General features: G+C 29.3%; 12 protein-coding genes across 17 annotated transcripts; 8 read left to right on the top strand and 4 right to left on the bottom strand.

Annotated features, from left to right (window-relative positions):
• Positions 1–352: 352 nt before the first annotated feature.
• Positions 353–18,257, bottom strand: LOC122505101. Its single transcript, XM_043616555.1, has 8 exons — positions 18,041–18,257; positions 14,695–17,058; positions 11,614–11,665; positions 8,771–10,456; positions 6,132–7,808; positions 5,692–6,011; positions 2,164–3,164; positions 353–2,059 (listed from the first exon to the last, which is right to left on the bottom strand). The coding sequence occupies exons 2-8, from the start codon at positions 16,960–16,962 to the stop codon at positions 925–927; spliced, it is 8,139 nt and encodes a 2,712-aa protein (XP_043472490.1). The 5' UTR covers positions 16,963–17,058; positions 18,041–18,257; the 3' UTR covers positions 353–924.
• Positions 18,258–23,837: 5,580 nt separating this feature from the next.
• On the bottom strand, positions 23,838–27,957 carry LOC122505278 (ankyrin-3-like). Its single transcript, XM_043616789.1, has 2 exons — positions 27,667–27,957; positions 23,838–26,464 (listed from the first exon to the last, which is right to left on the bottom strand). Exon 2 carries the CDS (start codon positions 26,366–26,368, stop codon positions 24,245–24,247), a length of 2,124 nt encoding a protein of 707 aa, XP_043472724.1. The 5' UTR covers positions 26,369–26,464; positions 27,667–27,957; the 3' UTR covers positions 23,838–24,244.
• Positions 27,958–29,863: 1,906 nt separating this feature from the next.
• On the bottom strand, positions 29,864–31,476 carry LOC122505327. 4 transcript variants are annotated; one of them, XM_043616865.1, is made up of 2 exons: positions 31,280–31,476; positions 29,864–30,891 (listed from the first exon to the last, which is right to left on the bottom strand). In XM_043616865.1, exon 2 carries the CDS (start codon positions 30,824–30,826, stop codon positions 30,236–30,238), a length of 591 nt encoding a protein of 196 aa, XP_043472800.1. In that variant the 5' UTR covers positions 30,827–30,891; positions 31,280–31,476; the 3' UTR covers positions 29,864–30,235. The 4 variants fall into 4 exon arrangements, with proteins under 4 accessions (XP_043472800.1, XP_043472793.1, XP_043472785.1 ...); XM_043616858.1 differs by having other exon boundaries at positions 31,238–31,476; XM_043616850.1 differs by having other exon boundaries at positions 29,865–30,924.
• A 236-nt stretch (positions 31,477–31,712) lies between these two features.
• On the top strand, positions 31,713–44,840 carry LOC122505107. The gene is made up of 3 exons (XM_043616568.1): positions 31,713–31,971; positions 36,059–38,438; positions 42,225–44,840. The coding sequence occupies exons 2-3, from the start codon at positions 36,159–36,161 to the stop codon at positions 44,562–44,564; spliced, it is 4,620 nt and encodes a 1,539-aa protein (XP_043472503.1). The 5' UTR covers positions 31,713–31,971; positions 36,059–36,158; the 3' UTR covers positions 44,565–44,840.
• Positions 39,324–48,586, top strand: LOC122505116 (ankyrin-3-like). Its single transcript, XM_043616579.1, has 2 exons — positions 39,324–40,036; positions 45,765–48,586. Exon 2 carries the CDS (start codon positions 45,861–45,863, stop codon positions 48,141–48,143), a length of 2,283 nt encoding a protein of 760 aa, XP_043472514.1. The 5' UTR covers positions 39,324–40,036; positions 45,765–45,860; the 3' UTR covers positions 48,144–48,586.
• A 1,735-nt stretch (positions 48,587–50,321) lies between these two features.
• LOC122505248 (putative ankyrin repeat protein RF_0381) lies at positions 50,322–57,743 on the top strand. Of its 2 annotated transcripts, none has more exons than XM_043616757.1 (2): positions 50,322–50,539; positions 54,884–57,743. In XM_043616757.1, exon 2 carries the CDS (start codon positions 54,980–54,982, stop codon positions 57,272–57,274), a length of 2,295 nt encoding a protein of 764 aa, XP_043472692.1. In that variant the 5' UTR covers positions 50,322–50,539; positions 54,884–54,979; the 3' UTR covers positions 57,275–57,743. The 2 variants fall into 2 exon arrangements, with proteins under 2 accessions (XP_043472692.1, XP_043472683.1); XM_043616748.1 differs by lacking the exon at positions 54,884–57,743 and adding an exon at positions 51,568–54,379.
• Positions 57,744–57,966: 223 nt separating this feature from the next.
• LOC122505309 lies at positions 57,967–68,078 on the top strand. The gene is made up of 2 exons (XM_043616824.1): positions 57,967–58,426; positions 65,223–68,078. The coding sequence occupies exon 2, from the start codon at positions 65,262–65,264 to the stop codon at positions 66,957–66,959; it is 1,698 nt and encodes a 565-aa protein (XP_043472759.1). The 5' UTR covers positions 57,967–58,426; positions 65,223–65,261; the 3' UTR covers positions 66,960–68,078.
• Positions 68,079–69,069: 991 nt separating this feature from the next.
• Positions 69,070–81,333, top strand: LOC122505270 (ankyrin repeat and KH domain-containing protein mask-like). Its single transcript, XM_043616779.1, has 2 exons — positions 69,070–69,289; positions 77,617–81,333. Exon 2 carries the CDS (start codon positions 77,713–77,715, stop codon positions 79,861–79,863), a length of 2,151 nt encoding a protein of 716 aa, XP_043472714.1. The 5' UTR covers positions 69,070–69,289; positions 77,617–77,712; the 3' UTR covers positions 79,864–81,333.
• On the top strand, positions 73,245–75,559 carry LOC122505294 (ankyrin-3-like). Its single transcript, XM_043616804.1, has 2 exons — positions 73,245–73,386; positions 73,529–75,559. The coding sequence occupies exon 2, from the start codon at positions 73,681–73,683 to the stop codon at positions 75,439–75,441; it is 1,761 nt and encodes a 586-aa protein (XP_043472739.1). The 5' UTR covers positions 73,245–73,386; positions 73,529–73,680; the 3' UTR covers positions 75,442–75,559.
• Positions 81,334–81,589: 256 nt separating the features above from the next.
• Positions 81,590–84,380, top strand: LOC122505302. Its single transcript, XM_043616813.1, has 2 exons — positions 81,590–81,742; positions 82,334–84,380. Exon 2 carries the CDS (start codon positions 82,373–82,375, stop codon positions 84,122–84,124), a length of 1,752 nt encoding a protein of 583 aa, XP_043472748.1. The 5' UTR covers positions 81,590–81,742; positions 82,334–82,372; the 3' UTR covers positions 84,125–84,380.
• Positions 84,381–84,786: 406 nt separating this feature from the next.
• Positions 84,787–88,332, top strand: LOC122505287. Its single transcript, XM_043616799.1, has 2 exons — positions 84,787–84,902; positions 86,171–88,332. The coding sequence occupies exon 2, from the start codon at positions 86,212–86,214 to the stop codon at positions 88,165–88,167; it is 1,956 nt and encodes a 651-aa protein (XP_043472734.1). The 5' UTR covers positions 84,787–84,902; positions 86,171–86,211; the 3' UTR covers positions 88,168–88,332.
• Positions 88,333–88,423: 91 nt separating this feature from the next.
• Positions 88,424–98,267, bottom strand: LOC122505232 (putative ankyrin repeat protein RF_0381). 2 transcript variants are annotated; one of them, XM_043616727.1, is made up of 2 exons: positions 98,005–98,248; positions 88,424–91,675 (listed from the first exon to the last, which is right to left on the bottom strand). In XM_043616727.1, the coding sequence occupies exon 2, from the start codon at positions 91,577–91,579 to the stop codon at positions 89,258–89,260; it is 2,322 nt and encodes a 773-aa protein (XP_043472662.1). In that variant the 5' UTR covers positions 91,580–91,675; positions 98,005–98,248; the 3' UTR covers positions 88,424–89,257. The 2 variants fall into 2 exon arrangements, with proteins under 2 accessions (XP_043472662.1, XP_043472671.1); XM_043616736.1 differs by lacking the exon at positions 88,424–91,675 and adding an exon at positions 93,310–96,627 and having other exon boundaries at positions 98,005–98,267.
• Between the last annotated feature and the right edge of the window lie 8,652 nt (positions 98,268–106,919).

Raw genomic sequence — 106,919 nt, forward strand, 5'->3', positions numbered from 1 at the left:
ACGACCCTGAAAACCCCCGTGTAATAAATTTTATGCAAATTTGAGCAATTTTGAAAAAATGTTCACCATATTGGATCTACCATTTAGAATTTTGAAAATTTTGAACATCTGACTTAAGATTCGTAATCAGAGACCCTAAAAACCCCCCGAGTAACAAGTTTTAATGAAATCCACTGGCTGTATTTCCCCTGGGCACGAAAGGGTTAAAAATGTGTTATCTCTATACATTTGTACTAAAATTTGAATGTTTTACAAAAATTCTATGTATAAAAAACAAATTTTCCAAGTTAGAAAATAATAAACATAATTTAAAAAAGTGTATATTTCTATATCAAAACTGATCAAAACATGATTTCGAATCAATATTATATTCCATCATAAGTTGTAACAGCTCTGGTGGGTAATAAATAATTACAAAATTATATGAATGGATTTTTTTCTAAAATAAAATAAGATCTCACTAGAATTACAAATCCAAACAAAATAACATCGTAATATAATTTTAAAAAATTACTTTTGGTTTCGTATCGGTTTCTGTGCATTTATTTATGGCGCCTCACTGAGGGTTAAAAAAGAGAAAAAGCTTTTTTTTTATTTATTGTCACATTACTAAAATATTTTAAATAAATTTTTTGTAAGAGTTTGATTTGTTAATCTGAGTAAGCCGACGTACAAAACACTAATTTCAAGCTTCAAGCTTAGTTAAAGATGTAATCGCAATATACATATTAAACATCCATAAATTTGAACTCTTCATAATTAACGTAGTAATGTTAATAATAATTATTATTGAAGGTTAAATTACTTTCCAATACATTCATGGAAACAAATTCTTAAATTAAAATTTCTTTTTCGTAGAAAGGAGATGCATAACAACTTATTCAACGAAACTGATCTTTGCGTTATTTATCATGAAATTACATTTTAGGAACAAGCGGCTGAAAATTTTCTCAAATCTACAATTGAGAGATACTGGAGAATGTGACGAATATCAGAAGTAGAAATTCGAATTTTGTAACATTTTTTAACCATACGATACATTAACGTCGTGCTCTCATCGATGCAATTTCTTCTTCTTTCTGCTATTTCGACACTTGCCTTCAAAAAATCAGCATATATAGGAAATTTTATTTGTGAAGATTTCATTGCAGTGAGAAAATCTTCGTTATTTATGTACCCTGCAACTTTATCCATTGATTTCGTTAATACATCATAGAAAGTGAAATTCAAATTTTCATTAACTTTCGCAGTTTGCATGACAATTTTCTCCTGTTCACAATCATCTTGCCAATCAATAAGATCATTTAATTCAATTTCTTCAAGCGGAGTTAGATTACAATTTGTATTCAGCAATACTAAACGACATAATAATAATTTTAGTAATTCTATTTTAATTTTCTTCTCTACGTCATTGTCGTCATCTTCATCGTAATCATTAATAATTTCTATAAATGTATCTGAAAGATCATCAACATTTTTCGAGTAAACAATTATGGGCAATTGACACTTGGCATTTTTATAGCAAATGCATATTTTTATATCAAAACATGATTTCGAATCAATATTATATTCCATCATAAGTTGTAACAGCTCTGCTGTAGCAGATGGTGGGTAATGAGATAAACAACATTCTTCAAATATAAATGTCTCAGAATAGTTTATAAGTGCCTCTTTACTCAGATAATTAAATATGCTTCTAATAATTCCAGGACAAAAGACAGAATCACCTATAGCCGACATTAGTTCTCTTGACAATGGCTTTGAATTATTGATGGTTGATGAAACTTTTATTCTTTCAGCATAGTAAAGTAAATCCTCATTAGCTTCACTATTCGAATACTGGATTAACATGTCCGTCACTTTTACCAATCCCGCAAACACTAAAGGAGTAACAGGTATGGGATAAAACGAGCCTGAATGAACCTCCAAAGCCGCTTTCAACGGTGATTCACTGAATTTAGAGGTTATAGAGGGATCAGCACCATGATTTAAAAGAAATTTAACTACGCAGCTGGCTGAGCTGACATTGCTGCGAAATGCAGTGGTGTAAGGCGATAATCTTCAGTTTGTAAATTAACATCAGCTCCAGCTTCCAATAGCAGTTTCACTAGTCTCGGGTGCTCGAATGTTGCTGCGAGATGAAGGGGACTTATAAAATTAAACAGACTGTCAGTAACAGGATAATTAGCGTTTAGAAGAATTTTTAACATTTCTTCATTGCCCCTTTCAACGGCAATGTAAACGGCTAATTTTCTGGCGAAAGTGTCCGATTCATTTACATGGTCCGATGGTTCATTTACAATTGCCTCGACAGTTTCCAGTTGATCCATTCGAATAGCCAAATGAAGCTGCGTTTCCTTAAAACACGTTTTTGCATTAATTTTCGACAACTTTGTTACTAAATATTTCCACATGTTATGACGACCCAAAAAAATTGTATCATCAAATACGCCATTTAAATTCCGTACTTTAATACCAATATCGACTAAACATTTTATAGTATCTAAACTGCCTTTCATAATATGTGACCTGATTAAGAGTAGTTCATCTTCCTTAACTGTTGCGATACTTTTTACACCATTCATTATGAGATATTCAAGAATGTCTAAACGATCGGACGATACTGCAAGTTTAAGAGAACATTGACAATAATTGTTATCATCATTTGGAACATCGACTATGTTACATCCGTTCGCCATGAGCAGCTTTACCATTTCGAAATTACCTCTCCTAACTGCGTTACGAAGAGGTTCCATGTTAGTTAAATCGTTGTCACTTAAAACAGCACCATGTTGAAAAAGAATTTCGGCCATTTGAACGTTTCCTTTCGCCAATGAAACATCAAGCGGTGTATTGCCCTTAATATCCTTTACCCCAATAGTGGCTCCATTACTTAAAAGTGTCTTTGCTATTTCTGCATGTCCTCCTGCAGTCGCCACATGCAGCAATGTCCTTCCTCGTATCGTTTCCGTCGCCGAATATTTCTCGAGCAGAGAATGGATAAGATTCAATTCTCCATTGTGGACTGCGAGAAACAACTCATTGTAGTCAGAAGTATCGTCATAATCATTCGAACGATCCATGGCAACGAATTTAAGAATTAAATCCATGTAGACTTTACTGAAGCTTTGATAGTGATCCACAATCCCGAACAGGAGAAACAGCTTCAATTAAATATTCTGTAATAAAAATAAAAAAGTCTGTATCACTAATTTAAATAAATTCTCATTGCTTCTTCATAGAGGAAGGATTTAGTACTAAAAAGATAATGATGTGGAATTATGCCAAAACATCAGACATTTTGATTATTCTTCAGATTTTGTGATGCTTTTTTCAGCTGATCTAAACAGCGTTTTTTCTAATTTATTATTTTTTGTTTTTTTCTGGACGAAATCTTCTCATCTGTTATATATGTTTTTTACAGTCTTGAAGAGTCGTAATTAATATCACGACGAAAATGCATAGACGAATTCGAATTTTTTAAATATATGAAAATTCTTTTGTGAACAAAACACAGTTCTTATTTAATAGACCAAAGGCCACAAAAATATTATCTGAATTAAAACTATATAATAGAATTATTTAATATTTTAGAAAGATTATTTTTTTATTGTACTTAATATAATTTCAACTTTTACTTTTTTATTCAAAATATGTAATATGTATTTTTAAATTTTAACGTTTTTCTTTATAATAATAAAAACATAATACAAAAATATTTTATAAATTGAACTTATATATATAGGTGCAGTACCTATTCGGATTTTCGGTTTTCCGGACAAATTTAATTTAATTAATTAGAAATTTTCATAAAAAAAGATATTTTGTGGTTCTTTGATATTATAAATTATGTAACAATGATTGTCAATGATGTTTATTTGTAATATTCCTAAAATAAAAATCTTGAGGAGGAAATGATGTATTCATGAAATGCGTAGACAAAAATTGTTTCTTAATATTATGTATAAATAGTCATTTCTACTCGGAGAATTTTTATCCAAGAATTGAGGATATGAGAAAAACAATATTTTTTTCAGAAAAGTTCGATGTTGATATTAAAAATTTTTAAATGTTTTTGTAATGACTTCGAATAAGACTCAATATCTCAGTCTCTGCGCGTCGAAGAATTACAGAATTACATGGGTCAGAATTCGTGAAAATTTCAATAAAAATGAAAAGTATTTTTTTTAATTCGAAATATTTATTCTCTCATACATACATTCAAAATGGGCAGTGTAAAAATGTCAGAAAATACAACGGATCAAGTTTTTGTGATATTATTGTTAATTTTACTTGTTGTAGATATATTTAAAAAAAACCGAGAAACAAATAAATAAATACATAATTAAATTAGTTTCTATTATTACTAACCATGATTAATGCAATATCAACATATCGCTTTTATATACTGGACGATTTTCCGTGACGAAACATTAAACGAATGATGGCATTTTACAACGTTTGGATTACAGTAACCAAGACTTTTTAACTTTTACTTATATTTTATATAAGTATCTAATTATAATTTATAGAATATATTATTTGTAAATCAAGAGACAGTTGACAACTGGTTGACAACATTTATACCCATAAAAGTATTAATCGTGATAGAGTGGAAACTTCAGCTGTGGGAACAAAGCCTCAAATTAAGGCTTTTTTTACATGCATGTTAGCAATGCCTAAAGGTGCATTTACACCTCAGTCGAAAAAAAAAATAATATGCCGAAAATGCATTTGATTTGTCTGATTCTAAGTAAATTATCGTTAATTTATATGTAGAATGTGATAATTAACTTTGAATCAGACACAATAAATACATTTGGAAGCTATTGTAGATACAATGATAATTATGTATACTGATCAGCATAAACATTTGCGCACATTCTGTTACATCAGCGAATCATAATTTACTGGCAGATTACTGCCAGTAATTTTGGGATCCTATTGGAGAAAGGCCTTACGAATTCCTAAAAAATTAGATTTTTTATAAAATGTATAATATTATTATTAACAAATTCATATATTGTTTATGAGAATAGAGGCCTCACTGAGGATGCAACACTTTGAATTTTTTTTCAGGGACTATTTTTAATAGTAAAAAATATTTAGTATCTAATTTTTTTATAATATAATATAAGTCTTAGAAAACGGCTACCGCGGGAGTGCTTTACTCTGAAAGTTTGTAACATTTTTGCTTCTTAATATCAACAAAATAACTTGAATTTTGGAAGCTTTCGGGTCGATTAGGATTTTTAAATTCCATAATTATTTTAAAAAGTAATATTTTATTATGTTAAAGTTTAATTAATTAATATTAACGTGTCGACGAAAACAACATTGATTTAAAACTTAGTTAACGATGTAATTCCAAAATATATCCATAATTTTGTGCTTCATAATAAATGAAATAATATATTAATATAATTATTATTAAAGATTAAATTACTTTCCAATACAATCATGGGAACAAATCCTTAAAATTAAATTACTTTATCGTAGAAAGGAGATGCGTAACAAATTATTCATTAAAACGAATCATTACGTTAATTGTTTTAAAATTCAATTTTATGAACAAGCTGCTGAAAATCTTCTCAAATCTACAATTGACAGATATTTGAAAATTTGATTGATTTCAATTCTAGAAATTCGAATTTCGTGATACTTTTTAACCAAATGAAACATTAAACTAACACAACCGTTGATGAAATCTCTTCTTCTTTCGGCCATTTCGACATTTGCCTTCAAAAAATCAGCATACAGTGGAAATTTTATGTCAGAAAATTCGATAGCTTTTAAGAAATCATTGTTGCTCGCGTACATTGCAACTTTATCAATTGATTTCGTTAGTACATCATAAAAAGTAAAGTTCAGATTTTTATTAACTTTCGTCTTTTGCATGTCCACCTTCTCTTTTAAGCACTTCTCTCGCAAATCATTAAGATCAATGAATTCACATTCATTCTTATACTCAGTTAAATCACAATTCGTTTTCAACAATACTAAACGACATACTAACAATTTTAAGAAATCTATTTTACTCTTCTTTTCGACGTCATTGTCGTTATCTTCATCGTAAGTATAAAAAAGTTTAGAAATAACACTTAAAATATTTTTAACGTTTTTAGAGTAACCAGTTATGAGTAATTGGCACTTGTAATTTCTATCGGAAACGTTTATTTCTATATTGAAACAAGATTTTGTATCATTGTATTCCATCATAAGTTGTAGCAATTCTGGTGTATATTCAGATGGATCATCATCATCATTTAGAACTGACTCAGAACAACATTTAACATTTTTTTTCTTTAGATAATTAAATATGCATTCAACAATTTCAGGACGAAAAACGGAATTCCCTACGTCAGATAGTAGTCCATCAGACTTTGAATTTGAATCATTGATACTTGATAAAACTCTTATTCTAACTGCAGGTGAAAATAAACTTTCAATAGCTTTCGATTTTGAATATCGAATTAACATCTTCGTTGTTTTTACCAATCTCTCAAATGCTAATGCAGAAACAGGTACAGGATCACAAAACGGAGAAAATATCTTTATCGCCATTTTTAACGGTGATTCATCATATTTAGAGATTTTAAAGGGATCAGCACCTTTTTTAAGAAGAAACTTAACTACAGCTGGCTGCGCTGAAATTGCTGCGAAATGTAATGGGGTGAGGCCATAATCAGTTTGCAAATTAATATCAGCTCCAGCTTTCAAAAGCATTTTCACTAGTCTTGGATGTTCAAATGTTGCTGCAAGATGAAGAGGACTTATGAATTCAAACAGAGTGTCAACGGGATAACGAGCGTTTAGAAGAATTTCTAATATTTCTTCACTGCCACTTTCAACGGCAATGTAAACGGCTAATTTTCTGGCGAAAGTGTCCGATTCATGTTCGTCTGATGGTTCACTTACAATTGCCTTGACAGTTTCCAGTTGGCCCATTCGAATAGCCAAATGAAGCTGCGTTTCTTGAAAATACGTATTTGCACTAATTTTCGACAACCTTGTTACTAAATATTTCCACATGTCATGACGACCCGAATAAAATGTAGCATTAAATACTTCATCTAAATTCATTGCTTTAATACCAATATCGACTAGAAATGTTAAAGTCTCCAAACCGCCTTGAAAAATAAGTGATCTAAATAAGCCTAGTTTATCTTCCTGAACTGTTGCGATGCTTTTTACACCATTCTTCACGAGATATTCAAGAATGTCCAAACGACCAGATGATACTGCAAGTTTAAGAGAAGAACCATATTCACTTGGAATGTCGACTGTGTTACATCCGTTCACCATAAGCAGTTTTACCATTTCAAAATTTCCTTCCTCAACTGCGTCACGAAGAGGTCTCATATATGTCAAATCGTTGTTACTCAAAACTGCACCATGTTTAAAAAGAATTTCAGCCATTTGAACGTTTTCCTTCGCCAGTGCAACATCAAGTGGCGTTTTTCCATTATTATTTTTTACTCCAATAGAAGCGTCATTATCTAAAAGTGTCTTTGCGAATTCAGGGCGATTATACAAAGCTGCATAGTGAAGTGGTCTTTCACCATTGAGATTTCTTGCGTTCAAGTTACTATCTTTTAAAAGAAGATTGAACAACTCAGGCTGGTTTTCCCTTATCGCCAAATGCAGAGGTGTATTTTCTCTTCCGTCTCGGTTAGTGATGAACAGTTTTGCGATCTCTGCATGTCCTCTTGCAGTCGCTACATGCAGCAATGTCCTTCCACGAATTGTTTCCGTCGCCGAATACTTTTTTAGCAGAGAATGAACAAGGTTTAAGTCTCCATTGTGGACTGCGAGAAACAATTCATTGTATTCAGAAGTATCGTTGTAATCATTCGAACGATCCATGGCAACGAATGAAAGAAAAAATTACTTCGAAAGTAATCTACAATCTCGAATAGGTAGAATTCATCCAATTAAATATTCTGTAACAAAAATAAGAGAGTTTACATTATACTTATACTGAAATATGTATATTCTAATTATTCTTGTTAACACTCTACATGCGTATACATCAATCAGAAAATGAATAAATTTTCTAAAGCTAGATTCCCTGTTCAAAAACTTTTATTATCTATACATCTATGTATAGATTAAATTACCATAGATGTGATTTATGAAAACAAAATTTTGCTATTTTTTGAACCCATCATATGAGATGCAACCCTTTAAAAAATATATTAATAATTTTAAAACACACTCAATAATAGGAAATTATTGGAAATTACAGGAAAAGAATTTACTCAAAAAGAAAAAAACAAGTTTAACCCTCAGCCTACGCTGACTTATCCCCACTCTAGCGCTTTTGAATGTAATTTCCGCATAGTTCCCACCAGGCAACCGAATTGTCGTTTTTTGTCGATAACAGTCACTCATTGCGTATAGGCATAAGGATAAAGTATCAAAAATATAAAGAAATAATTTTTTATTTAATATCATATAATTTAAATATTTTAAACAAACTTTTAATAAACGTTTGATTTGTTAATGTTACAGTGACGAAGTAAAAAACATTGTTTTAAAGCTTAAAGCTTAGTTAACGGTGTAATCGCAATATATACATCCATAAATTTGAACTTTATAGTTAACGTAATAATATGAATAATTATTATTACAGATTAAATTACTTTTTAATACATTAATGGAAACGAATCTTTAAATAAAAGTTTCATATTCACAGATGGAAAATGCATAACAAATTATAAAAAAAAATATTTTCGTTAATTATGTATTAAAATCACATTTTAGGAACAAGCTGCTGAAAATCTTTGCAAATCTATAATTGTCAGATACTGAAAAATATGACAGGTATAAAAATTAGATATTTGAATTTTGTAACATTTTTTAACCACGCGATACAATAATCTAGAGCACTCGTTGATAAAATTTCTTCTTTTTTCTGACATTTCGACATTTTCCTTCAAAAAATCAGCGTATACCGGAAATTTCACGTGACAAGATTTAATTGCTTTAAGAAAATCTTTGTTGCCTGCATACATTAGAAGATCATTAGCTGATTTCGTTGAAACATCATAGAATGTGACGTTCAGATTTTTACTAACTTTTGTTCTTTGCATGACCCTTTTCTCCTTTACACACTTCTCTCGCCAATCATTAAAATTATTCTTTAAACAAAATGCAATCAAGGGTGGATAACAATTATTAGTCAACAATACTAAACGCGCTACTATTAATTTTATAAAATCTGGTTTTCCCTCCATGTCAGCCTTTTCGTATTGACCTTCCTTCATATGCCAGACAATTGCATTTGCAGTATTTAAAAGATCATCAATGTTTCTAGAGTAACCGGTTAGGAGCAATTGGCACTTGTAATTGTTCTCCCGATCCCTCACTCTCATATCAATACATGAGGTGCAATCATTATATTCTATCAGAAGGTGTAACAATTCTGGTGTATGTCCTATTGGAAACGAATCATCTAAAGCTGCGTCAGAAGAACTTATAACTAATTGATCACTTAGATAATTAAATAGGCACCTAACGATTCCTGGACGAAATTCAGAATCATCTTCGCCCGTTGTCAGTTCATTTGACTCTGTATTTGAATTCTTGATTCTTAGCACTCTTATTCCGACTGCTTCTGGAACTAAGCTTTTAATCTCTTCAGGTTCTGAATACCGAATTAGCGACTCCGTCACTTTTACCAAACCGTCAAACACTAATGGAGAAGTAGGTCTGCAAGAAAACGAGGGTGAATATAACTTCAAAGCCATTTCTAATGGTGCTCCGCTGAACGTCCAGGCTATGGAGGGATCAGCACCATTTTCAAGGAGGCATTTCACTGCTGCTGGTTGCCCTGCACAAGCTGCGAAGTGCAATGGCGTGAGACCTTTCTCATTTTGCAGATTAACATCAGCTCCAGCTTCCAAGAGCAGTTTCACTAATTTCGTGTCCTCGACTGTAGCTGCAATGTGCAGAGGACTTCCAATGCTAAACACACTATCAATAGGATATGAGGCGTTTAAAAGAACTTCTAATATTTTAGCGTTGCCACTTTCAGCAGCAATGTAAACGGCCAATTTCTTGTCGAAACGGCTCAATTTATATTCATTTGAAGCTTCGTTTACAATTGCTTTAACAGTTTCCACTTGGCCCATTCGAATTGAAAAATGAAGCTGCTTCTCTTTAAAAAAGGTGTTTGCATTAATCTTTGAGAAACATGTCAATATATATCGCCATATATCATGGAAATGCCAAATAATTGGACTGTAAAATATGACATCTGCCTCTTCCGTCTTAAAACCAAGATCGACTAAACATTTTAAAGTATTTACACAACCACCTCCAATTCTAGTAATTAAGTTAAATAAGCGTAAGTCATCCTTATTGACTGTTGAACTGCTTTTTATGTCGTTCTCCATTAGATATTTTAAAATGTCCAGACGACCGGACGATACTGCAAGTTTAAGAGAAGATTCTGAAAGAATGACACAATCATTTGTATAAATTCATTTGTATAAATAAATTATTATTATATGTAAATATACCCAAAATAATAGATAAAATGATTTTAAAATTTATTTATGAAATGTCAAGTCACCACATTTTATTCACATTTTTCTAAAAAGTTTGTAAATATTAAAAAGTTTATTACTACTTAATCTTAAGTACTATTATATTATGTGCTGCCTTTTTAGTTTTATAATATAGAAATATATAATAAATTTTATCTGTAATATTGAGTCTTTCATGAGTTTCGGTAATTTTCATCACTTGATGAATTTCTCATCAGGTGCAAAACGGAAAAAATCAATTTTTCTTTCAAATACTTTTTATGTATGCTAAGAATTCGTTTAAATGACATTCTGTTCAATAAAAATTCTAGCAAATGAAAATATCAATATAGATTAAAATTCGACGTAATGAAAATTTTGCCAAATAAAATTTTTATTATGAACACATTTTGTATTACAGAAATTAATTTAAATGAAAATTATAGTAAATTAAAATTCGCTGAAAGAAATTTCGGTTAAAGAATACTTCTAACATAAAATTCTGTCTATTAAATAGGTATAATAAAAGAAATATTACGGAAGATGACTGTATTAAGTAAATAAACAAAATTAATTTCATTTAGTTATTAATTCTTTCACTAGAATTCATCTGATTCATTTCAATTCTTAGCCAAAATTGTACAGATTTTAATTCCGATTGGTTTTTTTACGACGCAAATATTATTAACACTTCATTCTCTTAAAAAGGAATTAAAGTGCATTAAAATGACTTTAATTGAATCCGAAAATTATGATGTTTTTAATCCACATAAATGTCGTTTCTTAAATTTTGTGGAGTCATTATATTTTAATAATTGACCTCTTCTTACCGTAAATTCCGATCAACACATATACCGTCAGAGATTCACTAGTTTATCACTCTGTCTGGTCAGGAATCATTTCTTTTTCTTAAATGACTTTCGTGGAGGGTGGACAAAAAGTTTAAACTTTGTTATAAATAGTTAATCCATAAAACAATTACTTATGTTCTCATACATACACTCAAAATGTGTAACGTATAAAAATGTCAAAAAAAAGATATAATGCTTTTGTGATATTGTTAACTATAATAAATACTAACCATATGCATGCAATATCAACATATCGCTTTTATATTTAAACTCGACGATTTTCTGTGACAAAACAAACATTAAATTAACGATGGCATTTTACAATGTTTCGATTACAGAAAACAAGACTTTTAAACTTGTACTTATTTTATATAAATATTTATTTACAATTTATAGAATTTGATTTGTGAATACAGAGCTGTCACTGTCAGTCCAAAAAATTTATAACGTTTATAACCATAAAAGTATTAAACCCAATAGAATGGAAACTTCAGCTGTAGGAACAGAGGGAACAGAGCATCGAAATAAGGCTGCGTTCACACTGTACAAGCATGTCAAGTCAACAATGCCTTTAAGGCAGGGTTGGGCGCGTAAAATACCTCAGGTAAATTACGTGGTTTTTTACGGTAAAATACAAGGTAAATTACTGGAACATAACCTCCAAACTGTCAAACTAATTATTTAAAATTTAAATAAACCGATGAACAAAGGTGGCAGGCATCGTTATATATCATTATACCCAACATTCTTTAATATTTTCTTGCAAATTAAAGAAGAATCCGACAAACAATCGGATATAATATAATTTTTTGTCAATAATAAACGATTTAAGTAACATAACCTAAAATTTAACAAATGTTTCTTATTGAGATCTGAAAAATTTGTCTTCTTATTTTAAATTACGAAATTATGACATTGGAATAACTTTTATTTATTAACTGTACATCAGATTCTTCCTAAATGTAAGGTGATTCGTGATTTTGTTTAATTTTATGTTTCTGCAACATTGTTGACAACAAAATGTGAGGTTATAAACGATTTCATTTGAACCAGGTAATTTCAATGGAGTTGAAGAAAGCCGGTTTTTCTCAAAAATATCGTTTTTTCTTGCCTTAGACAATGTGTAATAAAACACTTTTTTGTAATAAAAGGTTTTTAAATCTTAAATAATTACAGTGTTATTTATTAAAAACATAAAAAAAATAGGACGTCAAACGGTCAAATTAAAAATAATAATAAGTCCGCCATATTGAACGTGTAATTTACAGTATTTTACAGTTTATTACGTAAAATACCTCGTTTGAGGTATTTTACGTAGAAAACCTAAAGTGACGCGTCACTTCCCATCACTGCTTTAAGGTGTATTTACACCTCTGTCGTCTTCTAATTACTTGGTATTTTTCAATGAGGGTGCAGTCCCATGCTGAGCAGAAAACAGAATGCAAAGCAGAATTTCATGAGTGCAAGAGAAATAATCAGATATCACTGTCCTTTCCACTCTCACGAAATTCTGCTTTGCATTATGTTTTCTGCTAATCATGGGACTATACCCTGAACCTAATTTTTTCAGATTTTCCAAATTAAATTTTTGAATTTGTCATCTTTTTTTTAAAATAAATTTTTAAGTACTTATCAGTGCATATTTATTGTTCTTTAGTTGCTAAAAATTTCAAAATACTTTCAATGCAAAACCTTTTAAAAAATTATAAAAATTTGAACGTGTTCCGAAATTCAATATTTAAAATTTTTGAATAATATTATTCAAAACTTTAAATTTTTAAGAATGGTAACAAATTAATAATTTTTGTATTTTAATATTATTATACATTTACAGCAATTATAGAATTTCAAAGATTTGGTAAGAATTCAATTTTTTTTTCAAAAATAAATTTCGCAGAAAGAATTCAATTATTTTCAAAAATTTTGATATTCAATTATTTAGATGAATTCAGTTACTTTTAATACAATTTAAATTGAATTCTTCGAAAGAATTTGGTTAATTTCAAAAATACAATTTCTCAAAACAAAATTATTAATTTCAAAAAATTTTAATAAAAATTGAATTTAATTATTTTTAGTACAATTTTAATCAAATTCCTTGAAGGAACTTAATGATAAAAAAAATGATTTTGGATTTCTACAAATTTTATTATTATTTTCTATTCTAGACATGAGTTTCACAAATTAATTCAATTATTTTTAATAAAATTTTAATAAAATTTCTCAAAAGAATTCAATTATTTAAAAAATATCGAAATTAATTAATTTCAATATATTTTTAATTGGATTTCTTGCAAGAATTATATATATTTTAAAAGTTTTAATATATGAAATTTTTCGAAACAAAATTCTTTAAAGAATTTAATTTTTTTTTTGAAAACATTCGTTGCATTCTTTGAGAGAATTTGATTAATTTCAAAAGTTCTTTTTATAAAATTATTTGAAACAATTCAATTCTTTTAAATAAATTTAATAAAATTGTATGTAAGAATTATATTGTTTCAGATTCGAAATTATAAATGTTAAAAAATAAGAATCACATTCTTTTAAGAAAAGTGTCATCTTTTAAATTTTATCTGTTTATTATTTTTTGCATTTGAAATATTGTGTTTTGTTACTTTTAACAATAAAAAAAAATTAAAAAATTAGATTTGTAAAAATTGCTAAAAAAGTCTAAATTTAAAGGTTCTTTTAATTTGCTACTTTAAATTTATGATAATAAGTTTAAAATTTCTGAAAACTGAAAAATGACGTTGTTATAAAAAATTTTATTAGTTTCGTAACCCGAAATTAGAGAGATATTGGGAATTACAGGAAAAAAAATTACTGACAAATAGAAAATAATATGTATTAAATTTTCATATTTTATGAAACGTAGAATTATTTACAGATTTTCACAGTTTATAAGAACAAACACCTCTCTGAGGCTTACCGCAAGAAAAAAAGAATTTTGGTTTGTCACATTGCTAAAATTTTTTAAACAAACTTTCTAATAAGCGATTAGTTCGTTAACATTAATGTATCGACAACTAAAATATTGTTTCAAAGCTCAAAGCTTAGTTGTCTGTGTAATCGTAATTTATGTCCATAAATTTGAACTCGACAATCAACTTAAATTGAATAATTATTATTAAAGTTTAAATAACTATTCAGTACATTCTTGGGAACAAAAGTTTCAACTTCTTTTGATTTTGTACATTCTGAAGACATTCTTCTGTATATTCTTCATCGTGGAAGAAAGACGCTTAACAAATTATACATAAAAAATATTTCCGTTAATTCGGTATAAAAATTACATTTTAGGAACAAACTGCTGAAAATCTCCGCAAATCTATAATAGAGAGATACTGAAAAATATGTCCGATATCAGCTCGAGAAATTCGAATTTTGTGACATTTTTTAACCAAACTAAACATTAAGGTAGTGCACTCGTTGATGAACTCTTTTCTTTTCTCTGCAACTTCGACACTTGTCTTCAAGAAATCAGCGTAGATCGGAAATTTTTTATCAGAAGATTCGATTGCTTTTAAAAAGTCACAGTTGCTCGCGTACATTGCAACTTTATTTGTTGATTTCGTTAATACGTCGTAGAAAGTAACGATCATATTTTCATTAATTCTTGCCTTTTGCATGCCCACCTTCTCTTTCACGCACTTTTCTCGCAAATCATTGACATCATTGTCCAGACAATATTTCAAGACACCAGGATGACCGTCTTCGGTCAACAATACCAAACGCGCTACAATCAACTCTACCAATTCTGTTCTATCCTTTTTGTCGCAGTAGTCATCATGAAATATATCGTTAACTTTATTGATACTCAAAAGATTATCAATGTTTTTAGAGTAACTAACCATAAGCAATTTGCACTTGTAACTTACATCCGCATCTTTTATTTCGATAGTACAACATGATTTAGAATCATTATAATCCATCATAAGTTGCAGCAATTCAGGTGTGAAACCAAATTGAAACTCATTCAAGATCGTCTCAGAATTAATTTTCAATGATTCATCACTTAGATAACTAGACATACATTTTACAATTTCAGGACGAAATTCAGAATAATCGGGCCATGTTACTTTATTTGTCTCTTGATTTAAATTGTTGATGTTTAGCACCCTTATTGTAACTGCCGCTAAATATAACCTATCGATTTCTTCAACATTCGTAGAGGTAGTTAACATTTTCGTAATTTTTATCAGTCTCTCAAACATAGCAACAGGAATGTTTCTAGAAGGTAAATTTGTCGCAAACATGGCTACAGCTAATCCAAATGGTGAATCTCCATAGCACTCACAAGTTTTACAAGCATCAGCACCATTTTCTAGGAGGAACTTCACGACAGCTGGTTGCACCGACATTGCTGCGAAATGTAGCGGAGTGAGACCATCTTCAGTTTGCAGATTAACGTCAGCTCCTGCTTTCAGGAGTAACTTTACTAATCTCGGGTGCTCAAAAGTAGCTGCAACGTGAAGAGGACTTATGAATTTAAACACACTGTCAACGGGACAACCAGCGTTTAAAAGTATTTCTAATATTTCTTCGTTCCCAGTTTCGGCAGCAATGTAAACGGCCAATTTTCTATTGAAAGGAATGAATCGATACAGTGGGATTTTAAGTTCCTTGACAATTGCTTTAATAGTTTCCACTTGGTTCATTCGCACTGAAAAATGAAGCTGCTTCTCTCTAAAATATGTTGTTGCATTAATTTTCGACAGATGTTTTAATAAATATTGCCAAGTTTCGTAGCGTCTATTCTTAATTATGTCAAAAAAGGTATTATTCACTGTTTCTGTCTTCAAACCCACGTCTACTAAATATTTTAAAACATCTAAGCGCTTCATCTCTATACTTGTTTTAAACAAGTGGAGTTCATCTTTATTAATCGTTTCACTACCTTTCTCGCCATTCTTTATGAGATATTGGAAAATTTCCAAATTACCACAAGATACTGCAAGTTTAAGAGCAGAACCATCGAATGTTGGAATATCGACTGTGTTACATCCGTTCGCCATGAGCAGCTTTACCATTTCGAAATTCCCTTCCTTAACTGCGGAACGAAGAGGTCCCATGTATGTCAAATCGTTGGCACTCAAAACTGCATCGTGTTTAAAAAGAATTTCAGCCATTTGAACGTTTTCCTTCGCCAATGCAACATAAAGTGGCGTTTTTCCCTCTTTATCTTTTACCTCAATAGAGGCGCCATTGTCTAGAAGTGTCTTTGCAAAATCAGGACGATTAAATAAAGCTGCATAGTGAAGAGGTCTTTCATCCCGAAGATTTTTCGCGTTCAAGTTAGTCTCCTCTAAAAGAAGATTGAAAACCTGAGGTTGGTTTCTCATTATCGCTAGATGTAGAGGTGTGTTCCCTATTTCGTCCCGCTTGGTGGTGAGCAGTGTAGCTATCTCCGCATGTCCTCCTGCAGCCGCCACATGCAGCAACGTCCTGCCACGAATTGTTTCCGTCGCCGAATATTTCTCGAGCAGAGAATGGATAAGATTCAATTCTCCATTGTGGACTGCGAGAAACAATTCATTGTAGTCAGAAGTATCGTCGTAATTATTTGAACTATCCATGACAACAAATTGAAGAATTAGGTCCGAGTACAATTTACTGAAGCTTTGATAGTGATCCACAATCCCGAACAGGAGAAACAGCTTCAATTAAATATTCTGTAATAAAAATAAAAAAGTCTGTATCACTTATTTAAATAAATTCTTATTGCTTCTTCATAGAAAAAGGATTTTGGTATTACTAATTAAATTAAAATTTAATTACCTAATTAATTATTTTAAACACTTAATTAAGGGTCCAATATGTAATAAATAATTTTTAATCGTATACAAAAAAGAAAATATAAAATAGCAATGAAATACTTATTTTTTTGAATATGATTTATTCATTTAATTAAAACTAAATAATAGAATTATTTAATATTTTAGAAAGATTATTTTTTTATTATAATTAATTTAATAATTTCAACTTTTACTTTTTTATTCAAAATATGTATAGGTATTTTTAAATTTTAACGTTTTTCTTCATAATAATAAAAACATAATATAAAAATATTTTATAAATTGAACTTAAATATATAGGTACAGTACCTATTCGGATTTTTGATTATCCGGACAAATTTAATTTAATTAATTAGAAATTTTCATAAAAAAAATATATTTTGTGGTTCTTTGATATTATAAATTATGTAACAATGATTGTCAATGATGTTTATTTGTAATATTCCTAACAAAAATTGTTTCTTAATATTATGTATAAATAGTAATTTCTACTCGTAAAATTTTTATTCAAGAATTGAGGCTATGAGAAAAACTTTATATTTTTTTCAGAAAAGTTCGATGTTCATGTTAAAAATTTTGAAATGTTTTTGTAATGACTTCGAATAAGACTCAATATCTCAGACTCTGAGCGTCGAAGAATTACAGAATTATATGGGTCAGAATTCGTGAAATTTTCAAGAAAAATGAAGAGTATTTTTTTTAATTCGAAATATTTATTCCCATACATGCATAGATTCAAGTTCAAGGTTCAAGTTTTTGTGATATTGTTAAATTTTACTTGTCGATATATTTAAAAAAAAACAGAAAAGCAAATAAATAAATACGCATAATATTTAAATTAATTTCAATTAATACTAACCACGATTAATGCAATATCAACATATCGCTTTCATAAACTCGACGATTTTTCGTGACGAAATATTAAACTAATGATGGCATTTTACAACGTTTGGATTACAGTAACCAAGACTTTTTAACTTTTACTTATATTTTATATAATATATACCTATAATTATAATTACAATTTATTGAATATTATTTGTAAATCAAGACACAGTTAACAACATTTATAAACATAAAAGTATTAATTGCAATAGAGTGAAAACTTCGGCTGTGAAACAAAGCCTCAAAATAATGCTGTTTTTACAAGCATGTAAACTAATGGTACGGTCTTAGATAAATATACTAGATGCGGCGAGGGTCGATGGTGGGGACTACCGATATATATAGCATACTAAATTATCAGTGTATGTTAGTGCTGCCCTCTTCAACTTTTCGCCGTTTCCAAGGATACCGCTTGGAAATCGCGTTTTTTGAGTCGTGAAAGGCTAGAATTTCATTTCTCGCCAATATCACTACTTTTTTTTTTTGAAAACAACGTGTTTTTCAATAAAAACTAATAAATCAATTTTTTAAAATAAAATTTTTAAAAATAAAGAACTTTTAATTCAAAATAAAAAAACCTAATTATTATTTTTAATTAACTTTCTTATAAATAAAATAAAATATTTTGATTATTAATTGTAATTAATTTCCTTTATATAATAAAAAGTTATTAATTAGTTTTTTAATTGAAACAAAATTTTTTAATTATTAATTAAATTAATTAATTTAGTTATTAAATGTATTATTAAAATAATTTATTTAATTATTAAATTAATTATTAATTAATTTTTTTAATTAGTTAAATAACCCCACATAACCTTGGAGTGCAGAATCCAAGGTATCTGTAGGCAGATTTCCCAAAATTCCCTAGGCAAAAAAATAAATAATAATAATAAAAATAATTTAAAAATAAATAAAATAAAAATCAATAGATAATTATAATGTTCATTATAATGTAATGACTCGATAGAGTTTGGAGCTCAGTTTTAAATTTGACGTTGCAGTTTGAAATACGTAGCTATATTTTTACTTAATTTGAGAAATTACATATTTTTATTTTATTAATTTATTTTATTATGAATTATTGTATTGTGAACCGTTATTTATTTATTTATTTATGGTATTTTATTATTTATTTTGCATGTGCTATTTATTATTTTTATTTATTATTAATTTTCATAATTGTATTTTTAATGTTTCATAAATTTTAATTTTTTTTATTAATTAATTTTTAATTTGTTATTAACTTGTTACTAATTTTATTATTGATTATTATTTTTCACAATTTTAAATTTAAACAATTTTTTTCAATTATTTTTAAATTTATTTGATGAATATTAATTTTTTTATAATTTTCTTTTACTCGAGACTCTACTCCATCGTCAGGGCATAAAAATTTAAGTCTTCATCTATTTTAATTATATTTTTTTTTTGGTAAGATAATTATCCATTAATTTTTATTTTATTTATTTATTGTTAAATTATTTTTATTTTAATCATGTATATAATTTTTATTATTATTTTAATTTTGTATATTTTTTTGGATAGACTTCCTGAAGAGGAAATCATTTAGATTTCTGAATTTTAATTTAAAAATTTTGTTTAATAGAATAGGAAAGGCTAAAAAAATACATAAAGTTTGAAAAATGAGGAATACTTTATAATAAACGATAATAAAATTTCTATAATGCAAAAATTTTTAAATTTTTAAACAAATATTTTCTGTCTGAAAAAATTTTACACTGAAAAAAATGTATTTGATTCAAATAACCGATTAATTGACCGATCAATTAAATCAATGTAAAATGTAAAATTTTTCTTTTGAAAATTGTTGATTGAGAAATGTTTAAAAACATTTGTTTGGAAAAATCGCCCCCAAAAAGTGTTTTCCCGCGTTTCATATCTCACTCCTAAATAATTAGAGATACTTAGTTCCGATTTATCATGATAATTAGGGGAATTCATGATGATAAAGAATATTCTCGGAATTCGCAAGTAATTTTTGAAATAAATATTGAAAAACAAAATAACAAAAGTTGGATTTTTGGCAAAAGTGAGATCTATGTGTCAGTGGTCAAGGAGGTGGCGCCGATTCTCGGAAGTGGCCGCGACTTTAACTAAGGAAATGTATTATAACCTCGCAAATTACTCCACTTTGAATCGTTAATAAAATAATTTTCTCGCAAAATTTTATCCTCTCAAAATGAGACCGTGATATCAAACCGTTTCTCTATATTTACCAAAAAACCCTGACTGAAAATATTCTTTTCTTATTTCTTTTTAAATGAGAACGATGAGAACGCGATCACGAAAACATTATTTTTTCCCGGATTCACACATTTAAATATACAACGAAATAAAAGAATTTAATTTACTATAATTAATTATATATAGTTAAGAAAAACAACAATTTTTTTTATAAATTGTATACAATTTTAATCTTAAATTTGAATGAGAAATGATCGCTTTGTTAGTATTTTCAAACATTTCCGCCTTTAATAGACCGAAGATTGACGAAGTAATCCGATTGGTCCGATTATAAGAGGCACACGAAGGGCACATGTGGGCACATGATCTACACTAACGCCACCCTGGATTAATGTGCCTAAACTAACGCCTCGCCGCATCTAGTATATTTATCTAATGTACGGTCACAGCTCGGCTGCCTGCCTGCCTGCCTGCAGGTCGTCATGGCAATACATAAGAGTAAGAGAGTCAGACAATTTAAATTATTCGTCTCCTCTCTCTTACTCTCGTGGCGGCTGCCTGCGCAGGCAGGCAGGCAGCCGAGGTGTGACCGTGCCATTAGATAAATATACTAGATGCGGCGAGGCGTTAGTTTAGGCACATTAATCCAGGGTGGCGTTAGTGTAGATCATGTGCCCACATGTGCCCTTCGTGTGCCTCTTATAATCGGACCAATCGGATTACTTCGTCAATCTTCGGTCTATTAAAGGCGGAAATGTTTGAAAATACTAACAAAGCGATCATTTCTCATTCAAATTTAAGATTAAAATTGTATACAATTTATAAAAAAAATTGTTGTTTTTCTTAACTATATATAATTAATTATAGTAAATTAAATTCTTTTATTTCGTTGTATATTTAAATGTGTGAATCCGGGAAAAAATAATGTTTTCGTGATCGCGTTCTCATCGTTCTCATTTAAAAAGAAATAAGAAAAGAATATTTTCAGTCAGGGTTTTTTGGTAAATATAGAGAAACGGTTTGATATCACGGTCTCATTTTGAGAGGATAAAATTTTGCGAGAAAATTATTTTATTAACGATTCAAAGTGGAGTAATTTGCGAGGTTATAATACATTTCCTTAGTTAAAGTCGCGGCCACTTCCGAGAATCGGCGCCACCTCCTTGACCACTGACACATAGATCTCACTTTTGCCAAAAATCCAACTTTTGTTATTTTGTTTTTCAATATTTATTTCAAAAATTACTTGCGAATTCCGAGAATATTCTTTATCATCATGAATTCCCCTAATTATCATGATAAATCGGAACTAAGTATCTCTAATTATTTAGGAGTGAGATATGAAACGCGGGAAAACACTTTTTGGGGGCGATTTTTCCAAACAAATGTTTTTAAACATTTCTCAATCAACAATTTTCAAAAGAAAAATTTTACATTTTACATTGATTTAATTGATCGGTCAATTAATCGGTTATTTGAATCAAATACATTTTTTTCAGTGTAAAATTTTTTCAGACAGAAAATATTTGTTTAAAAATTTAAAAATTTTTGCATTATAGAAATTTTATTATCGTTTATTATAAAGTATTCCTCATTTTTCAAACTTTATGTATTTTTTTAGCCTTTCCTATTCTATTAAACAAAATTTTTAAATTAAAATTCAGAAATCTAAATGATTTCCTCTTCAGGAAGTCTATCCAAAAAAATATACAAAATTAAAATAATAATAAAAATTATATACATGATTAAAATAAAAATAATTTAACAATAAATAAATAAAATAAAAATTAATGGATAATTATCTTACCAAAAAAAAAATATAATTAAAATAGATGAAGACTTAAATTTTTATGCCCTGACGATGGAGTAGAGTCTCGAGTAAAAGAAAATTATAAAAAAATTAATATTCATCAAATAAATTTAAAAATAATTGAAAAAAATTGTTTAAATTTAAAATTGTGAAAAATAATAATCAATAATAAAATTAGTAACAAGTTAATAACAAATTAAAAATTAATTAATAAAAAAAATTAAAATTTATGAAACATTAAAAATACAATTATGAAAATTAATAATAAATAAAAATAATAAATAGCACATGCAAAATAAATAATAAAATACCATAAATAAATAAATAAATAACGGTTCACAATACAATAATTCATAATAAAATAAATTAATAAAATAAAAATATGTAATTTCTCAAATTAAGTAAAAATATAGCTACGTATTTCAAACTGCAACGTCAAATTTAAAACTGAGCTCCAAACTCTATCGAGTCATTACATTATAATGAACATTATAATTATCTATTGATTTTTATTTTATTTATTTTTAAATTATTTTTATTATTATTATTTATTTTTTTGCCTAGGGAATTTTGGGAAATCTGCCTACAGATACCTTGGATTCTGCACTCCAAGGTTATGTGGGGTTATTTAACTAATTAAAAAAATTAATTAATAATTAATTTAATAATTAAATAAATTATTTTAATAATACATTTAATAACTAAATTAATTAATTTAATTAATAATTAAAAAATTTTGTTTCAATTAAAAAACTAATTAATAACTTTTTATTATATAAAGGAAATTAATTACAATTAATAATCAAAATATTTTATTTTATTTATAAGAAAGTTAATTAAAAATAATAATTAGGTTTTTTTATTTTGAATTAAAAGTTCTTTATTTTTAAAAATTTTATTTTAAAAAATTGATTTATTAGTTTTTATTGAAAAACACGTTGTTTTCAAAAAAAAAAAGTAGTGATATTGGCGAGAAATGAAATTCTAGCCTTTCACGACTCAAAAAACGCGATTTCCAAGCGGTATCCTTGGAAACGGCGAAAAGTTGAAGAGGGCAGCACTAACATACACTGATAATTTAGTATGCTATATATATCGGTAGTCCCCACCATCGACCCTCGCCGCATCTAGTATATTTATCTAAGATGTAAACAACGCCTAAAGGTGCATTTACACCGCCGTCGGTAGATAAAAAAATTGCGGAAAAATATCGGAATTGCGTTTATATTGCAATTCCTTTACTTTAACAATACACAAGTTCTAAATATTGTTATGCGTGTGACTAAAAATTTAAGATCAAACATTTTTTTAATTTAAGCATTGAAAGTTTAAAATAATAAAATTTAGAATTTGTAATTTTTCATACGTTTTCAAATATCTAAAATTTATTGTGGGGTAAGTGTGAATTTATTTATTTTCATCCGCCATTTTGAATTTTTAAAAACGAACATCGGATTCGTAATCAGCGACTCCAAAAACCCTCGAGTAACGAATTTTAAATGAATTTGTTTAATTTTAGAAAAGTTTGTAATATTTGGTTTTTTTTGGCAAATATTGATTTTCTAGTATATAAAAGCATCTTTATCATGAATTGGTTCCTTTATCAAGATTGAAATCGAATTTTGATTGTTTGAAATAACCTACAAATTAATTAAAACATACCCAAAATTAGAAAGATATTTTAAATTATGGGAAAAGCGAAAAGGAAAATATTTAAAATCTAAAAACAATTTTAATGGTTTCACATTTTTTATGAAATATATATTATTACTTACAAATTCATGTATTTCTTAAGAAAATAAAGACCTCACTGCGGATTGAAAAAGAAAAAAACGTATTTTTTATTTAATGTCACATCACTTAAAATATTTTAAACAAACTTTTAATAAGCGTTTGATTTGTTAATCTTAATGAGCCGACAAACAAAACAATGATTTTAAGCTCAAAGCTTAGTTAACACGATGTAACCGCAATATACATCAATAAATATGAACTCTGAAATTAACGTGGTATTAATAATTATTTATAAAATTTAAATTATATTTTAATACATTGATGAGAAGAAATCATTAAATGAAAATTTCTTCATGGTAGAAAAAAGATACATAACAAATTATTCAACAAAACTGATCTTTGCGTTATTTGTCATAAAATTACATTTTAGGAACAAGCGGCTGAAAATCTTCGCAAATCTACAATAGAGAGATACTGGAGAATGTGACGAATATCAGAACTAGAAATTTGAATTCTGTAACATTTTTTAACCATACGATACATTAACGTCGTGCTCTTATCGATGCAATTTCTTCTTCTTTCTGCTATTTCGACACTTGCCTTCAAAAAATCAGCATATATCGGAAATTTCATTTGTGAAGATTTTATTGCAGTGAGGAAATCTTCATTGTTTGAGTACCCTGCAACTTTATTCATTGATTTCGTTAATACATCACAGAAAGTGAAATTTAAATTTTTATTAACCTTCGTACTTTGCATGACAATTTTCTCCTCTATACAATTTTCTTGCCAATCAATAAGATCATTTAATTCACTATCTTCAAACGGAGTTAGATCACAATTTGTATTCAGCAATACTAAACGACTAAATAATAATTTTAATAATTCCATTTTAATCTTCTTCTCTGCGTCATTCTCATCTTCATCGTAATCATTAATAATTTCTGAAAGTGTGCCTAAAAGATTACGAACGTTTCTCGAGTAACCAATTGAGAGCAATTTGAACTTGCTATATTTAATGCAAGTGTATATTTCTATATCAAAACACGATTTCAAGTCAATATTATATTCCATCATAAGTTCTAATAACTCTGGTGGGTAATAAGTTATTGGACCATAGTTTTCCAATAAAAATGGTTCAGAAAAATCTGTAACTTCATCTTCACTTAGATAATTAAATATGCTTCTAACAATTTCAGGACGAAATACAGAATCAACTACAGCCGATCTTTTTGACTTAAACTTTGAATTATTGATAATTGATGAAACTCTTATTTCAATTGCGTAGTAAAATAAATATTCATTGATTTCACTATTCGAATACTGGATTAACATCTCCGTCACTTTTACCAATCCATCAAACACTGAAGGAGTAACAGGTATGAATACATGAATTGGGCCAGAATAAATCTCCAAAGCCGTTTTTAATGGTAATTCACCGCATTTACAGGTTTTAGAGGGATCAGCACCATGATTTAGAAGAAATTTAACTACAGCTGGTTGCGCTGCAGATGCTGCGAAATGTAATGGTGTTCGGTGATAATCTTCAGTTCGTAAATTAACATCAGCTCCAGCTTCCAATAGCAGTTTCACTAGTCTCGGGTGCTCGAATGTTGCTGCGAGGTGAAGGGGACTTATACATTTAAACAGACTGTCAACGGGATAACCAGCGTTTAGAAGAATCTCTAATATTTCTTCACTGCCACTTTCAACGGCAATGTAAACGGCTAATTTTCTGGCGAAAGTGTCCGATTCATATTCGTTTGATGGTTCATTTACAATTGCCTCGACAGTTTCCAGTTGGCTCATTCGAATAGCCAAATGAAGTTGCTTTTCTTTAAAACACGTTTTTGCATTAATTTTCGACAACCTTGTTACTAAATATTTCAACATGTCATGACGACCCGAATGAAATGTAGCATTAAATACCTCATCTAAATTTATTGCTTTAATACCAATATCGACTAGAAATTTTAAAGTCTCCAAACTGCCTTCAAAAATAAGTGATCTAAATAAGCATAATTTATCTTCCTTAACTGTTGCGATGCTTTTTTCACCATTCTTCACGAGATATTCAAGAATGTCCAAACGACCAGATGATACTGCAAGTTTAAGAGAAGAACCATATTCAACTGGAATGTCGACTGTGTTACATCCGTTCGCCATGAGCAGTTTTACCATTTCAAAATTTCCTTCCTTAACTGCGTTACAAAGAGGTCCCATATATGTCAAATCGTTGTTACTCAAAACTGCACCGTGTTTAAAAAGAATTTCGGCCATTTGAACGTTTCCTTTCTCCAATGAAACATCGAGCGGTGTATTGTCCTCAAAATCTTGTACCCCAATTGTGGCACCATTACCTAAAAGAGTCTTTGCAATCTCCGCATGTCCTCCTGCAGTCGCCACATGCAACAATGTCCTTCCTCGTATCGTTTCCGTCGCCGAATATTTCTCGAGCAGAGAATGGACAAGATTCAATTCTCCATTGTGGACTGCGAGAAACAATTCATTGTAGTCAGAAGTATCGTCGTAATTATTTGAACTATCCATGACAACAAATTGAAGAATTAGGTCCGAGTACAATTTACTGAAGCTTTGATAGTGATCGACAATCCCGAATAGGAGAAACAGCTCCAATTAAATATTCTGTAACAAAAATAAGAAAGTTTGTATCACTTATTTAAATAAATTCTTATTGTACTATAAGAATATTTAGTACTATAATATAGTACTATATTATAGTACTATAATATTTAGTACTATAAGAAGATAATGATAATAAATTATAACAAAACATCAGAAATTTTGATTATTCTTCAGATTTTGTAATGCTTTTTTGTTTTTGAAAAATCTAACGCTTCATATTTAAAACTTTAATATTTAATAAAATTTTTATTTCTAATTTTGTAAAAGAAACGTTTTTTTAATCGTAATATTAAAAAAAGTTATGATACTAAACTGTTTTTCTTTGGTTTCTAGTTTTTATTTAGACGCATACACAGTAAATCTTGATGTTTTAAAATAACACAAAAATAAATTAAATTAATCTGCAACGCTTTAATTTACACTATAAAAAAAGTTTTCGTTCATTGTAACCGGAGATATTAGACTTTAAAAAATCTAAGACTTTAAAAAATAAGACTCATGAACAATTGTAAGTAAAATAATAAACTAATTACGAAATGAATGTATTTAATATGCAAATGCTATTGAAAAATTAAAATTTGAACTTCTGTAGTAGTTTTATTATACACTTTTTATTGGCGATTTCTATATAAACGCTTCTTTCACAATATTTCAACAATCAGTCGCGCTTAATTTTTCAAAAATTTCAATTTTATAAAAAAATAGTTATGGAAAAATAAATTAAATCGTAAAGAAGTTAAAAGTTACATATATTAAGTTTTTCGTATTATGCTTTTCGGTTACTAAAATAATGCAAAAAAAATTGTTTTTTTTTGCAAAGTCCCTGCCTATATGCCTCAGTTTTGATTGATCCTACATATTTTTTAAAAATTGTAGACAAAATTCGAAACTTAAATGAATGTCGTTTATATAAGTAATGACATCTCGCGAAACAAAAAGATTATTTCTTTTTAATTCGAAACATTTATTGTTACATGCATTCAAAATGTGCAGTGGAAAAATGTCAAAAAATACAATGGATCAAGTTTTTGTGATATTGTTAACTTCACTTATTGTCGATTTATATTTAAAAAAACCGAGAAACAAATAAATAAATATGTCTTCTTCTTCTTACTTCTTACTTTTTTAGTGGCCTATTGCAGATACAGCCATTTCTATTAAATAAATATGTAATTAAATTAGTTTCTATTGATAATACTAACCATGCTTAATGCAATATCAACATATCTTTCTTTCTTTCTTTCTTTTAGTTTTAATGGCAATATCAACATATCACTTTCATAAACTCGATGATTTTTCGTGACGAAACGTCCGAAACATTAAACTAATGATGGAATTTTACAACGTTTGGATTACAGAATCCAAAACTTTTTAACTTTTACTTATTTTACATAAGTATTTAAATACACTTTATAGAATTTTTTCTTCTTTTTATTTAATTTATAGAATTAGATTTGCAAATCAAAATCAAGAGACAGTTGATGAAAACATTTATAACCATAAATAAAAAGTATTAATCGCAATAGAGTGGAAACTTCAGCTGTGGGAACAAAACGTCAAAATAAGGGTGCGATCACATGTGAGCAGAATACATCGACCGAAAGCAAAAAAAAACAACAATATCTACCTATCTCTTTTGCACTATTGGTTCTATTGTTATGTGGGATTAAAAATTGACTACCAACCATTTTTTTAATTTAAAAACAATGTAAGTTTAAAATATAATTAAATTTAGAATTTTTCGTATGATTACAGCGTCTTACTTTTAAAAATGTATCACTTCTGAACATCTGAATTTGATTATATTGCGGGAAATAATTAAATAAAAATAATAAATTTATTGTATTATTTATAAAAATATATCCTCTCTTTTGAATCATGTGCTACTTTTCGTAATAAACTTTATCTGGTAACATGGGTGATTCTCCCGAAATACTCCTTTTTGTGAGTTACAAACAGAAAAGAAAAAAAATTATTATTTATGGATTAATGCAGTCAATTATATTGAGCTTTCAAAAATCTACCACCTCTATAGCATGATCATGCTAACTTTTAGCTTTTAAAGTATATATTTTAAATTAAAATTTACAAAAAAATTAAGAGGTTAAAATTTGGCACCGGCGTTTTTTATTATATATATTTTTCTATTTACAAAAAATTATTTAAAAATTATAATTTATTAATATTATCTATAAATTTTATAGATTTTGAAATACTTACAGTTATCAAAAATCTCTTTAAACAATTGTCAAAAATTATTTTTCATACATTTTAGGTTCACTTTTCACTGGCAGTTTGTAAACAACCGACAATCATATCAATTTTTAATTTTTATTCAAAAAGTGAGAGGAATGACGGGTGAGAGGAATGACGATTTCAACATTTTTTAATTTTATTTAATTGACAAATAATTTTCCTCCAGCTTAGAATGCCCTATCATGTTTATAAAGGATAACTTTATGTGAAAAAAAATTTGCGATCAATTTATATATATTAATATTGTTTTTATTAGGGGTGAGAGGAATGACGCTTTAGGTTGTGAATCTCTGCTTATGTCTCAATTTTAATTTTTTTAACGCAAAATAATGACGTTTTTTAAAAAGTAACTTAAGAAATTAATATTAGAGATGTTAATTTAAATATTGATCACAATAATTAAGAATATCTCTACCCACAGCAAAAATATTGGATAATATTCAACGAGTGAGAGGAATGACGCGGTACTACATGACAAATTTCATTTTCTATATTTAAAAAAACTACACGACATATTTTATTTATATTTTTGAAAATTATTCTCAAATATCATAACTTTTAGAAAAAATTAATAAAGTACCAATTTTCATGTTTTAAATAATTGTTTTTCCTATTGAAAAAATGAAAAGCACTTAGATGACAGGTTAGAAAATCGATTTTGAGGTGGTAAAATATTTTAAAAATGTATTAAACAATAAAATTTTACAACTTTTTCTTGCAGAACATTTAGAAAAAGTGATAAAATAGGGAAATATGACTTGGTATTTTCCCAAATGATTATAATTATTTAGAAAATCTTGATTACATGCAAAATGAGGTTTTTTGGAGAATCACCCCTATACTGATTGATTTAGTTATAGTCCCAGTAATTTGAATTTAGATTTATTTATTATACTGTAAATTTATTTTTTTTCGTGATTCTTTGTAGGATCGTGAGTATAGCAATCAATAAAAGGATCTCATAAAGGATTTTTCATAGAATATTAAGATGGGAATCACATACAGAAGATTTCCCTTTCCAATGCAAATTCAAAAATTAGTGAAACTTTCAGAGATTCAAATTTAGAGTGAAAATTTATAGAAACCAAATAGTTATAAGATTTTATAAACATATATTTTTACGAAACGTAATATTATATTTACAGATTATCATAGTGTTCAAAATTAAAAGGCCTCACTGAGAGCCTTAAAAAATAAGAAAAATAATTTTTATTTTAATATCACATCACTTTGACATTTTTAACAATATGTTCAAAATATCATTTAATTTGTTAATGATTTTATGTCGACGTACAAAAAATAGTTCAAAGCTTAGAACTTAACAATAACGTAATCACAGTATACATCTATGTATTAAAACTCTATAATCAACTAAATATTAATAATAATTATTAAAAAATTTAAATTACTTTTCATTACATTCATTGGACTTAAATGTCAATTTCTTTATCATAAAAAACACATAATAAATTATACAAACAAAAATATTTGCGTTAATTCAGTAGTAGCTACTTTTTAGGAACAAGCTGCAGAAAATCTTTGCAAATCTACAACTGAAAGATACTGAAAAATGTGATAAATATCAGCATTTGGAATTCGGATTTTATGACTTTGTTCAATTACACTAAACATTAAACAAACACACTCGTTTATAAATTCTTTTTTAGTTTCTGCTATTTCGACATTCGCTTTTATAAACTCAGCATACGCTGGAAATTCTGTTTGAGAATAATCAACTGCCTTCACAAAATTCTTGTTGTTTGCGTACATGGCCAGTTTTTCAACTGGTCGGGTTAAGACATCGTAGAAAGTGACGTTTAAATCAATATCAATTTTCGTCTTTCGCATAATATCTATCTGCCTTATACATTCTATTCTCCAATCATTGAGATTGTTTTCTTGACAAAATTCTAACACGCCTGGATGACATTCTTTCTTCAACAGTCCTCTTGCAATTGCCATATGCAGCAACGACTTGGCAAGTATCGTTTCCGTCAACGAATATCTATCCAACAGAGAAAAAGCAAGATGAAACTCTCCATTTTGGACTGCGAGAAACACTTCATTGTAGTCAAAAGTATCATCATAATCATTCGAACGATCCATGGCAACAAATTGAAGATTAAGATCCCAATGTGAAGCTCACTGTCGTTTTGACTGTGATTTGCAATCTGAAACGGGAAGTATTGCACAAATTCTGTATTCTGGAACAAAAATTATAAAATTTTAATTAATTATTCAAAATAAGTTCTTGCTATCGTCTTCGCTTCTTAAAAAGTATTTTTATACAATGTAAATTTAGGTTTGTATAATTTGACAGACTCATGAACATACTCCGCTAATATCAGTCAAATAACGAATTCAACCGGAATACTTTAATAAAAAAAAAGCTCTAAATTGACAGGCGGGCAAAAAACTCGTTAAAGGCAATGAGTGCGGTACGTATAGTCAAAAGATGATTTCACATTATTTGCTTTTTAAACATTCAATAGATACATAACAAAGAACAATTATTACCAACAATAAAACGGTGTAAAGTTGTAAACAAATTGTCCTAACCTCATCGCATAGTACACAGCGATTTCTCAGCAATTAAGAAGACAAATACACGTGTTTATAATAAGTTATAGTCGGATTTAGTATTTCGAACGTTTTAAATCTTCTTATTTTACAAAAAAACAACGTTTATTATTTATTTCTCAGTATGAACAGTATTATTGTGTCGTCCGCGGTTTGTTCTTTGTTGTCACTCCGACAATCACTGACATTACATTTATCCCCACTCCCTAGTGACATTCTAATGAGCTTTCTACAATAACTTTTTTCCATGAAGGGAGTTCTGTGCCCGATTAGAAAAAAAAGCCTATTGTGGACAGAGCCTTCGGACTTTAATGTATGCTGCAATTCGGCGATTGTGAATTCTACTTAATAGTCGTTGCTCACTTGTTCACACACTTGATCAGATGCATTTGCTCCGTTTCAAGATGAAGTTTCCATTCTATTGCGCTTAATTCATTTATGGTTATAAACGTTATAAAAGATAAACATTCTCAATTGCCTCTTTTTCCTCTTGATTTTTAAACCAAAAATTCTATAATTGTATATAGTTTATTATAAAATAAAATAAATACAAGTCGAAAAATCTTCTAAATTCTATAATCCAAACATAGCAAAATGTTTTCATTAGTTTGATGATCCTCGCGGAAAATTGTCATGTTTATAAAAGTGATAAATGTAAATATTGTATTATGGTATGTATATTTTTAATAAAAAATTAATTATGTTTTTATTAAATGTTATTAAATATGTTTTAAATCTATATCGATAAGTGAAGTCAATATTTCACAAAAAAAATTACAATTGTCACAAATAAGTGACACGATATTTTTTGACAGTTTTACTTTTTTTGGTGCATGTCGATGACTGCTAAATGAATACACATTATTCGCGAGAGAAATTATAAAACATTTAACACTTTCGAAAAAATAGAAAAAGCGTTATTCATCTGAAATATTTTTTAGGATAATTTTTTTAAAATTTTTTAAATTTGTAACATAGCCCCAAGCAAAAATTGACAACTGGCGCAGTACTGCGCCAGTACTGGCGGAGTACTGGCCGCCATGGTTGAACCAGTACTGGCATTTGACCGAAATGATAACGCTTTTCAGTACTGGTTTGATGTTACTGGCGCAGTACTGGTTCAGTACTGGTTTAGTACCCGTGTAGAAAAATCTTCTGGCGCTGGCATGAATCAAACCAGACCGTCTATTTTCCAATCTAGTGGAAAATTTATTGAAATTCAATGTTAATATAATAAAAAAAAATTAATTTATATTTACAAACATGTAATAATCCCCAACTTTTAACTTTCAATCAAATTAATGTTTACAACACAGAATAAACGCAAACCTACAACGAAATAAAATTTGACACTGCGAGGAATCGAACCCACAACCTACGGACTTCTAGCCTAACACTCTAACCACTACCCTATCGAAGCTACAGGAGAATAAATTTTAATTTTTGACACCTTTTACACTTACAATTAATAAAGAGCGTTTAACTGTGTAATTTAGTTAAACTATTATTTAATTGAACTAAATTCAAAAAAATCAAATTAGTAAATTACCTAATAAATTTCCATAAATTACCTCTAAAATATCCATAAATTACCATAAATTACCGACGTTAAATTTTTTAAGTCTAATTTGTGTTTTACATATTTTAGTAAACTATCGTCAAAATTTTTATAAATTATCGCATAAACATCCATAAATTACTGCAAAAATTTCCATAAATTACCATAAATTACCAACGTTAAATTTTTTAGTTAAAAATTTATCGTCAAAATTTTTATAAATTATCTCAAAAATTTCCATAAATTAACGCGAAAATTTCCATAAATTACCATAAATTACCAACGTTAAATTTTTTAGTTAAAAATTTATCGTCAAAATTTTTATAAATTTCCATAAATTACTGCAAAAATTTCCATAAATTACCATAAATTACCAACGTTAAATTTTTTAGTTAAAAATTTATCGTCAAAATTTTTATAAATTTTCTCATAAATTTCCATAATTTACCGCGAAAATTTTCATAAATTACCATAAATTACCGATATTAACTTTTTTTAGTTCTCGTTTGTGTTTTACATAGTTTTATAAACTATCGTCAAAATGTTTATAGATTACCGCATAAATTTCCGTAAATGACAGAAATCCAAAATTTTAATGATAATTTTTGCTTTACATATATTTACGAATTATTGCGAAAATTTCTATAAATTTCTACAAATTACAGCAAAAATTTCCATAAATGGCTAAAATAAAAATTTTTAATTGTAACTTATGTGGAACACATTTTTATGAATTATTGCAAAAATTTCCATAAATTACTGCATAAATTTCCATTAATTAGTTCCTAACTGACTATTGTCAGTTTACCGTGTTAGCAATACTGGCACAGTACTGGCGTAGTACTGGTTTGCCAGTGTTGTTTTCGCAATACTGGCTCAGTACTGGCATAGTACTGGCATACCAGTCTTAAAGGTCAGTACTGGCGTAGTACAGAAATTTTATTGAAGCCAGTACTGAACCAGTACTGGCAAGCCAACTGCTGGCATGCCAGTACTGGTGCAATACTGCGCCTGTTGTGAATACTGGCATTTGACAGAAATTTTTGCTTGGGGCCTTAAAAAAACTGTCATTTTTATTAAATAAACATGTTTTCTATTTGTTTTCGTGAGTTACGTGTTTTAAAAAAGCTCTCGCGAATAATATGTTTTCATTTAGGAGCCATCGATTCGTATATCATTTTAATTAGTAACAGTTTTGACCCAGTAAATGAAAATTAATTCAAACGAATTGAAATGAATTAAGATTTTTGGTAGAAAGCGTGAATTAATTTTAATTAATTTCAATTAGTTTTCATTTACTGCGTGCTGTCTTTTGTCAAAAGTTATCATTTTTAGAACCATTAAGGCTATGCAAATTCGGTTCTAATCAGCAACAAAAAAGAACTCTTCGTTCAATCACGAGGTATATTCACTCACTAACAGAAATTTTTTTTTATTTTAATTTTAGATAAAGCAGTCAAAATACATCTTAGCCACCGCAAAATTTTTTTTTGGACCGTTAAAAACCGGGAAATAACAGAAAATTTTTATCTTGACCGGAAGTTTTGTAATCTTTTGTTAAAAACACTAATATTATTTTGTAAGAAAAAATATAAATATTTATTTTAAGACTTATTAATTATATTATTTATATTTCATTATAAAAGATTGAACGATCTTTTATAAAATCATTTTTTTTTATTAGGGAATTTTATCAAAAGCACAGGAAGAATATTCAATTTCTAGAATTTTTAAGAAAATAATGAATTTTGTTGTTCAACTTAACAGACTTAAGAAAAAGGAAACTATTAAATTTAATTTTAAATTCTTTCTATTTCTAATAATAATTGAATAAAATACAATTTTAATTAAATTCATCGAAAAAATTCCACATCCTATAAAATAGTGATTTTGATTTTCGATTAAATGCCGTTCGAGCGAATGTCTATACGATCAATTGTCTTTTGGGAAGAATTCCTGCGCCTCATATTTTGCATTTCTATATTTTAGAATGTTAAATTATTATTACTAATACATATTAACATTGATTGAATTTTAAAAAGCTTCAAATTAAAGTTTTAGAAAAGTTGCAAATTGTAAAAAATTTTAATTAAAAATTCTGAATAATTTAGTTTTTTGAAATATTTTAGTTAAAATTTCTAGAAAATAATTTAATAGAAATCTTGAAAATAATTTTTAATAAGTTACAGTAGCAATTCTTATAAATTATTAAATTTTAGAGGATTCGAAATTGGAAACTTATTGAAATTTTTATACCTGAGGAAAAATAAATAATATATAATTTTAATTCAATATTTATTAAACAAATCTATTTATAAGTTCTAAATGATTTGACAAATTAAAGATATTAAAAAGTTGTATTACAAACATTGTTTGCAATTTCAATTATTTTTGGAGTAAACTAAAATATTTTTAGGGTTTTCGACAAAGTCAAAGTTTTGTTTTAAAATCATCAGGGAACTAAATATTTACTATGCTTTCATCTTTCATGGTATAATTTATTTTGACATTTGTTCTTTATAACCGGGAAAAATAATTCATAACCGGGAAATGACCGTGAATTTTTTTTATTTTATTTTGTAACAAAAATTATTTAATGAAATACGTTTTCTGGTCGTTTTGACTCAATATTTAAGTAACTAAAAACAATTAATTGACAATTTTTTCAAAAACCAAAAATATGGATTTAGCTTACAACTTGTAATTGAAATTTATTCCAAATTTAACTAATTTCAATGATATTTTTAATAGATAAATAAATTTATAATAAATTTAATTAATTTAATTAATTTATAATAAATTGCAAAAAAAATAAAAGTTTTTTAAAGAAACTAATGAAAAAATTAAAATACGACAAAAGACAACTAAAGTGTGAAATAATCAATAAATAATTACGACTAATGATTCAACAATAAAAAATTTATACAAAAAGAAATTTTTTTAAAAATAATTCATAAAAATTATAATTTTTTTATAATTAACGATTCATGGTAAAAGACTGTAGCTTATTAGTAATATAGTCTGTTAATATAAATCGTATAGTCGTACCAACGACAAAAAGTGAATGCAATTTTTTCTAAAATTCTAAACATTAGAAAATTTATTGAATTTTTTGTGAAATACATGTATGTGAGAGTATTTATAAGGATAATAAGAATTTATTTAAATCAGTGATACAAATTATCTACTATTTGTTACAGAATGTTTATTTGGAGCAATTCCTGCTATTGGAGATTTTTAGACCACTAACATCTAGGCTTGAGTAAAGTACATTCGGATCTAGTTCTTCAACTTGTTGCCATGGATCTTGCGAAGGATTACGACGATACTACTGATTATACTGAACTGTTTCTTGCAGTCCATAATGGGGACTTGAATCTTGTTCACTCTCTGTTCGCTAAATATTCGGCGACGGAAACGATACGAGGAAGGACATTGCTACATGTGGCGGCTGCAAGAGGACACACGGAAATAGCAAAATTGTTCACCACCAAGCGAGACGAAGCAGGAAACACTCCACTGCATCTGTCGATAATGAGGAATCAACCTGAGGTATTCAACCTTCTTTTAGAGGAGACTAACTTGAACGCGAAAAATCTTCGGGGTGAAAGACCTCTTCACTATGCAGTTTTGTTCAATCGTCCTGAATTTGTAAAAAAGCTTATAGAGAATGGCGCGATTATTGAGGAAAAAGATAAAGAGGGAAAAACGCCACTTTATGTTGCATTGGCGAAAGAAAACGTCCAAATGGCAGAAATTCTTTTTAAACACGGTGCAGTTTTGAGTGACAACGATTTGATATACATGGGACCTCTTCGTTCCGCAGTTAAGGAAGGAAATTTTGAAATGGTAAAGCTGCTCATGGTGAATGGATGCAACACAGTCGATATTCCAACATTCGATGGTTCTGCTCTTAAATTCGCAGTCTCGTGTGGTCATTTAGAAATTTTAGAATACCTCATGAAAAATGGTGTGAAAAGCAGTGAAACGATTAATAAGGACAAACTCCGCTTGTTTCAATCAAGTATAAAGAATGAACACATGAATATTTTTAAATACTTAGTGGATGTAGGTTTGAAAACAGAGAAACTGTCAAATATATTATATGATACAATTTCCTACAAACACTATGACCTATTTGAATATGTACTAACATGTTTGTCAAAAATCTTTGCAAAAACGCATTTTAAGGAGAAGCAGCTTCATTTTTCTATCCGAATGGGTCAAGTGGAAACTATCAAAGCCACTGTCAAGGAACCTACAAATCAGTATCAATCGAACGCTGTCGCTAAAAAGTTGGCAGTTTACATTGCTGCCGAAACTGGGAATGAAGAAATATTAGAAATCCTTTTAAAAGCTGATTATCCTGTCGATAGTTTATTCAACATAATAAGTGCCATTCACGTTGCTGCTACATTCGAGCACCCGAGATTAGTAAAGCTTCTTCTAAAAGCCGGAGCTGATGTTAATTTGCAAACTGAACATAATCTCACTCCACTGCATTTTGCAGCAACCTCAGGAAAACCAGCTGTTGTAAAATATCTCCTAGAAAACGGTGCTGATCCCACTCTAACCTGTAATTGCAGCGAAACACCATTAGCAATGGCCGTGGTCATGTTTTCTTCAAGTCAGTTTCTCACAAGCATTCCTGCTTCTAAGTTTGAGAGATTGGCCAAAGTAACGGAGTTGTTAATTCGTTTTTCAGACACCGAGGCTATTGAGAGCTTATATTTGCTGGCAATTAAAATTAAAGTGTTAAATATCACTAATTCTGAGCCAAAAGGACTAATTTGTAACGATAAAAATGCTGTATTTCGTCCAGAAATTGTTAACTGTATGTCTAGTTATCTAAGTGATGAAGCATTGCAAATGTTTTCGGAGCGAGTTCTAAATGAGTCTTTTTCATTTGGTCATTCACCAGAATTGCTACATCTTATGATGGATTATAACAATTCCAAATCATGTTGTACTATGGAAATTTATGATACGGATACAAGTTACAAGTGCAAATTAATTGTAATTTGCTACTCTAAAAACATTAGTGATCTTTTGTGTATTGAAGATACTGATTTCTCTTTTGGAGGTGATGATGATGATTACCAAATGACAGAGGAGAAATTAGCATTTTTTAAGTTGATTGTCGCGCGTTTAGTTTTGTTGACCGAAGACAATCATCAAGGTGTGTTAGAGTATTCCAAAGACAATGATCTTAATGATTGGCGAGAAAAGTGTTTAGAGGAGAAAAAGGTCTTGAAAAAGACTAAAATTAATGAAAATATGATCGTTACTTTCTATGATGTACTAACGAAATCAACTAATGAGGTTGCAATGTACACGAGCAACTGTGACTTTTTAAAAGCAATCGAATCTTCTGATACAAAATTTCCGGTATACGCTGATTTCTTAAAGACGAATGTCGAAATAGCAGAGAAAAGAAAAGAGTTCATGAACGAATGCACTAACTTAATGTTTAATTTGATCAAAAAATCTCACAAAATTCGAATTTCTCGAGCTGATATGGTTCATATATTTCAATATCTCACAATTGTAGATTTACGAAGGTTTTCAGCAGCTTGTTCCTAAGATCTAACTTTAATACTGAATTAGCGCAAATATTTTGTTTTGTATATTTTTTATGCGCCTGTCTTCCTCTATAAAGAAATTGTGATTTAAGAGTTTGTTTCGATAAATGTATTAAAAGTAATTATTAATATTAATTAAAAGTTTATTAGAAATTTTTTTAAAAAAATTTTAGTAATTTAACATTGAATAAAAAAATACGTTTTTTTCTTTTTTAACCTCTGTGAGGCCTTTATTCTTATACACTGCGATAAGATATCAAAATGATGCAACGTTTAATAGAATACATGTTTGTTTAAAATTGTTCTTTTCTATTTTTCACGAACTTCTCTTCAATATGAGTCAATACTCATAATTATACGTATGATACTTTCTGACATTTTTTAATAGAACAGTGCATTAAAAAGTATATACATAGAAATTTTTTTCTTATCAAATATAAGTATCCAATTTGATAAACCATTAATAATATTCGAAAAAATTTTATAGATATAATTTGAAATTACTGGGGTGCGTTCAAGTAACTTTCACTTTTTCTCAAAACATTTTTACTTTAAATTACACATAAAATATTTTCACTTTCAAAAAAATTTTCATTTTTACTCTATTTTTTCACCTCTACTCAGAAAATTCTCACTTTCAATAAAAAAATGTTAAATGAAATTGTAGGTGAAAATTTTTTCATAGAAAGTGAAACTTAAAATATTTTGACAATAAGTCAAAATGAAAATATTTTGAGTGAATTTCATAGTGGAAATTTTTTAAGTGAAATTGAAAATATTTTTGGTGAAATTGATAATTGAAAGTAAAAAGTTTTTGATTCAAAATGAAAATATATTTTCTGAAATTGAAAGTCAAAATATTTTTCGTGAAATTGAAAATGAAAATTTGTTTGCAAAAGTGAAATTAAGAATGTTTTGGAAGTGAAAATTCTTTGGATATTGTAAGTGAATATTTTTCTGGTGAAAATGAAAATATTTTAGGTGAAATTGAAAATTTTTTTATTCATATTAGTCGGGTGACAATTTTTTAAAAGGAGATGAAAATTTAGTGGGCATATCCTATTTCTATTCAAATCCAATCAATAAGTACAAGTATTCATTTTGGTAGATTTTCTATCCAAAACAATAATTGATAGAATTTTATTCAATATGTCCATATTTACGGATTCAGAAAACAGATTGTTTTTTCCATAAAATTTTTTAAGCAGAGGGCAGTCACGTTCTATTCTGGACTCACCTTTATTTTCATTTGCAAATATTTGTACTATTGTGGGTCGGCCTAATCTATTATTGCAATTTAGCAGTTGTGAATTGTACTTAATAGTTCATATGACTTCGCAGCTGAAGTTTCCATTCTACTGCGGTAAATACATTTATCATTTATGGTTATAAATGTCAATTGTCTCTTGTTGCTCTTGATTTACAACAATTACAATTCAAGTTCTATAAATTGTTATACGTATTATAAAATAAAATAAATATACAAGTTAGAAAATCTTGTTTTCTAAAATCCAAATATTGTAAAGTTTAATGTTTCGTCATGAAAAGTCGTCGAGTTTATAAAAGCGATAATATGTTGATATTGCATTAATCACGGTTAGTATTTTTAATCGAAATTAATTTATTATGTATTTATTAAGTGTTTTTCAATGTTTTAAAAATATATATCGATAATAAGTAAAGACAATATATTACAAACAATAACAAATTACACAAAAAAGTCGCATGTGCTTATAGTTACGGGTTACGGTGCACAACATAACCTCAAAATACACGTTGTTTCCGTTGCTGTAATTGACGCTTTTGATATCATTTCTCTTTGTTGTTTTTGTTTTAATTTTTATAAAGTTTTTATTAGTGGTTCATTATCTAAGTGACAGGAGGTTTTAGTTTCATAAATAGATTTACTTTTTTCATTAAAATTGTCGAATTTTCTATTTTAAAGGCGTCTATAAACCAGAATCACGCCGTAACTGGCACTTTTATTCTAAAATAATTTTATTTTAAACATTTATAAACCATTTTGATAACCTTAACTGTTACCTAAAAATGGATATCATTTTCGAATTTAAGATTCTTAACCATTGTCGAATAGCGAAATGAGTAGCACAAAGTTTTGTAGATAATTAATCAAAAACATTAAAACTTTGGATTTAAATATTATTAACTTCTAATAAGCTTTAATTAAATTTTCCAGCATGAAGCAATTAAAATATTATTTTTTTACTTTATAAATTCAAAATGTCTGAATGCGATGTTCAACTACAGAAAAAAGTGCTCAACCATTGAAGCTTTGCTGGCTTCAAATTTCATTAAATTTTGAAGTGTTTATAACACATTTAGGTATATGATTCTTAATCCTGAAAAATTGGTTTCAGAAATAATTTGCTTATAAGAAAGCAGTAACTGTTTGTTACTTCAAGAAAAAAATCCTAAATTATACTAAAAAACGTTTACAATAATTAAAAAATAATTGCATTTTAGAGTAATAAAGATTAATTTTATTTTCTTTCTAAAATAATGAATTCCCTCCCGTATATAATTGTATTATATACAATATAGAAGTATAGAAACTCTTGTCTGGAAAATTAGGTATTATAAATACTTGATATTAAAAAAATCGAATCGTGAACGAGGATATTATAACTTTATTTCTAAAAAAATTACTATAGGAATAAATAATATACTGACAAGATACTCATAATGAAACGCGAAATCGCTGAATTTTGATGGTATTCATATCATGAATGCTTTGCTTCGTCATGGAAATTTTCATTTTTTGAATAATAATATCATTATTGTCATACATTATTAAAATTCAATATAAGAATATTCATTTGCTATATTTATTTATTTTACAGCGGCATCACAGTTGGTCCCCTTTTCCCCTTTTACTGATCAGAAATAAAAATTTTTTTTGAAATATATTTCAATGTATGATCATGAAATTCAATTTTTGAATTTAGTTTTATTATTGATTCAGATTATTGACACTATCAAAGAATTCAAAACTGTAAGAAATTTGAGTATTAATACATTGTTAATATAAATTTTAACACGTTTTAATTTGTTGATTTGTATATATTTTTTGTCCTTTTTTTGAAGGAAAAAATTATCTTTTTCCCTTTTTTTGAGGATAAAAGGTACTGTGATGCCTGTATTTATTTAAATGTTAAATTTATATTTAAATGAATGATCATTTATTAAATATTATAAATACAAACATTTATCAAAGTTTTTTAATTTATGGTTTCTTTCGATTAATATTCCCTGATTTTTCCCTGACTAAAAAAATTCTCTGATTTACATAGTTTTTCCCTAACTTGTGGCCACTCTGAATAAAAGCTACATAATATATTCTTGTTATAATAAAATTTAAAAACTTTAGGAAACTCTAAGAGAATACTGATATTTAATGCTTCTTTGCTCAAATGTAAGATACTGATTTATCATCTTTCAATAACTTCTGTGAAATAAACAAAAACTAATAATTACCTATTATATTCTGATGTTTATTACATTATCTCTGTAACATATTCTTTTTTACTTTTTTCAATTCAAAACTTTAAACAGAAATACTAATTTTAAATTTACAGCCTTTTCGGTTCCTAATGCATTTCGCAGTTTGATTTAAATGTCAAGATTTAAATCAACATTAAAATCATGATTTATATCAAGTTGATTTAAATCATTGAAGCCCTGACACATTTTTTAAAATTTTTGTTGTAGAATTTGTAAGTGGAGCATAATACTTTCTATAATTGAGATTGTAAACTACCGTTAGAGAAACAGTAGACTACATTTGATTCAGATTCTCCTATTTGTCACCATGGATCCTACTAATGATTACAACGATACTTCTGGTTACGATGAATTGTCTCTCGCAGTTCACAATGGAGACTTAAATCTTGTTCAGTCTCTACTCAAGAAACATTCGGCGAGGGAAAAAATTCGTGGCAGGATATTGCTGAGTATAGCGACCGTAAGAAGACACACGGAGATAGCAAAATTGTTCACCGCCAAGCGAGACGAAATAGGGAACACACCTTTGCATCTGACGATAATGGGGAACCAACCTCAGATTTTCAATCTCCTTTTAGAAGAGAGTAACGTGAACGCAAAAAATTGCTTTGGCCAAAATCTACTCCACTACGCAGCTTTGTATAATCGCTCTGAATTTGCAGAAAAACTTATAGATACTGGCGCCTTTATTGAGGTAAAAGATAAAATGGGTAGAACACCTCTTTACGTTGCATTGGAGAATGGAAACATTCAGATAGCAGAAGTTCTTTTTCAACATGGAGCTGTTTTAAGTGATGACGCTTTGACAAATATGTATCCTCTTCGTGACGCTGTTGAGGAAGGAAATTTTGAAATGGTCAAACTGCTCATGGTGAATGGATGCAGCACAGTCGATATTCCAACTGATGATGATTCTTCTCTTAAACTTGCAGTATCGTCCGGTCGTTTGGACATTTTAGAATATCTCATAAAGAATGGCGAAAAAAGTAGTGAAACGATTACTAAAGATGAACTCCACTTGTTTGAAACAAGTATAAAGAATAATCGCTTTAATATTTTAAAGTATTTAGTGGACATTGGTGTGAAGACAGAAACAGTAGATGATATATTTTATGACGTAATTAATTTGAAACGTTATGACATGTGGGAGTATTTAGTAAAATTGTTGTCGACAATCTATGCAAAAACGCATTATAAAGAGAAGCAGCTTCATTTTTCAATTCGAATGGGCCAAGTGGAATCTGTTAAAGCAATCGTAAACGACCCAGCAAGTGAATATATATCGGACCCTTTTGCTAAAAAATTGGCAGTTTACATCGCTGCTGAAACTGGCAATGAAGAAATATTAGAAAATCTTCTAAAAGCTGGTTATCCTGTCGAAAGTTTATTTAAGATAACAACTCCTCTTCACGTCGCCGCAACACTCGAGCACCCGAGACTAGTGAAACTGCTCTTGAAAGCAGGAGCTGATGTTAATATACAAACTGATCATGGTCTCACTCCTTTACACTTCGCAGCAACTTCAGCGCAGCCAGCAGTAGTTAAATTTCTCCTAGAAAACGGTGCTGATCCTTCCAAGAGCAGCAATTTCGGAGGAACACCATTATTAGTGGCTTTGAGGATGGTTTCATCAATTTTTCTTCACAGACCTACTTCTATTTTAACATTCGAGAGATTGACAAAAGTCGCAGAGTTGTTAATTCGGTATTCAATCAATGAAACTAGTGACACGGGGTTAAACTTGTTAATAACAACCGCAGCTCAAATGAAGGTTTCCTCTAATAACGTCGAAGAAAATAATTCAACTCAAGGTTTAAGTGGGCAAACACCGAAGAATGACGCCGATAATTCTGCATTTCGTCCCGAAATCCTCAGATGCATATTTAATTACCTATCCGATAAAAAAATCGAACACTTTTCAGAATTAGCATTTAACGACCACTATCTACTAGAACGTACGCCGGAACTACTGAATCTTTTGATGGAATACGATGACTCGAAGTCATGTTGCGATGTTAAATTGAGTCCTAATGATAAAAGCTACAAATCCAAGTTACTTGTGATCCATTACTCTAAAAACTATACCGATCTTCTTAGTGTTAAACTACAGGATACTTCGTCAGACTCTGATGAGGATAAAACAGTTTTGCAGTTGATAGTAGCTCGCTTAGTGTTAATAATCAGAAATCGTCATTCTTGTTTGTTAAAGTTTTGCCGAAGCAACAAACTCGATGATTGGAGAAGGAAATGTGTGAAGGAGAGAGTCAGAATGCGAAAAACGAAAGTTAGCAATGATTTAAATATCACTTTCTATGATGCTTTAACCAAGTCAACTGATAAACTTGCAGTGTACGCAAGCAACAGGAACTTTCTAAAAGCAATCGAATCTTCGGAAGAAAAATTTCCAGCGTATGCTAAGTTTATAAAAGCAAATGTCGAACTAGCAGAAACTAGAAACAAATTTATAAACGAATGTTTTAGTTTCATGTCCAGTTTGGTTAAAAAATGTCACAAAATTCGAATTTCCAAAGCTGAAGTCAATCAGATTTTCAAATATCTGTCAATTGTAGATTTGCGAAGATTTTCAGCAGCTTGTTCATAAAAAATATCTTTATTGTTAAATTGACAAAAGTAATTAAACATTTAGAATTATTAAACAATAATTTGATAGTAAATAAATAATTGCCTTCGAATATACAAATGTATATTACTACATATATTCCATTGTCAACTAAGCTTGATGATTTAAAACAAAGTATTCTGAAATAATGCCGGTATAAATGTATAAATTTAGGCATTTTAAATATCACTTGTCAAATTATTTTTTGTAGTTTATAAAAGAAAACTTAAGTTTATTGAAATTAGAATATTTTCTTCTATTATTAAGTGAAACACTATAATATCATATTAAATACCACAGCTGCATATGATATTAAAATAAAAAGTACTTTTCATATAATTAGTTCTCAATTATTTCTTTCCAACCCTGCTACGCTCCAAAAATTATCTTATTTTAGAGACTAATCTGTTTGTCTCGTAAACTATGAAATTACTACGAATTTTAATACAAAACCTTCAATTTTTTCAATTTTTTTTTTTTTTTTTTTATTTTCAAATAACTTAATTTTTCAAGATCTATCATAAAATTATGACTTATAAATTATTTAATGAATAATTTTTACAATTTGTATAAATACTAAATTGATAGAAGAATTTTAGTTAAAAGTACTAAAAAAAAATTGAATTTTGGAAATTTTACAAATGATTGCAGAAATCCAATTATTTTTAAAAGTTACAAAAATTCTTCGCAAAATTTCAATACTGTTCAAAAATTTTTTAAAAATTCTCGTCAAAATTTCAATTATCTTTATAAATAATAAAATTCTCCTTCGAAATTCAATTATTTTTAGAAAAATTTTAATAAAATTCTTTGGCAAAATTTCACAGGAATTCAATTATTTACAAAATTTGAAATAAATTTCTTCGAAATAATTCAATTATTCTCATAAGTAATAAAAACTTTCACGCCAGGAATTCAATTATTTAAAATACAAAATTTCATTAAAAAAAACTCCTTTTTTTAGTTGCATTCAATAGAACAATTGACCACGGAGGAAATTTTTATGATCATTTACCATTGAATTACTTTAATGTAGTCTATTAATTTGAATCGTTATTCTTTAACAAGAATCTAGGAATCTCATTCAAATGTTAAATTCTTCTAAATGAGACTGTTTACCCTTTAATCCTATTCTACAAAATTGATTTTTCTGAAATTTCAATGTTCTAATTTTTGTTACAGAATATTTAATTGGGCCACTAGTTTCTTTACGAGATTGTGAATCACCGACAGAGCGACAGCAGACTACATTCGGATCTAGTTCTTCAATTTTTTGCCATGGATCTTGCGAAGGATTACGACGATACTACAGATTATAATCAACTGTTTCTCGCAGTCCACCATGGAGACTTAAATCTTGTTCATTCTCTGCTAAAAAAGTATTCGGCGACGGAAACGATACGTGGAAGGACTTTGCTTCATGTGGCGGCTGCAGGAGGACATGCGGAGATAGCTACACTGCTCACCACCAAGCGGGACGAAACAGGGAACACACCTCTGCATCTGGCGATAATGAGGAACCAACCTCAGGTTTTCAATCTTCTTTTAGAGGAGACTAACTTGAACGCTAGAAATCTTAAGGATGAAAGGCCTCTTCACTATGCAGCTTTATTTAATCGTCCTGATTTTGCAAAGACACTTCTAGACAATGGCGCCTCTATTGAGGTAAAAGATAAAGAGGGAAAAACGCCACTTTATGTTGCATTGGCGAAGGAAAACGTTCAAATGGCTGAAATTCTTTTTAAACACGGTGCAGTTTTGAGTGCCAACGATTTGACATACATGGGACCTCTTCGTTCCGCAGTTAAGGAAGGAAATTTTGAAATGGTAAAACTGCTCATGGCGAACGGATGTCGCACAGTCGATATTCCAACATTCGATGGTTCTGCTCTTAAACTTGCAGTATCTTGTGGTAATTTGGAAATTTTACAATATCTCATAAAGAATGGCGAGAAAAGTAGTGAAACGATTAATAAAGATGAACTCCACTTGTTCAAAACAAGCATACAGATGAAGCGCTTAGATATTTTAAAATATTTAGTAGACGTAGGTTTGAAGACAGAAACAGTGAATAATACATTTTTTGACATAATTAAGCATCGACGCTATGAAACTTGGGAATATTTATTAAAACATCTATCGAAAATTAATGCAACAACGTATTTTAGAGAGAAGCAGCTTCATTTTTCAGTTCGAATGAACCAAGTGGAAACTATTAAAGCAACTATCAAGGAAATTAAAATCCCACTGTGTCATTTCATTCCTTTCAATAGAAAATTGGCCGTTTACATTGCTGCCGAAACTGGGAATGAAGAAATATTAGAAATACTTTTAAACGCTGGTTGTCCCGTTGACAGTGTGTTTAAATTCATAAGTCCTCTTCACGTTGCAGCTACTTTTGAGCACCCGAGATTAGTAAAGCTACTCCTGAAAGCAGGAGCTGATGTTAATCTGCAAACTGAAAATGGTCTCACTCCACTACATTTCGCAGCAATATCGGTGCAACCAGCTGTCGTGAAATTCCTCCTAGAAAACGGTGCTGATCCCTGTAAAACCTGTGGTCGCTATAAAGAACCACCATTTGGATTAGCTGTACTTATGTTTTCAACAAATTTACCTTCCAGAGAAATTCCTGTTGCTATGTTTGAGAGACTGATAAAAATTACGAAAATGTTAACTACCTCTACGAATGTTGAAGAAATCGAAAGGTTATATATAGTGGCAGTTACAATAAGGGTGCTAAACATCAACAATTTAAATCAAGAGACAAATAAAGTAACATGGCCCGATTATTCTGAATTTCGTCCTGAAATTGTAAAATGTATGTCTAGTTATCTAAGTGATGAATCATTGAAAATTAATTCTGAGACGGTCTTTAATGAGTTTCAATCAGGTTTCACACCTGAATTGCTGCAACTTATGATGGATTATAATGATTCTAAATCATGTTGTACTATCGAAATAAAAGATACGGATGTAAGTTACAAGTGCAAATTGCTTATGGTTAGTTACTCTAAAAACATTGATAATCTTTTGAGTATCAATAAAGTTGACGATATCATATTTCATGATGACTACTGCGACAAAAAGGATAGAACAGAATTGGTAGAGTTGATTGTAGCGCGTTTGGTATTGTTGACCGAAGACGGTCATCCTGGTGTCTTGAAATATTGTCTGGACAATGATGTCAATGATTTGCGAGAAAAGTGCGTGAAAGAGAAGGTGGGCATGCAAAAGGCGAGAATTAATGAAAATATGATCGTTACTTTCTACGACGTATTAACGAAATCAACAAATAAAGTTGCAATGTACGCGAGCAACTGTGACTTTTTAAAAGCAATCGAATCTTCTGATAAAAAATTTCCGATCTACGCTGATTTCTTGAAGACAAGTGTCGAAGTTGCAGAGAAGAGAAAAGAGTTCATCAACGAGTGCACTACCTTAATGTTTAGTTTGGTTAAAAAATGTCACAAAATTCGAATTTCTCGAGCTGATATCGGACATATTTTTCAGTATCTCTCTATTATAGATTTGCGAAGATTTTCAGCAGTTTGTTCCTAAAATGTAATTTTTATACCGAATTAACGGAAATATTTTTTATGTATAATTTGTTAAGCGTCTTTCTTCCACGATGAAGAATATACAGAAGAATGTCTTCAGAATGTACAAAATCAAAAGAAGTTAAAACTTTTGTTCCCAAGAATGTACTGAATAGTTATTTAAACTTTTATAATAATTATTCAATTTAAGTTGATTGTCGAATTCAAATTTATGGACATAAATTACGATTACACAGATAGCTAAGCTTTGAGCTTTGAAACAATATTTTTTGATGTCGATACATTAATACTAACGAACTAATCGCTTATTAAAAAGTTTGTTTAAAAAATTTTAGCAATGTGACAAACAAAAATTCTTTTTTTCTTGTGTTAACCCTCAGAGAGGCGTTTATTCTTATAAACTGTGAAAATCTGTAAATAATACTACGTTTCATAAAATATGAAAATTTAATACATATTATTTTCTATTTGTCAGTAATTTATTTTCCTGTAATTTCCAATATCTCTCTAATTTCGGGTTACGAAACTCAAAATTTTTTATAACTACGTCATTTTTCAGTTTTCAGAAATTTTAAATTTATTATCATAAATTCAAAGAAGCAAATTAAAAGAACCTTTAAATTTAGACTTTTTGAGAGAAATTTTTTTAGAAATTTTCACAAATCTAAAATCTAATTTTCTAATTTCTTTTCTGTTAAAAGTAACAAAACACAATGTTTCGAATGCAAAAATTAATAAATAAAAGACAAATAAAGTTTTAAATGTTCAAATGAGTGAAATATTTTTTTCAATTTCAATATTTTTAAAAATATTGAAAATTACGTTACCCAGAAAAATTTAGAAATTATTTTATTTTACCAAATTTTTGAGTTAATAAGCAGACATTAAAAATTTTAAAGTTGACACTTTTCTTAAAAGAATGTTATTCTTATATTTTAACATTTATAATTTCGAATCTGATAAAATTTAATTCTTGCAGAAAATTTTATTATAAAATTAATTAAAAGAATTGAATTATTGTTTAAAATAATTTTATAAAAAAAAACATTTGAAATTAATCAAAGTCTTTCAAGAAATGCAACGAATGTAATTAAAATTGTTCTAAAGTTAATTTCGAATTCTTCTGAAGAATTTTATCGAAATTTGTGAAAATAATTCAAAAATCTTTCCAGGAATGTTATTGGAATTTTCAAAAAAAAATTAAATTCTATTAAGAATTTATATTAAAATTCTAATGAAAATAATTATAAATCCCTCCGAAGAATTTGATAACTTTATGAAAATAATTCAATACTTGTGACGAATTTTATTAAATTGTTTGAAAATAATTGAATTGTTTCGAAGATTTTCATTAAAACTTTTAAAATAAATTTAATTCTTGCAAGAAATTCAATTAATAATGTATTGAAATTAATTTTTTCGACATTTTTTAAATAATTAAATTCTTTTGAGAAATTTTATTGAAATTTTATTAGAATTTTATTAAAAATAATTGAATTAATTTATGAAACTAATGTCTAAAATAGAAAATAATAATAAAATTTGTCAAAATCCAAATTTAATTTTTTTTTAATTTTTAAGTTCCTTCAAGGAATTTGATTAAAATTGTACTGAAAATAATTAAATTCAATTTTTATTAAAATTTATTGAAAATAATTTTTTTTCAAGAAATTGTATTTTTGAAATTAATCGAATTCTTTTAAGAATTCAATTTAAATTGTATTAAAAATAGCTGAATTCATCTAAAAAATTGAATATAAAAATTTTTGAAAATAATTGAATACTTTCTGCCAAACTTATTTTTGAAAAAAAAATTGAATTCTTACCAAATCTTTGAAATTCTATAATTGTTGTAAATGTATAATAATAATTATTCAAATATAAAAAATTATTAATTTGTTACCATTTTTAAAAATTTAAAGTTTTGAATAATATTATTCAAAAATTTTAAATACATATAATAATATGTAATTGAGTTTTGGAACGTTCGTAAAAAATTGTTTAAATGTTTTTGCATTAAAAGTATTTCGAAATTTTATGCAAATAAAGAACAATAAATTTATTTTGCAAAAAAGATTGCAAATTCAAAGATTGTGAACGCAGCCTTATTTTGACGCTTTCTTCCTACAGCTGAAGTTTCCATTCTATTGGGTTTAATACTTTTATGGTTATAAATGTTTTCAACGTTTTCATCCTTTTCATCTGACAGCTTTTTATTCACAAATCAAATTCTATAAATTGTAAATAAATACTTATATAGAATAAGTACAAGTTAAAAAGTCTTGGTTTCTGTAATCGACACATTGTAATCTGCCATCGTTAATTTAATGTTTGTTTCGTCACAGAAAATCGTCGAGTTTACAAAAGTAAATATATGTTGATATGGCATTAATCATGGTTAGTATTTTTAATAGAAACTAATATTTAAACGACAATAAGTAAAGTTAATAATATCACTAAAGTTTGACACATTATATATTTTTTGTTGTTGACATTTTTACACGCTACAAATTTTGAGTGAATGTGAGAATATAAGTAATTATTTTATGGATTAACTTAAATTATAATATATGTACAACCTGATTTTTTTAATATAAAAAGGAACAACAAAGTTCGAAATTTTTTGCACAAATGTTATCTGAGGAAAAGAAGTTATTCCTAATCGAACAGAGTGATAAATAAATGGATTTTTATCGGTATATGGAGCAACACTCCTCAACTGCCCAGGTCAAAAAATGAATTTTCTCGAATTGTATTGTTATTGCAGGAGGTAAAAATGTACTCATATATGTCTACCGAAAATCATAAATAATTTAAAAATTAGAGACAAAAACTTTCTGGTGCTGAGGCGTGTATTTTTCCAAGTCGGCGAATCCTTTGACTTTTAAATTTGTTCTGTCAAAAGATAATGCTCCGGACAATTTAATTTCGCTATAAGAAAAAAAATATATCTTATTTATGTAAATTTAACCTTTATTTGCAACTTTTTATTTTTATGATTCACTGCGTTTTATAATCATTTCCAAATCATTTCTATGAAATTCGAGCCTTCTTTTCATTTTGTATTGACTTACATTTTTTCTTCAACTTTTTCTTTTTATTCCTTCTACATTTTTCTCAAAAAAATTTTTTTTTCATTTTATTCTTTTTGAAGACATAACCAGGTCCTGCTTCAATAAATTAATTTCTTTCAAAAAACTAAAAAATTTAATTACTCCATCCAAATAATTATTCGCCACATCGAAATATATAAATCTCACCTGGAAATTTATTTACAAATATTCATTTAATAAGGCATTCCGAAATTAGTAATAATAATAACAATTATGTTTTAAATGTGCAAACAACATAAAAAAGAAATGCTAAAGGGAGCTTATGCGCACGTGCATTTAAAAGTGATACACATTTTCTCATTTTTGTTATAGAATATGTAAGTGGAGCAATGCTTCCTTTTTGAGATTGCAAATCACCGCCAAAGTGACAGTAAACTACCTACGAATCTAAACCTTTTGTTTGTTACAATGGATCGTACGAATGATTACAATGACACTTCTGGTTACGATGAATTGTTTCTCGCAGTCCACAATGGAGAATTGAATCTTGTCCATTCTCTGCTCGAGAAATATTCGGCGACGGAAACACTTCGTGGCAGGAAATTGTTACATGTGGCGGCTGCAAGAGGACATTTAGAGATAGTAAAACTGTTCATCACTAACCGAGATGGAAGAGGGAATACACCACTGCATTTGGCGATAAGGGAAAATCAACCTGAGGTATTCAATCTTCTTCTGGAGGAAAGTAACCTAAACGCAAAAAATTCCTTTCACCAAAATCCACTTCACTATGCAGCCATCTATAATCGCCCTGAATTCGCAAAGGCACTGATAGATAATGGCGCCATTATTAACGTAAAAGATCATTGTAGAAAAACGCCACTTGATGTTGCATTATCGGAAGAAAACGTTCAAATGGCTGAAATTCTTTTTAAACATGGTGCGGTTTTAAGTGACAGCCATTTGACATATATGAGGCCTCTTCGTGACGCAGTTAGGAAAGAAAATTTTGAAATGATAAAGTTGCTCATGGCGAACGGATGCAACAAAGTCGATATTCCAAATGACGATGGCATTTTTTCTAAATCTTCTCTCAATCTTGCAATATCGTCTCGTCGTTTGGACATTCTGAAATTTCTCATAGAAAATGGGATAAAAAATAGTTCAACAGTCAATAAGGATGACTTACGCTTATTTAACATAATTACTAGAATTGGAGGTGGTTGTGTAAATACTTTAAAATGTTTAGTCGATCTTGGTTTTAAGACGGAAGAGGCAGATGTCATATTTTACAGACCAATTATTTGGCATTTCCATGATATATGGCGATATATATTGACATGTTTCTCAAAGATTAATGCAAACACCTTTTTTAAAGAGAAGCAGCTTCATTTTTCAATTCGAATGGGCCAAGTGGAAACTGTTAAAGCAATCGTAAACGAAGCTTCAAATGAATATAAATTGAGCCGTTTCGACAAGAAATTGGCCGTTTACATTGCTGCTGAAAGTGGCAACGCTAAAATATTAGAAGTTCTTTTAAACTCCTCTTATCCTATTGATAGTGTGTTTAGCATTGGAAGTCCTCTGCACATTGCAGCTACAGTCGAGGACACGAAATTAGTGAAACTGCTCTTGGAAGCTGGAGCTGATGTTAATCTGCAAACTGAGAAAGGCCTCACGCCATTGCACTTCGCAGCTTGTGCAGGGCAACCAGCAGCAGTCAAATGCCTCCTTGAAAATGGTGCTGATCCCTCCATAGCCTGGACGTTCAGCGGAGCACCATTAGAAATGGCTTTGAAGTTACATTCACCCTCGTTTTCTTGCAGACCTACTTCTCCATTAGTGTTTGAGGGTTTGGTAAAAGTGACGGAGTCGCTAATTCGGTATTCAGAACCTGAAGAGATTAAAAGCTTAGTTCCAAAAGCAGTTGGAATAAGAGTTCAAAGAATCAATAATTCAAATACAGAGTCAAATGAACTGACAACGGACGAAGATGATTCTGAATTTCGTCCAGGAATCGTTAGGTGCCTATTTAATTATCTAAGTGATCAATTAGTTATAAGTTCTTCTGACGCAGCTTTAGATGATCCGTTTCCAATAGGACATACACCAGAATTGTTACGCCTTCTGATGGAATATAATGATTGCACCTCATGTATTGACATGAGAGTGAGGGATCAGGAGAACAATTACAAGTGCCAATTGCTCCTAACTGGTTATTCTAGAAATATTCATAATCTTTTAAATACTGCAGATGAAATTATCTGGCATATGAAGGAAGGTCAATACGAAAAGGCTGACATGGAGGGAAAACCAGATTTTATAAAATTAATAGTAGCGCGTTTAGTTTTGTTGACTAATAATTGTTATCCACCCTTGATTGCATTTTGTTTAAAGAATAATTTTAATGATTGGCGAGAGAAGTGTGTAAAGGAGAAAAGGGTCATGCAAAGAACAAAAGTTAGTAAAAATCTGAACGTCACATTCTATGATGTTTCAACGAAATCAGCTAATGATCTTCTAATGTATGCAGGCAACAAAGATTATCTTAAAGCAATTAAATCTTGTCACGTGAAATTTCCGGTATACGCTGATTTTTTGAAGGAAAATGTCGAAATGTCAGAAAAAAGAAGAAATTTTATCAACGAGTGCTCTAGATTATTGTATCGCGTGGTTAAAAAATGTTACAAAATTCAAATATCTAATTTTTATACCTGTCATATTTTTCAGTATCTGACAATTATAGATTTGCAAAGATTTTCAGCAGCTTGTTCCTAAAATGTGATTTTAATACATAATTAACGAAAATATTTTTTTTTATAATTTGTTATGCATTTTCCATCTGTGAATATGAAACTTTTATTTAAAGATTCGTTTCCATTAATGTATTAAAAAGTAATTTAATCTTTAATTATAATTATTACTATTATTAATTATAAAGTTTAAATTTATGGATATATTGCGATTAAACCGTTAACTAAGCTTTGAGCCTTAAAACAATGTTATGCACATCGGCACATTATGATTAGCAAATCAAACGCTTATAAAAAGTTTTCATTAAAATATTTAAATAATATGACATTGAAGAAATAATTATTTTTTTTTATTTGTAAACCCTCAGTGAGGTCATTATTCTTATACACTTGTCAGAATCTATAAATAATAATAATTCTTATAAAATATTTGAAACCTTAAAATTGTTCTTTCTTTCAGTAAATTCATTTCCAGTAATTACCTTCCAATAATCCTCTAATATTGGGTGTGCTTTAAAATTTATATATATTTTTTAAAGCGTTTCATTTTGTGTGATGGGTTCAAAAATAGCAAAAATTTTTTCCTCAAATTTGGAATCATTGAAACATTCTAATTCTAAGTTTTCATGGTTCTTAAAAAGAAAATCTTAAAAAAATAACACTTAAAATTTAAATATTTTGAGTAGGGAAGTTGGGGAATTGTAAGCAACCTCAATTATTTAATAATATTTATAAGTTTGATCATCCAATTTTTTTTATCTTCTTTTGTTCATCCAAAGTAAATTTTTCATTATTGAGGAAAAATAACAGGAATATAGATTAAGAAAATTCATTAATTTTCTATATGAGTGATATATAAACGCATGTAGAGTATTTACAAGAATAATAAAAATCTATTTAAATTAGTGATACAAATTCTCTCATTTTTGTTGCAGAATGTTTAATTGGATCAGTGTTTTCTATTCGAAGTTGTAGACTACTTTGAAAGCTGAAGTAAAGTACATCCGGAAGTAATTCTTTCATTCGTTGCCATGGATCTTGCGAATGATTACAACGATACTACTGATTATAATGAACTGTTTCTTGCAGTCCACAATGGAGAATTGGACCTTGTTCATTCTCTGCGAGATAAATATTCGGCAACGGAAACAATTCGTGGACGGACATTGCTGCATGTGGCGGCTGCAAGAGGACATACGGAAATAGCAAAACTGTTCACCACTAAGCGAGACGGAAGAGGGAATACACCACTGCATCTGGCGATAAGGGAAAATCAGCCTGAGGCATTTAATCTTTTTTTCGAAGATAGTAACTTGAATGCAAGAAATCTCAAGGATGAACGACCACTTCATTATGCAGCTTTGTATAATCGCCCTGAATTCGCAAGAAAACTTATAGACAATGACGCTTCTATTGGGGTGAAAGATAGTAAGGGAAAAACGCCACTTGATGCTGCATTGGCGAATGGAAACGTTCAGGTAGCAAAAGTTCTTTTTAAACATGGAGCTGTTTTAAGTGATGACGATTTGACAAATATGGAACCTCTTCGTAACGCAGCTGGGAGAGGAGATTTTGAAATGGTAAAACTGCTCATGAAGAACGGGTGTAACACAGTCGACATTCCAACTAAATATGGTTCTTCTCTTTACCGAGCTGTATCGTCTGGTCATTTGGAAATTCTAAAATATCTCATGACGAATGGCTTGAAAAGTAGTGCAACAATTAATAATGATAAAGTTCGTCTATTGAATTCAAGTGTTTCAGATGGCAAGTTCGTTATTTTTAAATATTTAGTCGATATTGGTATGAAGAGTAAAGAAGTAAATCGTATTTTTAATAGTATGATTTATATGGGTCGCCATGAAATGTGGGAATATTTTTTACAAAATCTATCGAAAATTCATGCAAAAACGTATTTTAAAGAGAAACAGCTTCACTTCTCTATTCGAATGGGCCAAGTGCAGACTGTTAAGGCAATTGTGAATGAACCATCAAACGAATATGAATCGGACACTTTCGCCAGAAAATTAGCCGTTTACATTGCTGTTGAAAGAGGCAATGAAGAAATATTAAAAATTCTTCTAAACGCTGGTTATCCTGCTGACAGTCTGTTTAATTTTATAAGTCCTCTTCATCTTGCAGCAACATTTGAACATCCAAGACTAGTGAAACTGCTTTTGAAAGCTGGAGCTGATGTTAATTCGAAAACTGATTTTCGTCTCACTCCATTACATTTCGCAGCAATTTCAGCGCAGCCAGCTGTAGTTAAGTTTCTTCTAAAAAAAGGTGCTGATCCCTCTATAACCTCCCAATGCAGTGAATCACCCTTAAAAATAGCCATAGAGATATTTTCTCCATTTTGTGATCCTGTACCTGCTTCTGTTTTAGCATTTGAAAGTTTGGTCAAAATAACGAAGATTTTAATTCGATATTTAAAATCTGAAGCTATTGAAAATTTATTTCACTATGCAGTTAAAATGAGAGTTTTATCAAGTATCAATAATTCAAAACCAAAGTCAGAGAGACTAATATCTGCTGTAAGTGATTCTGTATTTCGTCCTGAAATTGTTAGATGCATATTTAATTATCTAAGTGAAGAGGAAGTTAAAGATATTTCTGATACATTTTTACTTGAAGAAAGTGGTTCATCTCATCCACCAGAGTTGTTACAACTTATGATGGAATATAATGATTCGAAATCATGTTTTGATATAGAAATAAACACTTGGAATAAAAATAACAAGTGCCAATTGCTCTTAATTAGTTACTCGAAAAACTTTGATAATCTTTTAGATAAAATTTGGGAAATTATTGATGATTATGATGAAGATGACGACAATGACGTAGAGAAAGAGAATATAATAGAATTATTAAAATTATTAATATGTCGTTTAGTATTGTTGAACACAGATTGTGATCTAACTAAGTTTAAAGAATTCGAATTAATTGATCTTATTGATTGGCGAGAGAAGTGTTTAAACGAGAAAAGGGTCATGCAAAGGACGAAAGTTAATAAAAATCTGAACTTCACATTCTATGATGTATTAACGAAATCAATTGATAAAGTTTCAATGTATACGAGCAACAATGATTTTTTTAAAGCAATCGAATCTTCTGATATAAAATTTCCGGTGTATGCTGATTTTTTGCAGGTGAATGTCAAAATAGCAGAAAGAAGAAGAAATTTCATCAACGACTGTGTTAATTTAATGTTAAAGTTGGTTCAAAACTGTCATAGAATTCGAATTTCTAGAGCTGAAATCAATCATATTTTCAAATATCTGTCAATTCTAGATTTGAGAAGATTTTCAGCAGCTTGTTCATAAAATGTAATTTTAAAACAACGTAAGGATCAGTTTTGATGAATAATTTGTCAGGCGTCTCCTTTCTACGATAAAGACATTTTAATTTAAAGATTTATTCCCATAAATGTATTGGAAAGTAATTTAATCTTTAATAATAATTATTAATATATTATTACGTTAATCATAAAGTTTAAAGTTATATATATTGGGATTACATTGTTAATTAAGCTTTCAGTTAATATGTTTTGTACGTCGACACGTTAATTAATTAATTCAACTTTAACAAATTAAACGCTTATTAGAAATTTCGTGTAAAGGTTTCTGAATTGGAGGTTTTTTTAGAATATTTTTTTCATAGTAAAAAAAATATGCATTACTTAAAATTTTTTTTATAATAAAATACGAGTCTTACAGTATGTAATCGAGAAAAAAATTTTTTTACAAAATGAATAAGTCTCAGAAAAGGACTAACAGAAGTGATCTTCTCTAAAAGTTTGTTGAATTCTCGTACAGAATTTTCTAATAAAAATTGATTCAAAAATAAATTCCAGTTAAAATTTTAGATAATAATTGAATTCTAAATGCATTATTGCATGAATTTTTGGATTATAATTGAATTTTGAAAAGGTTTTATATTGAAACCTTTGAAAATCTGAATTTTTCATATTTTTAGTTAACAATTCTGTAGAATTAATGTTTTTGAAAAAGTTTAATTAAAATTATTTTGAAGTTTTTATTTTCTAATATATGTATATTGAGGTTTTTGTAGGTGGGGCATGAAAGGGTTAACGTAATTTTTCGACTTAATGATGACTTTTCTGCGAAATCCGTTCTACCCAGTGACTGTTCACTCAAATGCCTTTTTGAGAAAAACTCATATGTGTATGAATTTTTTGTTTTGTGGTTTTGAATGCCGCGTCTTTCACCCTCATCACAAAACCTGTTCCAACCAATAGAAGATTTTATTTAACTTCTCGGTTTTAACTTCATATACAAGGTACAGCTCACAGTGCAAACAATGCAGAGTTATTTCTTCAGTGAAACATATTAGTTTTAAGCAAAGAAGTCGTACATACTTTTATGTGATTAAAGTGATTTATATTAATTATTGGCATCATTGCAATAAGGTGTTTATGCAAAAAGGATTGATCTGATTAATCGAAGCCTTGCCTTGTAAGTAAAATATTAGTAAACTTAATATAGTTTTTGATTTCAAATTTTCCTTGTTTGGATTAAAGCCGAATATAAAAATAAATTTAAAAAAAATTTAATAATAAGATAATAATATTAATAATAAGATAAGGTTACAGAAACAGATATAAAGAACTATAAATAATAGATCGGTCCTTTTTTATATTATATGTTCTGTAGGTACCCGTAATCGTACTCATTATTCAAATTTGGTCTTTTCTTGAAAATTGCAAGGAGTGCCAATCGAAAATTCATAAATATTAATTTAACAATTAGCGCAAAATAAGAATTTTATTATACACCCTAAAATAGTAATCTTCATTTTAGCGGATTCAATAGAAGCTTTTAGCATTTTCTTGATTTAATTTTATATCTAAGCTCGCGGGTATCTTTATTTTAAAAAAATAATGAAGAATCGTCACGTCAGAGAAATATAATCAAGAATTTTTGTTGATTTCTTGTCAGTATTTGAAGTGAAACATTTAAATCTGTACACAATTTTTACTAAACTTTGCAAGTAAATACTTTGAAGTTTGCAAGTAAATCGTTAATAATTTTTTTGGAAATTTTCGGTGCTGTGTGGGATATTTTAAAATTGAAACCGTTTCACCAATAAAAGACGTTCGCGAGAAGAGTTTTTTTTAATTGAATTTTATTCTGTAAAGAAGAAATTATTAATTATAAGTTATAGACTAATGCGAATGAATTTTCTATTTATTTTTTTATTTTTCTTAATTTCATTGAGAAATTCCTGTTTTAAGAGTTTTAAATTTTAAACCTATTATTGAAATTCATTAATTAATTCATTATTCATTATAACTGTTACTTCTGTAACATCTTTAAAATTATTTTCAAGATTTCAATTCAAATATATTCTAGAATTTAAAGCAAAATTTTTTTTTAAATTAATTATTTTTATTATTATTTATGTATTTTTAATCATTTTTGAGAATGTTCTGTGAGAATTAAATTATTTGCAAAAAAAAAGTTTACATAAAATAATTTTCAAATTCATTTGTTCATAATTTTATTTTAAGGCATTTCGATTATATTCAAAAAGTTTTCAGTTTAATATACGTGTTTGAAAGTTCATTATTAAAAAATCTAACTGAAAATTTGTCAAGAACTAAATAACTTGTTCAGAAATTTTCATTTTATCAAATAAAATTGAAATTAATTAAAACTCAAATCTAAATAAATATCCGAAAAATCTTCTAAACTTTAATGACATATTGTTGAAGTTTAGAAAAAAAATAAGAGGCTTTTATCTGCCCGCACGACTCTACTCTCGGACGCAATGACCGATTCGATACGCACCTTATTCCTTTAACAATAAATTTTCAAAGAGGTCGTATACGTATACCAAGTCGACAGTTATCGATATGGGTGGAGGCAGGCCGTAAAAAAGCCACGATTGTAACGATCTGTGAAAAAAATTATTTTTAGTAGCACAAGACTTTATGAAAATATTTGTGATACTGTAAATGTTTTTATAAACATAAAAAAATATATATATTTTATAGTAATTTGAGTTAATAATAAAGGTTGGAGAAAATTAAGTTTTCATAACATAAATAATTTATTAACTTACATTTTTAGAAATTCAGCATTTGAATTAATGACAACAAGAAAATAATATTAGGATAAATAACAAATTTAACAATTTAATTTAATTCATATTTTATTTTTTAGGATTGGACGGTATTCTAATTATTCAACATTATAATTATGATTAAATAAATTAAGGTCATTTTGTCAATTGAAACTTTTAAATTAGATAATATTACGATTAGAACCTTTTCAAAACGGGTATAAACAGGCGTCTCTAATTTTTTTTTAGAGACAAAGAAAAAAACTTTAATTTATATCTTTTTTCAATGACAACTTTTATAAATTTTTTTGCTTCACATTATAAAAAGGCAAAAACTTCGATTCACAAAATAGACCCTTTCGCTGGGATAATAAGTTTCTCTTTGAAAAAGAAGAAAAAATTTTATAAAATTACCATTTTTATCGTAATTTGCTTAACAAAATTTGGTTCTTTTTTTTTAAAAAATAATAATTTGCATCATTTTTATACAACAATTTCCAAAATTAATTTATTAATAAAACACTTTTTTAGAAAATTTTAAATATCTTTAGGAAAAAAATTCCTATAATTTCTATTTGTTAATTACGATGTTTAACTATGATTATTTAAAAATTTTGTTAAAAAATTTGCATAATTTTCATTTTTTATTCTAATTTTCTAACGAAATCTCAAATATTTTTTTAAAAATTAAAAAATTTTCGTAAAAAGGTCCGTAAAGTCCGTAATTTGATTGAGAAAAGACGAAAAGTCCGTAAATTGTACGATATAATTTGGAGAATTTTAGAGAAATTACAAATGATTGCAGAAATTCAATTATTTTCAACAGTAATAAAATTCTTCGCAGAAATTCAATTATGTTCAAAAATCTTTTAAAATTATCGTCAAAATTTTGATTATCTTTAGAAATAATTAAATTCTCCTCCAAAATTCAATTATTTTTAAAAATTATAATAAAATTCTTGGCAAAATTTAAATTATTTTTGTAAACTTTCCTCAATTCAATGATTTTCAATATTTACTATTTTAAAAAAATTATGCAAAAGAATTTAATTGTTTAAAAAAAAATTTAATAAAATTCTACACAAACCTTTAATTATTATTTTTATAAAATAATAAAAATTTGACAGGAATTCAATTATTTGTACATATTTTTTATAAATTTCTTCGCAATCATTCAATTATTTTCATAAATAATAAAACTTTCACGCGGATTCAATTATTTTTGTAATGAAATTCTTTTTAGGAATTCAATTACTTTCATTAATAATAAAACTCATTGCAGAATTTCAATTATTTTTAATATACAATTTTAATCGAATTCGTCGAAAAATGTAATTATTCTTAAAAATTTTATTTAAAATTCGTCTAAAGAATTCAATTATTTCAAAATTTATTGACGATATTCTTTATCAGAATTGAGTTTTAAGAAATAAGCAATTATTAAATAAATTCTATTTTTTGTATGTAAATAACTGAATTCTAGTAGAATTTTTTAATAAAAATTTTTTTAGAAATGAATTTTAGTTAAAATTTTATATAATTGAGTAGTATATAATTCAATTATTTCTAAAAATTCACGCTATATTGTTATTAATCAATATAGCGTGAATTTTTAGAAATAATTGAATTTTGAGAAAGTTTGATTGAATTTCTTTTATTTTATGTGAAGTTTTTATTTTCTAATATATATTTAATTAAAGAATTTACAAATATTTGAAATTTAGTAAAATTAAATATTGTAAAGAAATGGATTTGAAAATTGTCGACGAACTTTTTCGAAAATTATTAAAAAATAATCGATTTAAAGAAGAATTTTGGTCTAAAATTCTTGAAAATAATTGAATTGATAATGATTTTATCACTCGGTCATTAATTATTATTAATTATTATAAAACATAAAGAAACGATAACTCCGATAGTTATTGAAGACTCGGAGTTATCGATATCTCCATGTTTTATAGTTATGAAAAATTTCATTTGTAGTTTTATAAGTAAAATGTTCTCTTATTTATTTATGGTCAAGAACGGAGAAGAAATTATGTTTAGAAGAAATTTTTCCCTTTTCCCACTATATACTATTTTTTAAGTAACTTTATTATAATTTTCGATGATAAATCGTTTTTCTCTAAAAATATGTTATGAGAAAAATTTTTATTTACAGGTTTTCGCAAATATCGTTTAAAGCGAAGAAACAAAAAAGAAATTCAAAAATATGACTTCTTCAAAAATGAAGAGATTTCTACCAAATGAATGCTATATTTGTAAATCGAGGGACAATTTAAAAAGATGTGAATGCAACATGATTTGCTATTGTTCCGAGGATCATCGATTACAACATTTGCCAATTCATGAAAATTTTTGCAAAGTAATTAAAGAATTATTAATAAAAAAGAAATTGTCACATTTTTATGAAGAGCTTACATATTTACGTGGGTCCGATTGGGCAAGAAAAGGAAATGAAATCTGTGCAGAAATATTAAAGAAATTAGGAGGAAGAATGAGTCCATTGGAATATGTAATGTTTTATCGTCCGCGATTATGCTTCGTTTGTTATAAAACAAATCAAGAAAATCTAACAAATTGTCCTGATTGTCCAGTGGCAAGTTTTTGCGAAGAACATCATCTTCCAAATGAACTTCATCGTATGAATTGTAAAGTGATGAATCAATATTTAAAAATTTTGAATACAGCCGAGGAATTAAATATTGAATTGGAATTTCTCTCTCCTACTTTTTCGTGTATTACAGAAGAAAAAGTGAATCAAGTTATAGATTCACTTACTCTCACATATGAAGTAGATAACATGAAGAAAGGATGTTTCAAATCGAGATTATTAAAAATGGAACTCATTAACTTTATGGACGTAGCTGCGAAAATTAATTGTGCTTTACAAAAAATACACGACGACACAATTCCAGAAGAATTGATAATTCACATCGATGCCCTCACCTATCAGCACGCAATCACAAAGAAAAATTATTGGGAATTTCTCTTGCATCTCAATCCGCAGATAAAACAGTTAAAAATTATTATTGTAAAAGACGATAAGGTAAACGACAATTGCTTCCTCATAGAGGAAGGTGTGTATTTTGAACGGTGTCAACTTTGTAACGAATGCCAATCTTTAGGAAAAACATTATCCATCAAAAATCATTTACTAATAAAGGAAAGTTTAAACAGTCAAGTGACCAATGTTCTTTTTTACTTCAAAGTAGAAAATATTGCCAAAATATTAAATAGATGGGAAACATTAAATTGTCCCGTTGTATTTCGTTTCGAGTCGATATTTAATTTCTACAAAGCGCAACATTTCCACCGGGAATTATTTCCAAATTATTTTCAATTTTATGAGGGACAATTAAATACACCGTTCGGTATGTTATCTTCGCTTAAAAATGATGACTATTTTTTAATTCTTAAACCGAAAGAGAAAGAAGTAAAAGAAGAAGAGGAAGGAGGAGTCAATAAACCAATTACAGTCGAATTGGAAAATTCCGATCATAAAAAATACATTATTGAAAGAAGACAATTTTCTAAACTTGTAAACGAGAACAGTGAACTGCAAAAACAGTTAAATGCATCAATTGAGGAGAAAACGAACCTAGAAAGAAAACTTGAACAAATTTCCAATGAATTAAATAAGAAAAACGAAGTTATAAGCAAAATATCTCGCGATATTGTCAATTCTTCAGATGAAATACAAAGAACTGTGACTTCAGCATCACGTAAGAAGAAAAGAACTTCTTAAGTTTAAAAAAGAATAAACAAATACTTTATTTAATATGCAAGTTTTTCGCAAGTTATCATCGAATAAAATTCCTTGTTTTGAGTTATCACTAAATGTAAATTTAATACTAATATTTCATGTATTGAATAAATAAATATTTTTACTTTTATATACAAAAATATAAACTCTTTTTTTCTCATGAAAATCATTATTTTGTAAAGAAAAATCACTCTGTACTTTCCATTGATTTAAAATTATTACCTTTAATAATAACTATAGGGTAAGTGTATCAATTACTGCGAAATTCCACTTTATTCCAGCCAAGTTGACAAACATTTTTTCCAAGGTTGCCATAGGTCGCCGGGAATTCAAGAAAAAGTTATAAATTTTTATTAAAAGTACTGGAAAATAACTTCAAATAAAATTATTACTTAGGTATAAATTATTTAATAAATAATTTTACTTAAATATTTCAAAAATAATTACGAATTTTAAAAGAGTTTCGTTATAACAATTTTCATAAATAGATGAACTTCAAAAGGTAACAATTTGAAATTTTAGAAAATTTCAATTTTGAAATGCATTTAATTAGAAAGAACTTAGATTTTAAGAAAATTTTAATAATTCAAATTCTTTTGAAATTAGTTAAATTTTTTAAATATATATTTTTCCCACAGAACACCGAAACTTTCCTTAAAATTTATTAAAGATTTACTTGCAAAGTAACTTTCCTAAAAATTTAAAAAAAAATTTTGCCTTAAATCTATATAGTGAATTTTTTTTAAAATTTTCAGGATAGTTTAACGCTACATTTTCGCTTATAAGAGAGAGAAGTCGAAAATTTAATTTAAATGTTCAGGAAAGTTTTATGCTAACTTTTTTAGGAAAATTTGACGATAAACATTTATTGACAAAAAAATTAATGACAAAATATCAGAAAAATAATAATCAGAATTTCTTGTGTTTTTGGGCAGTATTTCTTACAATTGCAGTTTAAAAATATTAAAAAGAAATAATAGAATCCTTCAAAATACTGTCAAGAATCATCACATCTTTTATGACTGCCACCGACCTGCGCCTTTTTTTGCATAGCAATAAATCTTTGTTCGGGCTTTCTTATTCTTATTGTATAACCAAGGTAAAGGTCCTCACGCCTTTTATAACTTAGGTATAAAATCAGAGAACCATTCTTTTTAATGTTTAAAATTACTTCTGTTTATTTCAACATTATATTTAATTATTATAAACTAAGATTATTTTGAAGATTCTTTTACATATTATATACCTTATATTCTCTTGGCATAAAATTCAAAAATGACATCTGTTTTGGGGACATTTTAATATTACTATATAATCACTGTAATGTTATGTGCTACTTGGGTAAATTACTAAAAAACTTTGGTTACAAAATAAAAACAAAAATTTTTCTTCTTAAATTTACTGATGTTATTTATTTTCAGATTTCGAAAACCGCAGTTGATTATTGTTTAACCCGAAAGATGCCTATTTATTCAAAGAGTGCCAGATGCTTTCCGAACGAATGCTACATTTGCAAATCGAGGGACAATTTAAAAAGATGTGAATGCAACATGATTTCCTACTGTTCAGAGGATCATCGACAACAACACCTATCAACACACGAGGATTTTTGCAAAGTAGTAAAAGAATTGTTGAAAATAAAGGGAATTCATCACGAGCTTATTGGTATATATGATGATACCGAAAGTCACGAATTGACTACAAAAAACAGAGAAATCCGTAAGCAAATCATAAAGAAACTGAAAAGAAATTTTAGTCCACTGGAGAATTTTATGTTTTATTCTCCACGAATCTGTTTCAATTGTCACGAAACAAAACAAAAGTATTTGATTAATTGTCCACATTGTCCAGTAGCGAGCTTTTGTTTCGTCTGTAAAAATCATAAAACTCATGATGAATTTTGTAAAGTAATGAATACATATTTAAAAGTATTAACAACGGCCGAGGAATTTAAAATTGATTTAGGATTTCTGTCTAGTTTTCCATTTACTGGAGAGGAATATCAGATCGTAGATATAGATTATCTTACAATGACGTATGGAATAACTGGAACAAACATATTCGGAATGCCGTCGAAATTACGTAAAATTTTTCTCATTAATTTTATTGACTTTGCTTCAAAAATTAATAACGCTTTACAAAAAATATACCTCACGATTCCAGAGGAATTGACAATTCACATCGATCACCTTACCTATGATATTTCAGGCGCAACCGTTAATTATTGGGAATTTCTCTTGCACCTTTATCCACGGATAAAGAAATTAAAAATTGTCATGACTACAATTCCAGATCCATCTGGATTAAAGACGTCTCTTTGTAAAAATTGTCATTCAGAGGGAAGGAACTTCATTCTTGAAGCTTCGCTAAAATCCTACGAAGATTACATGCTGGATGAAAATTATCAAGAACCGGACATACTGTTTTATCTTCAGATCAATATTAAAACAGCATCTGAAGAATTTAATAAGTGGAGTGAATTAAATTGTTCCATTATTCTGCAATTCGATTCAAACTCCAATTTTTGTAAAGCACAACAGTTTCTCTCGTCGTCTAGAGCAAAGTTTCGATTTATTTTTGGAGGGAAATTGGCAGTACCATTCGCTACATTATCCTCAATTGAAAATGAAGATTATTTTATAATTTTACAATCAAAGGGAGACAAAAAACTACAAAAATCTGTTTGTTCGACAACTGGCGAAATCAACAAGAAAACCAATACACCTACTCCATCGACATCGAAACGTTATGCAATAGCTATTTTCGAACCCGAAGAAGAGGAGGAAGGAGAGAAGAATGAAAAATCAAAAACTGAAAATTGTAAAAATAGTTCAAAATCTATCAATAAGGAATATTTTGAACCAAATGTCGAAGAAGAAAAAATTGAAAAAAAGGACGTTAAAGTTAATTCTTCTCCATCGTATCTAATCGAACACATTTCGTACCTTAAAAACGAAAACGAAGGCTTACGACAACAATTAAATTTATCAGTTAATGAGGTAACGAAACTGCAAACAAAACTCGACCAAGTTTCTATTGATTTAAGTAAAAAGAACACGTTAATAAACAAAATATTACGCAATATTGTTGATACTACAGACGCTAGAGACACTGAACTTGAAGACACAGATTCATTGTGTGAAAACAACAACGTTTAGTCCATATTTATGGGCATATCTCTGGAACCTTTAACTTTCATGTCCCTCGCATATATTTCGATAATTTCAATAACTTTTTACTTTATTTTTGTTGGAAATATTAAAGCTTGATAAGATGAATCAGTTCCAAAAGGTTTTACATTAATTTATTAAATATATCAATAATTATTCCAATCTGAGTGCCCGATTTTTTACAATATCTACTTGTCCCTAACCATACTCTCGGATGGGTTAAACGATAAAACTTTGTAATGAATAAGAGTTACTAATTCTAAGACGCATCTTTTTAAAGTTAATTAAACAGTGAACACTTTTCCGTATGAAAATTAAAAATTTGTTAATTTTGAAAAAAGTTATAAGCTTTCAAACGTTGTCCCTCACTTTTAACCTTTTTGATCGTAATCGAGATATTTATCATTTTTCATTAATAAGACAAATGGCACATCAAAATGACTTACGGGAAATAAAAGTTCAAATTATTAGAATTATTTTGAGACATAGTAAATTGATGTGCCTCGTGTCTTCAAAAAACTGTTGTAATTTAAATAACAGAAAACACGCGCGTACAAAATTTGAAAACGACCGTAATTCGAGTGATACTCCACGAAAATCAAATAAAAGTATTTTAAAAGTACTTGTAAATATTTTCGCATGTGCCATTTAACATCCAGTGAATGTGCTTCAAGAAAAAATACTTTATTGCAAAGATAATGTAAAAATATTTGTCAATTACGGTCGACCGTAATCAACCAAAAGTTTTTAGAAAAGAAATTGTTAAGTATGAAGTTGTCGATTCTCACTTTTTTATAGAAACTGTTAATAAATAAAACTGAAGGTTAAGTTTCAATGTTTATATTTTGATTTTTTAGACAGAATAAATGATCGAAAAAAATAGGATATATAAGAAAAAAGAAAAATAGAAAAAAATGAATAGAAATTGGAAAGTTTATGAGTGTTAAATTTAAATAAAATGTATCTGGAAATTGCAAGGTAAACTTTATACATTATAATTTCATATTTTTACAATTCAGTTTAATTAAAATCTATTTTTAAAATAAAAACCATTTTAATTTTTTAGTAATTCAAACAAAAAATAAAAGAAAAGTAATGTTAATGACTAGTAATAATATAATAAATACAAAAGTAATATATTATATAATAATATAATTATTATATTATAAATTATAACCCCTCAGTTAATTACTTTCAACTGTTTTCGATTCTAAAAAACAAACACCTGTTAAATATTTTTTTGTTGCACGTTAAAAATAATTCGCAATTTTAAATAGTTTATAACTTTTTGAAGACGAATCATTTTATCTGTCCACTTGGATATTTTGAAAGCTTATTTCTTAAAGTTTATGTAGACAGAGTTTCAATACTGTGCTCAATAAAAAATTAACAAATTTTTTCTCATTGAAAAGTTAAAGGTTCTAGAGATATGCCCTTATGCCTCTATTTTTATTTCTTTAAAAGGAATCGTCTAGTTTTTATATTTTTTTGAATTTGAAATTCAATTACTGTTTCAGTGCGACTATATAGTTGAAAAATATTGTTAAAAAAATGTGATGTATTGTAATGAATACAATTAGTTCTACTTCGATTAAAAGAATGATTATCTTATTTAATTTGTACCACTGTTTTGAATTAAAAATTCAATCACTCCTTATAATGTTTTTGTATTTCATTTTTATATTTAGAACCAAGAATGTAATTTCATAAAAAAATTTAAATAATTTGACTGTCATATGAATCTTCTTCTTCTTCTTTTGTTTAAATGGCCTCTTGTATATACAAATAGCCAGTACTATATGAATCTTCTAATCATTATATGAAAAATTAATGTTCCTTTCTTTTCTCAAAGCAAATTTTCTTATTTGAAATCATATCATATCTCTCTCACCTCTACTCCCTCTACTGCCTGTCTGCCAATGAGAGTAAGGGAGAAAAAACATTTAATTTGAATTTTCTAACTCTCTTACTCTTATGAGTTACCATGGCAACCTGTAGGCAGACAGGCAGGCAGTAGAGCTGTGCGAACACCTTTACATGCTTTTTCCACAGCTAAAGTTTCCATTCTATTAAGTTTAATACTTTTATGGTTATAAACGTTATAAATGTTTTGGACTGACAGTGACAGCTCTGTATTCACAAATCAAATTCTATAAATTGTAAATAAATACTTATATAAAATAAGTAAAAGTTAAAAAGTCTTGGTTTCTGTAATCGAAACATTGTAAAAAGCCATCATTAGTTTAACGTGTTTAACTTTTAGTCACGGAAAATCTTCGAGTTCACAAAAGCGATGTGTTGATATTGCATTCATCATGGTTAGTATTTTTAATAGAAACGAATGTTTTAATTATGTATTTATTTACTTGCATCTCGGTTTTTTTAAATATATATCGACAATAAGCAAAGCTCACAATATCACTAAAGTTTGACATATTATATATTTTTTTGTTGATATTTTTATATACTACACATTTTGAGTGCATGTGAGAGTAAATTTTCCAAAATAAGTTTAATTGAAGAATTAAGATGTCAACTCAAAACAATTATTAAAATTAAAATGTGTACAATATTAAATAAGAATCGTGAACAGACGAATTTTCTTGAAAGAAATTAAAAACTGAAAATTTAAAAACGCAAATAGTTAGACAAATTAAAATAGATACCCGCTGTGTTTATTCCATTGAGAAGAGCAAATATTTTTCTATAAAAATTGCCCAAAATTGAATGAATATAATTATAACGTTACTAATGTTGACTTTAAGAGTTTTATTTCGTTTTAGTCTTATTTAAATACCTGTACAAATGAATACCTAAAATTATAAACCGAAAATTCGTTTTTTTGTACTTTTTATTTTTTTAATATCCGGATAGGTTATCCATTAGTCCGGATAATGCGATCTCTACTGTAATTTCTAGGCAACTTGTTGAATTTTCATGAAAAATTACAAAACTGGTTTAAGAATGGAAAAGTGTAAAATTAATAAACATAGAATATAAACTATAAGGAATCAAAATCCATCGAGAAAATTTATGAGCGACAAGTATTTTAAAAGTTATAATGAAAATTATATTGGCGTGGTGAGTGCACCAGCGCTACACTTAGTTTTTTTTTATCATTTTGGGTATTTATTTGGATTTGTATTTAAATAAGACTGAAAGGAAATAAAACTCTTAAGTCAATGTTAATAAATGTTTAGTTAAAAACATTTCAAAAGATTAACAAACATTTTCTTAAAATCATTAAAATACATCAAAACGCAACGTTTCGTGTCAAAGTTCAAAATTTATTGTATTAAATGCTTATAAACTTTAAAATTAAAAAAAGAATATTTGAAATTTGACCGGATACTCGAAAATCCAGATAATGTGGTCTCTACTGTATATTTAAGATCAATTTATAAAATGTTTTTAAATTATAATAATTTTATAATTATAAAGAAAAATATTTAAATATCTATTTAATATAGTAAAAACAAGAATTTATTAAAATGCTGATTCTCAAATTTTTAAGTTGAAACTTAAAAATATACATGTTTTGAATAAAAATAAAAATTGAAATTATTAAATTAATTAAGAAAATTAATCTTCATGAAAAATATTAAATAATACTATTATTCAGATTTAATTAAAGTGAATAAATTATATTCAAAAAATAAGTAGGGGAGACCGGGGCGTAATGGCTAAGGGGCGTAATGAATAATTGTAATTTGTTTAAAAACCGTAAATTGTAATAATTTCGCACAATAGACAAGTTATTGTACTTGGTATACTGCAAGTTTGTCGGAAGTTTCATTAATATTTATTCATTATTGTAAGAAATATAGTAGAAAAACTATTTTTGACGTACGAAAGTAACTTTTCAAAATTTTCGTTTTTTCGTTCTATTTTTTTCAAAAATAGCTTTTAAAAAAAAACTGAAATGAGGTTTCGATCTTGACACGTTTGTTTTTAAGGGACAATTCGAGATTTTTGATTCACACTTCCGGTATTGTTAAAAAAAAGCCAAATATTTGCCGAGTACCCCCGGGGCGTAATGGCTAGTTTTTCCCGGGGCGTGTTGGCTAATGCAATACGCTATGTATAAAAAGCAACCTACCATATCGGCGAAGTGTAGGTTTGTTTTCGCGATTGCTTGTCACTTAGTTTAAGTATGTTTAGGTATTTTTAACAAAATTTTAAAGCTTTGGTCTAAAATTTACAAATAGTAGATTTCAAGCTACGATTTTAATGAGAAATTACAAAAAAAATTGAGAGAGTGCCAATATCACAGAATATTATTGAAAAAGCGATAGTTGAAGTATTGCTGAATAAAAATAGCATTCACGGAATACCCAGGAACCTTAATTTACAATATGCAATAAGATTGGAAACTGTAGATAATAATTAGCAATCATTATTCATTACGCCCCGGGAGTTATCCATTACGCCCCGACTCGGGCCGTATTTTGGAGCTCTGCATTGCTCCAGAAAAACTGTTGTAGAATAAAAAGTAAGAGTCATATCGGGACGTTTGTAGTCTTAAAAGAAAGCTGAGATACCAGAGTAAATTTTCTGGAAGATAAACATTCAATTAGAACAAAAATGTCCGAGTAAAACAACAAAGAGTGAAAAGTTAGCCATTACGCCCCGGTCTCCCCTATGTTACTGTTATTTTATATAATTTTCTTGTTGTATGATTTAAAAACATTTATTACATATTTGAAAATTAATAAGTGTTTAAAATAAATAATCAGATAATTAAATTTTAATTTAATGAATAATAAAATAATAAGTATAAATAAGTTGAAAAAATCAACTATTAATGTGAAAATTTTTCATTTGACTACGAGGCTCTTAAATAAGTATGTCAATTCTGGAAACTAATACTTTAGTCAAGTCAAGGAAGTTTTACCAAACTGTTCCTGAAACGTTAGTGCCGATCAAGGAGGTATTCAAAACAAACATTAAATTCTATATATAACTTTACTAAATTTCACATAAATTTTTTTAAAATTTAGTATTTTCTATATCAAAATTTTTCTGTGTTGCACTTTTTCCCCAATTTGTAAAATACTTTTACGAAATTTAATATATATTCTCTCTCCGTGAAGCCTAAACTTTTACTGATTTAACAATGTTCATTTTCTTTATTCATAATGAAGTATAATTTATAAAATGATTATTGTTTTATAATTCACCATAATTTTTGTAATAGATTTTCTACCGATAATTTGTTATTTTTAAATAAATAAAATATAAAATAGTGACAAGTTATTTACACAATAATTTTATACATACCTATACCTACTAAAAATAATATGCTTCTTTTTTAATCCAAAATGTGATGGGTGAACTATGTATTACCCATTATTTATTTTAAAAAAAGTCAATAAAATAAAATTTGAATTACATATGTACATATATATTTGATATGGCTAGCAACGGTCTATTTTGTTAAAACAGAAACTAGACAGTAGGCCTGGATAAGAACTCGATATGCTTCTGTTCGGTTTTCCCTTCCAGCTGCTGGCTTGAATCTAGTTCCACTGGATAGTTATACACTTCCAGGATAGATTTATACACGGGGCAGTAATTGAAGCACCTGCAAGTGTTAATGATTAATAATTAATAATGTGAAAATGAATTGTAACACTTAGAGAAACCAATCAGAAGAGTTATTCCTTTATTATCTGAACCTCTGTTATCCAAACTGAAAATCAATTTATCTGAATTTTTTCGGCACCTAAATGCTAAATTTTATATTTTTACATTTATCAGGGTGACCAGCGGCCAGGGAAAAGTCAGGGAATTTCATTCATAGTCAAGGAAATTTCTAGAAATTTATCAAAAGATTAAAATTCTTTTTATCTAACAGGACTTAAATGGTTTTTATTAAAGTTCGGTACTATCATTAGATATTAATTTTTTGTTAAATAAGTTAGTATTCATATTTTTGTCCCAAAAAAGCAGAAATAACGTTAGTAAATTTTAATAGTCAGGGAAAAAGTCAGAATTTTTTTCACAATCCTTGCTGGACACCCTGTCTATGGGCATATTAAGGGCAAATTTTCTAATTTTTGTTATAGAATATTTAAGTGGAGCAGTGCTTCCTATTTGAGATTGCAAATCACCGCCAAAGCGACAGTAAACTACTTGGAATCCAAATCTTCTATTCGTTGCCATGGATCGTACGAATGATTACAACGACATTTCAGAGTACAATGACCTGTTTCTCGCAGTCCACAATGGAGACTTAAATCTCGTTCATTCTCTGCTCGAGGAATATTCGACAACGGAAACTATACGTGGCAGGACATTGCTGCATGTTGCGGCTGCAAGAGGATATGCAGCGATTGCAAAACTATTCCTCCCTAAGCAAGACGAAATTAGAGACACACCTCTGCATCTGGCGATTAGGGAAAACCATCCTGAGGTATTCAAACTTCTTTTAGGGGAAATTAACCTGAATGCAAAAAATTGCTTTGGCCAAAATCCACTTCACTATGCAGCTTTGTATAATCGCCCTAAATTTACAAAGACACTTATTGATAATGGCGCGATTATTAACGTTACAGATCATAATTCACAAACGCCACTTAATGTTGCCGTGGAGAAAGGAAACGTTAAAGTAGCAGAAGTTTTGTTTAAACATGGTGCTGTTTTAAGTGCCAACGATTTAAAATGTGAGGCGTCTCTTCGTTCCGCAGTTGGGAAAGGAAATTTGGAAATGGTAAAGCTGCTCATGGCGAACGGATGTAACAAAGTCGATGTTCCAAATGATGATAACATTTACTCAAAATCTTCTCTTAAACTCGCAGTATCGTCCGGTCGTATGGACATTTTAGAATATCTCTTGAAGAATGGGGCGAAAAACAGCGCAACAGTTAATGCGGATGAATTACGTTTATTTTCAGCAATTATTACGGGCTGCGGTAGTTTAACTACTTTAAAATGTTTAGTCGACCTTAGTTTTAAGACGGAAGAAGCAGATTTTATATTTTATTGTTCAATGATTCAAAATTTTCATGACGTGTGGCGATATATATTGACATGTTTCTCGAAAATTAATGCAAAAACGTTTTTCAAAGAGAAGCAGCTTCATTTTTCAATTCGAATGGGCCAAGTGGAATCTGTTAAAGCAATCGTAAACGAACTAGCAAGTGAATATAAATCGGACCCTTTTGCTAAAAAATTAGCTGTTTACATCGCTGCTGAAAGTGGCAATGAAGAAATATTAAAAATTCTTCTAAACGCTCGTTATCCCATTGACAGTCTGTTTAAATTTATAAGTCCTCTTCACGTTGCAGCAACATTCGAGCACCCGAGATTAGTAAAGCTTCTCTTGAAAGCTGAAGTTGATGTTAATTTGCAAACTGAGCATGGTCTCACTCCTTTACATTTCGCAGCATGTGCAGGGCAGTCAGCAGTAGTAAAATTTCTCCTTGAAAATGGTGCTGATCCCTTCATATCCAGTTCGTTCAGCGGATCAGCATTAGAAACGGCCTTGAAGCTATTTTCACCCTCGTTTTCTTGCAGACCTATTTCTCCATTAGTGTTTGAGGGTTTGGTAAAAGTGACGGAGTCACTAATTCAGTATTCAAAACCTGAAAATATTAAAAACCTAGTTCCAGAAGCAGTTCGAATAAGAGTTTCAAGTATCAATAATTCAAATCCAAAGTCAAATGTACTGCCATCGGCCGTATGTGATTCTGAATTTCGTCCTGAAATCGTTAGATGCCTTTTTAATTATCTAAGTGATGAATTAGTTGAATATTCTTCAGAAGAAATGTTAAATAATCCGTTTCCAATAGGACATGCGAAAGAATTGTTACATCTTCTGATAGATTATAATGATTCCAACTGGTGTTTTCGAATCAGCATAAGTGAAAATGAGATCAATTACAAGTGCCAATTGCTCCTAACTAGTTACTCTAGAAACATTGATGGTCTTTTAAATACTGCAAGGTCAATTATCTCGAATGAGGATTGTGATGGATACAATAAGGCACACAAGGAGGGTAACACAGAGTTTGTAAAATTAATAGTAGCGAGGTTAGTGTTGTTAACTGCTAATTGTTATCTACCTTTAATTGCATTTTGTTTAAAGAATGATTTTAATGATTGGCGAGAGATGTGTACAAAGGAGAAAAGGGTCATGCAAAGGACGAAAGTTAGTAAAAATCTTAAATTCACTTTCCATGATATATTAACTAAATCAATTGATAAAGTTGCAATGTACGCGAGCAATAATGATTTTTTAAAAGCAATCGAGTCTTCTCACACAAAATTTCCGATATATGCTGATTTTTTGAAGGCAATTCTCGAAATAGCAGAAAGAAGAAGAAATTTCATCAACGACTGTGTTAGTTTAATGTTTGATTTGGTTCAAAACCGTCATAGAATTCGAATTTCAAGAGCTGAAATCAATCAGATTTTCAAATATCTCTCAATTGTAGATTTGCAAAGATTTTCAGCAGCCTGTTCCTAAAATGTAATTTTAATAGGTACATTTAAGGCAAAGAGTAATTTTTGTGTATAATTTGTTATGCAGTTTCCTTCTACGATGAAGAAATTTTAATTTAATTATTTGTTTCCATCAATATATTAAAATGTAATTTAATCTTCAATAGTAATTATTATTAATTACTATTTACGTTAATTATAAAGTTCAAAATGGATGTATATATATTGGAATTACATCGTTGACATAATTTTAAATCAATGTTTTGTACGTCAGAACATCAACATTAACTATAGTTAAACGCTTATTAAAAGGTTGTTTAAAATATTTTAATAATTATGATATTGAATCAAAAATGAGCTTTTATATACCTCAGTGAGGCCTTTATTTTTACACATATGAGAATCTGTAAACAATAAACGTTTTATAAAATACTTAATACCTTAAAATTGTTCTTTTCTTTTTGTCAGTAATTTGTTTTCCTGTAATTTCCAATAACCCTCTCATTTTAGATGTGTTTTAAAATTGTCATATATTTTTTAAGGCTTTCATTTGCATATATTACACTGGAATCTTGTTTAAACAAAAATTGCTTATACGGAAAATAGAGGTCCGGAGACTTATCAATAAATTTAAAATATATAAACACACGATCACACCTTATAATCGAGGTTCCAGTGTATATAAACTTTGAATTTGAAGAACAGCAAACTGTTACCCACACATTATCAAATGAGGCCTTGGATCGAATAACTCGCCCGACGCTCGAAGGCACGCGCTAATACCAGTCGGGTAGCAGTGAGTGGCCCAGAGGCGCTCACTGCTCACTGACTGGCAGTTGCGCGTTCCTCCGAGCGTCGGGCGAGTTATTCGATCCAAGGCCTCAAATGTTTCCTGCGAAAGTTAAAATTAACTTGAATGCAACGTTCCGAATTCTTAATTATGAAACTTATGAAATTTTAAAGTTGAATATTTCGTTTTGTTTATTAATTAATTAATTGGTTTTCAATTTTTCAAAGTATATTATAGATTCAAATACTTTGCATGCGGCCTCTCAATTGCATTTACATATTAAATACATTCATTTAGTATATTATTTTTTAAAGCTTTAGATTTTTAAAAGTCTAATATCTCCGGCTATAATGAACGAAAAACTTTCAAATAAGAAGTCAAAAGATCCACATTAAATTGTGAGGTATTAAAGAACGTTGCAAATTAAATTAACAACATAAAAATTAAATAAATTCAGAATTGGTGTTATTCTTATTATGCATGAAATTTTACTGCAAATCAAAACCTTATCAACAATTAGTAACTACTAGAGGTGTGCAAAAAGCTCGACTAGCCGAGCTATTATTGGATAATAGAGAATTAAACCATTTAATTGAGTCAATTAATTTTTATTTAATTCAATTAAATTTTTTTTCAGTGTAGTAGAAAATAAGACCAAAATGGATTATTTTAATCATAACTGGTGTTCATTTAATTCTAGATGGATTAAAGTTTTGCAGATTATATTAATTTATTCTCGTATTATTTTAGCACATTAAGATTAAATTAGAAATGCCAAAAAATATAGTTTAACTTTATGAAATGGGTTGAAAATACTTTCATTTCATGTCCTCTGGGGAGACTTAAAATTGTTGAAAATTTTGAAGCTGGAAAGAGCTATAGCTTTTTCTGGTTTTGAGATATTGAGGCTAATTTAATTTTAGTACACACACACATGTACGGACAATTTTCAGAAACACGTTTTTTGGACTCCTGAGGTCAAACTACATTGAAATATGTCAAAAAATCACAATTGAAAATTTTTACCAATACAACCATATTAAAAAAATAATAACAAAACATAAGAAAATTAATCAAAACTTCTGGTGATTTTGGGCAGTATTTCTTAAATACTTATTTACCTAATTTTATTAAATATTAAAGTTTTAAATATGAAATATTAAAATATGAAGTGTTAGATTTCTCAGAAATATCAAAGCCGTTCTATAAAATTATGTCAGAGAGGATGAAAAAATCACGAATCATCAGAGTCACAAAAAGGCATCAGAAAATCGAAAAAATAATCAAAATGTCTGATATTTTGTCATGATTCTTCATTATTTTTTTTAGTATGCAATCTTTTCTCTATTATGAGTAAGCATCAAGAATTTATTTAAATAAGTGATACAAACATTCTTATTTTTGTTACAGAATATTTAATTGGAGCTGTTTCACCTATTCGGGATTGTAGATAACTATCAAAGCTGCAGTAAAGTGTATTCGTACCAAATTCTTCAATACGCTGCCATGGATAGTTCAAATGATTATGATGATACTTCTGACTACAATGAGTTGTTTCTTGCAGTCCACAATGGAGAATTGGAACTTGTTCATTCTCTGCTCGAGAAATATTCGGCGACAGAAACGATACGCGGCAGGACGTTGCTGCATGTGGCGGCTGCAAGAGGACATGCAGAAATAGCAAAGACACTTTTAGGTAATGGAGCCACTATTGGGGTACAAGATATTAAGGGCAATACACCGCTTGATGTTTCATTGGCGAAAGGAAACGTTCAAATGGCCGAAATTCTTTTTCAACATGGTGCTGTTTTAAGTGACAACGATTTAACTAACATGGAACCTCTTCGTAACGCAGTTTCAAAAGGGAACTTTGAAATGGTAAAGCTACTCATGGCGAACAAATGTAACATAGTCGATGTTCCAAATGATGGCGACTATTTTCCCAAATCTTCTCTTAAACTTGCAGTGTCATCTGGTCGTTTGGACATTCTTGAATATCTCATAATGAATGGTGTAAAAAACAGCAAAACAGTTGAGGAAGATAAACTAGACTTATTTATAATAGTTATTTTCGAAGGCAGTTTGGATACTTTAAACTTTTTAGTCGATATTGGTATTAAAGTACAAAACTTAGATGACGTATTTAATACTACATTTAATTTGTGTCGTCATGACATGTGGAAGTATTTAGTAACAAGTTTGTCGAAAATTAGTGCAAAAACGTATTTTAAAGAAAGGCAGCTTCATTTTTCTATTCGAACGGGCCAAGTGGAGACTGTCAAGGCAATTGTGAATGAACCATCAAACGAATATGAATCGGACACTTTCGCCAGAAAATTAGCCGTTTACATTGCCGTTGAAAGTGGCAGTGAAGAAATATTAGAGATTCTTCTAAACGCTAATTATCCTGTTACTGACAGTCTGTTTAATTTTATAAGTCCCCTTCATCTCGCAGCAACATTCGAGCACCCGAGACTAGTGAAACTGCTATTGGACGCTGGAGCTGATGTTAATTTGCAAACTGAAGATTATCACCGTACACCATTACATTTCGCAGCAACTGCAGCGCAGCCAGCTGTAGTTAAATTTCTTTTAAAAAATGGTGCTGATCCCTCTATAACCTCTAAACGCGGTGAATCGCCGCTAGAAACGGCTTTGAAGGTTTATTCAGGCATAATTCATGTATTAATACCTGTTACTCCTTCAGTGTTTGATGGATTGGTAAAAGTGACGGAGATGTTAATTCAGTATTTGAATAGTGAAACCACTGAGGATTTATTTCACTATGCAGTTAAAATGAGAGTTTTATCAAGTATCAATAATTCAAAACCAAAGTCAGAAAGACTAATATCTGCTGTAAGTGATTTTGTATTTCGTCCTGAAATTGTTATATGCATATTTAATTATCTAAGTGAAGAGGAAGTTAAACATTTTTCTGAGACATTTTTATTTGAAGAAAGTGATTTATCTCATTACCCACCAGAGTTGTTTAAACTTTTTGTGGAATATAATATTGATTTGAAATCGTGTTTTGATATAGAATTATACACTAGCATTAAAAATATCAAGCACCAATTGCTCTTAATTGGTTACTCAAAAAACGTTCCTAATCTTTTAGACACAATTTCAAAAATTATTAATGATTACGATTACGATGGAGATTACTACAATGACGTAGAGAAAAAGAATATAATAGAAATATTAAAATTATTATTTTGTCGTTTAGTATTGTTAATTACAAAGTGTGATCGAATTGAGCTTGAGGAATGTGATTTAATTGATGTTATTGATTGGGTAGAGAAGTGTTTAAAGGAGAAAAGGGTCATGCAGAGGACGAAAGTTAATAAAAATTTAAATTTCACTTTCTATGACGTATTAACGAAATCAATGGATAAAGTTGTAGGGTACTCAAACAATGAAGATTTCCTCACTGCAATAAAATCTTCACAAATGAAATTTCCGATATATGCTGATTTTTTGAAGGCAAGTGTCGAAATAGCAGAAAGAAGAAGAAATTGCATCGATAAGAGCACGACGTTAATGTATCGTATGGTTAAAAAATGTTACAAAATTCAAATTTCTACTTCTGATATTCGTCACATGTTCAAGTATCTCTCTATTGTAGATTTGCAAAGATTTTCAGCCGCTTGTTCCTAAAATGTAATTTCATGACAAATAATGCAAAGATCAGTTTTGTTGAATAATTTAGGATGTATTTTCCGTCTATGTACGATGAAGAAATTTTTATTTAAGGATTTCTTTCCATCAATGTATTAAATTATAATTTAAATTTTACATATTAATAATTATTATCACATTAATATTTCAGAGTTCAAATTTATAGATGTATATTTGCGATTACATCGTGTTAACTATAAGCTTTGAGCCATTGTTTTGTACGTCGAAACATATAAACATTAACAAATTATACGCTTATTAAAAGTTTGTTTAAAATATTTTAAGTGATGTGACATTAAATAAAATATAAGCTTTTATTATTTTTAACCGCGTCAGTGAGGCTTTTATTCTCATAGAGAATACATGAGTTTATAATAATTATACATTTCATAAAAAATCTGAATAACCTTAAAATTGTTTTTAGATTTGAATTAATTAATCTATTTGTCAGTAATTCCTCTTTTCCCGTAATTTCAAATAGCTTTTAATTTTTAATATGTTTTAATTAAGGAGGAATGGTATACCTAATCGGGCCAAAAGTTTGTGACATTTAGGGGAATTTGTAATTTTGTTATTTAAGCTACATATAGCAGTTTTTCTTATTGAAATCATAAAAGTAAACATCAATGAATATTAAAAAGTATATATTAAATAGGGAAAAGATAATAAATTAATCAAATTAATTTTTTTTATAAAAGCAGAAAATAATTTTTGTAACTGTCTGTACGAATTTGAAACCTAAGAAAATAAAAGTTACTGAAATTCTCTCAAGATTATTTTCGGATTTATCGAGTGTTCCATTGCAAACTTTGAAAAAATGCTATTATTACGTATATATGTGTCTTATTATGCTGTAATATTAATGTTATTAATTATAAACATTGTCAAATAACAATTTGTAATGAGCGTTTAATCGTGACAACCTCGCAATGCAAATAGTTTGTTTTTTGATCGTTGGTAACAGTGTCAAGTGTTATGATTTGCATTTCTGTGGTTAAAAATAATGAAAATTTGTCATTTTTGGTACCTTTGGCGCCATCTCTTGGTTCTATGTACCACTAAACAGCTGTCACATGTGAGACTTTATATACAGTGTTGCCACGTTTTCTCTGTTTGTCTGTCATAAAATTAGTTTTCTTCCAGAAACTAATTAATTACTTTTAAACTAATTAGTGAATAAAAAAGAACCTTCGTGATTAATAAAGCTTAAATCTTGACCTTCAGGATAGAATTTTTACAAAAAATTCTGATTGTTTTAAGTATAAAATTTTTAATGATAAACATGCAAATTCGTGCTTTCTCCATAAGAGGTAATGTTAAATTAAATAATTTATAACTTGTAAACTATTTAGTGAAAAGTTCTGAAATTTGGTGGGTCATTTTATTATATAAAAGCAAATCATTTCCCAAAATATCAAAAGATTCTGAATGTTTTGAATTTCTATACCATTCCTCCTTAATTTGTATGTTTATAATCTGTATATGCGATAAAAGTGCTTTTTATACATACCAGAAAATCAAATCAAATTGATGAGAGTGAAAAGAACAACAATATCTACCTATCTCTTTTCCACTCATGATTTTCTGCTTTCGGTGGACGTATTCTGCTTACATGGGATCGCACCCTAAGGGGGTCCAAGGACCCTATTATTCTTTATAAATTTAATTAAGTGTATAACAATTAAATTTATTTGTATGGTTCAACATAGAATCGAATAATACTAAAATAATACATATTGTATGTATTATTCTATGTTGAAAGCACTATTGGAAATTAGATAACACGGTTTAGTGTTTTTATTTTAGAGCAATTCAATTTCAACTGTTGTTAAGGTTGTGAATACAATAATTATACTGCGTAAGTAAAATATATATAACTTAATTGGACTATTTTTGAATTTTTGATATTTTAGCTTTTGCATACATTTTTTTAGACTCTGTATGTTGAATAAAATTTAAGGACAATTAAAGGGCTACATAAAATAAGGGGACGAACGCGTGGTTGAAAGGGATAATATCAGTCAGGTAGCAGCGAGCGGCTCAAGGCCTGTCACTGCTACCCGACTGGTAGTATCCCTTCCAAGCCTCGCGTTCGTCCCCTTATTTTATGTAGCCCTTCAATTGAGAAAAAATTAAAAATATGTATAATTATAGAAAATAGAACTCTCATCATAAAAATGCTCATAAAAATGTGAATTTCCCCTTTTTAAAGAAAAACACATTTTCATTAGCACTAGTTTTATAATTGTTTCCAAATATATTGTAAATGTTGAATTAATTTTATTGAATCAAATAATTATTTCATTGTATCAAAAATAATTAATGAAAACTAATTTTTGTTTTATGCAATTAAACAGAAACTTTTAATATTATGGTAAAAATTATACAAACATAACCTGAAAAATGATTTTTTCTCTCTTAAATTTATTGTTGGTATATTTATTTTCAGCTTTGGCAAATCAGTTGATACCGGCGTTGGACACAAAAAATGAGCCGTGTTTATTCAAAGAGTGCCAGATTCTTTCCGAATGAATGCTGCATTTGCAGATCGAGAGAGAAATTAATAAGATGTGAATGCAACATGATTTCCTATTGTTCAGAGGATCATCGACAACAACACCAATCAACACACAAGGATTTTTGCAAAGTAGTAAAAGAATTGTTGAAAATAAAAAGAATAACACACATTCACGAAGAGCTTATTTTTTTAATTGGTTCTAAATGGACTACAAAAAAAGAAGAAATCCGATATGAAATCATCAAGAAACTGGGAAGAGGTTTAAGTCCACTGGAAACGGCAATGTGGAATCGGCCTCGAATTTGTTTCGTTTGTCACGAAACAAAACAAGTGGATTTAAATAATTGTCCACATTGTCCAGTAGCGACTTTTTGCAAGAAACATAAACATGATGAAATTCATGATCAAAATTGTAAAGTAATGAGCACATATTTAAATATACTAACAACGGCCAATGCATTAAATATTGATTTAGATTTTCTGTCGTCTACTTTTCCATTTGTTGGAGAGGGTTTAGTGTTTCGAGTAATTGATAATCTTACGCATACATTTAAATTAAAAGGAACGCAAATAACGAGTTCCAATTCTAAATTATCCAAAAGTAATCTGATACTTTTTACTGACATTGCTTCTAAAATTAATAGTGCTTTAAATACAATACACGACACGATTCCAGAAGAATTGACAATTCATATCGATGCCCTTTCCTCTAAACATGTAATTACAAAAGAAAATTATTGGGAGTTTCTCTTGCATCTCAATCCGCAGATAAGAAAGTTGAAAATTGTCATCATTCAAACAGAAAATCAGAACAATTCCAAGAAGTCTCTTTGCAAAACTTGTCATTCAGAGGGAAAAGAATTGATTATTGAACATTTGTCAAAATCCTACGAAGACTATATTCTAGATGGAAATTATCAAAAACCGGACCTTCTGTTTTACGTGAAAGTCGACGATGAAAGTAATTCCGAAATATTAAAAAAGTGCAGCGAATTTAGTTGTCCCATTGTGTTGCGATTTGAATCAAATTCGAATTTTTGTAAAACACAACATTTTCTCTTGTGTAAAACAGCAAAGTTTGGATTTATTTACGAGGGACAAATAAAAGCACCATTCAGTACATTATCCTCTATTGAAAACAAAGACTATTTTATAATTTTTCAATCGAAGGGAAACGAAGTACTTGAAAAATCTTGTGATACAGCTACTGGCGAAATCACCGAGAAAAATATTGGTACAACTTCAACTGAAATTCTTGTTGATAGAAACAGAAACAAGGAACAAAAAGTCGTAGATCGTGTGACAATTTCTCCATCGTCATCATCGAAACGTTCCTTTGCAACTATTTCCGAAGCCGAAGAAGAGAAGAATAAAAAATCAAAAACAGAAAATTGTAACAATTGTTCAAAGTCTATCGATAAGGAAAATTTTGATCCAAATGGCGACGAAGGAAAACTCGCCAAAGATAAAGTTAATTCTTCTCAATCGTATCTAATCGAACATATTTCGTATCTTAAAAAAGAAAACGAAGGCTTACGACAACAATTAGATTTATCAATTAGTGAGGTAACAAAATTTCAAACAAAATTTGAAAAAGTTTCTTTAGATTCGCACAAAAAAGATGAGTTTATAAAGAAAATGTTACGCGATATTGTGGGGGTCGACTTTGGTGCCACTACAATTAAAGACTCAGATTCATTGTGTGAAAACAACAACGTCTAATCCGTATTGAAAAAATGACTCCATTTTTATTTCTTTAAAAGGAATCTTCTAGTTTTTATATTTTTTTGAATTTAAAATTCAATTATTACTTTCTTATTTTACATCCCCGTTTACTGTTTCAGTGACTAGTTGGAAAAATATTGTTAAAAAAATGTGATGTATTATTTAATGAATACAATTAGTTTTACTTCGGTTTAAAAACTTGAATTAAATTTTAATTAAATTTAATTAAATTTTTATTTAACACTTCTGCATTAAAAATTCAATCACCTTATAATGTTTTTGTATTTCTTTTTTATATTTAAACTAAAATTGTATTTTTATAAAAAATATTTAAATATTATAACTGTCATTACAGTTCCAATAAATTTTTATAAAGAATCAATGTATTTTTCTTTTTTTAGAATTTATTAAAATTGTGATAAAATTTCTCTGCATCATAAAGAAATTCATATTTTTTGAAGGGTCCTTGGACCCTAAATATTGTTACCTTATTCTTTATAACTAAAGACCATATTAAAATAATGGAGCACTCACAGCTCTGCCTGCCTGCGCAGGCAGTAATTGGAGTAAGAGAGAAAGTCAATTAGAGTGAAAGAGACAGTAAATTCAAATTTGTATTGCTGCCTACTAGCTGTGAGTGCGCCTTAAGAGTTATGGTTATCTCAATTTGTCTAACAATTCTATGTTTGCAAAAAAACTTTAATGTTGGATTTTTCGGTTTCTTCTCTATTGTTGTTAATTTTTATTGTTAAATGTTAATTGAACGTTTAAACCTGTAAGTAAAATATGAGTAAACTTTTCTGTTCTATATTTTCACATTTCTTGAAAATTCCGTTGTTTGTCTATATAGAAAATTCATAAATTTAGTTTATCAATTAAAAAAATACAGATTTTCTGAAGTGACATTTATATTAATTTTCAATAACGTATAAATAAATATTATTCCAGAGGGACCTTGACAAAAGTTTATTTTCGTTTTATAAGTTTCTGAATTTATACAAAATACAAAACTTAGCTGCGGATATTATGACTTTTTCGACTATATTTTCAAAAAAAAAAAAATTTTTTTCGATTTATTTTAAAAAATTGTGACTTTTTCTACTTTTTTTTTTACAATAATTGCAACAAAATACCATATTTTTAGTATAATTTGCAACTTATTTCGATTTTTCTAATTAAATTTTCGAAATAATATACAATTAAAACGATTTTGTAAAATTTGATTGAAAACAATTGATTTTTTTCGAGTATTTAAATAAAATTTTTGAAAATCAAATTTTGAAGAATTTTAATTGCAAAATTTGAAAATAATTGAATTCTAAAAAATTGTAATAAAAATAAATTTAAGTGTAATATATTGTCAATATTGCAATGTTATTGTCATTATTTCTACTACATTATTCTTCTAAACTGTATAATTACTTTTTATAAATAATTAAAGACGAAACAAAAACTAATTGCACACAAAATTTAAATTTTTTGATACGTAGGTTATGTTTGTAATTTTTTGTATGAAATTACACAAAGGGGATTAACTCTCAATACAAATAATTAATATTAAAATCTTCATGACAATCAAAATAATTAATAAAAGTTAAATTTGGTATTTAAAAAATTAAATAAAAACGTTTAATTGAGGTAAAAATAACACAAATATAACCTTACAGCGATTTTTTTCTAAGGTAATTTTCTTCGGAGCGTATCATAAATAATCTCACAAATTTTAACTTAAATTTAAATTATTTAAAAAATTAAATATTAGTAATTAACTTGAAAGATTTCTGTTATAAGTATAGCTAAAGATATATCAAAACAATTTTAATTTTGGAACTGGAATTTTTTTAAAAATGGTCTGGAAAACTTGGATGTCATGGAATTTTAAAAATCTGTATTTTGTGGCAATTCTACTGAAACTATTTCTGACTTTATAATTTTTTATTTTCATATACCTAATATAATTAAGAACTTTGGTAATAAATTAATAATAAATAATAAGAAAGAACAATTTTTCTTCTTAAATTTACTGTTGTTATTTATTTTCAGATTTCGAAAAATTAGTTGACTTACCGTTTAATCCATAAAAGATGCCTATTTATTCGAAGAGTGCCAGATGCTTTCCGAATGAATGCTACATTTGCAAATCGAGAGGAAATTTAATAAGATGTGAATGCAGCACAATTTCCTACTGTTCCGAAGATCATCGACAACAACACCTATCAACACACGAGGATTTTTGCAATGTAGTAAAAGAATTGTTGAAAATAAGAAAAGTCACTCATATTTATGAAGAGCTTATTTATATATTTGATCTCGAATGGGATACAAAAAGAGAAGAAATCCGGAATGAAATCATAAAGAAACTGGGAAGAACTTTCAGTCCACTGGAATTTGTAATGTTGCAATGTCCACGAATTTGTTTCGTTTGTCACAAAACAAAACAAGAGGACTTAATTGATTGCCCACATTGCCCAATAGCGAGCTTTTGCAAGAAGCATAAAAAAAGTCAATTTCATGATCAGAATTGTAAAGTAATGAGCACATATTTGAAAATATTAACAACTGCTGATGAATTAAATACTAATTTAGATTTTCTATCCTTTTTCTTTCCATTTATCGAAGAGAAAACTATATTTATGGGTATAGACGCTCTTGCACAGATATACGATTTTAATGACAGGGACGAAGATAGTTTAGAATCGAGATTAACAAAAATGAATCTCATTGATTTTATTGACGTTTCTTCAAAAATTCACAATGCTTTACAAGAAATACACGAAACGATTCCAGAGGAATTGACAATTCACATCGATGCCCTTTCTTATGAACACTCAATCACAAAAGAAAATTATTGGGAATTTCTCTTGCATCTCAATCCGCAGATGAAAAAGTTAAAAATTGTCATCACTGCAATTCAAAATCGGGACAATTTAGAGACGTCTCTTTGTGAAAATTGCATTTCGAACGAAAAAGAACTAACTGTTGAATATTTGTCAAAATCTTACGACGATTACATGCTGGATGAAAATTATCAAAAACCGAACCTTCTGTTTCACGTGAAAATCGTCAATGAATGTAATTCCGAAAGATTAAACAACTGGAGTAAACTTGATTTTCCCATTATGTTGCGATTTGAATCAAATTTAAATTTTTGTAAAACACAACATTTTCTCTCGTTTTCAAGAGTAAAGTTTCGATTTATTTATGCAGGTCAAATAAGAGCACCATTCACTACATTATCCTCAATTAAAAATAAAGACTTCTTTATAATTTTGCAATCAAAGGAGAACAAAGTGCTTGAAAAATCTAGTGTTGCAGTAACGGACGAAATCTGCGTGGAAAAAAATGGGACAATCACGACTGAAACTGTTTTAGTTAAAAATATTGATTCCATTCTAAACTGTGCTGAAAATATAATTACAGATAATGTAGAAGACGCTTCGAAAATTACTCCGTTGGAAGTTCATACGTCAAATGATGAACAAATAAAGGAACAAGAATCCGAGGATAAAACACTTTCTCCATCGTCATCATCAGTTTGTTCTTTTGTAATTATTTCAGAACCCGGAGCAGAGGAGAAAGAAAGAAAAGAAGAGGAAGTCGAAAAAAACACTGCGATTGAGAATTCCAAACCTGAAGAAAATGATAATTGTTCAAAATCAATTCACAACGAAGCTTCAGATACAGAAGACGTCGAACAGAAGAGTGACGAAAAAAATAATGTGGAAATAGAAAAGCGCGAAGCAGAAGAAAAAAATGAGAAACAACTTTGTGCCAATTTGGAAAATGTCGAAAATTCTCAAAATAGTCTTTCGCAATCGTTTCTAATCGATCACATTTCATATCTTAATAATGAAATCGATGAGTTACGAAAACGATTAAATGCATCTGTCGAGGAGGTGGCAAGACAACAAATAAAATATGAACAAGTTCTTTCAACTCAACTTCGTTTAGACAAAGAGAATAAATTAATGAGGAAAGTTTTATGTGATATTGTGAATACAACTGCTGATATTGATTCAGTACTTAAGAATAAGTCTTAAAATCACCAAATAGATAAATACTTTTTTGTTATTTTTATTAAAAAGAATATTCATACATTCGTTTTGTCTTGAATTTAAAATTCAATTATTATTTTCTACTTATATTTATATTTAACTGATTTTATAATTTCAAAAACTGTTAAAACAATCTAATTGTCATTATATTTCGAATACAATGTTGTTGTAAATTTGCATTTACTTCTAATTTAATTTTGTACTAAAGTGTCATTATTTTTGATAAATAATTAAAGAAGCAATGTTTATAGAAAACCTAGAAAACAAATGTTTATTGTCATCCAAAGAAAAGTTCCCTTCTTCCAAAATTGTAATACTTCGAAATTTTCCTTGACGTATCTCAAAATTAAATCTTAAAATATTACTATACTGTCTTAAATCTTTACAATTATTTGTCTTTGTTTTCAGTGAAAGCGAATTTAAAGATTCTGAAAATAAATAAAAATTGAGTTAAAAAATGAATACTTTGTTATTATAATAAAATTGTCAAGTAATTTTTAAGTTTCATTTGAATTTAGTGAAGGACTAGAGACTGCAAATGAAAATTATAGAAACTATTTTTATTTATTTATATTATTAGTTAATTGGTTTAATAATTAATTTGTGACGCGCCCCCAAAAAACGAATTATAGTTTAATTTGACTTTTTGTTTGTTATACTATAGATATTATTATTTATAAACTCATGTATTCTCTATGAGTATAAAGGTCTCACTGAGAGTTAAAAAAGAAAAAAGCGTATTTTTTATTTTTCACATTACTAAAATATTTTAAACACACTTTTAATAAGCGTTTAATTTGTTAATCATAATGAGCCGACGTATAAAATACTGATTTAAAGCTTCAAGCTTAGTTAACGATGTAATCGCAATATACATATTATACATCTATAAATTTGAACTCTTCATAAATAATGTAGTAATGTTAATAATAATTATTATTAAAGATTAAACTACTTTTCAACACCTTTATGGAAATAAATCTTTAAATGAAAATTTCTTCATCACAGAACAAAAAATACATAACAAATTATTCAACAAAACTGATTTTTGCGTTACTTGTCATAAAATTACGTTTTAGGAACAAGCGGCTGCAAATTTTCGCAAATCTACAATAGAGAGATACTGGAGAATGTGACGAATATCAGAATTAGAAATTCGAATTTTGTAGCATTTTTCAACTAAACGATACATTAATGTCGTGCACTCATTGATGAAATTTCTTCTTCTTTCGGCCATTTCGACGTTTGTCTTCAAAAAATCAGCATATGCAGGAAATTTTATTTGTGAAGATTTTATTCCAATGAGAAAATCATCGTTATTTGCGTACATAGCAACATTATCAATTGATTTCGTTAATACATCATAGAAAGTGAAATTTAAATTTTTATTAACTTTCGACTTTTGCATGACTCTTTTCTCCTTTAAACACTTCTTTCGCCAATCAATAAGATCATCAATTAATTCATGTTCTTCACAATCAGTTAGATTACAATCTTTGTCCAACAATACTAAACGACATACTAATAATTTTAATAAATCTATTTTAATCTTCTTCTCTACGTCATTGTCGTCATCTTCATCGCAAGAATCAATAATTTCCGTAATTGTATCTGAAAGATTACGAACGTTTTTCGAGTAACTAATTAAGAGCAATTGGCACTTGTTATTTTTATTCCAAGTGTTTATTTCTATATCAAAACATGATTTCGAATCATTATATTCCATCATAAGTTGTAACAACTCTGGCGGGTAATGAGATGAACCACTTTCTTCTAGTAAAAATGTCTCGGAAAAATCTTTAACTTCCTCTTCACTTAGATAATTAGTTATGCATCTAATAATTTCAGGTCGAAATATAAAATCACCTACAGTCGATATTAGTTCTCTTGAGACTGGCTTTGAGTTATTGATACTTGATGAAACTCTTATTCCAACTGCATGTGCAAATAATCTTTCATTAGTTTCACTATTCAAATACTGAATTAACATATCCGTCACTTTTACCAATCCATCAAACACTAAAGGAGTTACAGGTATGGGATAATACGAGCCTGAATGAACCTCTAAAGCCGCTTTCAACGGTGATTCATTAAATTTAGATGTTATAGAGGGATCAGCACCATGATTTAGAAGAAATTTAACTACAGCTGGCTGCGCTGACATTGCTGCGAAATGCAGTGGTGTAAGGCGATAATCTTCAGTTCGTAAATTAACATCAGCTCCAGCCTTCAAGAACAGTTTCACTAGTCTCGGGTGCTCGAATGTTGCTGCAAGGTGAAGAGGACTTATACATTTAAACAGACTGCCAGTGACAGGATAACGAGCGTTTAGAAGAATTTCTAATATTTCTTCACTGCCATTTTCAACGGCAATGTAAACGGCTAATTTTTTGGCGAAAGTGTTCGATTCATATGCGTTTGATGGTTCATTTACCATTGCTTTGACAGTCTCCACTTGGCCCGTTCGAATAGAAAAATGAAGCTGCTTTTCTTTAAAATACGTCTTTGCACTAAGTTTCGACAACTTTGTCACTAAATATTTCCACATGTCATGACGACACGAATTAAATGTATCATTAAATACGTCATCTAAGTTTTTTACTTTAATACCAATATCGACTAAACATTCTAAAGTATCCAAACTGCCTTGGTGAATAAGTGATCTAAATAAGCATAGTTTATCTTCCTTAACTGTTGCGATGCTTTTTACACCATTCTTCACGAGATATTTAAGAATGTCCAAACGACCAGATGACACTGCAAGTTTAAGAGAAGATTTGGGAAAAAAGTCACTATCATCATTTGGAATATCGACTTTGTTACATCCTTTCGCCATGAGCAACTTTACCATTTCAAAATTTCCTTTCTCAACTGCGTTACGAAGAGGTCTCATATTTGTTAAATCGTTCTCACTTAAAACCGCACCATGTTTAAAAAGAAGTTCTGCTACCTGAACGTTTCCTTTCGCCAATGCAACATCAAGTGGCGTTTTTCCCTTACTATCTTTCACTCCAATAGAAGCGTCATTGACTATAAGTGTCTTTGCGAATTCAGGACGATTATACAAAGCTGCATAGTGAAGTGGTCTTTCATCCTTGAGATTTCTTGCGTTCAAGTTACTATCTTCTAAAAGAAGATTGAATGCCTCAGGCTGGTTTTCGCTTATCGCCAAATGCAGCAGTGTATTACCATCTCCGTCTCGCTTTGTGATGAACATTTTTGCAATCTCTAAATGTCCCCTTGCAATCGCCACATGCAACAATGTCCTGCCGCGTATCGTTTCTGTCGCCGAATATTTCTCGAGCAGAGAATGGACAAGTTCCAATTCTCCATTGTGGACTGCAAGAAACAACTCATTGTAGTCAGAAGTATCGCCGTAACCATTTGAACTAGCCATGGCACCGAATTGAAGAATTAGATCCAAGTACACTATACTGAAGCTTTGATAGTGATCTACACTCCCGAATAGGAGAAACAGCTCCAATTAAATATTCTGTAACAAAAATAAGAAAGTTTGTATCACTTATTTAAATAAATCCTCTTTGCTTCCTTAAAGAGGAAGGGTTCAGTACTAAAAAGATAATGAGGAATCTGATAATTCATAAATTTTGTCATTTTGTCTGACATAATTTTATAGAATGGCTTTGATTCTTTTTAAAACTCTGGCACTTCATATTTTAATATTTAATATTTAATAAAAGTAAATAAGTATTTAAGAAATACTGTCCAAAATCACAAGAAATTCTAATTGAAGGGTTTTGTGCAGAAACAGCATAAGTCCATAATTCGAAATTGTTCAGGAATCAATAAAAACTGTTTTTCTCGTAAATGTTAAGATTTTTTTTAAATCGGCTTTTTGCATTATATTCTACTATAACCTATAAGTTAAAAAATCCAATATGATTAATTAATTATCTACTTAATATAAAAAATTAAAAAATAAATTAACATTTGGACTTATGCTGTTTCTGCACAAAATGAAATGAAAAACACCGAAAATTTATTAAATCCAGTGAAATATCAAAGTTTTATGAAATATTTAATAACATTTATTTAAAATATGAAATTTGGATAATTTTTAGTAATATTTTATAAATAATAAAATTGTTTTAAGAATAAATTCAACCAATTTTCAATATTTTCTAATTTTAAAATAATTCAGTCACCACTGTCACTTTTTGCTTCCCATGAGTTTTTTTATTTATTATAATATAAGCTGTTTAATATAAATTATTAAAATACGTCAAGAATATCACAAATAAATATAAAACTTATCATGGACTTGTGCTGTTTCTGCACAAAATGATATTTTAATTATTTTTTTTAAGGGTTTAGTGTTTAGTCACTTATGTAATATTTTACCAGATTGAAAAGCTTCATTTAAAGATAAATTTTCAATAAAAAAGTGATTTTCGAAAAAAATGGACTTATGCGGTTTCTGACAAAACGCTTCAATTGCTTTTCCGATGTTTATTATTTTTTTCAATTGTGGTTTTTTGACATATTTCGAAATAATATAAGTTAGTTAGCAATTAACTTACTAACTAACTAACAATCTAACTACCAATCTAACTAACTAACTTAGTTAGGTACTAACTTACTAATTTAGTGAGTTAGTTATTAAATTAATAAGATAGTAATGGCTGTTAGTTAGGTAGTTGGTAATTGTTGACTTGGTTTGAATTTGCAGTAAAATTTCATGCATAGTAAAAATAACATCAATATGATTTTGTTCAATTTGTATGGTGTTAATCTAATCTGCGTGTATCTTTTGAGTTTCTATTCTAACGTTTTTCGCTATTGCAGTCGAAAATATTAAACTTCTAAAAATCTGAAACTTTAAAAAATAAGATTTATGTAGAACTTTAAAATATATACTAAATGAATTTATTTAATATGCAATTATAAATGGGGGACTTGAAGCAAAGTATTAAAATATTAAAATCGCGTGAATAAATGATAAAACTAAAAATACTGTATTATTTGATAAAGTATTTCATAAAACGCATTATTACTTACAGGTTCTCATAAGTGAATATAAAAATAAAGGCCTCACTGAGGGATGAAAAAGCTGATTTTTTATTCAATGTCGCATTATTAAAATATTTTAAACAAACTTTTAAAAAGCGTTCAATTTGTTAATGTTAATGTGCTGACGTACAAAACATTGTTTTAAAGCGCAATGCTTACTCTCTAAAACTGAATCAGTGAAAATTCACTTATTGAAAGTGAATATTCACTTATTTCAAACGTTGTAAGTCGTCCTCTCTGAATTAGTGAATATTCACACATTACATGAGTGAAAAACAGTTCACTTATAAAATAAGTGCAAGATTCACTTCTAAATAAGTGAACTGTTTTATGTAGAAAAATTAGCAATCCTGTAACACAAATAATGACAATATTGTTTCAAAACAATAAACTGTATATCTGTAAACTCTTTATAAATTTTTCAATATAACATATAATATAAAATATGGAAACTGTGGAGCTAACAATGTTACATTTACTAGTCAAAAAGTATAAAATAAAAGTTTTTTTAAAGAAAGCATAAAATATAACCTCAAACTTATAGAGACATGAAAAACTGTGTATACGTAGACATTTACAGATGAAATATCCTTATCATTTAATTAAATTGTAGGTGCAAATAATTTATATTTTTTTAATAGTATACTTATACTAATATAAAAATGTTTATAATTACGTATATTTATTCATTCGAAAACCGGTAAACTTTTCGACGCACAGACGCTCAGAATGACGCAATGTGAAACAACGACGCCAAGTGACACTGACAAACGAATAAGTGAAAAAATCACTTATTTATGAGTGAAAAATCAATTTAACTTATTAAATGTAAAAATTTCACTTATTGATGAGTAACAAATAAATTTAACATATTATATGTGAAAATTTAACTTATTTATAAGTGAGAAATTCGTCCACTTACGAAAAAAGTGAAATTTTCACTGATTCAGTTTTAGAGAGATAGTTTACCGTGTAATCTCATTATACAGCTATAAATTTAAACTCTAAAATTAACGTGATATTAGGTAATAATTATTTATAAAATTTAAATCATATTCTATAACATTGATGAGAAGAAATCCTTAAATGAAAATTTCTTCATCGTAGAAGGAAAATTCACAACAAATTATACATAAAAACTGATCTTTGTCTTAAATGTATTAAAATTACATTTTAGAAAAAAGCTGCTGAAAATCTTCTCAAATCTACAATTGACAAATATTTGAAAATTCCATTGATTTCAGCTGTAGAAATTCGAACTCTATGGCAGTTTTGAACCAAATTTAACATTAAACTAACACAATCGTTGATGAAATGTCTTCTTCTTTCTGCTATTTCGGCATTTACCTTCAAAAAATCAGCATATATCGGAAATTTTTTATCTGAAGATTCGATTGCTTTTAAAAAGTCACAGTTGCTCGCGTACATTGCAACTTCATTTGTTGATTTCGTTAATACATCATAGAAAGTAACGATCATATTTTCATTAATTTTCGTGTTTTTCATGTCCACCTCCTCTTTCAAGCACTTGTCTCGCCAATCATTAAGATCATTCTCTAAACAAAATTCAATAAAAGGTAGATAACAATTAGTAGCCAACAAAACTAATCGTGAGACTATCAACTTTAAAAAAACTATTTGACCATCTATTTCGGACTCTTTGTAAATATTACCATCTTTATACCAGATAATGTGCTTTGCAGTATATAAAAGATTATCAATGTTTCTAGAGTAACTAGTTAGGAGCACTTGGCACTTGTACTTATTCTCAACATCATCTATTCTGATATGAAAACACCAGTTGAAATCATTATATTCCATCAGAAGGTGAAACAATTCCGGTGTCTGTTCTACTGGAAACGACTTATTTACCACTATTTCAGAAATATATTCAACTAATTCATCACTTAGATAATTAAATAGGCATCTAATGATTTCAGGACGAAATTCAGAATCACGTGGGTCCGATATTATTTCCTTTGATTCCAGATTTGAATTATTGTTATTTGCAACTCTTATTCTTACTGCATATGGAAGTAGGCCTTTACCATCTTCAGTTTTTGAACACCGAATTAGCGTCTCCGTCACTTTTACCAAACTCTCAAAAACTAATGGAGAAATTGGTTTGAAAGAAACTATGGACGAATATAACTTCAAAGCCGCTTGCAACGGTGATTCACTGGATTTAGAGGGTTTAGAGGGATCAGCACCATTTTCAAGGAGGAATTTCACTACTGCTGGCTGCGCTGCACATGCTGCGAAATATAATGGAGTGAGACCATCTTCAGTTTGTAAATTAACATCAGCTCCAGCTTCCAATAGCAGTTTCACTAGTCTCGGGTGTTCGAATGTTGCTGCAACGTGTAAAGGACTTGTTTTCTTAAATAAACTATCGACAGGATAATGAGCATTCAAAAGAATTTCTAGTATTTCACCATTGCCACTTTCAGCAGCAATGTAAACAGCCAATTGTCTATCGAAAGCGTTCAATTTATATTTATTTCTTGGTTCGTTTACGATTGTTGTAACAGATTCCACTTGGCCCATTCGAATAGAAAAATGAATCTGCTTCTCTTTAAAATAGGTTTTTGCATTAATTTTCGAGAAACATTTTAATAAATACTGCCACACGTCATAGATATTTATATACATTGAAGTATAAAATACAGAATCTGCAGCTTTCGTCTTAAAACCAAGATCGACTAAATATTTTAATGTAGCCAAACTACCGTAGCCCGAAGCAATTGCTGTAAATAAGTGTAATTTATCCTGATTAACTGTTGCGCTGCTTTTTACCCCATTCATTATGAGATATTCTAGAATGTCCAAACGATCGGACGATACTGCGAATTTAAGAGAAGATTCAATATAACTGGCATCATCTTTTGGAACATCGACTTTGTTACATCCATTCGCCATGAGCAGCTTTACCAATTCAAAATTTCCTTTCCTAACTGCGGAACGAAGAGGTCCCATGTATTTCAAATCGTAGTCACTTATAACAGCACCATGTTTAAACAAAACTTCTGCTACTTTAACGTTTTCTACCTCCAAGGCGACATCAAGTGGCGTTCGTGAACAAAGGTCGATAACGTTAACAATGGCGCCATTATCTATAAGTGTCTTTGCGAATTCAGGGCGGTTATGCAAAGCTGCATAGTGAAGTGATGTTTCACCATTTTGATTTCTTGCGTTCAGGTTACTCTCCTCTAAAAGAAGATTGAATGCCTCAGGCTGGTTTTCCCTTATCGCCAAATGCAGAGGTGTATCTCTAATTCTGTCTCCAGAAGTGTCGTTGCAATCATTTGCAAGATCCATGGTAACAAATAGAAGATTAAGATTCGAAGATAGTTTACTGTCACTTTGGCTGTGATTTGCAATCTCAAATAGGAAGCACTGCTCCACTTAAATATTCTATAACAAAAATTTGGAAACTGTAACCTCAATGTACCCAAAAATGTAAAAACATGAAATTTAGGGTTTAAGGTGGTGAAAAAGTTTGGATAACAGAGGTTCAGATAATTGAGGTACAACTGCATAGTAATTATATTTTAGAAAAAAATAACTTTTCCCATTGGCTTTTCTAAATGTTATAATTCTCACATTATTAATGAGGTACGTTCATCATTAACATCTGCATTTGCTTTAGTTATTGAAGGTAGGTATGATATTTTTGTGTTAATAACTTGTCACTATTTTATTTACATTTTTTATTTATTACAAAATATCAATTTATTGGTGAAAATTTTGATATTAAAATAGTGAATTATAAAACAATAATCATTTTATAAATTATCCTTCATTACACAGGCACAAAAAAAATAAAAGTTGAAAAATAAAATACATGTCTTATAGTATTTTTGCTCGCTGAAAACAAATATGAAGTCAGAAGTGCTCCATGACCCTGTTTTTTCTAAATCGAAAAAACTATCCTTATATAGGTATAAAAATTCAAAGTTTAGAGTAAAAAATTGAAATAAAAGATTTTTTTTCAAAGTCGAACAATATATTTATATATACTTCTCTTACAACTGAAAAACACCAGAATTTTATGTTAAAATTAAAGAAGAATATTCTTAAGAGAGTGAAAATTAGACTACAAATTATATATTAAATAAAAATTTAAACGTCATTTTTCTTTATAATAATATCCTAATTTAAAAATATTTTGTAAATTGATCTCAAACATACAGTATAGAGACCACATTATCTATTTCCATATTGAATGCACGCGCTTTAATTATGGCGCGCAACATAACCTCTAATTACACGTTATTGTCGACGCTGTAATTTCATAATTTGACGCTTTTGATATATTTTTTATTGCTTTAATTTGTTTAAATAATTAATTTTTATAAAGTTTTTATTGTTTTATTATCTAAATAGCACGAGCTTTTAGTTTAATAAGTTTTAAATTTATACAAGACTAATTTCGTCTTTCAACTTTCAGTTTTCAATTTCTTTCAAGAGAATCATCTGTTTACATTTATACCTATTTGTTGTAATTCTTAGCCAAAATTGTAGAATTTTAATTTTAATAAGTTGATATCATCTTAATTCTTTATAATTAAATTTAATTCTAAATATTTATTCACATGCATTTAAAATGTGTTGTGTAAAAATGTCAAAAAAATACTACGGATCAAGTTTTTGTGACATTTTAACATTACTTATTTATTATCAAAATCTATTTAAAGAAACTGAGATATAAATTATAAATATATAAAAACTGAGATATATTTATTATATAATAAATACATAATTAAATTAGTTTCTATTAAAAATACTAACCATGATTAATGCAACATATCAACATATCAACATATCGCTTTTATAAACTCGACGATTTTCCGTGACGAAACATTAAACGAATGATGGCATTTTACAATGTTTGGATTACAGAAACCAAGACTTTTTAAATTGTACTTATTTTATATAAGTATCTAATTACAATTTATATCATTTGAATTGTAAATCAAGAGGCAGTTGAAAACATGAAAACATTTAAATAACCATTTATAACCAGAAATGTATAAACCGCAATAGAATGGAAACTTCAGCTTCTTCTTCTTCTTCTTCTTCTTAGCCATAGAGTGTGTAAAACACTATATGGTGACGTTGGCAACGTACTAGCCATTTAAGGCTTTGTACATACAGCCATGATCTGTGTCCAGGGATGGGTATGCAACTGTCTGAAACAAATTTAAAAAAAAAAAAAAAAAAAAAAAAAAAAAAAAAAAAAAAAAAAAACGCGCTTCATCTCGCTTGCGGTGCGCTCCGCAATCGCGATATGTTGTCCATCTCCCCCAGGCAGGATAGGCCAGGGGGAGAGAGACAACACAATTCGGACACAGGCGAACCTCGGAGATTCGTAAGCGGGAAAATAGATAATAATATTATATAAGGAAAAATATAAAATAAATAAGTAAGGCAACAAACGATATGAATAAATCATAGGCAGAATTAAATTTTTAAATTGCAGAGTTTAAGAAATCTAAAAATGGGCGAGACAATTCTAGTAGTAGGGTTTGTTAGAAATTGAGTACTGCAAAAAGGGGGAGGACAGTTTAGAGCTTTTGAGAATGACTTTATTAAAGAGGTACGATGAGTATTGAATTTAGGGCAAGCCCAGAGGACATGGTCCAAGTCTTGAACAATTTCAGGGTTGCAGGAACATCCCGGTGAGGCGACCAAGTTTTTTCGGAACATGCTCTCGTTTAAGGAGTAATGGTTGCTCCTCATCCTACAGATGGAAACTATCCATTCTCTGCGTTCGACAAATGAGTGAAACCAAGGTTTTTTTCGGCATTGGTAGAATTTCTGTGTGTATAAGATACCTTTAATTTCGCCAACTGCTCTGAAAAATTCGTCGCAATTGATTTTTAATTCTAGGCGCGGTTGGCTGTAAAAATCCGAGAAAGGGAGGTCGATGTTAAGAAAGGTACCATTTAATGCCGCCTCTTTGGCTGTTTGGTCCGCTAACTCGTTTCCCTCAACTCCCGCATGACCAGGTGTCCAAACTAAGTGCACCTCGCGATTGAGTTTAGAGAGTGTAAAAAGTCTATTTCTGATTAGAAAGACAAGGGCGTTTTTAATGTTAGCAGGGTTTTCAGAGGCAATACTGTGCAAAACACTTTGTGAATCTGAGAAGATAACAGATTTTGGGTAATCCTGGGAGAGAATGTAATCTAAGCAATACAGTATAGCAATGGCTTCGATAGAAAAAATGGATGCCAGATTAGGTAATTTCCAAGAATGTAAAATATTATGTGAGGTACAAACAAAGGAGCATCCAGCTGTAGCTTCCGATTCAGTTTTGGAACCATCCGTAAAGAAGAATGCAAAATTATTAAATTTATGACGGGTTAGATCGTTGAAAATTGCGTTTGGAGCCGGGTTTATTTTTACTGTATTTCCTATTTTGAAATCAACTTCAGGAATAAAGAGGTGGTCCTCATAAGGGAACTCGAAATAAGGATGTAGAAATGATTGGCGGATTTGAGATTTGAAATTTAAGACTTTTTCGTAAGCGATGATTAGAATAAAGGTATTTTTGATTTGGTAGGTGTTTTTTTGTTGGGTGGAAATCCATAGAGCTCTAAGATTGTTGGGAAGAGGGTGGGTAAGGTTTGAAAAGGTCTTAATTAAATATCTTTTGGCTAGATAACAGAATCTTTTTCTTAAGGGGGGTTCACAGGTTTCGGCTAACATGACATTTATGGGAGTGCTCCTCCTATAGCCTAAGGCAAGTCTGAGAGCCTGATTACGGATTTTTTCGAGTTTGTCAAAATATTTATGGCGTTGGAAAGTGTAGGTATGAGAACCATATTCATATAAGCTTCTAATCATTGAACGAAAAACCTTCAAAAGAATATCAGGATCAGCACCCCACCAGACGCCTCTGAGCACCTTGAGTATATTGAGTACTTTTCTAGATTTATCCGCTAAGTATTTGAAGTGATCGTCAAAATTAAATTTAGTATCTAGATTTAGGCCTAGAAATTTAACTGAGTTTGATGGAAATATCATTGTATTATTTATACTAATAGTCAAATTCGGGTTGTCTGTGTCCAGTCTAAGTCTGTTAAACAAGACTAATTTAGTTTTATCAGGGCATAGCTCGAGGTTTCTGTCAGATAAGAAAATTGAGATTATATTTAGGCAATTTTGAAGAATGGCGATACATTCTGTTGCGTCGTTGGATCTGCAAAGTATTGCAATATCATCCGCGAATTCAATTAAAATGCAATCATCAGGTATGATGGATGATAGTTTTCTGGTATATATGGAGTAATTAACAGGACTGAGGACACTTCCTTGAGGAAGGCCTACAGTGTTAATTCTGGGTCCAATAAATTCGCCATTTATTTTAAAAAAGAGTTTTTTATATGCAACAGAATTGTAGATAAATTTAGTTATCGATTTTGGGATACCTAATTCTCTGAGATCTTCAGCCAAAATACTCGGCATGACGCTTGGAAAGGCTCCTTTCAAATCTAGGAATAAGCCAGCCGTTATCTGACGGTTGGCAAAACCGGTCCACACCTCCGTCGCTAAGATCGCTAGGTTGTCCGCACATGATCTGCCCTTCCTGAAACCGAATTGGGTGGAAGACAACATAAGGTTGTGTTCTAAATGCCAATTAAGTCTCGACTGGATTAATTTTTCCATTAGTTTGAATAAACACGAAGCTAATGAAATTGGTCTGAATTTTCCTGGAGAGGATTTAGGAATAAAAAGGATCAGAAATTCATTCCAAGACGGTGGAAATGAAAATGTTGTGAGAATTGAATTAAAAATGTCCAAAAGGGCGGATCTTGCCTTTGGAGGAAAATGTTGGATAACGTTATTATCGATTTTGTCAAGGCCTGGAGAAGATTTGAGTTTTAAGGAGGTAATCGCAACTCTGAGCTCTTCTTCAGAGAATGGGTGATCAAGAAATTCGTTGGATCTGAAGACATTGGGAAATTGCTCACGAAACACAGTGGGCGGACAAGACTCATCGATTAGGCCGTGAAGCTTCGCCACCACCTCCCTATCAGCTGAGCAGGAAGCTGTAGCTGGTTGAGTATAACGATTTTTAAAAGACTTAATAGTTCTCCATATTCTAGAGATTGGAGTACGTCTATCGAGGGAGTCACAGAATGTTCTAAAGGAGTCTCTTCTGGCTTTGTTGAATGTCTTTTTTGCGCAGGCTTCCGTTTTTTTTAAAATGATGTAATTCTCCATGTTAGAGACTCTCCTGTAGGTTTTTAGCGCTTTTTTCCTTTCAGAGACAGCCGAGTCGCAAGTCTCGTTCCACCAGGGAGTGGGAATGACAGGTCTTCTTGGATGATTGGTGTTGAAGTTATGAACTCTATTTTTGGGCTGAGGACAGGCCAATTTTATCGCCTCATCCACGCCTGTGACAAAGAGGCTGTAATTATCTAGAACATTCGGGTGGGGAGAGTTAGAATTGAGACTAGAGTCTTCGATAAATTTAGTTAGATTAGAAGAGAAAGTAGGCCAAGAAATGTTTTTGAGTTTGTATTTGTGAGAAGAGAACGTTGAAATCGGTACTGTCACACCTAGACTGATGATGACTGGAAAGTGGTCACTTCCCAGTGTGTCGTCCCATGTATCCCATGTAGCAGCCAGAGAAAGGTGAGGTGAAACAAATGTGAGATCCAAAACGGAATTGGCAAAACCCGGGCGATTCCTGAAGGTTGGATTTCCGTTATTCATGCAGACGAGATCAGCAGAATCTAAGGAGTCACGTAGTTCTTCTCCATTATAGCAGTTGCGGGTGCTACCCCATGAGGTGTGGTGGCTATTGAAATCACCACCAATCAAGACCGCATGATCGTTGATTGAAAAGATAGAGTTAAAAAGATTGGTCCAATGAGCGCTTGAAATTTTGTTATCAGGAGACGGAACTCTGTAAAGTGAAACGATTAGCAGGTCTCCACCAGAAGATTGAACGGATATTGCTAAGGTCTCAAGACTGTTCTCGACGTTAGGTATTGAATTAATCCTGGAATAGCTAATGCCACTTCTGATAGCAATCGCTAGTCCACCTCCTCTATTAGACACTCTGTCTGATCTGATTATGTTAAATCCCTTGAGGGAAAAGTGTTTGGATGGTTTTAGAAAGGATTCCGAAAGAAGAATTATGTCTAAGTTGTTCGATATATTTGAAAGGTCGCCTTTTTTGTTTAAGACGCCCTGGGAATTCCATTGCATGATTTTGAGATTATTTTGTAGGGCCATTATTGGAAGAAGAAAGTAGTAATGATAAAGATGAAATGCTATTCGAGATGGTGTTAACCAGATTGAAACTTTCTTGTTTTGCTTCTGGGGAGTTGGAAGCAATTGTACTAACTAGAGTAGTTAGGATTGACAGAATATTATTAATTAAGTTGATTGGATCGACAGATGATGTGTCGAGATTTTCTGTTGTTGGGTTTGAAGTTTGTGATGAGTTGTTTTGGAGAGCAAATCCGTCAGGGAGTGATATTTCTGATCTCCCGTTGTTGAAGTATTTTGAGATTGGCGAGGAAGTATTTTTGCGTTGTAGTGATTCGGGTTTCTTTTGTTTAGATTTAGAATGGAGCTTTGCAGGAGCTTTAAATTGAGGTGTTTGTGTAATTTCATTATAGGAGCGAAACGTTGGAAAGGGAGCGTGAGAGGTTGATGGAGTTGGTAAATCGTTTAGATTAGGGTAGTTCGAAAAATTAAATGATGGAGACGAAGTAGGAGATTTTGAGACATCAGGTGTGTATCGATTCGAGTTTCGGTTGCGCGACCGTAGAGCGGCTTTGGCTTCAGAAAAAGACAAACCATGTTTGGATGCGTATTCTCGAAGTTCCTTTTGAAATTTGAACTCAGTGCACACATTGGAATTGGCTGCGTGGGCCTCGGAACAGTGGATGCACTTAGGAGGATTTGATAACTCCGAACATGGAGATTCTTTCGAATTGGAATGGGCACCTCCACAGTGAGAGCAACGCGGCGATGATCTACATTGTGAGGAAATGTGACCAAATCTGAGACATTTATGACACATTTTAACTTGCGGAATGTATCGAGATACAGGTAGGGATGCTTTGAAAAGAGCAACTCTTTCTGGAAGATCGATACCTGAAAATGTGACAAGGACGGAACGAGAAGACTGAAGTTCGAATTTACTTGTTTCTACGTTTTTAACTTTTCTATTTAGTCGACGTACTTCGATAATAGTAATCGAGGTGTAAGGATTTCCCAAAAATTCTAGGTTTTCTTTTATTTCGTTTTCAGTAATATCCGTGGGAATGTCTCGAATAACGCCTTGGCAAGAGCAAAAGTTTGCCGGAATGAACGCTAATAGTCCTTTGTCTTTAAGGCATAGTGACTCATTTCATAGTGACGCAAAGTTTACTAACACCATTTGATTTGATATCTATGATTGAGTTTCCTAATTGGGAGGAACGCGAATTAATGATACGGCCAAAAGATAATTTGTGTATCTTTTCCTTAGCGTTTGGAGAATCTGGGTTTTGTTGAATAAAAACTTTGCAGTTTCCTTTTTGCGAGATTGGATATCTGCGAGTGGCATCCGGGCCCTTACCGGAAGGATTTTTGTTCGTACTATTTGGGGCGGGGGGCTTCTTAGTACTGGGGTCGTTTGATGTCTCGACATCCATTTTGGAATGGTCTGAAAGAGTGGAGCTCGAAGAGTCACTCCTGAATCGTTTGTTGCTTACCTGGTGTTTGTAAAACAAGAGAGCATCTGCAATTTGGGCAGTCTCTTTATCTACAGTAGAGCCATTCGAGTTTTCGTCTCCGAGTTGACCTGTGTCCGAAATAATGTCCCCCTTCGGGCTTGAGGACATTCTTTTTTCCTTGATTTTTAGACGCTACGGGGTGTTCGCCTTGCGCATGCGCGCGCAACGCGTCTGTCTCGTCGGCCACAATGGCCCACGCGACAGGTTATTTTATCGACGAAGAATAACGATTTGATTAATAGGAAAACACTACAGCACAATACTCTTAAGAAACAACGTCTGCAGCGCTCGGGCTTGCAGGAAGTAGGTAATACTTTTTCACGACGCGAACTAAAGAACCACAGAGAGCACACGATGTTACCTCTGCGGCGGTAGAAGACCGAATCTCAACTCGGAAACTTCAGCTGTGATAACAAAACGGGCTGCGCAGGCGCAGATTTCAAAATAAGGCTGTTTTTACAAGTATGTCAACAATGCTTAAAGGTGCATTTGCACCTCTGTCGGATGAAAAAATATGCCGACAAATATTGAACTCGCGTTCACACCAGTCACAACGGTCACAACTCACAACCACATTGCAGTTATATTTGTGTTTCTGTGTTAAGTAATTTATTCCATGTTGAAAGGTTTACTGTCATTGTCAGTGAATTTCGTTACTTTATTAATAAAATTCTAATTTGTAATTGCTATTAATAAATAATAAACAGTAAGTAAAATACGCACATAAAACTTAATTTGATTTGTTTAATATATTTTAAAACAAAAAATAATTGCTCAGAAAAATTAAACTTTTGCTAAAGAGAAAATTTTCAAATCTCAATTATTTATGAAATAATTTTGAATTTTAAATTCTAAATTCAATAAGAATGATAAAAGTCAATAAATGTTTCATTTTTAAGAATAATTTAATGTTAACCTAAAAAAAAGAAAATATTAGGAAATAAAATTATTTTTTCTATTCTCTTTTAACTTCTGAATTTGTAGTTTCTAATTTTTAAATTTATATTTATACATTTTTATATAATTTAAAGAACTTAGACAATAAAATTCGAAAAAAGATAACTTCTTTTTTAATTTACTATTTTTTTTATTTACAGAATTCGAAAAACAGTTCGATATACACTTATCGTTTGACACAAAAAATGAGCGATATTTATTCAAAGAGTGCCAGATTCTTTCCGAATGAATGCTACATTTGCAAATCGAGAGAAAATTTAATAAGATGTGAATGCAACACGATTTCCTACTGTTCAGAGGGTCATCGACAACAACATTTATCAAATCACGAAGATTTTTGTAAAGTAGTTAAAGAATTGTTAAAAATAAAAAAAATATCACACATTCACGAAGAGCTTATTCATATATTTGATCTCGAATGGATTACGAAAGAATCAGAAATTAATAATGAAATCATAAAGAAATTGGGAAGAGCTATGAGTCCACTGGAATTGTCAATATGGAGTCGGCCTCGAATTTGTTTTATTTGTGATGAAACAGAACAAGAAGGATTAATTAATTGCCCGCATTGTCCAATAGCGAGCTTTTGCAAAGAACACGAAAGTGATAAAACTCATGATGAGTATTGTAAAACAATAAGCACATATTTAAATGTATTAACCTTTAGAGGGCCGGAAAATTTTTAAAAATTTTACTAGTTTTTTAATAAGTAAAATTAAATAAAAAGTCAATTCGATGAAAATAGTAGTGAAAATTAATGGTGGCCACTATAGTGGCCACCCCGGCCGTCTCAAGGTTAACAACGGCCGAGGAATTAAATATTGATTTAGGATTTCTATCGTCTAGATTTCCATTTACTGGAGAGGATGATCAATACGAAGATATAGATTGTTTTACAATGACGTATAAAACATGTGATATGGAGGTTCATGGTAAAGAATCGAGATTATTAACAATGGGACTCATTGATTTTATTGATGTTACTTCGAAAATTAATCAAGTTTTACTAAAAACACACAACACGATTTCAGAAAAACTGACAATTCACATCGATGCCTTTAGCTATGAGCACGCAATCACAAACGAAAATTATTGGGAATTTCTTCTGCATCTCAATCCGCATATAAAGAATTTAAAAATTGTTCTAACTGCAACCCAAAATCGGTCCAATTTAGAGACGTCTCTTTGTCCAAATTGTCATTCAAAGGAAAAAGAATTAATTGTTAAATATTTGTCAAAATCTTACGACGATTACATGTTGGATGAAAATTATCAAAAACCGGATATTCTATTTTACGTGAAAATCGCCAATGAATGTAATTCCGAAAGATTAAACAACTGGAGTAAAGGGATCGTCCATATATTACGTAACACTTTTTGGGGGGAGGGGGGGTCAAGCTATTTGTTACGATAAGCCAAAAAAATGGCGCTAATGTATGTAACAGCGTGTTACATGGGGGGAGGGGGGGGTCAAAATTTTCAAAAATTAGCGTTACGTAATATATGGACGGCCCCAAACTTGATTTTCCCATTGTGATGCGATTTGAATCGAATTCCATTTTTTGTAAAACACAACATTTTATCTGTTTTTCGACAACAAAGTTTCGATTTATTCACAAAGGACAATTGACAACACCATTCGCTACATTGTCGTCACTTGAAAACAAAGACTTTTTTATAATTTTGCAAACAAAAGAGAACAAAGTTCTTCCTAAATCTTGTGTTGCAGTAAAGGACGAATTCTGCGAGGAAAAAAATGGGAAAAACACGACTGAAACTGTTTTAGTTAAAAATATTGATTCCATTCTAAACTGTGCTGAAAATATTGCAGATGCTTCTAAAGTTACTCAGTCAGAACCAAAGGACAAGTGTCATTTGATTCCGACGGATAATTCTCACAATTGCGCCACTAACGAAAATTCTGAATTTGAACCTGTAGTTCATACATCAAATGTTGAACAAAAATCAGAAGATCGTACGATACTTTCTCCATCCTCATCTGTACGA

This window comes from Leptopilina heterotoma, unplaced genomic scaffold (genome assembly GCF_015476425.1).
Source record: "Leptopilina heterotoma isolate Lh14 unplaced genomic scaffold, ASM1547642v1 Lhet_113, whole genome shotgun sequence".
NCBI lineage: Eukaryota > Metazoa > Arthropoda > Insecta > Hymenoptera > Figitidae > Leptopilina > Leptopilina heterotoma.

What these genes read in the sequence shown, in the direction of transcription:
- LOC122505101 (XM_043616555.1), bottom strand. Translation starts at nt 16,962, where the DNA reads ATGGATAGTTCAAATAATTACGACGATACTTCTGACTACAATGAATTG. An exon ending in ATTTGCGGAGATTTTCAGCA is followed by an intron (nt 11,666 to 14,694) that starts GTTTGTTCCTAA and finishes GTTTTGTCACAG; the next exon opens with AAAATCGTCGAGTTTAAATA. An exon ending in GTGCCAATTACTCATAACTG is followed by an intron (nt 6,012 to 6,131) that starts GTTACTCTAAAA and finishes TAAAATTGTTAG; the next exon opens with TATGTCGTTTAGTATTGTTG.
- LOC122505278 (XM_043616789.1), bottom strand. Translation starts at nt 26,368, where the DNA reads ATGGATAGTTCAAATAATTACGACGATACTTCTGACTACAATGAATTG.
- LOC122505327 (XM_043616865.1), bottom strand. Translation starts at nt 30,826, where the DNA reads ATGGATCGTTCGAATGATTATGATGATACTTTTGACTACAATGAAGTG.
- LOC122505107 (XM_043616568.1), top strand. Translation starts at nt 36,159, where the DNA reads ATGGATCTTGCGAAGGATTACGACGATACTACTGATTATACTGAACTG. An exon ending in GGTTTTCAGCAGCTTGTTCC is followed by an intron (nt 38,439 to 42,224) that starts TAAGATCTAACT and finishes AACTACCGTTAG; the next exon opens with AGAAACAGTAGACTACATTT.
- LOC122505116 (XM_043616579.1), top strand. Translation starts at nt 45,861, where the DNA reads ATGGATCTTGCGAAGGATTACGACGATACTACAGATTATAATCAACTG.
- LOC122505248 (XM_043616748.1), top strand. Translation starts at nt 51,664, where the DNA reads ATGGATCGTACGAATGATTACAATGACACTTCTGGTTACGATGAATTG.
- LOC122505309 (XM_043616824.1), top strand. Translation starts at nt 65,262, where the DNA reads ATGCCTATTTATTCAAAGAGTGCCAGATGCTTTCCGAACGAATGCTAC.
- LOC122505294 (XM_043616804.1), top strand. Translation starts at nt 73,681, where the DNA reads ATGGTAAAGCTGCTCATGGCGAACGGATGTAACAAAGTCGATGTTCCA.
- LOC122505270 (XM_043616779.1), top strand. Translation starts at nt 77,713, where the DNA reads ATGGATAGTTCAAATGATTATGATGATACTTCTGACTACAATGAGTTG.
- LOC122505302 (XM_043616813.1), top strand. Translation starts at nt 82,373, where the DNA reads ATGAGCCGTGTTTATTCAAAGAGTGCCAGATTCTTTCCGAATGAATGC.
- LOC122505287 (XM_043616799.1), top strand. Translation starts at nt 86,212, where the DNA reads ATGCCTATTTATTCGAAGAGTGCCAGATGCTTTCCGAATGAATGCTAC.
- LOC122505232 (XM_043616727.1), bottom strand. Translation starts at nt 91,579, where the DNA reads ATGGCTAGTTCAAATGGTTACGGCGATACTTCTGACTACAATGAGTTG.